Genomic DNA, 144,179 nt, shown 5'->3' on the forward strand with positions numbered 1-144,179 from the left:
GTTTTGTATTTTTTCATTGACCACTCAAGGACTCGAACCCCTGATCCACAATCTCTTGCACCAAAGGCAGTGGCACGAAGCGCTGAGCTATCCAGCCACCTACACCATCTATGCACCTTTCTACCTACCTACCTACTTTCTATGCCACTACAGTATCCAATATATAATGTATATTTTAAGATAAGAAGCAGAAGATAAATGTAGATACATTTTTTTGATATATGTAGTATCATTTTTTTCTTTAATCTTTAACGCAGGAATCTTACAATCCACAATAATATATCTTACTATAGCCACAATAAAATATCCTGTTTGATGCTGTTCTTCATCTGAGGCAGTCTGATGAGTCAATCGGAAATTATTTCGTAGCATTTGTGCTACATGAAAAGACACACACACACACGTCCATATATGTACATACAGCGTGGCTGGATAGCTCAGCATTTTGTGCCACTGCCTTTGGGGCAAGAGATTGTGGATCAAGGGTTCGAGTCCCGACTGGTCAATGAAAAAATACAAAACAAATTCTATGGCAAGGGGGAGCCAGGATGCAATACATAATTTTATTTGTATACAGAAATTATTTATACGTGTGTACAATATTTATACATTTTAGATATGTATATATTATATATAATATATATTTTATAATCTTATATAATTTATAATATATATATAGGCTATATATATATATATAAAATTCCCTTCTCACCCCTATGGGTGGTGTGTGTGTCTTCCTCAATCTTGGGTCCTCTACCAGAGGCCTGGGACTTTGAGGGTTCTTCGCAGTATCTTAGCTGTTCCTAGCACTGCGCTCTTCTGGACTGAGAACTCTGATGTTGTTCCTGGGATCTGTTGGAGCCACTCTCCCAGTTTGGGGGGTTAACTTTGAAAACAGACATACAAAGGGCTCTCACCTGCAGCTGCTCAGCTTCAGATAGATGGTCAAGGTTAAAAGCTGAAGAAGTCAGTACTGGCAGATACTTTTCTTCCACTTCCTCATCTGTGACATTCCTAATCAGCAGCACACTGGATTTATCCACAGGTCTAGGAACCCACTCTTTTAACAGGTTAATATGAAGAACCCTGGTGGAGTGACCATGACCTGGAGTAGAGATTTCATAAGTGGTAGAGCCCAATTTTTTAATTACCTCAAAGGGACCTTGCCATTTAGCTAACAACTTGCTTTCCTTTGATGGGAGCATCACCAGCACTTTCTGTCCAGGATTAAAGCTCCTCTCTCGAGCAGGACGATCATACCAAGTCCTCTGCTGATGATGTGCAGCTGTCATGTAATCCTGGGCCAGCATAGTCATTTTGTCCAGTTTTTTCCTCATCCGTAACACATAAGATGCGACATTAACAGGTTCGGCACTTTCCCGGTCTCTCTCCCACGTTTCCTTTTGGAGGGTTAAAGGACCCCTGACCTCATGACCAAACAGCAACTCAAATGGTGAAAATCCAGTAGAGGCTTGTGGGACTTCTCTATAGGCAAACAAAAGGTAAGGAAGCCATTGGTCCCAATCTGAGCCTGTTTCACTGACAAACTTACGCAGCATTTGCTTCAGTGTCTGATTAAATCTCTCCGTAAGCCCATCAGTTTGTGGATGGTAGGGCGTTGTCCTTAAACCCTTGATGCCCAACAACTTGTAAACATCTTTCAATAGTTTGGACATAAAGTTTGTGCCCTGGTCCGTCAATATCTCCTGGGGAAACCCCACTCTTGGAAAAAAAAAAAAAAAAAACTGGACCAGGCAAAAAGCAACAGGCTTAGCTTTAATGGATCTCAGTGGAAAAACTTCAGTCTGTAATGACTAACATGAATCGATTTCCTGACTGACTCCTTTCCACAGGGCCTATAATGTCCATTCCAAGATGTTCAAATGGTGTGCTGATTACTGGGAGAGGTTGGAGAGGAACTCTGGTGGGAAACAGATGTTTGTTGGCACTGAGGGCAACTCCTACAGAATTGAGCCACATCTTTACGTAAACCAGGCCAGTGAAAATAGCGTTGGATCCGTGCTACAGTTTTATGTTTCCCCAGCTGGCCAGTCCAGGGAATAGGATGGCCCAGAGCCAGAACTACCTCTCTGGCTACCTTTGGCACCATTAACTGTCTCACTGACTTATGGCAACGATAAAGAATCCCATTCTCCAGAACATAGTCCTCAGTATTAAGCCCATCAGTCCCCACCCCACTTTTTGCTTTACTTATGCATTCAGCTAGGCTTGAGTCCTGCTGTTGCAACAGGCTTATGTTATCAGGGATCTCAAAACCGAGTAGTAACTCAGGACCTGCAGCAACAGGGGGAGACGCCACCGTGTGCTTAAACTTTTCCTCAAGAATAATGATTTCACTTATTCCATCAACCGTTTTATGTTTTGGCTGCACCCACTTGCAAAAAAGTTCTTTAAATCTCACATAAAGTTCTTTTGGAGTCTCTTCAGGTTCCACATGCAGAGATCTGAATCTCTGTCGATAACTTTCTGGATTAATGTCATACTTTTTCAAAATTGCCAGCTTCACTTCATCATAATCAAGCGCATCATCAACATCCATACGCACATAAGCACTCCTGGCTTTACCTGTTAGCAAAGGGATTAGCTGGAAAGCCCACTCTGACTTCGGCCATCTGCAAGCCACTGCTATTCTTTCAAAAGTAATGAGAAAACATTCAATATCATCTGATTCAGTTAATTTCTGCAATTAGGTTCCCTCATGGAGCGTGACATACCTTGTCCATTGTCAGCTGGCAGAGGAGTTGAGGGAGCAACCTTCTGTGCAGAGGAGTCAGAAAAACTGTTGGTCACTTGATTATTTTGCAAAAAAGCAGGTTGTTGCCTAGAATCGGCTTGCGCTTGAACCTCCAACTGAAGCAAACCAAACTGGTGTTGAAGAGCTCTAAACCGCTGGTCTTGGCGTGTCATTTCTTTGTCCCACTGAGCCTCTCGTGATTTTTGATGACTAAAGTGGGCCTGGAGAATATTTGCCAAGTCTGCTATAGTAGGTTCCCTTGCCTCTTCACCCTCAATGCCATTAAATCCACCTGTTGCTCCACACTCCTGTTGCTCATTAGCTGATTGGACTGCCATTTCAAACTGAAGTTCTTGACTGCTGCCTGATTTGCTTCCTCTACCTCCTCTTCCTCCCCGCATGGTTCCAGCATAAAAAAAAAAAAGGGGAAGACCAAAAAAAGAAAGTAAAGTGCAAATAAACCACTTGGGTCCTTTACTGTCTGATCCCACCATCTTCCTGATGTACTCATGGATCTTAGCTGTTTCATCTTGGATGGTGGCTCTGACGCTCACCAGCCCCGGCCTCCTTCCTTCCTCTTAGTGTACAGTCTCAGGATGCTGGATTTGGGGTCCTTTTGGGGGTCCTTCAGGATCAGGACTGTCCTGCCTTCAGTTAGCCATTCTGGGTGGGTCCCATCCATTAGCAGCTGGTTCATTTGAGCTGCCAGGCGCTCATGGAGGGCAGTTAGCTTCTTTAGCCAGTAGGTGTGGATCATGTCGGCCCCGGTGCTGTCCAGCTCTTCATGTTTGAGACCCTTTCTCGGATATCTGCCGTTGCGATGGTTACTGGTTCCTGTTCAGGGAGGTTGCTGTGGTCTGCTCTCAGGTCTGCGAGCCACTGGGCATTGGTGTTATGTGATGCCTCCCTCTCCCATATGTTTTTCCAGTATCGTTCAGTCTCCAGCCTTGGTGGGTCGGCCCTCGTGTTACTGCCCTCCCACTGAGAGTACACCTTGGATGGATATATATATATATATATATATATACATACACACACATATATATACATATACTTACACAAATACATATTTATGTGTATATTTATATTAATATATATATATTAGGTTATATATATCTACATATATATATATATATATATATATGTGTGTGTGTATGTGAAATATATAAAACATATAATATAAATAATATATGTTGTATATATAAAAATATATGTACTTCACCAATTACAATATATACTCTGTTATCAAACCTGCTGCAGTGTCTCTTTTCACACGGTGTGGGCTGTCTAGGGAAAACCAGACAGAGATAACACATAAAATGGCATCATCAATTGTATAAGAGCACAGGTTCCCTGCCAATCAGGTGGGAGCACTGGTCTCAATTGGTTTCCCCCACAATACCACCACAGGTCAGGCTCGTGCAGTAACATGGTTCATGAACCAGAAAGGGTCATAGCCTGCCCAAGGAGTGGTCACAGAGTGTGTAGAGTTGCACCAGTGGAGATCACCCGCCCTTTCTCCCTGAAGTGGAATTTCTCAAAAACAGGTATAATTAGTACTATAAGGTGTAAAGAAAGGAGGAGTAAGAGCAGGAATAGGTGGCATCAAATAATGCAAAGACATTGTTTACTGGCTGGAGGGCAGGTGGAAGGAAACAGCTGCAGTGTGCAGTTCAGGCCTGTTGGATCATTGTGTGGATTAAGTCTTATCAGTGTAACCTACATATTTTAGTGACATGAATATGTCAGGATGTAGAGATGAGTTAGAGCTGTGAGTCAAAGGACAAATGTTGTAAAGTAAGTACAAGGATTTTTACAGTCATACTGGGGACTATATAGAGAAGAGAGAGGGTAAAGTAGGTATATTATAAGAAAAGGTATGTCAGAGGTTTGTCATTGCAAAGTACAATAACTTGTGTGTTATGTGTTAGTCATACAGGCTTTTCTTTCCTTAAGACAGGGGTGTCAAACTCATTTTAGGTCAGGGGCCATATGGAGGAAAATCTATTCCCAAGTGGGCCGGACCGGACCGACAAGGCAGCTAGCTCCGGGCCAGCTGACAGATATAGGCCTACTTGCTCAGCCTCGGTATAAACAGTTTGCCTGCTTAACATAATTGCAATTGCGACACCCAGTGGACACATTTAGAACAGCAATTTCTTTCATTGAAAAATTGCAGCTAATTTAAACTTCAAATCATCTCGCGGGCCGGATTAAACCCGTTTGCGGGCCTCATCTGGCCCGCGGGCCGTAAGTTTGACACCCCTGCCTTAAGACAAGGTGGTGTGTTTCACCAGGTTTTGTAGTAACATTAACTAATACGGTGCTTTACAGTAACATCGGCAAAGGTAAGAATGTTTAAGGTGAAAGAAGTCAGTCGTAGCACAGAAGAGGAATATTTCATTGAAATGACATATTCAATTCAATTCAATTTTATTTGTATAGCACCAAATCACAATACAAATCATCTCAAGGCCCTTTACAAAAACTAAAAACCCAACAAATCCCTTATGAGCAAGCACTTGGCGACAGCAGAAACCTCCAGCAGAACCGGGCTCAGTCTGGGCGGCCCTCTGCCTCGACCGGTTGGGGTGAGTGGACAGAGGAGAGAGAAGGGAACAGCAACAATAAACAACAAATAGACACTGCAGGTTGGTGGGGCCAGTAACTGCACATCAGCAATATACAGCTCCAGGACCAGGGACACCTGCAGAAGGTACAGAGAGAGAGTGAGAGTGAGAGAGAGAGAGAGAGAGAGAGAGAGAGCCAAAGCGGCTCCCAATCAGGAACCGGGGCGTGGCCGAGAGATAATCAGTAATGTGGAAAACCTGCGGCGCATTAGTCATGTGATTTATTACCAAAAAAAATGTAAAAATAAAGCACTGTTTATTATATAAATCCACCTTTATTTATACACTCTACAGAGCGATAAAAAAATAAATTAGAAAGTGCAAAAACAAACGTTTAACTATTTACAAGCCAGATCTATGTGAGATTTTAGTCTTGCAGACTCTACGTTCTGCCTTAGTTTGGTCAATGTAATTGAAATGTGTCCAGATTTTGCTGCGTTTTCTGTTGTCACTCATTTTCTCAACTTTTTTCTACTTTTCCAGTCCGTTTGTGTTTTGGTCCCTCCCTCCTGTTCGTGTGTTTGCTGTGTGTGTAACTCCGCCCCTCCCCTCTCTGCTCAGCGCAGACAGAGACGCCACACATGTCAATCAAATGTGGATTGAAGAGAAAAGCGATGAAGAGAAACGCGACAGAGAGAGAGAGAGAGAGAGAGAGAGAGAGAGAGAAACAAAGCGGCTCCCAATCAGGAGTCGGGGCGTGGCCGAGAGATAATCAGTAATGTGGAAAACGTGTGACGCATTAGTCATGTGATTTCCGTCTCTTTTGGCTCAGCTCACTAAAGAGACGGCTCTTTCCGTGGCTCTTCAGATTTTTTGGTGCTTAAATTCATTTATTACCAACACTAATGTAAAAAAACATGCACTATATGAACTGTTGATTATATAAGTCCACCTTTATTTATACACTCTACAGAGCGATACAAAAATAAATGAGAAAGTGGAAAAACAAACGTTTAACTATTTACAAGCCAGATCTATGTGAGACTAGTCTTGCAGACTCTACGTTCTGCCTTAGTTTGGTCATTGACATAGCCGGCTCCCGTCGTTCACGTCAAACAGCCTGCTCTCAGAGCCAATTAGTACACGACCGACACATCCCTACGGCGCATGCGTAGAAAGGATTCGCGTGCGATTGGACGGCGGCTCAGTCACTTAGCTTTGCGTCTATTTAAGCGTCTGCAGGAAGGCCGGCCGGTCTCATTTAAGGTCCAGGTTCAGACGGGTTCAGTACGTTCGGCGTGAGCTGGTCGATCGTTTGACGAGTCGACGCTCAGTTGAACTTGTTTCTGACATGTTGTGTTTTGTTTGCAGAGTTCGGGCTGTTCGTTCCGCTGAGGACGAAACCGGCGTGAAAGTTTGGTTTGGTTTTTGGTTTGCAGGTGTGACTGCGGGACGACGGCAAAACAGCGTCAGTTTTGGAGTCCGGGGCTGGCGGTTTGTGAGGAGTGTTTCTTTGTTTAATGTGTTTGTTTCCTACAGGTCGGCGGAGAAGGCAGAGTGTGTGTTTATCGTCGGAGCTAAATGTTTGTAGCAGGTGTTAACGGAGTTTGTTTCAGGTGCTGAAGCGGGTTGGAGTCGCGCAGCAGACCCGGAGTCCCCGCATGTTTTTAATGGCGGTTGTGGACGAAGATCTTTGTTTGTTTTACAGACAAGAGAAGCGGAAATAACGTGGTTTTTCTTTTTTGCTGTAGAGGAGGGCGGGGTTTGTGTCGGGAACGTGACATGGCACCGGATGTGTCCGTCACGGGCGGAAGGAATGAATGTAGTCTGAACTTCCGTCAGCAGTGTTTGGAGCAGCTTAATAATGTTAATTTAATAATTGTTAATTAATGTTGTAAGTTTCAGAGACGTGCGACGGAGCAGTTTAGTTTTTTTCCCCTCCCCGTTTCCTTTGTCTCAGGATTGTAGCTGAGGCTTCCTCTCCGGGAAATAATATTTTTGTTTTTCAGGTCAAACAACGAGGCCTGGAGAAGCTGTTGGCTACCTTGTAAACTGCTTGTTTGCAAGGTAACTTTTATTAAAGTGAGTACAAGACGAGCAGTGTTTAGAAACATGTTTTGTATTTTATTACATGTGGAGATAGTCAGTATCACAGAAAAAGTAAACATCTCACCAACCCCAATCCATAGCAAAATTAAACTTTCTTTTTTTTCATTTCAGGTTTCCTGGACTCTTCATTCCTGCCTTACCAAAAAAAAAAGTTTGCTTTGGATGACAAAGGAACAGCCATCGAAGTGAAGTCATTTTTGCGACACAAAGACCAGGAAGTGTACCTGTGGTTGCAAAGTGACTTGACTTGGATGTTTGCTACTTTGTCAGTGTTGCAGTCCAGAGCAAAGATGAGTTTGATTTGGATGAAGCAGCTTTGTGCATTGAAGTGAAATGACTTTGCAACTTTTGGCCTTAAAGGTCTGTGTGTTGTTGTGAAGTGATTTGACTTGAATGTGACACTTCAAAAAGCACTTTTTAAGTAAATGTTCAACTTTAGTTTTACATTTACTTAAAACTTTATTAAGTCTAACATTTAACTTCATTTTTCTTGTCCAAACACAAAAAAACACAAACTTCTTCCGTTTTTAGACACTTCAGTTTTTACTAAATTTTTTTTTAGCAGCAGCAGGAACCCAAAGGCCTCTGAATGGATCCTGCAATGACAACAAACTGTTAACATTTGTTCCACCAATAAAGATGATTTATACTTATCCCATCTGGTTATCTAATTACTGTTTCTTCAAATTAAGGTTTTTATTCTTTGTTTGTGTGATATAAATATGAGGGGCACATGATGCTCACAATCAATGAAAAACACTTAATATACACACAATGTGCTCAATAACACATTTCTGTCCTCTACCACCACTACATAACCTTTCCCACATAACTAGACAATTAGCAATGTGAGTATGAAAGAGTAAAGGGCTGTCTCATGCTACAGTTGGTTACAATGATGAGGACAAAAGAGTCAGATTTTACATGTCACTTTATTAGAAAGAACAAACATCACAAGTAGCACATCTATTCACACCCTCTCCTACACTGTTCTTTCCCTGGAGTCTTAACACTTTTCTAAACCTTTGCTCATCTATCACATCTACCTCTACTGAATTACATTGACTGCATATGATTTGGAAAGAAACAACCACTGACATAGTTAACTGACTGGGCTACTGACATGACTAACGCTAGGAGATGACTGCAGATAAAGGTATAACATGTATGTGCTACTCAAATATTCCAATGCATTGACCTAAACTAGTTTGTCTGAACAAACACTTTCAGCACTACAAACCCACACCTTACGATATACGCTGTCCTTTATTCTAACACTCACCGCTCAGCGACGTCCTTTCCTGGAGGTCGACGACTCCGTCTGGATCGGGCCCCGGGTGTCCCTCCGCCCCCCGTGCTCCGTACCTTCATCAAAACATGAAAAACACGAAAACAATTACTGCACCTGACTATGAACCCCGTGTCTTCCCCCCCGGCCTCTCTAGACCTTTCTTGTTATTGTCGTGACAAAGACAAAGGTACAGAGAGTCGTTTTCTTTCATATACATGTTGGACAATTCGCCCTGACGTGACCGCGACTCTCACACGTGGCGTCCGTCTGCCAACTGCCCAGCCGGTTAGCCGGTTAGCTGGTTAGCTAGCCGCCATCCTCCGCCGCCACGACCTTGTCCATAAACGTCCATCTACGCGGTCCGACCGTCCAACTAAAGCCGAGTGTGTCTCCTCTGTCTCCGCCACACGACGAGCCGCCGCCGACACCGAATCTCCGCCGTTACTGAGCCAAACGCGGGTCGCTGCGGCTCTTCCGCCTGGCTCCGCCGAATGTCAAAGAGGAAGCGACGCTTTCCGAAGGGATTTATGGGAGGAAGTGGATCCTCTCTTCCTCAGCCATTTTCTCATGGCTGCTTGCAGCCTCGCCAAAGTTGCTTTACCGCCGCCTACTGACCCGCGGTGTGAACTTCATCCAGCATTATTCTTATTATCTATATTTAGATCCGATTTTTAATATTTATTATGACTCGCTGTGTTCACTCTTTGTCTAAAACACCTTCCATGTCACTGGCTGTCACTCCCTCCGTCTCTCCTTTTATCCGACTAACATACATTTCCAGACGCCATTCATACTAAAGATCCAATGGTCCTGTCCGTAGCCTGTTATTATCACATTCCGCTTTATGGGCCAAGATTGAGATTTGACTCCGGTTCACTAAGCTCTCTCTATGTACAAGAATTATGATAAAATGAAACTTTTTTTTAAGGATACAAAGAAGTTCACGGTTTCCAAGCGTTGGCCGGTCAACAAGGGCGCCACCTGCTGGTCAAATCAACTATGGCGACATCTGCTGGTCGACTTCTAAGATTACACGTCTATGTGATATTGGAAATTTCCAAACCACATTTAATGTCTATGGCAGAGACAATACCAAGACTTTGTTTGGCTGTCAAATCAAACACCTCTGTTTGGATCAATTTGGACACTTTGAGAAGCTATAAATGATCTGGCAAAAAAACATTCATGGTTTATAAAATGAAACTCTTTTTTTAAGGAAGGGCCTCTTCCTTTTTAAGGATACAAAGAAGCTCACGGTTTCCAAGCGTTGGCCGGTCAACAAGGGCGCCATCTGCTGGACAAATCAACTATGGCGACATCTGCTGGTCGACGTCTAAGATTACACGTCTATGTGATATTGGAACTTTCCAAACCACATTTAATGTCTATGGCAGAGACAATACCAAGACTTTGTTTGGCTGTCAAATCAAACACCTCTGTTTGGATCAATTTGGACACTTTGAGAAGCTATAAATGATCTGGAAAAAAACACTCATGGTTTAGTTATTGAAGTTATGATTTTAAAAAATAACAAAAAATGCACCCAACGCTGATATCGTAAATATCACGTTTATTGTATATCATATATTCCTGTAGCTACACACAAACACATTTACATAATTAGACACAGAAATGGCACCTTTAAAGGGAACAGTAACGCTTCTTCAAAAAAGCGTGAAAAACTCAACCCATATGCATAAGTTCACTTTACTATTGTAAAGACTACACACAAGATATGATTGTATCTTCACAAACTTGGACACATAATGTTAAACACAGCTAATGATGACACATTGCTTCACCGGTGAAATGAGTTATAAGGAATAAGACAACATCACTAATACAAACTTTAATATAGTACTTAAATTCAAGTACAATAAAGTTTAATAATGAGCCACTTTAATTAATACTGATTGATTTGATTATCGATAATTAAATCTTATATTTTCTTATAAAAATCCATTCTTTGGATGACTAATCTCCAGACTGTTGTATATAATGTATACAATATACACTACATGTATATCATATAATAAACTTTGCATCTTCTTCTTAGATGTATATACTCTACTCTCACTATACATATGTTTAACTTCAATATATTAATCACTTGATAATGTCTGATCTTTATTTATGTCATCATTAACACCACTGATGACATAACATAACAGAAAAATAAACTATGTTATACATTCAGGTCATTGCCTGAGAAAAGAATAGATAGAGAATCAATCTACCTGTCGCCTCATCAAACATGGGACTCATCCAGATCCAGGTCAACAGGGGGGTGAGAATGGGATTCTCTGTGCCATCGTCCGCACTGAAACGCAGCAGGGCGTCACTGCGTGGAAGGAGTGCCGCTGTGTCCTCGTCCCCGGGGCTTTCTCTGATCCTGGATGGCCCCGGAGGAGGCGGAGGAAGAAGCGGGGTCGACGGCAGGTGGTGGTGGCGGAGGGCCCGGGGCGGGCGCAGTACCCAGCACTGGGAGCGGTGGAGGGTAGAGGGGAGGAGGTGCGGGATAGAGGCAGCGGGGAGCACGTCCTAGATGGGGGTGTTGGGGTGGAGGGCCGGGAGATGGAGGGTGGAAGAGAGAGGCTGCTGCGGAGGCCCCACTGCTCTCTCTCTTCTCCTGTTCCTTGTTCAGTTTGTTTAAAGAAAATAGTGTCAATGGATCGCACTGCATATTGTCTGTAGTTATCCAACTAAAGATTTACATTTTTTCATGAGTGCTTTTTGTCTCCATATTAACAGGTTTAAGATATTGGAAAATGCATCAAATTCAAGTGAGCGTACCCCTTATATTGTCTCCTACCTGCCACTGTCACTGACTTCTTTTGGTCAAAACAGAGATGACGGTGTCATCTCGCAACTCGTTAACACATCAGCACCACCAAAGAGAATGGTGGATGGGACAGGAGGGCTAGTCAAAGACTAGGGGGTCACAGTCCAATAAAGTTTCTTTTCTTCGAAACAGGGCATGAGACAGAACAGAGTGAGAAGAGTCAGTTTGAAGACAGGTGATACAACAAACAGCACAGGAACAAACACAGAGGTTGTGGAGGGGTGAAGCAGGTCAGTTCAAATCTGCGCACAGACACTAAATATCAATTTCTATCAGTCCACATTTGGCCTGTGTGCTCGATCTGAAGTGTGGGATAAGTGTAGCCTCATCCCTTTTTAAAATGTAAAACAAAATTGTTTCAGATTTTCACCGATCCTTACTGTCGCTAACTCTCAGACACACGTGAAAGGTTGTTACCCAGTGGTTTGTTTTTGGGCTGGAAGCTCCTGCGGGTTGTGGAAAGCCTCGCTCCAGATCGACCTCGTGGTTCATTCTTTGGAATCGGCAGCAGGGGGCGTCGTATCTGCAGAGAACTCGCAAGTAACAGCAACTAGGTATAGAGAATTGTTTCCACACTACCACTTTTACACAAACACAATTGTTCCAAAGCCTTTGCACTTTCTTGATGACCATGATACATCTATAAATTAACCATATTATCCTGTCGTGTGTTGACGACCTTGATGCTTTCCGTGAAAATTTCAATCTGACTATACTATAACTGAGTCAATTTTCCTAAGTATAGCTGGCAATGCTCTTCTATAGGATCACAAACAGCAGAGACACAACTGGATCCAAGTTCACAGGTGTTTATTCACAAATCATAGTACAGACAATGAGCTACCCCAGGGTATACTACCCGTGTTCTCCTAAACTCTCTACCTTTATACTTTTAGTCAGAGGGATGGATTCCACCCCCTTAGACCATCTTTCTTCATTTTAAGGTTACACAGGTTTGTCACACAGGTTTTTCCATTATTAGTTTCCCATGCCATTGATCCCTTACATACATGCCATTACATGCCATTGATCCCACCTGTTCCCGTAGAGCATTTTGGGACTTACATGAACACGTCTTCAATCACATGTACACAGAACCCAGTCTACTCATGGCCTTAGATTTCTGGCACAATACACAACAATCCTCAATGCATGTATGCGTGTTTGTGCGTGTATAAAAGATGACAGACGATGATGGGGTCTCACCTGTCTGAGGCCACGCTTTCTTCCTAATGGAGGTTGTATCAGGAGGTTCTGCTGGCCCGGTTCGCTCTGCACGCTGGCCACCCTGGTTCAATCACAGAGATGGACACAAACGCAAAGACGCAGAAATACGTAACGGCGAAGGAACCAAAAGGCCACCGCATCCCCAGCTCTGCCTATTGACGACATTTAACTTCAACGTATACCCATACACAACACAAACACTATGCTACAAGATGCCCGGTCGGGGCAGATTGCCATGATTCATACACCGAAAACACAACAGGGGACAGTAGGGGCTGGAGTAGCAACGCAGAGAAAAGAAACTTTTGTACTAATAACTGGAGGTGTCTAGCTTTTTAAATCCCCCCTTCATTCCTTTTGAAGTGTGTAGGATAGGGGTTAAAAAGATTTGACATCCATTTCTCAAAAGTACAATTAGTTAGATAGCACAGCAGATGAGCTGAGACAATGAGGATCAGTGCTCAAAAGGAAGTGGGAGGGTGGGGGTTGGTGGGACAGAGACAATCACATTGGACTCACACAGAAAAAGATAGACAGGAAAGTGGGGGGGGGGGGGGGGGGTGAAGGGCCAAGGCGATTTGGATGCGGATGAGTGATCGACAGCGAGGCGGCCTGATATAATGGGCCGTCCCGAGGCGATGCCCCTCCCCCTGGCAAACAGATGCAGAACGCAGACAGAGAGAGAGAGGACCACTGTACCTAGAGAGGTTACCCTCCTGCAGAACTGGGACTGGGACTCATCTAGCACATTGGGTTCACTGTAAAAAGAGGGGCGAAGGGGGAGAACGGGAGTTTAGGGCGTGTAGTCGAGATGCGTCACCACGCTGAGCACCTTTCTTATGAGGGTAGGAAGCGTAGTGATGTGTCGTTCGTGAACGATTCAGTCAATATGAACTAATCTTTTATATGACTCAGGAGTAATGAGTCCTCTCAGTGAGCGATTCGTTCATTGTCATGCAGTACCTTCTCTCGCCACATGGCGGCAGCTGCACAAGCTCAGTCAGCAGGACAGGAAACAGAAATGATGAGTTCACGACTCACTCAACTGCGCGTCCGTCCTCAGGTCCTCTTCTTTTGTCACGTGACAGCCAGGCCGCTCAGGCTCTGTGGCGAGCAGCAAGCACTACAGTTCTTTCACGAGTCGTTCATACGGATCGTTACGGATCGTTCTTTCGTTCGTTTGTCACGTGACAGCTGTAGCTCAGCTACGGGGCTGTGGACTGAGAAACAAGGAAATGGATGATGTCTGATATCTGACGTTCAGTTTGAATTGCTTGTGGCATTTTGTGTATTATAATATGTCAGCTGAAGCAAACCATGTTGTCTTCAGTCTATAGTGTTTGAGAACCGCGGCCATTTTTACAACGCCCACAAGAGGGTTACAGCTGTAAAATGAACGAAATGACTCAAAATGATTCGTTCAATTTACTGTTCAAGAGTTAAAGATCTGAGTCAGTTAAAAGAATCGAATTTCCCATCTCTACCAGGCCCGCCTGCCCGCAGACACTTAAAAAGACGCTCAGCTGCGTGATTGAGCCGCCGTCCAATCACACGTGAATCCTTTCTACGCATGCGCCGCAGTGATGTGTCGGTCGTGAACGAAACGGCTCTGAGAGCCGGCTCTTCGACGTGAACGACGCACTCTCTTTCTCTCTCTCTCTCTCTCTCTCTCTCTGTCGCTTTTCTCTTCAATCCGCATTTGATTGATATGTGTGGCGTCTCTGTCTGCGCTGAGCAGAGAGGGGAAGGGCGGAGTTACACACACAGCACACAACAAACACACGAACAGGAGGGAGGGACCAAAACACAAACGGACTGGAAAGGTAAAAAAACGTTGAGAAAATGAGGGACAACAGAAAACGCAGCAAAATCTGGACACATTTCAATTACATTGACCAAACTAAGGCAGAACGTAGAGTCTGCAAGACTAAAATCTCATATAGATCATCTCAAGGCACTTTACAAAAAACCCCCAACAAATCCCTTATGACCAAGCACTTGGTGACAGTGGAGAGGAAAAACTCCCTTTAACGGAAGAAAAAAACCTCCAGCAGAACCAGGCTCAGTTTGGGTGAGTGCAAAGCCCCACCAACTGCACATCAGAAATATACAGCTCCAGGACCAAGGACACCTGCAGAAGATACAGAGAGAGACAGAGAGAGGGAGAGAGGACAAACCAGGGGAGCGATATATAACCTGCATGTCTTCCCTTGCTCCCTCCCCTAATTTCCTGTCTTTCTCCACTGTCCTATCAAACAAAGGCAAAACCTGCCCAAAAAAAAAAAAAAAAAGTAGGGGTGAGAGAGACCAATTCAAAGGACATAGATTCGACCCCAGGTGGAGACAACAATTTTATTAGTGCAACTAAAATAGATGTTTGTCTGTTGCCCGTCCTGTGTATATCAGTGTGTGGACTAAATAAATAATACATCACGACAAAGTGCAGCATTTATGACGGATTGGATTAGAAAGTGTTAGGTCTTTAACAGAATAGCTCATGGTTCGTATGTGTTTAAAGTTTGAGGTTGTGGTTTAGGTCCCCACTAAGATACTGCATTTTGTTTGCCTGTTTCCCATATAGCAGAGTAGCTTCGTTGGTTACAAAGTGGTTTTTCATACGTGAAGGTCAGGGGTTCAATTCCAGGTGAAAATAACAGCTGATGCTGGAATGTTTTTGTTATATCAGACATGAGATGACATCCTGAGTTAAAAAAAACAGAACGAAAAAAGCTAATAAATAAATAAATAAAGTAAAACATTACATAAAATAATATCAAAGGCTAGGAGAAATGCTAATAAAATATAATAAAAATTATATAAAATTCACCACATATTATATTTAGATTCATCACGTATTAAACTAAGACATCAGATTCACCACATAGTTATTTCCTTCTAATATGCATATGTAACATTTAACTGGTATAAAAGCCAAACAGCAGTGTTCTCGTTTATAGCTTGATGTACAAAAATGTAATGTTCGGGTTTGACCAGCAGGGGTCATCATTGAACCAGTATCAACAAAGCTGCTGCACATTGATTTAGCGCCTCAATAAGCTTCGTTTTACCCTCCACTATGTTACACCACTTTCCACATTTAACTCCACGCTGAAACGTTCATCCCACTCATCCGTGTCTTTGTTTTGCTCCTCTGCTGCAGAAAATCCCCTCAGTTTAACTTTTAAATCCACCATCGCGGTTTGTTCACATATCGTCATGTGCTCTCGTTATTCCTTCCGGGTGAATAGCCACCGCTCTCTCCACAGAGCACAAATTCCGTGTATGGGTCACCATACGTGGCCACAAAGTCATCAGTCATTATCTGATCATTTGCTGACAGTCAAAGTGGCGACATCTGCTGGTCAGACCTTTGCATTACACTTCCATCTAATTTCAGAGCATAGTGCCATGTAATTGTGATGCAGTCCTCAGGGATGTTCTTGCAAGCAGTTCATGAACAGCCTAAGCTATTTGGTCAGTAAATGAACTAATAAAGGAAGAGACAGCAAATACATGGACTTGATATTTGTTGTTCTTATACATCTACCTTTGGCTTTGTAAATCCTGAAATGGTTTAGTGTTTTAATAAAAAATAGATATTAATGCTTTTATGCAGATATTTGAAATTCACAGGTAAATTAGTGAGTCAGATGTTGGCTGACTTAAATGGGAATGGGCTGTCATACTGAATTGGACCTCAGAGTGCTGTATTATGACAAGGTCACAGATGCATTTAAGCTTCCCCAGGATAAATATTTCAAACTCAAAATAGCACCACAAAGACTAAGTTCCTGCTTTGAAGATGCTACAACCAAGCTTTAATACGAGTTCAGAAAATGTACCAGTCTTGGCTCATTGTGATTTAAATTTAAAGTTTTGCCATACTGTAGAGAGACAGTAACACAGTCCTATTGTCTGCAAACTCTGGAGTGTTTATGTAAGCAAATAGTATTAAGTCCTATTTTTAAACTAGGAGAAATGACATTTTTTAAAATACTGGGTCCACAAATTGTTTCATGGTATTAAACCAATGGAAATAAACCATAAGATTTGTTTGTTCACTGACTAAAATGTTCTCTCATTTTCACCTTTACTATTTCCTGACTCGACTTTTTTCAGTACTGGTCACCATAGTGTTGCCTCTTAAATATTAAACTGCAATTTAATGTATGAGCCCTCGCTCTTGCGCACCAGACTGTCAGTCAACCTGCCTCAGATATTACATGCCATCAGCAGGAAATGCACTTAAAAGATTAATGTATAGTCTTGCTTCAGAATTACCTTGAGTGGGAATAGAGAAGAGGCTTTCAGCATGTGCAGGATGATGTGCAGATAAAAATGATGCACTAAGATTAAAGAATAGTCCACAATTAAGCAGATTTTGTTTGTTTAGTTAATTAACATCATTAATTAACATAATTGCACATATCAGAATGATGTACATTGTATTTTTAGATGCATTGATGTGTACATAACTTTAATACTACAGATGGTATATAAGGAGTCATTTAAATTCTTTATTGCTGCATAGTTTGCAAACCAATTATATTTTTCATCAGTCTAGATCTGCAAAGTCACATGGTCAAATTAATGTAGTGGGATGAAAAGTAAAACACTAACTTCAGAACTGTAGTTAGGTAGAAGTATAAAGTTGCAGAAAAAAGGGAAAACATGCAGTTTTGCACTGCTGTGTAATTATGATGACAATAATGATTGCCGTAAGGTTTTGAATAGAAAAACTTTATAACTGATACACCATTCACATAAAACTCTGAACAATCCATTCACACAGTCTAAAAACTTCAGCTTGATAAACACTGAGAAACAGTGGCACAAAAATATAAAGACAGAAAAAAGTAAGGCAAGTCTTCACAAAAAACTGTGATTCCATAGATAAATAAGACAGAAAAATTAAAAAGGCACAAGGTATATGTATATATTTAAAAAGACCATGCAGGCACATTAGGATGGACTAAGGTTGGTCTCAATATAATTGGCTGGAGCGGCTTCCTGTTGTCTTGAGCGGGTTATGTCTGATTTCATGTTGTTAGTAAGACAATGAGGAGCTGCTGTGGCACAGTGGCCCTTGGGAAGCCATAGCCCCAGTGAAGAACAGACAAAATATTGACTGAGGTACACTGTCTTTATATTTGAGCGGAATGAAAACAACTGAAATCTTCTTTCTATGGCTTTAAGGGGAAATCCCTTGTAGTAATATCATTTTTAAAGCAAAAACAAGTCTTTTAAATTTGATCAGTCTTTGGTAAAAAGAAACAAAGGTAGTTAAAACGATTGGCCTGCACAGGAAATAAACAACGAGTGTAGAAAGCTCCATTTGTCACTGGATCATTAATAAAACATCAACTGGAATTTCAGTATCTGCCCACCAGGGGGGAGCAGAGTGCCACAAAAAGTGCACTTTAATCCCATAACAGCAGGAAATGTCACTGACAGGTGAATCCACAGAGCAAAGCAAGAGCGTAAGAAGCCTTGCCAATGTGTCATAACCCATCCACAAGGAGCGAAGAAGAAGATTGAAATTAGCATGTATTGGAAGATGAAAGCTCATTCAGAGTCCAGAGAGAGAGAGAAAAAAAAATAAGAGAATCCAAATCCAGTGTTGGCACCTTATGACGAGGGTGATTTATTCTCAGAAGGTCTGCTTCTCAGAGCATGAATGACTGGGTGTGTTTGAAATCCTGGGGCTGAGGGACAGAAAATGAGTAGCAGTGTTGGCTTCAATCAAAAACAGAGACATTCATAAGGTACATCTGAACTGATCAGAACAAGTGTAGGGAGGAAGAACAAAAACAAAACTTACTTCTTGCGGCGGAGGGATGTAGTTGACATTAGACCTGAAAGACAAATGCATGGTAAGCCCATCTGACACAATCACTATAAAGAAGAAACTGAAGGGAAAACATCCATATACTGAGCTCTACCTGCATTAATAATGCACGTCATACATGGCAAACCTCCCACGGGGTAAAAAGGAAAGTCAGATATGGGCATATTTACAAGTGGTGCATTTTTCTAAAACTGCTGCAGGTTAATCTTTCAGTCCTGTAATAAATCCTTCCTTCATGAAGATGATCATGATCAGGACAGAAACATGATTAGATGCTGACAACATAATCCGAAAGGACAGAAGTCTGGTTGGTTCAGGCCTCATCATTTAACACTGGCATCCCAGTTTTCAAATTCCAGCTACTAACCTGGGCAGCTGAGATGTTCTGAATTTATGAATTAGTCTTCCTCTAACCTTTGTACTACTTGAAATGACTTACTGAGAATGTCAAAGAACAATATGAAAGGGGATTTTCATTTTCACTGTTTTGTGCTATTCCTATTTCAAAATGAAGTCCAACATGTTTAAAAACACATGTACTCTCTTTATAGAATCTGCTGCCAGGACCAGCTTAGCATGAAGACTGGAAACAGCTCGTCTGATTCTTGAACTGTCTGTCGGACTGTGTCTAAAGACGTTTTTTGCCTCTTTATTGAAATGGCAAATCACGATGCAACTGGCTGCTCAATGTGCAATTTAAAAATGCATTTTGCTACTAGCAGTTACCAGCTGACTTTAACCCCAATGCATGTTGAATTTCCAATAGCAAAGTGAACTGGCATTTCAACAGAGGCCAAAAAACTTCCATATGTGTCACACTCACATGTCCTCTGTTCTGTGCAGGGTTTGGCTGCTGATGTGGGCTGCACCGTGACACTGGGAGATCCAAAATGACCTGTAGGGGTCAGTGTGTTGGCTTTAAAAAGGGTCAACAAGAGAGGGGGCATTTTGGACTCGCACTGCACTCCATGCTTTTCTGAGGTTTTTGTGAAATTAGTACAGTATATTCAAAAATGTATGATTTATTGTTGCTGCAATAGCAGCTCTATTAACTTAAATTTGTTCCTGTAATTTTGGTTTATTTTCTGTATGTTGTATTTCTCTCTGGAAACTGAGCATCACAAGTTTGTGCATTCAGATCTGTGCCTTGAAGATACTTTCACAAGCTCTGAGGTGGAAACATGACCCCTACGTGTCATTCTGCAAGTACAGTGACATTTACAAGTTTCACTGTGAGGGAATGAGGTGTGGATCAAGAGCAAGAGAATCAGTTTCGATGTGCTGTCCAATAGGTTTGTATTAGTCAAAAAAATGAACTGGATCGTTCACTGGATCAGTAAAACAAACCTATCTGGGTGAGCTGAGAGCCGTCCTGAACAACACTGTAGTCAGTCCATGTGTTTGTAATGACCGGTCAGGAGCTGAAGATCTCATACTCCCTCCCTGGCAGCTAACCCCCCTTCTGTCTCACACCATGTACCAAACATGGCCACACAGTAAACCTGTCAAATGTTACTTTATGCGACTTGAAGCTTGAAAGGACAGATCTCAATGCACAAAGTTGTGAAGCTCAGTTTCAGGCAGAAGTCTCAATGTTCAGACAAATTAAAGTCTGTGCAAGCAGCAGCTTAAATATCCAAACATTCAAAACCAAAATCAAAGGTACAAATAAAACATCACATTGACAGATCTATTAGTGGCAGTGCTGTATAGACATGCAGCCAACCATGATGCAGCACAGCAAAATGTGAAGGTGAGCCAACACATGCAGCAATCCAACGTGTCTGAAATCCTCTGTGACTGATTTTTATTGCAGCTGTAAAACTGCCCTTAAGCAACACATTTCACACCTACACACTGTAAATCCCTTTGGAGCGCTTTTCTGAAGTGGGCCCCAGTTTGGGCCCATTGAAGGTCTAAAATTTCAATTTACACTTATTGTGAAGAATTTATTTATTTCCTTCTGCTTTTTTTGCATCAGTTTACCAGGGTTTTATCAAATTAATTGTTCCAGATCACCAAATATTTGACCCACATCCTTTTTTACCATCAACTATCACCTATAAGGACAATTTAAAACTGATTCAACATCGACCCAGTTCCCCGTGACTACTTGTGTCTAAAAGGCAGAGCTATAACCTAGATCTACAATCCTACTCTGTTAACTTGTGCCTACTATTGGTGCATCAGAAATCATGTCACATTGTCTTTGAAGCTTCGTGAAGAAGCCCGTTCTATAAATAGGAAGTTGACACTGACAGCTCCAGTTAGCTCAGTGGGATAAGCATCAGACTTTAACCCAGACGAAGAGCTCCATGCTGACTCTCCATCAAATGCTGCACAGTAACAAGCCCGTAATCAAATAACAAAACCAAGCCAGAGTTCGTCCAATCACACAAGGACAAGCAGTTTGTCTCTGTGGTTTCTGGCTCGACAGCCAGGCTTCAAAACATTTTTGTGTCCATTCTGGTGTGTTAGCAGGAGAGGAATCATCATGTCACAATCTCATTCTTCAATCTTTGTATTATCTAAATAATCCATCCAGGCAGTTTAATTGCTTGCAATTTCTTCTGCTGCCAAATATTTTCCTACTTGCTGATTAACAGCCAGTAATTATGTTGCACTGATTATTTCTCCTCCTCTAATTATCTGCATGGAAGTGGCAATCAATTAAAAAAAACCAACCCTTTTCCCTTGGTTTTACATCTGCTGGCAGCAGTCAGTGGATGAATAAACACACAGCTGTCACTCTGTACAGTCCTGAGACTTCACAAAGCTTCAAAGACAGCAACAGCCCACCTAACCCCTTCTTCCTCCTCCCTCAATCCTCAGCGTGTAGGATATTAGCCTGTGTTTGTTCCCATCAATGTTAATGCAGTCACAGGGCTCTTACCTTCCTCTTTGTCCTGCTGATGGATGAGTCAGGACCATGTCAAAGAAAACAGAGTATGTGTCACTTTCTTGGAGAGAATAAAAACCATCTCTCTATTAATTGATGCACTGTTCTTGCAGGCAGACAAGTGCTTATTAGATTGAACAAGTGAAGGCGTTAAACAAGTGAACAAAAGAGAGACTCACGGCTGAAGAAGCCGTTGCGGTGTAAGAGGAATCCCCCGCAGCCACATACCACGATGACCAGGCAGACCACCACCACCGCAGCCACCACGGCCGTAACGTTGACGTCCTCTAGAGGTGGAGCAGTAAACATTCAATAAATACTCCAAACAGTGGTAAAGTCTCCGAAAGCCACACACACACAAAAAGCCACACGCAGTCTCCAGTAATATTTTGTATGATCAGTGCAGGAAAGGGTTGCTGGTATAAATTAGTTAAAGACCTTTGTCCTAAAATGTCCCACTTTAATTTCTTCAGTAGGACTTTTCTCTCCACTGTGTCCCTGACGTGCTCCAGTGGTAAAAGGCGTAGGAGGAAGAGACATGATTCCAACACACCTACTGTCATGTGCTTGCCCTCACACATCTTGGGCGGTCCCACCCCGTTCGATGCCTGGCAGCTGTAGCGGCCGGTGTCCTCTTTGGCTACAGGTCTGAACTCCTGCAAAAGATACAGTGAAGAAGACTTTTCCAACAGGCTGCATTTATTCTCCCCAAGTCTACATGAGCAAAGTCAGGAGCATAAAAAACACTTTTCACAAAACTCTCATCTTTACCTGTTTTTATAACATGTTATTGTAAGGAGAGTATTAAATATTTGGCTATAAACACTCCATCACTTCCTGTTTCCCTGATCTGCACAGACACACACTCTCTCTCACCAGTATTCCTGTGTGTGAGTTGATTAAGGTGGTGTTGGCATGGCGGAACTGGCTCATTGGCAGGTTGTCCTTAAACCAGGAATAAGTAGCAGGTGGGATGCTTTGCTGGTCCCTACAGCGCAGCTGCACCACTGAGCCCGTCACTGCTGAACTAGGTATTTCGCAATACGGGGTGTGCGGGGGCACTGGAGGAAAGAACAAAGTAAGAATTATGTAAGAAAAATGTGGAAAATCAAACCAATCGACAACATGTTACAGTATTCAGGCGTACCGAGGACTTTGAGCGTCACGTTAGTCTCGCCCAGGTTGACTGAGTCAAGAGGAGCACTTATTTCACAACGGTACTCTCCAGCATCTTCCTGGGTGACCCTTTGCAACGTCACTGTGGCCCCTTCAATGGTCGCCCGGCCCTCGAAGGTACCTGGGAGAAAGAACAGAAGGTTAGGAGGATCACAGAGAGGAAATGTCTTCCCTGGCTCAGGGCTATGGCCACTGTGTGTACGGTCTTTCAAATTATTCTGAGAGCAGTTCATAATTTACATTACTGCTACTTAGAAATATTACAAATGTCAAGATGTATTATTAAGATCCATCTGTTCGTCAACCAGCATTTAAAAGGGATTTAAATATCAATATCCATCAATAAATACAATCCTTCTATAATTCAAAATGATCATAATTCTTAGTTTCTCAACCACTGTCATGTTTTTCAAAAGGTTTTGGGAAAATTTGTGACTGAGGTTTTGTCATTTTCCATCACACTAAAACAACAACAGAGAGACCGAGTGCCTGTGTGGTTTGTGGGTGTGTGTGGGTGTGTGTGGGTGTGTGTCATCTTTTAAACTACCTTACGCTGCCAGTGCACAAGAGGCAACAGGTCAAAGGCAGTTTAAAACTTGACATACTCGACTAAGTGCACTCTCTCTACTTGACACTGCCACTGTGTGATTCAATATGTATATAAGCAAATTAAACCCCAGAGGTGAAAGATCGAGGACTAAATAGAGTAACTGACACAGGCTGACACATTACAGTCGGTCCGTGGCTCCTGTATCAGTGTATCTGCCTGGTGTTTTCTCTCTTCCTATGGGGCAAACCCCTTCCAGCTGGTCCTGCAAGCTGATTAAAACAAATGCGTTGTTTGTCACCAAGAGGATAAAGAGCGACGGGCTGCTTTCTCACCTCTAAACTGTCCGTCAAAGTAGACGAAGGAAACATCTTTCCCCTTCTTCTTCCACTCGATGCGCGGGTTCTGGTCTCTCTCTGTGCGGAACATGCAGGACAACACGGCATCTGGAAAAGGGAATGTGACCAGTAAGATATTTATGGCTCAACATTGAAGCCTTTTTAACTGCTGGGTCTATTTATAGCCTTGTTTTATTCTGTCAGAGACAACCTGATAGCAGCGTGGTAACAGAGTGAGTCAGAGATGAGCTGTTTTTTCTGTCTCACCTGAGAACTCGCGCACCTCCACCTTGTGTCTGTTGGTCGACACGGTGACAGGAGCTGAGGGGGAACCTGGTGGTGACAGAGAAGAAGAGGGGAGGGAGAGTGGGAGATAAAAAAAAGGGTGAGAGCAGTTCAGAACAAAATATTGCTTGTCATCAATTAGAGGGCAAGGTGAATTGGGTAAAGTGCTCCACGCTGCCCGCCAGCAGCAGGAGGAGAATGCTTAATGACTGGCGCTCAGACAGACAGCAGTCTGAGGCTGAAGCGTTCTCCAGAGGATCTGAAGTAAGGCCAGGATTACTCCCTCCTTCGTATTAATCCTCTGGCGTTAAGGAGCAGCCCGTTGTATGTTTATTTAAACGCAGGTTAGGACAAGGTCACCAAGCATCTCACCAGCAGCTTGTCCAGATTAACCCAATATATGACAGGCATTAGCAGGAAGCGGACGGTATGCTGACCGTGTTTGTTTCCCCCGCTTTCCGTCACTGATACGCAACATCCAAACAGGAAAGGAAAGCTGGGCTGCATTTCCTGTTTGCTGATTGGTTTAGAGGGGCAGAAAATTGTCTGTTCTTCCTGTTTGATAACTCCAGGTTAAAAATGTGTGAAGGTTACCTGAGGGAAGACAAGTTAAGAGTCGTGCACACAGCAGGAACAGTAAAAAGCCACAGAGTGAAAGCCCTGCATTTCCCTAAAGCCTCCAAATTAAGAAAAAGGATGTTCAGACTGAAGGCGATGCATTTTTTAATTACATAATACATGTTGGATGGGCTTGGGGCTCAGGGGAAATAAAAAACTTAAAACTTCTAATTTGGCACAATGAGGAAGTCACCGTCACATAAGTTTAAAAGCAAAAGTCAGTGAATGAACCTGCTCCTAAACAGTTATATGCATTTTCCTGTCATTGTTCCTTCAAATGCTGCACATGGACATATTCAAATCTTACAATCAGAAATTAGTCAGCTCCTTCCTGTTTCTCAGTAACTTCCTGTGTGGACCCATTGTTACTGGATTACTCGGAGTTACACGAGTCTTTGCCTGTGGGGGAGGGATGGCATGGAAGAATGAAGGGCAACCTGAGACAAGGGGCAGGAAGTGAGGAAAAGAACAGGAAGGTGACCATTTTCAATGGCTACATAAAAAGACCACAGAGTTAATATGCAGACCTGAAGGGATCTCTCGTTCTTATTTCCACAAGAACGGCTATTTTTAATTTGGCTTTTAAATTAACAACAGCCTTTACAGTCATATCTGGTAAATATAACACAGGCTCAGGATTTTTAAAAGCTTTTCCTTAAGATGGCTCAATTTACACCAGCCTGACTCGCTCAAACTTCTTCACTAAGTGAATTAAAACTGCACACTCTCCCTCCAGAGGTTCTCCTGTCCCTTTCCTTTGCCATGTGTTGACTGGTGACAGTGTAACAGGATTATCATCGTAGCTTTGGCTTGCGTACTTCCCTCTGAGGAGCAGTCTCACTAAAGGATGAACATAGCGAGGGAGGGAGATACAATGAGATTAAAAAGGGAAGAGAATGAACGACAAAGGAGAGATGAGCGGCCCTAAGAATAGAATACAAATGAAGTAGAGTGGAGGAGAGCGAGGCGGATGGGGGGCCGGGTGGAGGGACCAGAGCTGTGCAGAAGCATGAATAAAAGAGAGGGTGGGATTGAAGGCGAGGGAGATGCTCTCAGACAGTAGGGCTGTGAATGGGAGAAGCTCTTGTCACATAGTGTGAGACTAAGCCTGCCGCCACCTTGAAGGGTGTCTCGTTGAGAAAAAGCAAATGTAGCAGCACTGACAACGTGTCCACACTTTACTGCTGCACTGACACACACGCAGAAGCACACACATCAAAACATGAGCAGAGCCTGTGTGTGAGGTCCTGCCACCACTGCCGTGCTTCGCTGTGTCCTCTACTACCATGAACGCTGTCAGCTTCAATGGCCTCAATTAACTACAGAGGCTTCGTGGCAGACAATGAACACATGGCTTGTTCGGATCATTTCACAACTGCATGGTGGGTAATGTTCACATGGTGTAGCTTTCCAAATAAAAGGTCTGCTGTCCAAGAAGTCAATGACAGATGTTCACTTTGGAGACAACTGTCTGCTGCCATGCACACAACCACTGGATGTCACATCCAGGTCGTGCCGAGGGTGAAAACAATCACCACATAAAGACTGTGCACGTTCCAGATCAGCATCGAGACGTAGATGTGGGCTAAAAAAGTTTCAAGCCTCGTTTCAGCAGCGTGACAGTGACAAGTGCGACAGATTTGCTAAAGAGAGAGTTGGGCCAGTGTTGGTACCTACAATAGGCCCAGAATTCTTGGAGTGAGTTAGAGCAACAGACATGCTGGACTATATATATACACATCTATATATCTGCCACAGCAATTTTCTTAACTATACAACAAACTGAAAGGGAAACGGAAAACTGCTTTCAAGGACTTTTAAAGTGAAGTTTTTGATGTGGTTCACAGCAGCAGGTCTTAAATACTGCATCTGAAATAGCCACTATGGTAATTAAATGCCTCTGATCGGAGCCTGTCGTGTCCCTGACAGAGACACGCTGACAAAAGCATCAACACAGACCAGAAAACACACACATCAACCCAACACTGCGACAGCTCAAACTCACTGAGGGACAGCCACCCTCCTGCCTGAGCGAAAATAGAAAGATGGCACGCTCGCTCCTTGGCACGCTGCTTTACTCTCATTACGTGGTCTGAACGGAGTGTTACAGAGACTGGGGTGTCTGTTGGCAGGGCTGCACCGAGGTCAAATGCATGGCACAGGAATGATTAAGGCACTTATTCAAATTAACAGGAAACAAACAAAGCAGGAAGGAAGATGGACTCATAGGAAATATCCTGTCTGGCTCTGTGATACAGATAACATAAATGTGGGTGACACAGGTTTAAAAGGGGCACAGAGGAAAAACAGGGCGAGGACAGTGTGTGTGTTCTCCGATTGAACAAAGCCTCTCTGTACGACTGTAGCCCTGTGATCAACAGCTGTCTCAGTCAGACAGTGTGTGTGTGTGTGTGTGTGTGTGTGAGAGAAAGGTTCAGATGGGGGATGCTGGGTCTTTTGCCACAGAGTCACACCCAAGACATTTCCTTCTGTTTTTTTTAAACAATACAGTCCACAGGCGAGCAGCAGCTCACTACTCTGTTACAGCTGGCATCTCTCAGGGAGCACAGCCTTACTCCACACACACACACACGCACACACACACACACACACACACGCGCGCACACACACACACACACACACACACACAGCTCTGAGCCTGTGACCTGGTGGCCTGACAGGTGGCAAAATGTGGACAGAGTAAAATGTGCATCACTCACTCTCACTGTCTCATCACATCCAGATCACACTGCTCCTTGGAGTCCTCACATCACTCACACATCACTCCTTCCCTGCTGGATGTTTTTGTTGTTTGGTTTTTTTTACCCTTTAAAAACAGTTTTTCTCCTGCTCTGTGTCCAGCTATAGAAACACCTCATCACAGCCAAAAACGGTTTCTGCTGATAGTCCAACCACTGACGTCATGCTTGGACTCGCCAGCGTTTTTTTTATTTTTTTTTCAGCAAAACTTTTTATGGGCAAACCGCTGATCAGACGCCACCAAGCTTTGTGACGCCCACACCCTTAGGTGGCACAGCCGCAAGTACAACTTTAAAGCCAACTCGTAGGAAGCCACAGTCTCACAGAGACAACACGCACATATGGATGCAGTTCTCATACTGGGTCCAAATGTCTAAGGACTTCTCTGTCTGCACAAGCAGGTGTAGCTTAATAATGAAAAACAAGACATCACTTGTTTGAGAGTTTAAGTTGACGTTGTTAAATTTAACTGCAGACTTTGTGCAGAAAATCGATTCCTGCACTGTGACTGGAAATAGTGAAGAAATGATAAACTCATAAACTGAGATGAGTATGATCAGTAAAAACGCAATCAAGCCTCGATCCACTAATAATTCCCCTGCTGAGCTTAATGCCGAGGAGGAAAGTGGATAAAAAAAACGCAAACAGAGAAACTGCTTCTTCTTCCTAATGAATAGTCCACATTTTCCACTTACATTGCATCAGTAAAATAACAATAGGAAGATACAGGGATGTCCCCTCCATCATTGTCCACAACTCTGGCTGAGTCTAGTCTTCCCTGGACGGAGCGAGCAGGCAGATCCCGAGCCACAGCTTTCTTCTGGCACTTGTTCGCAGCTGTCCAATAATTCATCCAGTTCCCAGGGAAGAAACTGTCCTCCAGGGGAAAGCGACCGGACCAGCCCGGCGTGAAGCGGCACGGCGTAGAGCTGCTGGTAGGCGAGCTGCTGAGCGGGACGCACTCCGGGACCGATCGACCGGAGACTCCGGTGAGCTGGTAGAGAAGTCTGGCTGGGCACGACGTGGCTCGGATACCATAAAGCTCTCGAGTGAACCTTCTTCCCTCGTGTTATGAGGCTTTGGCGCTGGTCGAGGTGGAGACTGAGGTGGAGGTGGAGATGGAGGTGGAGGGAGGGCGGGGTGTGCTTTCAGACGAGCAGAGCGGCGGAGCGCCAAGAGCGCAGCGCCGTGTCCAAGACGCGCACTGCACTGCCAGCTGGCCACATAACGGGAGTCAACTGGGCATGGCAGCAAGGTGTGGCCCTCTCGCCATCATACCTTAGCCCGATGAGGACCCGGTTTGACCCCACACTATTTATTTTATACTATTGGAAGGTACGAAGTGGACACACAAACTGTTGGCCTAATCAAATAAAGATAAATCTGTCCCCTAATGGTAAATCTGACTTCGGATGAGAATCCAAAATTATTATGGATACTTGCTAATAGTGGATCCTTTGCCTATATATATATAAATAAATCATTTCTAATTAAAAACTGGATTAATGTATGACAAGACCAATCCCTTATGGACAAATTAAACGTCAATAATAAGAGGCTGAGAACTGTTGGGTTGCCAGGTTGTGTGATTCCCCTTTGGCCTATTACGAAACAAAAGAGGTCATCTCTAAGGCATTGCTAAATGATTTATTGATAATAAAGTGTGTTGTTTATAAATACACAGTAAAGAAATATATTTTGTATTGTAGGAATAAGACACATCTGACACTGTCATTCATTCATTATCACATTTTTACCATTAGCAGATGTTGACAATCTGCAGGTGTGTGTGTGTGTGTTTGGGATGTTTTCCAGGTCAGAAGGGGAAGATGTTTCTTATTTTTATTCTTAATGTGATAATCTGATATTTCAACATGAAGTTGTTTCCTGTTGTGTTTGATTTAGTTTAGGATTGTTTCTGTAATGAGAAATGCACGATCATCTTCTCTTGGTTTCTCAGTAGCTGACTGGTGGCAGGCAGGTTAAACTGGCTGTTAAACTTCAGGGCAGAAAGACACCACAACAGTTTCATTAACACAATGACTCCCCAGTTAGTTTCGCCTTTCCAGAAGGAAATAAAAAGAGGGAACGTGTGAGATGAATGTGCTGTGGGTCTTCTACTTAGGGAGCTCTTAATCGAGGCCAGAAACATCATAAATTAATTCCTAAGAATGCATTATTCCCCAGTGTTTAAGTTGTGAAGTAAGTGAATCATGTTAGAGCAGCAGCGTTGCAGGCGCAGCAGTCATTCTAAGCATCTCTCAAGCACATCAGCGAGGAAGTTAGTCAGAGGCATATGTCCCTGGGTGTGTCTCGCACATTGTCGGGGTCTGTGTGTTGGGCTGGGGGGTGATTGAGTGGGAACAACAGCTGCACAGCGGCCAACTTCTCCAGGTTTGTTCAGCCTTCAGTCTCTTGCTGATGGTGATGAAAACAGTTGGATTAAACACAGAAAAAAAGTTGCCTGTTATCAAGACGTAGAACACGAGGACGTTTTCGGATAATATGGACAGAAAGGCCTTTTTAACTCTTTATTCTACCTGACGTTCATTTGTTATGTGGGGACAATGACACACAGAGTGGGGCAGGGGCTCAAATATCAAACGGGACCTGAAAGACGTGGAAAGTCTGTGGGAGCTGCTTATTTTTCTCGGTCATATTCACTGGTGGTCATCCAACATTACCAGCTGCCAGTAACCACCTGTACTTTACACAAATGGTGGACTACACGTCTGACTTCTGCTTCACAAGAAGGTTAAAGAAACAGTTTGACATCTTGGAAAATATGCTTCTGCAGTGAAGACGGTACCACTCTGTCTGCATTAGCTGGAGCTGGGAGTTGAGTAGTTTAGCAGAGACTGGAAACAGCTATTGTGGCTCTTTCCTCCACAGTTTAAAAAAAAAATGTCTATGGGAATCTCTAATGCTCATTTGTTCAATCTGGACACAAACAGGAATGTAATAATCACACTTTGGGGCAGGGTGTATTTCCCGAGATGTTGAAGAAACTATGAGTTCTGGTCAAAATGTTTGGAGTCCCAGGACAAAAAAAAAGGGCCTCATGACTCAAATGCTCAGACTGACTCACACTTGCCTCCACACACACTGAGGATTGAGAACCACCTGTTTGATGGGTGATAGACACAACAGCTGCACTGCTGCCTGACCTTCAGCCAACACACACACTCCACTTGTGTTTTTAAGCAAACTGCTGACACACAAACACACATTTCCATTTTCACTCTCCTCTCACACTCACAATCAGCTGAACAGATAGAAACACAGCCCCCCCCCACCCACCCACCCACCCCCACAGGGAGCGTAAAAACGATGCCTTGCGTGTTGTGTTCTGCACTGCAACGAGGTGACAGGATTCCTTCGCTGTGTGGTGATTTCCATAAAAAAAAAAGAGATAAATTGAAATGACTTGATACATATTTTTACACATTTATTGAAGAGATCAACAGTCGGACACATGTCAAAGTGTGGGGGGGTGTCGGTGGAAGGTTACGCAGAGCCGGTGGGTGCTGGAGTTGAATGAACAGGAGGGGGTGGAGTCACTTCTTCAGGTTTAGGCACCTCCACCTGTGCAAAAAAAGAAAACGCCACAGATGTTAGATTAGATTAGTTAGACATCATTTTATGATTATTACCGCCCCCAACTGTCTCCGTCTCCATTTGAACTCTTCAGTGGCAGAAATGGCTAAAACATAACCTTTGAAAGGACACTTCCACAGAGATGTTAGAGGGGTGTGGGGGCCTGATGCTACCCATGAGGAAAATTTGGGACAATCTGTTTGCAGCGTGGGCGGCTGTGTTTTGAGCGCCAGCTGGAGGCAGAGGGGGGACATGTTTCCCTCCTGCCTGCAGCCAAAGTGCTCGCCCACGCCCTGCTTCTTCATAAACCTGTTTCTCTACAGTGGCTCATACAAAGCGAGGAACAATAACACAAACCATTCAACATTACAACTGTCTTAAAAATGTCACGTAGAATCATATTTTCTGGCAGAGATTTTATGAGGAATTGCATTAGATTTTGTTATTTTGATTATTTATCATGTTTTAAGCACAACTCATCCTAAAAACTGCAAACAAGTGGAATGTATCAGTGTTGCAACATCTAATCCAACCACAACAACAGACTGTTGCAATAACACTTGCACAATTTAACATCATCTGCGCAAATAAATAATTAATATAAAGATCACTGAACAGCATTGTTCTACTTTGACCTACTCCATACTTCCAATCACAGTTTTCTTCTACAGTCACAGGTTATTACCAACATTTCTTACTTTCCAATCTGCTGAAATTAATAAAAATGATTCGACAGTTTGGCTAAACAGTTGGTTTGTTTACCACCTGACTACCTGACAACTTGAGTCTCTTCTCTGCTGTAAAGATACAGATGTGATCTGGCCTATTTGATTTTAATCACCATTTAACAGTTAAAACATATACCTTACCATGTAGGTGCAGGGCAATCAGGGCGATATTAAAGCTGTTGCACCCTCAGTAGGTTGTGGGCTGTAATCTGAACATGATCAAACACTTTGTGGATGGTGTGTTTGAATATCTGACATCACAGCAGCCTCTGCTAATGAATTTATCTTGCCAGATATATTTATATACTCTCGGCCAGAGGACTGAGACAAACCTGTCACAGTATTGTCATATTTTAATGCTTAAGCATGTCACACACACACACACGCACACGCACACACACAGCAAGAGCACTGATTATCAGGGTGCATGGCCTCCTCAATGTCAGGGCCATGTCACTGCTGCAGTCCTAACTTTTCACACATTTTGTTTGTCATGCTGTTAATGCTGTCTGAGGGTGGCACTGTGTTTGATTTAGCAGCTCACACAAACTATTCAACATTGCAGATATATTCAAAGTATGGAAAAGCACTTTTTCAAAGCTCAGAACAAAACATATGACTTCATCCTGAACAACTTTCAGGGTGTGTGTGTTTCTAGTGAAATGGTGACTAAATGATGACTTAACCTAAGATGAAATCTGAGCTGGAATTACACTTTTGACTCTCACTTCACTCAAACTGTGAAGTGAAATTCATGTGGATCTGATCAAACTGATTTCAGTCCAGTGATAGTAGTTAGTGTACAGAAGCTCAACGTCTCTCACAATTCTGGCATTTTTCCCCACATGAAGAGGCTGATATTAAAGTGAAAACTCTGAACATGACAGGACAAGTCAGCAGCTTGTGGTTGTAGGTAAAAGACAGAAAGTCTTCAATCTTAAATCTCTACCTGCCAGAGCGCTGAGCTTGATTTTGTATTGGAAATGCTGCAGTACAAATGTCCTTCAGTTTATAGCTCCTCTACTCATTAGTGGTAGTGATGCTTTGTTACCACATGGGTCACAAAGGACACAGCGGCTGCTTCCAGACACATTACCTGCACACTAAACACAAAGCAAACAGCGTGTCAGTGTGACGTGGAGCAGTGTCCTTTCAGGCCATAAAACTGATGTCCAGCCACTCCTTCAGCAGCTCCGCCTGCTAATCCTGTACTTGTATAAACTCCAGAAAGACATGATCCAATTTTCCTCCACTTTTAATATCAGTCCAACTTGACGACTACACTTTTGTCTCTCATTAAATGTTATTTCAATTCCCCAAATAACCAGATCTCTGAAAATAAAATGTAGGCCACAGAGCACCCTATGTCATCACCTGCCAAATGAAGTGTGTCTATTAATGAGTACATATTTTTTTCATTATGTAATCAGTGATGCACAGAGCATGCCAGAAAGGCTGCAGCAAAATATATTTCACCTAGATGGCTCCATCCAAAATTAACTCAGCCTAGTTTGAATTTGAATCCATGATTTTTGCTTTTGTGCTTGAATCAAACTTGGTTATGCTCAGACAGGGTGGGTTCAAATACGCATCAATCTAAGTGTCACGATGTACAATGTTGTGAATACAAGCCTTGAACCTGTAGAGATTTAAAAATACTTCTTCCTTAGATCTCGAGTTTGTGTCTGTGTCTTTGATGTCGAGTTCAGAAAACAGCAATTTGTCCTTTATAACGAGGATGAGACCTGCTTTTTCCTGAAGACTACAGCCCACACAGGCCTCCTCTCTGTTTTTGCCAAAATATAAACGCAAAGCCACAAAAATAGCTGTGTTAAATCCTAACCTCTGGCTACTTTGCGAAATCTGATGTGATGGCTGTACCCATGAAGCGTGCTGGACAAATGTGGAACAGGCAGTCATCTGGACAAGTATCGAGCATCTAGACCAAAGCAATGCCCCAAAACACTAACAGCCCCCTACAGAGAGTTGGCCTCAGAGCTTCAGCTTGGAAGCCGAACGAGTGTGTGAGGTAGAAACTGAGATATTTGTCCTTACCAGTTTCTCTGCCCGCTGCCTCAGTTTCCTCCACACTGTGTGGTGAGCCTGCAGGGAGGAATAAAACGTGACTTGAAAGCACATGTACATGCCAATAAATTACTTTTACTGCACCACACTCTCCTGTGCAGTTATACACACCAAGATTTAACACTTAGAGAATTAAATGTCTGATCTATTTTTACAGATTTAATTAATAAACTCAAGAAAAAGACTGCTGAAAAGTAGAAAGTAAAATAAATTCAGACATTTTCTCCATGACAACGATCCCTGCAATTACCTTCAGTGAGGACATCAACTGATACTGATACTTCCTGTCATAGAAATCAATGTATAATCAGTTTTCACATAAAATATAGACCCTGTCCCAATATAACTCACAACTGAAATCCCCTGGAAAATGGATCAGAAAGATGGTACGAATTCACTTGTAAGATAAAAAGCCAAGTTAAAAAACTGACTGAAGAAATAAAGGCTAGCACAGAGTCTTCAGCTCAACCTTCTGGATGATGTCAGTGCTTTATTTTTAAAATCCAGTTACATCGTATTCTACACACACATCTCTACCTGCAGCTGCAGAGGCAGGGATAGGCCCTGTGCTCGGCGGTGGAGGCCCCAGGGTCTGTGTCCCAGACTGTGGAGGGCCGTCACCTCATACTGGGAGCAGATGCCTGTCCTGGCCACAAGAGGGCCCCCACTTAGGAGAACATGGTCTCCACATCTACAAAAAACGTCTTTGTTAATATGAGACATAGAAAATAATAACACTCCTTAAACTACACGTAAATGAGACATTACATGTAGGAAAGAACGAGGCTTTAAAACAAAATCTTCCATCGTGAGAAATCACCTGTAAAGCATCACTGTGCCTTTGGGATTTTGTGCTGCCTTCTGTTCCACTTCTTCCTGCTTACACCTAAAAGAGACAGAACAATCATTGTGTGTTTATGAGTGTTTATTACTGTGAAGGGAAGAAGGACTGACGTATCAACTGTGAAAAAAGAAGTAGAAGAGTGTTAAAAAGAGCTACGAAAGAATGTCACTAACAGTACTGAGCAACATCAGGGGCCTCATTTATTAACTGTATAGACACAGCTTTGTCATAAACATTGTGTTTCTGCACACAGCATCAGATTTATTCATTTCTACTTGTGTTAAAAGAGGATGCTATGAAAAACAGAAATGAGAATTTGTGATATTAAATCTTATCACAGTGAAGCACCAGAGTCTCCCACCCATGGATGTGCAGAAGTAACACTGATGAAACCTCTCAGTTAAGGATGAAACTCTATTAAGTGCTAAACTTTGGCTCAAGGTCCATTTGTCTCAAGAGACTCTCGGTCTCACTTATAAGTGCAAATAAAGAAAAGCACCTTTTTTGTGAATCCATTTCTGACTGAGTTTCCACCACAGTGCATCAGCAGATGGATATAGAACAGGTGAGATTTTTCACTCTTAACTGTGTGAAGTGCAGCATCTGCCAATTTTATAAATGTTCGTGTTTGCACTGTTCCTACACACATATTTAGAACTTGTGCTTTGATAATTGAGGACCCTGGACCTAATTTACCTGCTGTGTGAAAAGGCCTCCAATGCAACAGAGGGCACCACCTCCAGAGGCTCCCAAACCAGGTCCTGGTGGATTAACTGCTGGGCCCCTCGGGTCAGAGAGCGCAGTGACTCCTGAAGAGACAGACAGACATGCTGGTTTACAAATCATCTCATTAACACTCACACAATCTGTAATCAAAGCCAACATAGAGAAGCTCTGATCCATTCCTCCCCTAGAACAGCTCAGATACAGAGGCTTCACATTTTAGAAAAATTCTCACAATAAAACATCACCATAGCTTTAGCTCAGCCTTAGCTGAGTGTTAGACCACACAAACACGCACACACCTCGGATGGAGTCCACGAGTCCAGCTGGGGGTCAAGCACCAGGTCACAGCAGAAGGCTCCTGACGTGACTGCAGGGAAACAAATGAGCAGAAACCAACTGAGACCAATGACCTACCAGAGTACAACACCACCACCTGTCAGGAATGATGTTTAACCAGGTTAAACATGTAATGCTGATTTTCACACAGCTGTAACAACTTCTTTTAAGAAAAGGCCCCAGCAGTATAGAGAAGGACCGTCAATGATTTATTGAGCAAAGACACAAACTCTATTGGTCTCTTATGGCTGGTCAGACATAAAGAGGAGGCCCCCTACCTGGCACCTCTGGTACAGTGAGCAGCTCCACTGTAAAGTCATCCTTGAAAGCAGTCTCCAACACCTGACCCAGAAGGGCGGCACAGGAACGCCAGTAGGCCTGAAATAACAAGGCAAAAGAACATGGTTATTGTCTAAACTAACACATCTACTGTTTTCATATATAAACAGTGTGTAGACACTATTCTCAATGCAATGCAATGTGTCTGGCGTACACAGTAATGAAATAAATATTAATTATCCATATCTATTATTAATTATCCATATCCCTCTCTTGTCTAAGTATTTATTACATATCCTCATTTTTTCTCAACTCCCCATTTTGCTCAGACACAAAAAGGAGTGAATGCTAAACACATCTGAGCAACAAGTAAAATAATCTCTAAAACAAATAGACAGTAAAATGAACATTTGGTGTAAAAGTACCTGGTTGACCAGTGTTGGGTCACTGTCTTTAAACGTGAGCAGAGTGAGTGAGCAGGAGTGGGTGAGGGGCTGGTGCAGGGGCCACAGTTCCCCATCCACCAGGGCCAGAACTGAGGTGGTCACATGATGCTCTGTCAGGTCTGAGTAAACAACAGGACTTCATTAAAATCCAAAACGAGTATTTATTTACAGTGGAACATGTAGAATAAAACAATTCATGTTTGCAAATGAATGTATTTGCTCTCAGATTGTGGACTGTGTGTAAATAGGAAAACCTATAAGAGATGTGGAGATAGTTCAGACTCCTTTCCACTCACGTCTGGCACAGCTCAGGGGTGTGGACATCCCTCTGTTCATGATGAGCAGTGTCCCATCCAGCCCAGGGCCCTGCATGGACACCTCTATCTTCTCAATGCGGGGGTACAGAGCTCTCTGCCTGGCCTGCTCTCTGGAGAAAATGGCATTGCGGAGGCTGCGGATCTCAGCAGCAGCAGGACGCACGGCTGCTGCGGCAGATGCAGAGCCTGTGGACGGGAGAGGATGGAAACAAGAGGCAGTAGAAAATTCTTTAATGTCTAAACTTTACTTGTTGGTGATGACTCCCATCTAAGAAATAAAAGACACCACTTCACTAATAGAGTCACCGTGACTTAAAGTGACACTCCATCAGATTTACAACAGAGATTTAGTAGTGTCGTATTTTGACAAAGAAAACAAACCTTCTCAACAGGGTTATCGGCAATCAACAACAGACAGCCTGGGTTTTTAACCACAAACAACAAAAACTTTTATTATTGTTTTTTTACTTTTTTAGTAAGAGTTTAATTTAAATGTGCATTGACTGGTAGTTTGAATGACAATAAAAAAGAACTTATCGTTCTTGTAAACAACATTTTAACACCACATATAAAATATATAACACTGACATAAACTCACAGTTTCTGCATTAAGTCTAATAACTTTATCTGTGTGATGTTTAAGGGGAGAAAGCACAGGTGTCACACGTACAACATTAATTAGTAACATTATCTTAAGGCTTCCTAACTTAACTACGTTACACAACGTGACGGGACGGGACAAAAACGTTACACCATAACGGAAATGAATGTTATTGATAAATAATTACTGATACTGTTCAGTCATTTATAACTTATTCGTTAACTAGCTCCCATGCTAATGCTAATGCTAGCCGGTTAACGTTACTTACGGCGCTGGAAAACGTGACACACGGTCCTGGTCAACATCGTGACAGACTTTTCTACAGCTACATAAGAAACAACAAGCTTAAATAAATAAAGAACAAATTTAGAAATGTGTGTTTTAAAAGCTAACGACTGAAGGACGCCATGCCTCCTTGGTGTACACCGTATATTAGATCCGTGTAGGAACAATCGCTAAAGGCGATGTGTTCCGAGTGACCGGCAAAATGAGTTGAAGTTCTAGTTTCTGCCACCAGGTGTCGCTGGTTGTCGTTTTATTGAGGCCTATGTAAAGGAAACCCTGCAATAATTAGTGTTTAGAAAACAGGAGGAGAAAAAACATTATCTGCATCATTACATTTTCATAAAGGCACTTTTTAATAAGATAATATAGCTATACGTTACAACATTACTCCTTTGACATTTTATAGGAACTTGCACTAAAGTTTTAATATTATATCCTCTAGAATTTATTTCTACAATTTACCCGAGTCCCTTTTCACAAGTGCTGAAAGACTATTTCTCTTAGGGATTTCAAAGTTATGATCCTGGCTCCAAAGTCTCACATGTCCCCAGTTTCATCCTCTAATGGACTCTAATGGCACTTCAAATTTGACAAATGTGTGCTGGAGTTTTCAGGACCAGAATCAGCAGTAAGTGTTGGCCCTGATGGCAGCAGCAGAGGTGGCTGGACGGTGGGTAGGAGAAGACAGCTGCAGGACCAAAACATCATAAATCATCTCAACACAGGCCAACATGGAGCCAGGTTATTGCTCAACAGCAAAAGTGAGGAGTTATTTTCACAATAATGAGTGAAAACATGGTCTCTGGTGGTCAAAATAAACGAAGAGAGGTTATTTCAAAATGACACTTAGGAGGAACGGCTCTGACAAGTTACACAAATTAAGGAAAATATTCATTTCACAGGAGATTCACAGAGAAAATGATTATTCTGTAATAAATACTCGACACATTATTGTGTAAAGATTTATTTTTGTTGAAAAGTGTGTTTCTGACATTGAACCACTAACATATCTGATGTGATTTAAGATAAATGAACTACACACTGACATGTTCACTTCATATAATGTAACAAGGCATTTTTGTATTGTCTGTAAGGTGTCAAGTGTCTGTACATATCAATGACCGATTGATCAGTTGATTGATTAATGATGTCTCTTTGGGTGAAACTGCCTGTATTCAGTGTGACAGTACAACTTCATGCACACACACATCACCCACATTATGTCAACATTTGGGATCTTCTAAATGAATTTCCCCAGATTCCTTCTTAGACATGTCTTCATTCATTCATTGTTGGGTGGGCCTGATCTTTCATTAACTTTCAGTCTGACTCCTTCACAGTGGTTTTAACTTGATATCCCTTCAGGTACATGGTGATTGGTCTTCCACTGTCAAAGAGTCCTGTAAGTGCAAAAAACAAAAACAAAAAAAAGAAAAACACAGGCAGGACTGATAAAAAATGCTGAGCACACTGCCATCCCTGCCTGGATGATGATCCGCTTTGTCGATGGCTTTTAAGTTGGTTTTGGCACCGTGCTGCCTTTGGGAAACCCCGAAAATTCATTCTCGATAATCAGGAGGCTGTGATGGATGTGAGAGTTCAAGTGTTTCTTTTTATTTTAAGGGAAAAATCCACCCTGTGTCCAAGGAGTGAAAATTAAATGTTGACATTTAATCTTCCTTAATGTGTTTTGTCCACTTCTGCCTTGTGATTTCCTACATTTCCCAGAATTCCTCTTAACCAGAGCACAGGCCTGAATTGCCAGCTACATGAAGCAGGTAGAAACAGTGAGAGTGGATTTTTCCTTTACACCTCTCCATGTTCAATCTATCTAATGTGAATTACTTTGCATTTTAGTTCCTACTCTCCCCACATCCATCACCCCTCCGGCAGACTGACTGGCTGCTACTGTATGCTGCAGGCGGGACAACACGTCTCCCTCCGGTCCGGCAGGGGGCAGAAGTCCATCTGCCTGACAATCTCAGCAAAAAGCTCGTCCACCATGGTCTTGCTCTTGGCAGACGTCTCCATGAAGGGGCAGCCCCAGTCCTCAGCCAGTGCCTGGCCTTCGCTGGGAGACACTTCCCTCTCCTCCTCCAAGTCCACCTTGTTACCCACCAGCACCACTGGCACCTGCTGGTACCTGGAAATAAGAGAAAAAGTCACGTCAGAGTACTGTACAGCTAAAGTTTGTTGTCCTCTTCCCCGCTGGGTGTATTTTGTTGCAGACTGAGACTACAGGAAGTTCCTGAGGGAGAAAATGAGAAGGAAAAACTATGACAGCATGTGTGTGTGCATTGTTGGCCTACATACTGTATTTGTTAGATACCCAAACAACAAGGATTTTGAACAAAGCACAATAGAGTGAGAGAAGAGGGATAAACACAACCACATTCAGTTCCAGCTTCCCAGGAGGCCTCCATCATTCTCTGGGTGTCTAATATCAGTAGGCGGTCCTATTAGAAAACTGTCATCTCCAAAGTAACATATCTACCTCGTCTCAATGCTGTGACGCTCTGTTTATTCCTGGATATATTCTACATCCCTGTGCATGGCATGCAAACTGTGCATTTAATGGCTTCTTGTTAGAAATCCACTTTGCTGCATTTTCCATGATGCACTAAGTCTTAACAGATCAAAAGCTTTCTTCCTCAGCGTGTGGCTGACGATCCCAGTCCTCTTCCCTCTGAATCATCAATACAAGGAAACCAAGCTGAGGAGAGTAATGGAATAGCTTATTGAATAATTGAATAAAGCTAATGTGCTGCCCTCACATGCGGGGACATGAACACTGGCCTCATACTTTAAACAGAACTTTTTCCTACTTCATATTCAGATGTAACAGTGTGTTCCCCCATGTAATACTCCAGTGTATTAATCAACATAGAGGCTTTTATCCCAAAATAACATCAGAGCATCTATACATTTTAGAAGATGAGCTGACATCAGTGATTGAATAAGTAGCTCGTTTAAAGGCTCATTTCACGTTAAAACACTGATGCATGACAGGATGAAATACGATTCCTCCCCAAGACATTTTCTCATCTGGTGTTTTGACTGTGATTGTCCCCCTGGTACTAGATCCTGTACCTCCCTCAGGAGTTAGTGGAGACCACAAATGGAGCTAAAATATTAGACTCAGCAGGTACACCCCCCCTGAAATATAATTTCAAGTAAATGTTACTGTGTAAGTACTGGAGGCAGGTTTTTAATTTAACCACATCAACCTTTATAATATGGCAGCCTTGTCTGTTACTGCAGTTTTAATGAGACAACCACACTGATTGTCTGCTCAACTGTGAGTGTCCAACTTCTAGGGAGAAGTTTGAATAAGTTCTTTTTCCATTTTAACACGACAACAACCCTGCGCACAAAGCAAAGTCCATAAAGAAGTGTCCCGTCAACAACCCTGACATGAACTGGAACACCAGGGCTAAGAGACACGGGGATAATGTGTAGTGTCGTCTTGTCAGTTCGGTGTAATTTGTAATTCTCACTTTTTTGTGTTTGTAGACTAAGGTTGTTATAGCACAAAGTTACTTGTATATGATTCCTCAGTAAATCCAGATCCCGCTTTGTTCGGTTACAAGATATTTCATTTCACTTAGATGCCCTTTATGTTTTCACTGATAAATAACTACAGAATGTCAATTACAGAGGGCATATATTCTCACAACAGGTAATGGCACAAATCACCTAATAGCCTCCACGATCAGTCATTCCTAAGTGCATTCCAAGCCCAGCTTATTGATCTGCTGGTGCGATTGAGAAATGGGCTCTTATCTACAAATTGGTGGCCTGCTGCCACACAGCTCAGGGGGAAGAGTTGAGGCGTGGACAGAAGCTGGCAAACATGGCATGGAGCTAAAGAGGCTGCAAGGGGCAAGACAGGGAGGCCCAATAAGACACAGGAGTTTTAGCTGACCTCTGACCCCCTCCAGAAGAATTCACCACAGAGGAAATGCTTCCCCTCACCCCAAAAAAATATACAAATGACTATAAATAGCATCAGCAGTTTCTGGTCTGTTGCAGAGAAAACCCCCCTGCAGCTTAAAAACTGTCCCCCAGTCACTGCACTGTACAACACTCACACACACACACACACACACACACACACACACACATACGAACAGCAGCTGACCTCATCAGGACAAACATCCCGCACGGCCTGTGCATTTGGAAAGATGGAGTCCAGAGGGTGTGAAGTGTGAACAAGGAGAGTACCACACAGACAAACACAATCTGACAGCTTTGCAGGAGGAAATCTATATATATCTACAAAGACACAGGGAGAGCCAGCGTTCTCTAGGGTGGGGTCGGCGGGGAGTTTGTTTATCGCAGCATCAATCTACGGTTCTGTGCTCACTAGATGAAGATAAACTGAATCTGCTCAAAACAGTGTCAAGAAAAGTTGCCCCATGGGGATTTATAGGCTGATATCATGTTTTATAAAGGACCACGTCACTCAGTGTTTTGGAATAAACATAGGAGTACATAGCAGTTCTGATAAATCTTATTTATGAGATAACTATTGTTTTATCTTCACTTTTTTCACACTGTGCTGTCTCTTGGATAAGAATTAAAATGATATATTTTATAATTAGGGCTGTTATTTTGAAACAACATGCTCCAGCTGACGTTAAAAACCTTTATCCTTTCGTTTTATGGCTTGCACCTTAACTGTTTCAGTCGAGCCTCATTAGCAGGATTTTTACCTAAAAGAAATGGTATAAATATTTGTTCCAACGCTGATAAAAACTTCAAATTGAATCCTCACCACCTCACGTCTGTTCTTAACTACCAGTGTTTATACTCTGCCTGCAGTGTTTTACCGTGCACACTGTGTGAATATATAGCAGGGGAAAATGACAAACACTTCTAAATTGTTATTGGCCCAGGACAAGAGTTGGCAGCTGTGCATTATGGGAATTATGAACACACTTGGACTGTGTTTGGATTGCTTGGCTGAATGAGTATGCAGCTTTCTGCTTCAAAATGCAGTGTGAAAGAAGTCAGATTGGATTTAGGGAACAGACAACAGCAGGTGGCTGACAGCTTATGAAATCATATGGAGATATGGGTATTAAATCTGGACTGATTTCAAACTGACTGCTGTAAAAAGAATGATAATCTGGGAGCCTCAGCTGCAAGTTGCTGATCTCCAAGAATCCATTTGTGGAAAAGCCACAGGTCAAAATGCTGCAACCTCATAATACAAGTGGAAACTTGAACTACTTTTGCCATTTGACTCTGCAGGGTGCTACTCCAGCTGTTAGGAAACAGCAAACACACAAACCCACCCACACAGAACCTGTGTTTATAATGCACAGAAAACATGGACTGTACATTTTCCATTTAGCCTCAGGGTACAAAGTCTTAATCAGGGTACCTGCTGTGCTAAATAGCTACAATGACTTCACTTACATGTTTTCATAAGCCCCACAGCTCCAGCAAACACACATATAAATTACAAAAGAGCAGTCAGGCTTCTCGGACATGAAGCCCTGCAACCCTGCAGCCTCCTCTTTGCTCTCTGCATCTGCTGTTAATTAGCAGTTGTAGCGACAGACTGTGTGACAGCCAGCCTAACACACTGAACTGTTTGTAGGACCAGGCAAATCACAGAACATATAGCGCCTACACTGTGTTAACACCCATAGGGTGTTACCACTGGAGAACAAGGCTTCTATAGCTGTTTCTGCACATTGGCATCCCGGCTACATGGAGAAGAAAGCAGGGAAGCACAATAACAAACCGCACACATTCCTGTGATAAACACACAAAGAGTGGGCCTGCACAGCAGATGGAGAAGAGTTTCAAACTGAAGAAACCCCAAGCTTCATTTCCATCCTTAATGGTGCAGTCCAGCTCTGCCACATAATCTCATTTTCTTTACTTTGGATGCAAATAATGTATAAGGGAGTAAGGGAGTGAAGAGACAAGTCCTCATTACTTTTATTATTCCTGCTGTTCTGGGCCGTTAAATGAAGACAAGAATCCTAAGTGAGAAATAAAGAGATGAGTTTTATGCAGGTTTTTAAAAAGTAACAAACCTCTATGTATAATATTGAGAGTCCAAACTCTCTTTTCTTGTCCGTTTCAAGGCTGGAAGTGGAGGTTCAAGCATTGGAATTTAAGCACTTGTCTACATGTAGAAATGCTCAATTTATCCTAAAGTTCTGATTAATCAAACATGGAGAGGATTTTACCACTGGACAGATTATTATCATCATCATCATATCAATGATGTTGGTGTTTGTGAAAGTCAACTTACAACAATCCACATTAGCTGCATTCATCCCATTCACACTTGCTGCCAAGTTTGTGGAGATTCTTTTTGTCAAAGATTTTCTGTCTCTGGCACAGGAAGATAAAGTCACTGTTCATAGTCCTGCATGCAAAGCTCCGACTGGCTCAGCTGGTTCTCTAACCAAGCCAAAGTTTGCAGAACTACTTGATCTGCTTCAAAATCCAGAGAAATAGTAACAAGAAGCACAAACTCATATACAGTTGTTCACTTTCAATCCACTAACAAACTTCTAACTGATGTTTTCCCTCAAGATCTGGAATATAAAAGTGATAATCATTGAAACATGGGAAATCCCAGATACAGATCAAAGCAAAGTAGTTTTTCCTAAGGGATCACCAGAGAAATCAGGGGGCAAGCTGGTTAACATGAAATAAAAGAAACATACTTTTATGTTTTGTGGCAGAAATGGTACTTTCCTGCCTTTTCTCTGACCTTTACTGACCTTTGCTTTCTTTATATACTATATTTACCTCTGCTGTGTGACGTCTGCCTGCGCAATTAAACATCACTTCACTCTTGGGACCCAAAAATGCCAAAGAAGGACTGTTGTGGTGCATATCTGCCTGGACTGGTGCACATGTGTTTTCAGATCTGAGAGCTGCTAAACAGCTACAAGTCTGAATGTGATTAATGGGGGAGTATGGGGAAAACACATATCCAGGCATAGTGCAGCAAATATGTTTAGCCCAGGCACTTAACACAGTCTGCTGGTGGCTCTCCTTAGCTACCATTTTAAACCAAGCTGACTGCTTTAACAACACTCTGCTTCCTGATGGCTAAAAGCCTGAGGTCAGGAAGTTGCTTTGTACCTACACCAAAGGGCCCCCTGGGATACGTAGTTTTGGTCTCACAACCCTACCTCCCACTCTGCAGTGCGTGATGCTCACCTCCTGCTATTAGACACAGCATCAGTGCAGCGTGAAAACAGCTCGGGTGCTTTGAATGTGCTTCTGCCTCCTGGGCTGACAGAAATATAAACTTTACATGCGAGGACAGAGATTATTAGATTGGGAGTAAGGCTACACCCAGATGTTGTTTTCACTGATAGCAACTGGCACAGGGTTTGTTTGTTTAGTCTGTGGGGTGCTGGTGATGTAGAGTATGGCAGAAATGGCCTGTTTTAGCACAGATATATGCAAACTGTAATATGCTATCAGAAATAGAAAATGACAGCATGTGCACTCACTGATTTCATTAAGTGCAGCAATATACAGATTTGGGCCCAGCTAATGTGCTAATCTGTTGCATCACACAGCTTCCAGTCAGATTTTCCGGTTGATATTGAAGATTTATTACAGCTAGAAATCATATAACCATGACAGCGTTGATTCATATTAGCTACTGGAATCATCATTCATCATATTGTCATATCAAAGCACTGATTTCTATGGCAAACATCCACTTTAGATAGGAAACAAGTGAAGAACAATGCTAATCATATTAAAGGAAGAGGTTGACATTTCTCAGAGAACGACATGAGATGAACAACATCACTGTCATGTCTGTACAATAGAACTGGAGTCAAGCAGCTGGTTAGCTTAGCTTAGCTTAGCCATCCATACAGTATGCAGTCAACCCAGCAAAGGTAACGTGCTGACAGAAGAGACCCACGCACAGTAACATGTAGGATCTCACTTCTTTCCCATGCTCCCCCCACCGAGACCATTCAGGTTTATGTGACTCCTTAATGGAGACCTGATGTCTTCTTGGCTTCTGAGCCAACACAATCCCATTACATTCTGGTGAGTGTGCACATACTACAGTGTATCTCAGTATGCTGCTGCGGCTGGCTCAGCAAGACGTCTGAGAGGAGGCTAATGGAGACCAGGAGCTGATTGTGTTGCTTGTTTTTATTAGAGATGGACACTCAGTGAATATAGTCTCTTTAAGTCCACTGAGCTGGTTCTTACTGCCCCTAAATATTTTACATGCAGGTGCCTGAACTGTGTATTGATTTGTTTTTGGTAATCTGTGACGGTTGAATTGGTTAAACGAACTCTGTGCTTAAGGTTATGATAATATAACCTTACACTGAATTAAAGTGGAACTGCTAAAAAAAACAAAGTAATGAGGGAATTATAGTTATTGTCTATGGGGTTTTGAAACAAAGTTTGTTTTAATACAGATATACAGCCAGTTTGAAGAGTGACCAGCAGGTCATTTCTGGTGTTTTGGCCCCACATGCTACTAGAATCATCAGTCAGCAGTATCCACGTATCCATGAAGTACAGTAGAGAAGTACTTCTTTGAGGAAAGGTATGGGGCAGAATTCCCAAAAGGCTGGATTTGAAGCCACAGATATTACTCAGATGTATTACACTATTGAAAATGTATCTGTTCCTCTGGTTTTTGCTGGAAGGTAACTGCTGTGCTATGGGACAGCAGACGAGTCATCCTGGTGTATTACTGGTGTATTACTCCTTGACAAAACTGAATTTATGTCTATATAAAAATATATTTTCATAATGCTCCACTGAAAGCAAAACGTGATAAATAGAAACATCTATCATCGACGTGTATTGACTCTGTCTCTTCAGTCATTTCACATGTTTACCAGCATTTTACTTACTTGAAGTTTTGTGCATTTAGTAACAATCCCTACTTTAAATGCAGAGCTGTGTGAAATAATAGTATAAATTATTCATGGATATACACTTGAGGACAGTGGCGGCTGGTGCAGAGTAGGCAGCTGCTTTGGGTGGCGGCTGGAAACAGTTTTTGTCTGACATTATATTATTCATTTCAGAGGAGTTCTCTTATGTGCTCGTCCCTGCTGTGCATCGTCAGCTGTGACGCTCTGCTGCTTCCCCTCACTGTGTGGCACAGGAGCGTTCGGCTCCAGGGATGGAGCTGAAAACCACTGCACCAAACTATGCAGATTAAATTATACATTAAAGTAATAGAGCCCAAAATGTAATTCGGTAAATCAATGTGCCGCTGTCCGATTGTGTGATGTTTAAAGACCTGCTTTATTACTGCCATTTTACTGATGTGGAACTGCAAATTACATAAGAATAAAAGCATAAAAGGAGAAAGTGAATGCTCAGAAGTGAGGGTGTGCCATAAATGATGGCCCAGGGTCTTCTGACTGGATGAGTGATGACTGGGCATCAGTGTTTTATCACTGGATGACTTGCATTACAACCACAGGTCCAGTCCTAATCTTAAAATGGGACGATGCTTCTGTGCTGCTGGCTCAGCTTTCTGCAGTTCAGTCCACACTTCTGAATAAAATTTGGAAAAGCAATGAAACTGGATTATTCACAAAAGATTCAACAAGCAATGTGCAAAATCCTCCAAAACCAGAGTGAACATAACGTCCTCATACAGCACAAAACACAGCTCGACATGACTGCAGCATTAATCCCAATGTTTTACATTTTTGTGTGTGTCTGCCTTTATTTTGGAAACAGGAAATGAATGAAAAGAGAAGAGATGACATGCAACAAGAGTCTGAAACTGTAGGATGAACCAAAACTATTCACTAACGTGAACGAAAAACCAAAAGATTGTCTGTGGCCTCGGAGCCAGAAACACAACATGTCACTACCAAAAGAAAAGATCACACATTTTCCTTCTCTCTCTCTCCCTCCCTCCCTCCCTCCCTCCCTCCCTCTCTCTCAATGGCCTGAGGTGATCAAAGCCATCCAGGACTAGTCATGTGTGAGAGGCTGAGAGTATCAAGCCCAGTGGGAGTTCATCGGGTTGATATGTGACAGGTGAGCTGCAGATGGGCTCTTATGAGAAAGATATGAGCTGGCTCTCACAAAGCACTGGAGGAATAGGGGGGTTGAGTTTGCTTTCCAAGTAGGTTTCAGGGATTTTTAGGGGTCTGTGAAATCCACATTAACTCCGTTGTGTTTTATTTCACTATAAATGAGTCACTTCTCTAACTTTCTCTCCTACCAACACTTGGATGTGGATTTGTAAAACTGCCTCAGAATACTGTGGTGGTTTATGCATCTTACCTTTTGACCCTGATGATCTGGTCTCTCATGGGCTTGATGTCCTGAAAACTTTGCTGGTTCACCAGGCTGTAGACCAGAATGAAGCCTTGGCCATTCCGGATGTAAAGGTCCCTCATAGAGGCGAACTGCTCGGTGCCGGCTGTGTCGAGGATCTCCAGCACCGACGGAGAGGAGTCCACCTCGATCTCCTTCCTGTAGAAATCTTCGATGGTCGGGTCGTACTTCTCTATAAATGTCCCGGTGACAAACTGGACCGTCAGCGCCGACTTCCCCACCCCGCCGCTGCCCAGCACCACCACCTTATACTCCCGCATAGCTCTGGTGTGGGCTTAAATCCGGCATGCAGAGAATAAAGTCTTCTTCAGCGGATAAAAGAAACGCATCCCCTCGCACAGGAGCCGGACTCAGACTACAGACAGACACAGTACCAGCCTCCGGTAAATGAGATGCTGTTGCAGTTACAGTGAGATGATGCTGGAGCATTTAGCCACAGCCTCTACTGAAATATTCCCACGCTATCTCGATGAAGGGACACCATCCATAATGCAATAAGGCGTCGGTGTGGCAAAAATAAGGCAGGCTATTATTAGAAACCACATCTTTTTTTATGTGCCGACAAAACACAAGGCTGGCGCAACATTTCTACAGTTAAAGGCGAAGAGCCTGCTCGTCCTCAGGAAGACAGAGGCTCGAGGAATCCACGCCTCTGGACCCGGTGCATCCACTGGACTAGTTCCTGGAGCATATGGAGGGTGATTAGTGCCACAGAAGGAGGGTATGAAGGAGGATAGGCGTGTTTGTGACAAATGCACCCTTATGATGGAGAAGACTAAACTAAGCGTTCATTATTTTTTAGTGTAAGAAAACTAAGTGTCTTCGTTTTGTCACAGTAAACTATTAAATAAACAATGAGGCCAATTTAATAAACCGTGTGAACCTGGATCCACAGGACAAAATGGCCTGTAAGTGGCTTTGATTCATTATAAGTGTAAATGACAATATTAGTTATTTTCACAGGAACATTTGCTAAAATAACATTAAAGAACAAAGGACTGTTTCTTACATAGCCAGGTTAGGCTAGTTGACATTAGCATCATGAAATTATTGATCTATGTATTTTTTAATCTTCATCAAATGCCTGGAACAGGAAAGAGTTTACTTGTCCCGCTCCTTTGTCGAATCATGTTTAGTGTTTTTGGCAAAAAGCTCCTTTTGGTCTTCAAGGGCCACAGTCCTGCTGGTTTTCCAACTATCCCTGCCCTCCCAGTTTCTGATTGGCTGAAGACACCTGCTCCAGGTAATCCACAGTGGGTAGGGCAGGGCTATTTGGCAAACCAGCAGGACTGTGGCCCTCAAGGACCGGGTTTGGTGACCCCTGATTTATCATAACTGTCATAACCTTAGATGTTCTAATTAGCCTGTGATCCTGAACATGTCCTTTACATGTCATTAATAAAAGACCCACACAAAAAAAATCCTTTAATTTTCTTTATTTCTTTCTTTCAACAGATTTTACACTATCTTGCTGGAACCAAATAAACATTTGACTATTCAAACATAAAATAACACAAAATATATGCAAAAATAATACATTTAAAACTGATTACATTGAACTATAAATTTAATGATCTTCTTCTTATCAATTTACCTTTTTGTCTTTAATTTTTCTTAGTGTACACAGCAATAATGATGGCACAGTCACAGTTCCAGACCTGTAGTCTCCAGTGTAGTGACCTCTGCTGGCTACAGCTGAGAATTACAAGCTCAAGGAAAGACCATTGTAAGGCAATGGGACAAAAACAACTAGAAGAGACTAGAAGAGAAGATCAGTGACTGTTTATTTTGTTGCCATGTGATGCACACGTTCACACTTTTAAACTGATTTTAGTTCTGAAGATATATATTTGAAATGAAACTGGGAAGGGATTTGAGAAGAGAGACAAATTCATGTCTAATAAATTTCATGAGAGCTCTTAAAAACATAAAACCTTAAGCACGATGGACTAAAGATAAGGCAAAGTGTTTAGATAAGCTGAGTCTGTTCAGTTGACCAACTGCTCAGAAAGTGCTCACATTTTTCTTTTGACCATTAGTCATTACCAACACATTTAAAAAAAAAACAAAAAAAAAAAACATTACATCTCAAGAGGATTCCTTACACAAGGGCATTGTGGGTCACCAACTGAGGACGTTTTGTGTACAGACATTTTTTTTTTCACCAGAAACATTCAATACGTTATCATTTAGTAGGAAAAGAAAAACAGTGTTTTCCCATGCAACGCTGAATTAAAAGTTATTCAACTGTATTATCTGCTTTAGATTGATAAACAGATTTGCTGTACTAGCAGGGTGCAGAAACCTCTAAAGGAAAAACAGATCACATCTTTAAACATATAAATATGAAAAGTGCAATCCTTAACTCTAATGATACATATGCCTTGAATAAAATGTCTGTGTGGAACCAAAAGGCCCTTTGTCCAGGGAGGAGTTGTATATCTGAACTTATTAATTTATAGATTATTTCATTCTTGTATATATATATATATATATATATATATATATATATAGATATATATATTTATATATAATCTATGTAACATTGATGACTTTAAATCTATTTAAGTGTTACAGTCACAGCGCTATAGAGGCTGTTATTTGCTAATGAAAATATTAGGTCATTGTAATAATCTCAGTGAAGAATAAGAAATGTTTGTATCTTTACAATCTACCTTGTCTACAGTGTTCTAGCAAAAAAAAAAAAAAAAAGAAAGGAGAAGAAAAGAAAGAAAAAATCAACTTAACAATGTCATTTACAAAAATACCGAACTTTAGTAATTGCAACATTTGGTTGCCACAGCAACAACTTAATATTGTTATGAAATACTATTATACTAGAGTGAAAAGTACATCTTTTTTGAAATTTTCTTCTCTTTTTTTTGGTAAAATTTCATCTATACAATAAACATTTTTTTTTCCCAACAACACAATCAACTCTAAAACTATGCTCATTACTGCAACACCGTGATCTTTTTATCATTGAGAAGGCAAGAAAGATCCAGTAGCTTTCGATTGGTGGGTCGACTTTTAAACCCCACCCCTCATACATGTGTGACTTCTCACTCGCTGACCTGACAAGTTAGACCTTGAAATGACCAACCGTGCAGAATGTAGCACAGCTCAATAAATTACATTCATTGCAAAAGAGAATAGTTTACAACATTGTTTTTGACTAAAATTCGAACAAGAGTAACATAAGATAAATTACAACAAAATAGAACTTTTACCACCTTCCACAAATATTACATACAAATAAAAATGCATGTAGAGACGAAGTGAGTGAAACCAAATTGTGAAACCAGAGTGAAACACTCTATGATTGTGGATTGTCAATGTTAATTAAGCACCATGAAATTACATCAGAATCTTGAAAAAAAAAAAAAAAAAGATTTAGTGCCACGAGTTAAAACATGCTGTATTTTAAATATAAAGACTGAAGACAGTTGGTTTAAATGATAAAATAACGTTTTAGGATGTTGTCTGAAAACAAATGATTGTTCTGGGAAGTGGAGGTGAAGGTGGTGGCGAGTTTTCAAACATACTTTGATAATACGCACAACACAAATTTTAAATAACTCTGAATACAATTCTAAAACTATGAATATATAAACTCTCAAAATAAGACACACTTTACATACATTAAACAGTTTACAATACATTTTTTCTCACTCACGTTCCTCATGTAAACTACTCAGACCATGGTAAGAAACGATGGTACACCATGAAAATCACCAAACATTCTACAAAGCTATTTTTGATTTGCTGTTTCTTTAACTCTTTTGTTTTGATAAAGTCACTTGTGATGTTAATGAATGGTTACTAGAAAACCATGTCCAGTAATGATTTGAAAAAGTCCATGCAGCTTCTTACAGCCAGTGTCTTGTGTCTGTGACTTTTAGAGATACACTCTGGATGCATGTGATGTTGATGAGCATTTTTAGGCACTTCTACAGTTTTCTAAAATGGAACAGGATTATCGGTGATAGTAGGGTTGGACAGGACAACCGACGGTCACAGATAGCCCTCCAGTCGAAGTTCAAGTCATCTTTTTGCTTGACGAGCATCGTCAAATGCACCGTTTTTTTTTTTTTTAGTCTTAGCACTTAATTCTCTTCCCCCACCCCCCAAAAACTCTCCTACCATTCCTGATGTTGTCATCACCTGCTAGACCTCGCTTCAAGTCCCAGTCTGCCGGCAGACCATCAGTCTCCAGATACGAACACACACACATCACACACACAAACACACACACACACACACACACAGAAGGCTTGGTATGTCTGAAACGAACCCTCAAGCTTTGTTAAGCCCTTGGCACAGACTCGAGCCTTTAGGCTTTTCGGTAATGGCCACAACTATCTTCTGTCAACACTGGGCAGTCTTCCCCTGTCCCCACTGCATGCAAAAATCTGTGCACAAACTATCCCACCCAAACAAAGATCTGAACCCAGCACCGAAACACATAAAGGGTGCATTCTGAGCAGCTTTTGCAATGGCAAAAGAACAAAAAAAAAAAAAAAAAAAAGAATTTATTAGGGTGTTTAAATGTGGTTCTGCTTTCTGGCATGTTGATTTCACCAATCTCTTCCAAGCTGCAACTTTGGCAAGATGTTTCCAGGGATGAAAAGGTTGCAGGTGGCGAGAAGGATAAGCTTCATCATGGCATCGTAACAGCATCTGGGGCTGATGAAGGTCAAACAGGAATCCTCAAGGGGCAGCCACATGAAGAAAGCATGAGCTTGTCTGCCCCAAGGACATTCGACTTAGTAGAGAGAGAAAAATAAAGATTGCGAGACGAAAACGCTCTTTAAAGCGCTGAGTGCATTGGTGTGGTTGTGCACGGGTTTTCTGTGACTTCCTGTTTTCCCACTTCAACATTAAGCACTATATTAGTGACATAGTGCAAATCAAGAAATTTTTTTTTTCTTAACCAAAGGGATGAACCTTGTGCAGAGGTTTTTAGAATAAATATGAAAGAGAGGGGATCCACGGTACTTTGGAGGAACAGTTGTTAAAATGACCTCTATATTGTGTCTCTATTTATGTAGAACTATACATAAGAATATTTTTGACTTTTTTCATGTTAATAACTTTTTCTAGCAATACATACAGTATATATTTTTTGTGTGTGTGTTACACCGGCACTGCAGTTCTTATGGTTAAATTGAAGTCTTACACTCTTAGCATGCAGGTTGCTGGACCTCTAAGGGAGAGGCAAGGTAGTATTTACACAGGGGCTGTTTTGGGTTTCCTAGTGCAGCTTCGTGACACTCCGTTCCCTTCCTGACGTTTACTTCAGGATGATCTGGACAAAAGAGACACAAACAGCAAAAGCAAGAAGAGAAAAGTTTAGTTTACCAACAAGAGAAATGTACTTCAGCCACTGTAAGTAAATTAAAGTAATACGCATGTACAAGATCTGTACTGTCATGGTGAAATCTGAACAGGTTTCATTATTAATTAACACATAGAAATGTACATAAGTAAACAAAATAGTTTTTTTTTTAATGTTTGGTGTCTGCTTAAGATCTGGGTCAAACAGTTTTCACCTTGGTTCCTACCTACATTCTACCACAGCATGCTTTAAACTAGCTTAATGTGGGACTGCCTAAAGCCTACTGTCGAAACAGACAACGTGCTATCCTTCTCGCTTTCTGCAGGGAGGTGTGAAAGGAGACACAATTTGACAATTCATCATTTGCCCTGGTGGATATGTTGGTTAATATAGATATATATGAAGAGCAAGAAAGTACAGTAAACATACAAAGGACGTCCAAAAAAGATCTGATCTGCCCAAATGTACTTCTGCTGATAGTCCAGGTCAGAGCCTTGATGCTGCTAGAATCTATTTCTGGCTATGGGAGCTGTTTGGCTCAAAGAGAGAACACCTTGTAGTTGGCTCAAATCAGTGAGTTCACATTTGCACCACAGACAAACTTCTCCAGAACCTGTTTGTAACCAGACTGTGTCCACTTTCTCTAAAGGGGCCAGAATCAGCTGTTTTGGTTAGTTTTCTATTTCCAGATCTGTACTTTCAAGTAAGGCTGTTGAAACCTTTAGGCCCAAGGCAGGAGGAGTTTACTACATCAACAGTGTCGACATCACTGATTGTTAATTAACAGTCCCTTACTGTTTTACTTGTTGAGTTGTGAAAACACCAGCACCTTGGTGTTTTATGCAGATAAGGGCAAAAGCCTCTAATTTATTTGCCAAGGGCATTTGACCCAAGTCTGGCCACCTCTGTGGTTATTCTCCCTATAGGAGATAAAAGACTTATCCACCACACAACAAAGAGAGAGAGAAAGAGAGAGAGATTGTCTATAGGGGAAAAACAGGTAGAAAAGCTGCTGGCTGCCACTGTCTGCAAGCCAACACAGAACAAAGCTGCATATTGCTTGTTAAGAGACAAAAGACAGGCAGATAGAAGCCACTGGTCACATCACACATCACAGAACGAGACACCACAGGTAGAGAGTGTGTGATGCACAGGGTGAGAGAAAGCCTGCTTTATAGTGCCGTACGGAAATAAGAAATTTGGTGCCAGATGGGTGAGATCAGTCAGACAGGACAGGTACACGCCACCCGTCTTGTACCACAGGTGGGTAAAAACAAATGCTTGGAAGTGTTTGCAGGCCCTACTTGTCTTAGATCAGGCACAGTGATATCAGCAGCATGTGTCAGCCAGGAACAAATCACAAAGACAACATTTGTCACAGTTAGATGGTGGATGATGATGTGACAAGATGAATAATTCAATGTGATAACGGGTGTGTTGCAGAGTAACAGTGGAGGCCTTAACTGTTTGTTTGTTGTTGTTTTACAGATTAATATCATGTTATTAGTCTAATTGAATTAGTGACCTAGTACGTTCAATAAGTGTGATCAAAGTAATGACAGAGGTGAGAGACTGAACCCTGGTCCTCCAGCTGAAGAGCTGTATGATATAACAATCACTGATTCTGTTTAATTCTTAATAACTTATCTCTGCATCACGTCAGGAGCCAGAATAATCAGGAGCCTGTAAAGTATGTAATGTAATACCATATTCAGACAGTAGAGGGTGCTGCAACATCATGTTCCCCATCAAGAGCAGTGACGCCAGAGGCCCTAGCTCTGTTAGCACATGATTAATATGAGCTGGTTACTGTTTGTCACAGTTGAAGTTCAGTGGGTCGTAAGCTGACCAGCCTCTCAACATGTCTGCTACAGCCTGTCCCTCTATGTGTGTGATTTACTCACTTCTTGTCTCATTTTATCTACAGACACAGAAGCCTTAGAAGCTTAATTCCTTTGGACCTGAGACACAGCAAAGGTACATTATTTCTAATATCACAAAGCCTAGTTAATTCTGCAGGTCTGTCCAGATTGTCTCAGCTCAGAATTAAGGTGTAAGAAGCGACATAATAATTTAGGAGGTGCTAAAAGCTGAGGTTACCCAGCTAGCACTAGAACAAACAGAATTTGCAGCTTGTTTCCAGACAGACAGGCTGTTTTTCAGCCAAAACAATGACGTCAGCAACTTGTTTCGTTAAATAAAACAATAAATTCATATCTGGGGGTTCTTCTATCTCATGATGATGATTCTAGTAAATAAGGCATGTACTGTATGCACTGCAGCTGGTGATTACAAATGTTAACTGTGACCTAGCTGTAGGAATCGTTTTGCAGGGTGGGGGGGCAGACGGAGACAGACAGCGAGGGCTGACGTCAGTGTTGCTCCAGCTCCCTGTCCCACATGCATCTTTAAAGAGCAGCTCTGCTTCCTGCTGCTACTGCTGCTGCATGCCAATTACATGAAGAGATGGTGACTCACAGGAAGTGCACACATTGTTGGCCTATGAGGGACAACAAAGAACAAGGTACCAGACCGAATCCTTGTTAATAATGGAAGGTGGGATTCATGACAAATTCTAAATTTTTAAATTATAAATGAAGCTGTGATTTTTATTTTTTTACAGTGAGAGCTTCCAGTCTCCTTTACAAACAGTAGTATTAGGGTTTCTAACGCAAGTGTAATTCTACACTTTGATTTATAAACATAGTAAAAACATTATTTTGAACAGAACATGTCTGAATGTTCTGCTGTAGACACTTTTGCACTGTTTTTCAGCTACAGTTCTACCTGTGGTAAACATCTCATCTGTGTGTCCTTAGAGCACCTCTAACACAACTACTAGTAAATGATTGCCAGCTGTGTGAGGCCAAAGTGCCAGCATTGTGCTGAAAATTCCAGTTTTAAAATGGGGCACACATGCACCATTCTGGCATTCAAACTGGCCCTGCTTCTCTGGCTCCTGCTGACAGGCAGCAACAGGAGAGCCTCTGACCATAGGTCATTTTTAGACAGCTTCTGTGATCATTTTCCTGTGTGTGTCTCTCCCTGACAAGCGTGGCCTGTAACTGTTTCCTCAGATGATTTATTGTGCCTTTTATTCTGCACCCAGGAAAAGGTAAAAAGGTGAGACTAGGAGGAGGAGTAAAAAGAAAAGATTCAACATGACGGCTGTTACAAACCAGCTGTAAGTGCTGCAGAAATTGCCTGAATGTGTTTGCTTGAATGCATGTTTTTGCATAGCACACAAGCAGTACAGATGATGCCCCTACTGCAGATGGAGAGGCTTATTTGACAACAAGAAAAGTGGAAAAAAAAAAAAAAACGTAAAACAGAACATGCAAAATAAAACCAGGAAGTAGTGCAACACAACACAACTACTACTTTGCATATGTGGGAGCTCTGAAGAAGTGCTTGTGAAGAGCACCTAAAAGGGCTGTACAAAGCTTTTTGTAAGAAATGTAATACAGTCTATTGGCACTGGTATACCCAGGTAGCCCCGGTGCTTTAATTTTTCTGGAAGACACCCACTCAAAAGCTTTCATGCCAGTGTGAGCTCATCCAGTGTAGGCGCCTGGATGAATGGGGAGGGGCTGGGCGTGGGCTCAGCTGCAGGTTATTGCAGCTCACTATTAGAAGGCAGTACTTATTCAGAGCTCCGGGGACTGATGAAAGAAAGCTTTAAAAGGAGCAAACCTGATTGGCTGGTGCTGTTGCTGCGTAGGGGACACTTGTGGCAGGAGTTGTTGCTGCAGAGACAGTAGCAGGCGTAGCACTGTACATCATTGGGACTTTGTTTTGAGGGTGGGAAAGGGGAAGTGGGGGGATGCAGAGGGAGCAGGAGGAGTGGGGGAGAGGAGAGGAGGTGGTAGCAATGGACAGGTAGGTGGAGCATTATAGTAACCATGGCAACAGTTGTAGTGTGTGTGTGCGTCATCGATGGTGTCATTTGTTGTTGTTGTTGTTGTTGTTGATGATGGTAGTGGTGGCGGATGTTACGGAGCCAGCAAGCCATCGTTAGGGTTACACCGGCAGATGGCATGCAACCATTCACAATGCAAAGCAAGGAGGACAGAAAGAAAGAAAGAAAAAGAGGGCATGGGAGAAAAAAAAACAAAACAAACAAAAAAAAAAAAGAGAGAAGCTGATTACAATCACATGTAAGGAAATTTATATGGAAAATCAGTTTGCTATTTTTCCCAGAGAAGTTAAGGCGTACTGGACACCAATTGTAATAAATCAACAATATTTTTGGCAGCAGGGATGGGAATTATATTTTTTAATGTGGGTCCACAAGTTAAACATCACAAAGATGCCAAAAACCCAGGCAGCTACATCAACTTGCAGGCCAAAAAATGCAACTCTGATGGATTGTTGTAATATTATATTAAGAATCATTAGTCTTAGTCACTTAACCAATGTAGGGCCCACTAATTAGTCAACTTGAACTTTTTGTAATTCCCATCACCTTTTTGCAGAGACAAATGCTCCAGTTAAATGTAATTTCTCTGGGAAACTGATTTAAATTTCCTGATCAACACAGCACAGCAAACAGACAATAGCTATCCTACAGCTTAAAAACTAAATAGTCTATACTATTTTATCCACACCATCATTTTAATCATAAACAGTCATTAGCAAGAAAGTAAGCTGGGAAAAAGAACTAACTCTTTCAGGTGATACAAAACAGGCATGGAAAGTGTGCTTCATATTATACCTCAGCCCGATAAAACACAGTTTAATGAAGAGCACATTTTACAAAGTTTCATCACCACAGGAGTTTTGTTTCACCTGCAAAGCACACAGATATTGCCCACTCATCCCACTCCAACCCCCCAACTCCCACCTACATCACACAGCATGTGAGAGAGCAAGGGGAAGGTGGGACCTACCAAGACTGCTAGCAGGAGTCATGCACAAGACTGACCCTGTTGTGTTCATGCAGAGAGAGAGAGAGAGAGAGCGAGGGAGAGAGAGAGAGAGAGAGAGAGAAAGAGAGAGAAAGAGGCAGAGAGAGAGGGAGGAGAGGAGGAAATAAATGGATTAATTGAGAGGGAGGAGAACAACAAAGTTAGACAACACAAAAAGAGCTTCCACACTTAGCCTTACCCTTAGCTTAGAAGCTACTGTTACAAAGGTGCTGTCAGCCAGTTAGGAATGCAGTAAAAAATACCACGCGCAGAAATTCCCTTTAGATATTGTATTAGTGATGAATTGCTGTTTAAATTCAGCTCCAGCTGAATCCAACATAGAACAAATGTGGGTAAAGTTGTGAGATTCTGGGTTATTTTTTGCAGAAATGAAGGAGGTAAATGCTTTATTTACCTCACACTTAGTGCTATCCAATACGTTCTTGCTTTACGTAAATTTGTCTTTGCCATAAATCTAAGGAAAGAGGATGCCTTAGATCCAGCCTTTTAGGAAGGTGCTGCGCATTTTTCTACTGGTTAAGTCAAGTTACTTTTTTAACACATGATTACATTTACTTGCCACAGAAATCCTACAAAAGCTGCTTTATATATGCTTAAAAAAAATCTAATAAAAATTAATTAATAAAACTAAAGTGATGACAGAGCCAAACAGCAACATCATGTAGTGTCAGTAAAACAATGTGGATTCAGATCTGAGCAAAATTAAGATGGGTAGAGTTTACTACACCAGAAACATTTGGCCCACTGTGCAGAAACTCCACCCATCTGAAATGTAGCAGGTTAGTTAGTAATAAAAGACTTGCAAACAAGACTTTCTAGTTCCCACACACAGACAGGCGGAGAGCGGAATGAGGGGCTGTTAGGCATCTCACCACACAGGGAATCAAAAAGAGCAGGCAGAAGGAAAAGCGAGGGATAGGAGTCTCATTGTCATGACTCATGACTGTGGCTATAGGATACTGTATTAGCTGTACTTGTTTCTGTTGACCCGAGGGTGTTTGAGCTACTGTTTCTTTGAGAGCAGAAAGCATATAAGAGTGTTTGAGAGGAAGCTGAATTAACTGCTGAAAGCAACCCTGAAATGATTTGGAAAAATTTGAACAAATATGCTTTTTAAATGGATTTATTTGAATATTGATGCCTGTCGAGAGATTAAACACACTGAAAAGACTGCGCTTGCTCAAACATAATTTTTTTAAGGTTTATAGTTCCTCTTTATTGTATTTTTCATTCAAATTGGAGACTAAACATAGTTCCTGCACCTCTGGTGAGAAACAACTGGACTTGTTTTGCTCCTTTCTATGCTAAAGCATTAGAGTCTCATGTGTGTGATATTCATGGGCTAATATAGCATCTTTCATTGCTCTGATCAAAGCCTGCACTACCCTTCCATCTGGTAGCAATTATGTGTTTATATTGACAGGCACTGGATCAAAGTGTAGTGGATCCTGAATAGTTGAACAGCACAGACTAACACAACATACTACTTTATGTGTCTCTCAAAATAATCCCTTTCAAAAGAAAATATTAAAATAAACAGACCTAACTGATCATTACAGAATCTCTCATTTAACCATGTGAAACTCCAAACTCATAAGTTTGTGAAGAATAGAAGGTTAGCTAAGCACATTCAGTGTATTTGTGTGTCTGTGTTTCCTGCATGCTCTGTACATCTACAGGTGCTTCTATCTTTATCATTTACTTTATCTTTACGTGCTGTGCGTTGATGCAGAGCTCCTACCTGTAGGAAAGAAAGCAGGCTGCTGGAGCTGTGCGTTGGCCAGCGCCTGCTGGTAGTGCAAAACACTGGGGCTGAACAGGGAGCTGGCTCCGTTGCTCTTCTCAAGTGCTGGTCTCTTTGGTAGGGGTTGGAGGATGCCGTGGGGGAACGCCTAGTCACCAAACGCACACACAACAGAAGAACAGTAGATTTGAACTGTAAACTAACACAATTCAACACTGAAACTTTCTAAATCTGTTTTTTGTCTATGCACAGCACAACGAGGCAAAAATGAAAAGTTGCTGTAACTATCACAAGGACAATGAGAAACTACACTGTAGCAAGGCAATCATCAACACATTACAGAGTGAAAACAGGAATCATTTTAACATTACATTGCAGTTGTTGATTTACTAAATGTACAGTACAATCTAGAATTGTCACTGGTGATCAATAATAATAAATATTTATTTTTAAAGTGTCTTACAGGGTTTCACAAAAGCAAAAGAGCCAACTTAAATTTTGTGAGTGGCTACAGTACATTTAAAGAAGCTACATGCAAAGCAAAAGGTGAAAGGTCAAAGTACCAGGTCTACAGTTGCCTCGAGGGGTCGCTTCATTGCTTTGGCAGTCGACTGAGTCTTTAATTAGCAGGCAGCGAGCACATGATGGCAGTGGGCCAATGGGATTCAAGCGTATTAACATACAGGTAACAGCAAGCAGAGGTGCGTCATGGGGGACAGCATTGCATTGTGGATAGGTGAGAAGGAAAAAAACAAAAACAAAAATAATCTGAATGCAAGTATACCACATACAAAACAATAGGCATGCACATAAACAAAAACTGTTTTGTTTACTTTAAAGAAACATTGCTACTTTTTGAATTAGTACAAAAGCAAAAAAGCATCTACATTAAACTTTTGTTAAAAAAGCAAGATTCTATGATATACTTCAAAACTACTGGGAAAGCATTTAGTGATAACTATTTCTGAACAAGTAAATCAACTTTTTATTATCTATGCAAGAACAAGATGCAGTAAAGAAAACTGAATCACCTATAAAAACAGAGCTGACACTTTATGTGAGATCTGAACAGAGGTTCTCTACAGATTACTCAGTAGGATGCTACAGTCCTACACACCATAACTGAAGTGCTTCTACTCTATTTGATGATGTGATGTGTGTTTGGGTCTGAGAAATCTCAAAAACACCCACACAAAATAGGGATGTGAGTGAGCTCTGGTCAAAGCCCCTCAAAATGTTCAACTCTGTCCTTCACAACTGGCAGCAAGCACTGGGCACATTTGTGTGGGCAGATTTTAAAACTACGGATAAACACTATTACTGTTGGAGAGCTGTCACCCTAGCACGTAGCAATCCACACAAAAAAGCAGCAACAATGACATTGCTTTCTGTAGTGGCATCAATTCACACCTAGTGCTTGAAATAGGAGAAAAATTCTCAAACTGAATCAACTGAATCAGAAGGGCATGTGGCTTATTAGTGTGGTCAATGATGTGTGGTGAAGTTATAGTTTAAGTAGTTATAGTTCAATCACAGAATGTGGAGCTCTGTTTATTCTTACATTCCTCCGAGATACAAGTATCTTAAAACTTAGAAGCATAAAAGCAGTGTTAGTTTGAAGCCAATCTAATAATGTAGTAATAAGGAATTCTTTAATTTCATGTTATTACTTTATTTAATTTATTGAAAGCATCGTTACACTTGATGTCACTGCTGAGAAGAAAAAAGATGGCATGGATGCGATGAGCACTGCACTTACAGGGTCCATGCACAAGCCTCTTGCTTTCATGTATGTGGATTTTCTAATAGTATATAACAACATCCTATTAATTCTATTAGTCGCTCTGTCTAGAGCAACAATGCCTTGCACTGTCGCATTAACAGACTTAAACACTGGGGTTGGTTAAAATGGAAGATGGTCTATTAAAGTGACATGAAAAGCAATGATGACTGCATTGGACTTGCAATGAGGAAGAAAATCACAGCATGGCAAGCAGCACATAATGTGGCACAGTAAAACAACATAAGCTCAATAACAGGATCTTCTTACTGTAACAGTATCAGTTAAAGTGTAATCTTATCTACAGTACACTTTAACCTATTTGCTTTCGATTAAAAAAAAGTGAATTATGGGTAATGATATCTATTTTCAGCAGTGCAGCAATACTGGTTTTATGGGTCTCTGCTTCAGTGAAAGCACTCCAGTTAAGGTTCAGGTCTAAAAAAGAAAACTGGGTTAAAAGTGCTGACTAAACAGCTCATTGTCCTAAGGTTAACCCTCCTCAGCTCTAGCACAGCTTGTAACCGCTGAAATGGATCATAAAATTGATAAACTGGGGCATATGTGGAACACAGGAGGAGTATGAAGCATAGGATTGTTGAGAGAATACACTTGCAAAGTAATATAAATCTTGTTGCTGGGCAAAGCATTGTGTACCCTATGAGGCTGTCGGTATACCCATGAAAACAGCGCTGATCGGTCAACATTAGGTTATGCTGTCTTGGGGCCTCAGCCTCATTTTGTTTTAATTCCTTGTTGTTTTCTTGCTTTTGTGCAGCTGCTACCCTGTGTACAAGCAAAACTAACCTGCACTTACAGTCGCCTTGTCATCCACACTGTGGACATATGGAGGAATGACAGGGAGAGCAAGCAGCAGTGGAGCCAGCCAATGAGAGAGGTATGTGCAACGCGTAAAGCATGCCCATGCCATGGAGGAAACAAGTCAGTCAGCACACTGGCGCAGTACAAGGTGTGCAAGTGCAGCAGCCAAAGGACCATTCAGAAGAAGCCACTCAGAGCCTGGAGGAGGGTGAGGCACAGCCAAGACACACTGCCAAACCTTTCTCACTGTCTGTCTGCCTGCCTGCACTTCCATACATTTGTCTACCTTTCTGTCTCTTCCTCAGCCTGTTGGAGGATTTTTCCAACTAAATGCATGGAAGGGTAAACCCCGCCCATGATGCTACCTCCTCATCCATCCCTGATTCAATTTGCACTGAGCTGCAGAGAGCCTCAGTTATTATTGAGCCAGCACACTGTCTCTGTATGAACCAAGGACATTGGAAAATAAAAGTGGACTGCGGTGAGATAATAACAGATTGTTCTTGCAGCATTATCCTGATGCGTTTATGGGCTCACTAAACCCTGTTTATTGTATACATTTTGGTATCACTGTGGGATGACTATTGTTACTCAATTATACACCGGAGTCCACTAGAAAAAAAAAACAGCAGGTGGGTTTGTTTTGTACAGTAATAAAGCAGTGCTCCACATTTTATGTTACTGTGGGTGTCACCATCAACAGCATGTGTTCACATATTGTGTACATAAAGATGATTTGTAATAACGTTATGCATATTCAGGGAGCCTACACTTGGTTTGTGTGTGGATTTCAACTGGTACAAAGTTGCTAAAAAAAAAATAAATAAAATCAACAAAACCAAAACAGTAATTCAGTAAAACACACAAATGAGTATTACAGTGTATTGTAGTAAACACTGGGCCATGCTGCATCGGTTACCAGTTACAGTATGTATTTCTGGACATAAAACAATCTCTGGTCTGCAATTTAAACATTCTGTGCTCTGTTTAGTCACTGAGAAAATGCAGCTTTGTACCACAATCCCTGACACTATATTCATTTCATTTAGTGTGTATATAATACTGAATATACTATGTTGACCTGTTCTCCAAAAACTGTGAAACCTCCAGTAATAACTTTATTTGATGCTTTGTAAAAGCCTCCCATGGTATTAAAATAAAAGACTAAGCTCTTAGTGGAAGGTTCAAGGTATGTTGTGTATAGGCACTATAAAATGGCCTTATTGTCCCATCCAGACCTTAAAAGCTCTTACTGTATGAGTACTATAAATAAGCACACCTTCGTGAGATTTGTTTGGTTATTAAATGGACAAGTATGAGTTTTTCCTTCTCTACCACTGTGTAGGCACAAGGTTTAGTGGGTAGACTGTAGTGCTGTGCTCTCACCATGGCTGCAGCTGTGGCAGCAGCTTGTGCAGCCACAGCTGTCTGGCTGGCCTGGTGCTGGGCGGCCTTAATCTTGGCCTGCAGGTGGGCCGGGGGGTGGAAGTACTTGCACTTCTCACGGGAGCAGCGGCTCTTGATGTAGTCCATGCAGACTGTGACCGTGTTGTCGCTGGTGTCGATCATGGGACTGTCACTTGGGTGAGCGAAGCGGCAGTCGGTCTCGCCACGAGCACAGTTGCCCCGTTGGAACTCGCGACAAACCTGGGAACAGAAGAGTCAGTTGGAGCAACAATCACACAAATAGATGAACACGTATCCGCAGGTGTGAACAGACACAAATGTACACATGCAAAAAGAGAAAACAAAGAAACACTGAGACATACAAACTGTGAATGTTTCAGCATGCAGTCATGTCAGGAAACAATATTAGGAAGATTCATTACATCCATTAGTAACAGTGAAATATTAACTGTACTGGATGAATCCAGTTCCATTTATTTCCTAACACTAACACACAATCAACTAACTAGATCTTTACAACCTGCACATATTTAAATAAAAGCCTTAAGGCCTTTTTACACCAGGTCAGATAACGCATTATATTTAAAGTTACTCATATAGGATTCACACAGTCTAGTGAATAGTGTAAGATTGTCATGACAACCTGCAAAATGAATGTTATCAGTCTCTGTTGATTCATATGCTTCTCTCCACAGAAGTCTATATATTTGTGCCAGTCTCTACTTACAACAGAGGAGTTCAGAAGAATACACAGATCAGAAGAAAAGCAAACATGCACGTTATTCAAAGCAGGCAGAAGCAGAAAAAAAACTAACACAAATACAGCCACAGCATAGGTGGAGGCTATTTTACTTTATTCTACAGCAAACTATTTCTGGGAAAAAAGAAATCAGACTTGTGTGAAATGGACTATAAATTAGTTTAGTACTGAGTGTGAAAAGGCCTTAACACCATGTAACAAAACTGCAATGTGTATCAAACCCATAAGACTGTGAAATCATTGAACCAGTTAGAATTCAGCTGTTCAGAGACCAGGGTGTAATCACTGGGGGATCTGCTTTTGACTGAGACACACTGTGTACACACACATGCAAATTCACATGCAACATTAAAGTACGTTTACACACATATGCTGGCTTTGTGTGGGAGTGTATATGTGTCCCAGAGGGACGCTGTTTGATTAGAACCAACTTCATTCAGTTGCTAAGTGATAGCACTCGCAGAGAAAAACACATATAGGTGTACACCTACGCGTCACCTCCAGGTCTTAGGGAGATTATTGTTTATCTTTAAAAGTACAGTAGGAAAAAAAAAAATCTCCACCTTACAATGACAACCACCAAGCTATTCTCATTCAGAACTGCTTGCCAGGGGTCAGATGGAGGTGGGTGAAGTAATTCTACCAATCTTATTGTGACTGTCTGACAAGTACCAGTTTGTGTTGAGCAAATTCCAATTTAAAATCACTGTAATCTCACACTATCTCAATTTTTGCACAGTGCGTCTGATATAAACCTTAATCATTCCTGTATGAGCTAACAGATTAGATGATTCTTGATTTATGCTCAAGGACAATGCAGAGATAAAGCCCTATCAGGCAAGACACCTGATTTGTTTTGTCATTTCAACCTTCCTGCTTTTAGTCCAAAATGAGCAAATAACTAGAGACACAACCTTAGACATCTGGTGGTTATCAAGCCCTGGTCTAACACAAGTAGTTACATTTAAAAAGTTAATTTAAAGTTTAAGGATTTGCTCTAATTCCCTATACAGATGTGCTTTATTTGTTTCTCTGTCCTTCTCTTGTATTCACCCTAGTATGTAGAAAATCTTTTCAGGCAGTGCAAATATGTTTCATATCCACACTATAATACCCATGAGGTCATCCTGTAAAGGCTCTGGAGCAATAAATGACACTCATTAATGCAATTTATCTATCGCATCTCTTTCACACCCATTATCACAGCTAGATGTTACCATAATTGTACTTCAGGACCTCACACAGTACATTAGCAATGATTAGCTGCCATGCTCATCTTGTCTAAGAAACAGGGAAGCTTGTGATTGGGTGGGTCACCTCCAGCTTGTCAGTACGCAGCAGTTTCTGGCTGGAGGAGGAGCCGGCGGTCACAGAGACAGGCGGGCTGCCGGGGACAATGACAGGGGTGCTGGGCAGGATGTCTGTAGGCACCAGACCCATGCTGTGGGACATGGGAGTCAGGTAGGGTGTGTAGCTCAAACCTGTGCTGGAGCCCAGGCCCTGACTGACTGGAAACGTCTGCTGTAGATGGAGAGGAAAGACAGTTTACCAACATTTATTATTATAACAGTGATGTATCTGTCCTTTTATGTGTCATGACTCTTTAAATTATTTTATCTGCTTTTCATTTTGCATTTAAAGAATTTATCTTATTCCTAATTAAGACGATACAGGCAAAGATGAATAAAACTTTCACAAATGGCCAAAAACATAAAATGATGGATGTATTTACAGTGGGAACTAGAGGGTGAAAGGCCAGGCGGGGCTACAGCGTTAGAAAAGAGGAAAGAGAAAAAAGACAAGAGACAAATGAACAAAGCTGTGCAGCTGTGCAAAGTGGCAGGTGAGAGAGATGAGAAGGGGGGGGGGGCTGTGATAGGTAGAGAACCCAGGGGGAAAAATGGAAAGAGAGAGTAGAAAGAATTTGTGTGTGTGTGTGAATTTTTTTAACCGCTAAGCATCCTGGGAAGATTCTGCTGAACATGCATATTCTTTTTTAGTTACATCTAGGTTTACACTGATGCAGTTACACGTGCACACCTGGCAGCTGCCCAGTGCAACTACAGCTTACCACTGACTACAGAGCTACACCCGGAGAGCAGCTTTGCTCAAGGGCAGCAATTGTGAGAATAAATTCATGATCTCCCTAATCTGAACTGTAATCTGAGAACTGGCCGATTGAATAGAAATGTATCCATTAGAAGTCTGTGATATTGTATTGTGTAAGACTCATAGCTTCTCAGTGAATCAGAATGATATTTGCATAGACTAACGTCAGTCAAAATAACACAGGCAACACTGCGCCACAACTTTTTAAGTGAATCCATAATAGGAATATATAGTGGTAGTTTAACAGGAACAAAACCAAACTTTTTACAGTGTAGCTTAACAACATTGCTACTTTCACAGTGAGTCACGCTGCATTGCCAGTCAATCCTCACAGCAGCGAGGCCAGCACTAACCACAGGCTGCATCGTGGTGCCGGGTATCATGAATTGCATCTGATGAGCCAACATGGCAGCCGCGGTCTTCTGCTGGATCAGGTTATTCCTCCCATTGATCTCGAGCTGGGTCTTCAGGTGAGCGGGTGGGTGGAGGTATTTGCAGTTCTCTCGTGTGCAACGGCCCTGAGCGAGGACAAAAGGGGGAGAGGGAAAGACAGACACAAACAAGGTCATTAACAGTCTTGTCCCGACACCTGAAGTGACTGATCAAAAGAGTGAACTGAAAAGCAACTAGCATTTGACAATAAACCTGGCTGTGAACAATTTCTGTGTCTGAGGGATGAGTTTGCGTATACAGTGGGGATAGTAGGTAGCTCTCAGCTCTGAAAAGACGGTGTCAGCCCTAAGACGAAACTTTGTTCTGAAAGATGATTGTCTGGCCTGTCTGGGCTATGCCTGTGCCATGGACACAGTGACATCAGCCAGCATTTCGTGAAGACATGGAAATGAGTAAGGTAATGGCAGACAAAGTCAAAGGCATCAGCTCTGATTCCAGCTACGTGTTTAGCCGTCACAACTGAATCTGCAAAGGTTGTGATGGACGAATCCTCCAGTATTCTCTGTGGAAATGCAAATACAGGGTTGGTGGGGGTCAGTCTTACACAGACCCTGGTGGATGAAGGCAATTACACTGTCACCCAGAGGCTAATGCCACACACAGTAATCCAATATGGATCCTCACTGCAGCGCTTATTGCAGAGGGAGTGGGCGGAAGAGAAGACAGAGGTCAGGAGGAAGCAACAACATGAAAGGTAGACTACAGTAGTGGGAAAAGACATTGTGGGGAAGATAGAGCGGTTGAAAGGATGGGAGCAGCATGGAATGATATGTATTAGTACAGGGGGGAAAGGGCAGATAACAGGGAGAGGCACAAGGAAAGGACATGACATGGCTGATGTGACATGACACCAAAGTGGTAAATGTGAAGAAGAGCATCAGTCCAGCATGAACCCCTTAACTCTGTGACACATGAGCCACATTTATGTTACTGTTGTTTTTCAGAGTATGCTTTTATTGTGAAAATATGAATTTGAGTGAACACAAAAATGTCAACATACTGTCACAATAATGTAATATTATGGCTCTATCACTTGCTGAGTCTGAGCTCTGCAAGCAGTGAAAAAACAAAATCAATAAAATAATGAATTATACATTTTACTATTTTTAGCAGAGAACAGAACTGGAACACATCCCATGGGTCATGATGCAAATGAACAAAAGCATGATGATATAGATTATTTCCATTAACACAAAGGCTTGAAACCCCAGAGTGCCACTCACGATGCTACAGGTATCTGTAGAAGCTACTCAGCCTGTTTAAGTCTACACAGCTGAAAGCATTGCTTTTGTATGTTAGCTGGCAGACACATAAAGAGGAACTTTTAATCAAGCACAGCTCATGTTATTTGCCTGGCTCCCAGTGTAAATAACCATTAATCTTCAAGTCTCATCAAAGGGAAAACTAATAAAACCTGGCTATCCTGGCATCAAACACACTGTTCATATTGTTACAATTACTTTTCTTTCAATGACAAAGCTCTGCCACAAAGGATATTATATCTGAAACCACTACAGCATTTTTGCAATTGTTGTTTTCACATTAGTAAACACAGAGATATGAGTTTGAATGTTTGAATGTCAGACACATATGCTGGCAGCTTACGCGTCAGATAACAGGACTGACATTCACAACCCTGTAATGATAAAAGTCATGAGTCAGAAGGGACTGCCTGCCACACCCTCGTGTTAAAGCTGCAGCAAGTCACTGATACCACACCACCTTTATGGCTCACAGGCACAAAATCACACCTACTCATACATATGAGATGAGATGAGATGATGATGTGAGATAAACTTTATTAATCCCCATAAGGATATTCAGTAGTGTGCAGAATATATGCACAGAATATGCAGAATACGCACAATAAACCACACAATAACAATCACCCACACACACCTGAACTGGCGTACATGAGCACAGATGCACATACTGTTTCACACAGCACACACAAACAGCTCAGCCTTGCCCATACCAGAGGAATAACATTAGCACTGAACCTTGCAACCAAAAACCTCAGAGGTGTCAAAACTAATTGGAGCCTTATGCATAGCCGCCGACAGTGGCACAAGTTTTGTCTATGTGCGTGTATGTTCTATGTGTCTTGTGTGTCTGTGTCCATAAGAGAGATTGCGTAGGCAGGTGTTACTGTGTGTGTGTGCGTGCAGAAACCGCGTGGGTGTGTGTGACTCTGTGTGTGGTGAGAGAGGGAGCCAGTGCTGAAGCTGAGCCTTGGATGGCATCCCAAACCGAGTCTGCAGGGAAGCACACCATCACCATTGCGCCCTACAGAGATCACAGACACAGACGGACACAAATAAAAATGGGTGCACACAGCAAACACACACACCACACACTCACTTCGTTAACCTCCATTTTTGCTCCACACTCAGGTCACATGCAGCTTGTGAGTCACACAGGCTGTTTCATGAAGCACAGTTGCTATTGCTTTCAGTGCATGCCTCCGATACGTAAAACATTCTCTTTTATTCTGTCCAACTTTGGGAGATTTTCTCACTAATGAGGTCATCTGTAACAGAATTATATGTGGTCTTTGCAAACATGAAATATGATTTGTGATTTGTGGATTTCTTTCTGTCCAGTCTGGAGGTGGTGGAGCTTTAGTGAGGGCTGTCAAAGTACAGGGAACTCCAATACAAGGAGTAAAATTTAATGTAGTATTAAATTATAAAATTGTTAATTATTTGCAGTAAATTAAAATTCCACTTAAGGCCACAAGACTAATATATCTGACTAAGTACGATGGTGTTTTATGCTTAAATGTGTTATTCTGGTTTGTTGCAGTATGACATATGATGCCCAGGTACAGTACAGGTAGGAATGTGTCACATTACTGCTCAAACAGTACACAGATCTGTTCATTTAAAGGAATTTCACCAGTAAATGTAAAGTCATTCTGTCCATGGGCTTACTCTATTCTGTAAACACATTCATGTATTCACAACTGTCACACTGTAACAGTTTTATAAAAACCTACGCTTCCACACACAAATAGGTTATAAAACACTGTGCTGTGTGGACAGCAGTTGAGAAGCTTTGCATCTGATTAGCTCCAAGCAAGGGTGTGAACCTAACATCTGCTTAATGACAGAAGTAATTCTTGCTGTAATAAAAATCATTAAGGCCAACTGCAAGAACTGTACATAACTGATTGCTATACACTGCAATTACACAGCAATTATTACTAATAATCATCAATGAGGTGTCAAGGATGCAATTTGAGATACTACATTTAGAGATTCAAAGCACATAAGGTGAGGTAAGCTTTGTGGGAAGGCAGCACTGCCTCACATATAAAAGAGAGTCGGGCTTATGGCTTTAAAGAGTGAAGTGATCTAACAACGATTACAGCAGACATGGCTGATGGCATTGCTGTGCCATCATCTGGTTTCAGATCTTCATCTTTTTGAGAGGGTGGCAGACATACAAACACAAAAACACCCACACAGGAAGGCACACAGGCAGAGTGAGCGCACTGTGCCTTGTGCCTGAGCCACCCACCCGGAGCAGAGCAGAAATCCATTCATTGCGGACACTGCCTGCAAGCCACCGTCTATGAAAAGGATCTTTGAAGGCACCAAGACACCTCTATGATTCACACTCCAGCCGTCGGTGTGTAGCCATAGCTACATGGTGATAATATACCTTTCAGCAGGATTGCTCACATAGCAACCTCTCATTGTAGGCTGTACTGTTGTCCTTTTGTGTATGAAACGCTATGATTTATGCTTTGGGATACACTAATAACTGCTTTGATTCAGATTGGATAATTATCTCTTTGCATCGGAGTGAAAAACGCTGAGGGAGAGTTCAAAGATAAATTATTGGTTGTTTTCATTTGACACAGATCCTCTGTCCAACAGCTCATAAAATGAGACATTACTGTTAGTACATTCTTCAAATCTTCACAACCATTGCCAATAAGATACAGTTTCACTTATGGTTTGGTAGTAATGTCAATACAAACATATTCCACTTTAGGACTGATCCTGGGACAGGGGGGTAGAGGCAGATATTTTCATAATCAGACTATTTTTAATTATCCCTGTGATGGACTGGTGACCTGTCCAGGATGTACCCCTGCCTTTCACCCAAAGAGAGCTAGGATAGGCTCCAGCAGATCCCTGTGACCCTAGTTAGGAATAAGCAGGTATAGATAATGGATGGATTACTCCCATTTTACCCTAATGAAAATCTTTCCATTATTTAAAGTTTGTGTATTTTAGTCAGTTTGGCCAATATGGATAAAACTATGTGCTAAATGCTGCTTAGTTCAACCAACAACAATTTACACAGTCGCTTAGTAAAGTAAAATACTAGCTCTGCCTCTCAAATGTGAGGCTTTGACGCTTTACTGTTTCACAACATGAATATATTTCGTTATTAGTAAGGTCAAATAAGAAATTTTTAAACAGTCTGTGTGGGCAATTTTCAGTGTTTCCTGACAGAAATGATAGACCACAGGAAAAGATCATTTATTCCATGTTGTTATATAGTACATAGCCAAATTTCTCAGCTTTCCACTGCTCAAACTTCAAATCATACATAAGCACACGATGTTCCATTTGCAAACCTTTAGCAAAGTGAGAGAGAGTGTGAGGGAGAACAACAAGGCAAACATTTACCACAGTAAACACGCTGGCATGGTTACATGAAAAACCCACTCCACCCAAACAATGTGAGAGAGGAAGAACATTTCTTCTGCCCATACACAACATACTGTAACTATCCACTGTACACTCCAACTGTGGGCCACAGATACAAATGACAGAGCTAAACACACAGAAAAATACTAGGAGGAAAAACATCCTCTGACCATATACAATTTAAAATCACAGTGACCTACTTCTTTGGTGTAATTTCATTCTCATCTAATAATGTTTTCACTCTCTCGTCTGGATGTCTTTTCACTGTCAACAGATACCATTTTAAGAATCAATATGTTCATAATGGTAACCAGACACAGATGGACAAGGAGTATCTGAATATCTTGTGAGTCAGCTGTACCCTGTGTGCGCCTTATCCATGGCAAATGTTAAATTCATCTACTACTGCTGTCCCCCACAGCTGTGACATAGCCCTTAAAAATCTGACTCAAACTAAAATCAAAAGCATTTTTTCCCGTAATTCCTATGATATTTACCGCCACAATTAAGGCAAAAACAGTGAACACATTCAAACAAGAGCCATTACTAAGCTACAGCCCGTTGGAACTGGCCCAGAGTCTGAGAAAAATAACTGCCTTCTCAGAACACAGCACATTTACAGGGAACACTAGCCCAAATGGTCCATGTATAACTTGCATTAGTATCCCCTGCCAGGGCTTTATCCTGCCATCTTCATAAGTGGCAGAAACTCTCCCTGACCACCCGCCTCCTTCATCAGCCCAGCTGAATGATCAGAGTGATGGCTGTTGTGTGTCTGTGGGTGGCACAGACACAGAGGGCCAGTCTTCCACCCCCTCTGCAAAATAGCCCTTCAGTTGTGGGCCCCTGTTCACCACTGTAACATTTGCATTTTGCCCTCAATAGGCACTCTATCCTCAGGCCTGCTGGAGCCAGAGAGTGACTGCCTATAGGCTGCAGCCGACAGAGGAGCTGTAAATGTCCTCGTAAAGGCCACTGGAAAGGTGCATTTATTGTTTACCCCTGCCGTTCCATTCGTAGTTAATATGGAGGCTAATGCCCTCTTGCTTAGCCAGGATGGATACACTCCAAATGAGCCATTACTATTCTTTCCAACATCAACACTTTAACCCGGGAAACAATATTGATGAATCACAAAGTGCCGAATCTGGGGAATCTGGGATGTGTGTGTGCATGCGTTTCTTGATTGAGCCCCCTTTCCTCCAGCAGCACAGAGAAGCTGGGAAAGCTTTACATAGCTGAGCCCCTGTGATGTCTTTCTGATGCTAGCACAGCAGTCAGGAATGTGATCAATGGCAGCAGGACTGGCAGTATTGGCAGACAGCAATCCAGAAAAACCAATCAGGAAGGAAAAACACAGTGAAAACAATGCAGGCTCAACATTAAACAGGCAGTGACTATCGGACGACTTAAAGAACCTTTCATGCTTTACGGGACAGTGGAAACCTCGAAGAGCTGTAGCTGATTCTAGTTTAAAAACAACATACTTCATATTCCTATTTACAACAAAATAACCACATTGGCAACAACTACAAGCCTTATTTTGAGTGCTCAAATCCAACAGGTACAGTATATGGCTGTACCCTTCACAGAAGCTGTAGCAAAGTCTTCTTTCCCGTTTATCCTTTTCAGAGTGAGGGGAGGGCCGCTGTGACAAACTGACACAAATTTTTCTGACACGAAGCCTGTGATATGTGTAATCCCCTTAGAGCATAGCTGAAGAACCTGTTATATCCCCACTGACCAGAGAAGGTGGGGGGTTTGAAAAGGCGCTCACACTTTCTCGTCTCTCAATGTTCCCTCATACTGTACCTCTTTCTTTTCTCCCTCAAAGCTTTATCATTACAGTGCGACACACACATCATGACAATAATGCAATGTCATTGCTGATAAACCAGATGTGGTTTATCCTTATTGTTTAGCTGGGTTTTTTGTTTTTTGATATTCATGTTTGGGGATATAATGAGAGCATTTATTACCCCTGGAACTGAACACATCCTGGAACTGGCCCTGTAATCACTTCCAGCACTTTTTCTGCATTGGTTGACCTTAACCAAACCAAACCTTTAGCTTTTATCCCAAAGTTGCTCTGCATTTTTCTGTAGGATTTCATTATATAAAAGAACAGGTCCTTTTATTTATTCATTTTGACTTTGTATCTCTCCTTTCTCAGTTTACTACTAAGGGCTCTCTTTTTCCCCAGGGGCACTAACAGCTGTTTGTGGGTGAAAACTATAACAGGTCACAAAGAAACCACTTTGGTGAAAGCCCCCAGTTATGAGATGCCAGTCTGGCAGTCGCTTCAGTGCTCAGGCGACTGAAAAAAAAAGCAGACTCAATGATCCCAGTACCGGTAGAGTCTCAAGGCTCTGGATGCACATAGACAGGGCTTCTCTTCATCCTGCTCCCTTTTAAGGATACAGTTTTGTTTTGGGGTCGAATGGATCAGTTTGGACTAATGGATCTGTCTGATGTGGGTAAGGCTCCAGGACACCAGCAAACACTGAAAACCCATTATGAAATGACAGCCAAGGGCTTTCTGCTTACATTTGGGCAGGTAATGGAGAACAGCAATCAATGGCTAACAGTGGGAGGGAATAGGTCATTTAAATATAATTCTGTGGAGGTAAGTCAGCTCCTAACTCCTTTTCAGCCCTGATTATATTGTGATCAGGCATATCTGGGTTGGCTATTAATGATAACATGAGTACAAACAAATACAAATACAAACAACAATAATACAAACAAGAAAATACCCTTAGTGCAAAGGACCAAGACTAGGTAATTTGGAAACAACAGTCTACCGTCTTTGTTCACGTCTAACACACAACATACGAGTGCATCGTGTCAGCAATAATTAAGTGCTTTTGTTTCACCACCTGTAATCCTACAGATGGAGTAGCACTGCTGCTGACACACCTGAGGTTGTCCAAGAAGAGGGAAGAGGAGAGCTAGGAGGGCACACAGAGACAGGGAAAAGTGGGATGAAGGTGAGATTTTTTTTTTGTCTGGTTTGTTTGTCTTGGGATGAAACGATCGCAAGAATCTTTCTCACACAGATCCTAAAATTGAACATTCCCACCTCCATTTATAATGTGTAATAAAGGCTATGCAGTGCTAATGATGCGTCCACACCCAAGCATCCTAGGAAACTGAGTATGTCAATATATCATCTTTAAATAACACCATTTTAACATTTTTTCAGTTCTTCCTTTGGCTTTTAAGTACATGTAGTGATACTCATTGCACATCAACACATGCTTGTGTCACTATGCAGCGCTGGCACTGCAGCTAGTGATCAGTTTGCTCAAATGGCATCTCTGGTATATCTTACAATTAGAACTGTACTATTTGTAAACACTAAGACAATGATCAGTAATGGTACTGAGTAGATGGCTGACTATAGAAAAAAGTAGGAGAAAGAACATTGGGTTAAAATGTATTTGTTTTAACAACAGGCTCAATCAAAAAAACATGAAAACATCTACTTCAAGAGGACAATCTGTAAAAAGCCATTAAATTCTGTAAGGCAATTTTCTGTACTAGTGCACCTAATTGTCTGCTGGGTATAGACAATATTTTTTAAGAGCTCTGTATATATTTCAAGCAGTTTATGAAACTGCTTTTTGTTCATCTGTCACAGCTGTTAAAGGGTTTCAACAAAAGAGCTTTCATGCGGTTGTGAGGTAAAGAGGAGCGATTTTGAAAATACCAGGTACAAGTTAGGGCTATCAGCATGATGGGTGATGGGTGTGATAACTGCCCACGTTTTTTTTTTTGTTTTTTGTTTTGTTTATGAGGTAATGGTCAAAGTGCGGTTGTGACACACCTGCAGAGTCCAGGTTCCCACTGATAATCCAGCTGGAGGCTGGAGCCCTGCTTCAGTTAATCTGATCATCTGTGACCTGCTGAGACATGAAACCCACCCTGAGCTCCTTTAATCTGCACGCATACACACGCACACACACACACACACACACACACACACTGAGGAACACAAGCATGTAGCTGACAGGTACACACATAAATACTCATGCCAGCAACCTGTCACTCACTAAAGCAACTGTCCCCTGTTGCCACACATACAAATACGCAGAAAAAATGTTCAGCTACTGTTTGACAATGCCACCATGTGTTGGACAGCTAAAACACTGAGGCGTGCGTCTTCTTCTGACAGGCTGTCATTTCCCTATACTGAGAAGATATAAATTCAACTAACTCCACCAGTGAAAGATTTCATAGAATTAGGTGACATGATATTGATGCCCTAGTTCTGTTGAAGAACTGTGCCACAGCCCCAGGAAGGAACAGCAGAAAGCAATTAGGCCTTATTTTTTTAATCTTATTTTTTCTTTCGATGTACCTCAATTTCAATCACTCTCTAGCAATCAAAGCCGCCACAACGCTGCAGCGTTCCAAAAATAACACAAATCCACTACAAATGCCAACGAAAGAAATTAAACAAACAATGTGAGAAAATAAAACAGCTAGCTCACATATTCTTTCCCCCCACTGACATTATCGACTGCATGTCAGAGCGTGTTGAGGAGTTCAATAAATCCATAAAACAGATAAAGGAGGATAATGAGATGGAAGGGAGAGAGCAGATCTATTCATCAAAGCCTCTTTCTAACACAGTCAGCAGATAGGGGCAGAAATGTTGTATGGCTGCTTACGATCCAGTTTGGAGATTAAAGCTTGAGAGGTACAGCTTTTTAATTCAAACACAGATAAACTGAAGGGCCTGATATATTAGAATACATTGCTGTACAGCAATATATTCATGTTCATGTTTCTAACTAACACGCTGCATGACATTTGTATGTATAAATAAATTGCACACTGCAAATATCTCTTAATAACTGGGAAACCATAAATGTGCAAATGTCTAGTTTTCAAACAGAGGTGTGTTCAATTTCATTTTGCTATATGCAACCAAATGGGAATAAAGTGCAGCATTGCCTGGATCAGCATGTTGTTTGTTGGTTGTAATGATGAGGCCTCTGAGGATCGTCTCCCCTGTGGGCTGAAGAGACTTTGAGCCCACATGGAGATGATGAAAACAGTCCTCATAAGGCTGACAATACTGAGGCAGAGAGCGCAGAACAAGTACCTGTATTGGTTAAAGTAATAAGTGCCCTTTGATCCAAGGGATGAGATCAATAAACCAGGGAACAGAGTCGAACGGCATTTGCACTGCAGAGTGTGTTTTATCTTAAATCGTCGGATGCACATGAACATATTGATCACACAATTCACCCATGTCATCACCCTGCTCTTTTTCCTGTTTTCTCTAAGGTGAGCTTTGGATCTGTGAAATGAATAAATCAAAAAGAAAGTGGGAACCAGACTGAATCCCCGTCAGAGCTATGGAAATGTAAACAGAACAGGATTAGAGATCACTTTTCACAGGCAACATCTGTTTGTTTATCAACCATAAAATGGCTTTTTTAGGAAAGAAAAAGCTCAAGCGAACTATGAAGAAAAAGCATAACGCTGCCAGTACTGTGTGTACCTGAGCCATGCAATCACTAAACCTGACACTCTTCCTGCCATGGATGTTTTAATGGTTTGCAACAGCAAGTATGGTGCCAATTTATGCCTACCACTGGTACCACTTAGCTTTTCCTCTCATCCTTTTCTCCCTCCTTCATTCCCTCACCCACTATGGGTTCACACTACTCTGTGACTGCCAATTAGTACCCTGCACCTGTCACTGCAGGTCACTGGTGCAAGCATCTGCTAGGTGTGAAATTGGTCATCTCACTTTCGTCCATGAACTTTGCATGGCCCCTATGTTGGCCCAAACACACACATACACATACATACATAGAGGCACAGATATGCTGCTCCAACCTAAAGTTGACCTTTATGGTATGGCCACCCTCCGTGGAAGGGGGAAGGATGCAATAGGAATAATATTTCTAGCTTTGACTGGGTACACATTACAATGCATGTTTTGGCATATTGAAAAATAAATAAATTAGATCCAACCAGTGCTAAACCAAACGTACTGTGACTAGAAAATTCAGTTTTCTTGACGTACTGGGACTTAACAGAAAGCGCTGCTAAACAACAACACTAAAGCATAGTTTACGAATAAGTATCAAATCTGAATTAGTACATGTATTAGTATTAAAACATTCAGAACAACAACCAGCTCTTCCTCTCACTAGACTGCTGGAAGCCTGTTCATTCATTAATACAAGGGCCATTTACAAAGACTCCAAGACTTTTATCCAGACAAACTATCAAATTACCCCAAATTTAGAGCAACTACACTCTGGCCTTTTAAGCTTGATGTCTGGGAGGAAATGTTAGAGTGGCCTAGAAATAAACTATCTACTGTAACATCATGGCACTGGCACAGTTTTTTTTTTTTTTCTTTTTAGCTAATCAGGCTTTTTAGACCACAGAGAAGTGCACACACACCTACTGTGCATTATCTAATTATATGGATTCAACTATATTACACTAAATCTAACCAGGTGAATGACTGACTCTACATTATGTGTATGATACAACTATGTAAATTGTAATTTTAAGCTACCGTGCAGAAAGAATCCCTTTGCATTTTGAGTGCTATCTTTGTGATGGTGGTGTCCATTCAGCTCATCGGTATCTGCAGCACAGCAGACAGCATAGGGAGTGTTTCACAAGAAATTATGGTAGGTTCCACTTTTACTGCGCAGTCCATCACTGCCACGAAACAAGCCTGAATAAGAGATGAGTCAGAGCAATTCTGGGAGAAAAAAGAGTCCACACAGTGCACACTCCATTGTCATTGTCACATGCTTTTTAGAAGGCAGGCCCAGGTCAATCGCTGTCAGTCTGGTTTTTACTCTTCTCCTTATTAACAAAATAATATTGATCATACCATACATGTATTAGTACATGTACTACATACCACTCTGTAGGCTTAGACATTCTCAGCAATGACACATCTTCACGTAGGATTGTGAAGTCATGCTAGGCCTGGCTCACAACATCCCGTTTGACACAGACCAATAGTTGTTTAGACAAAAATGTGGAGAGAACCCTTTCGGCTGTAGGGCCCCTAAAGATTGCATTTCTGTTGCTTCATTAGATGGAGCCAATTAAGCAGATCTCTGTCTCATTATAAAGGCTGGCCCAAGGGAGACAGCTGGGCCTGTCTGTCTAGCTGTTAGTAGCTACTTAGACGAACGTGTGTGTGTGTGTGTGTGTGTGTGTGTGTGTGTGTGTGTGCAAGCTCAGGGTGGCAAGGCGGGAACGGTGGACTATCTTGAACTCTGCCTTTGTAAGTTTGTCTATTTTATAATCTCAAGAGAATTAAATGACACCTGGGGGAGTAGTCAATCAAAGACTTCTACTGCTAATCCAAGATTATCTTCAGTATTTAAAATGGGATATAGAAAAGACCATATGCTTCACTTTACTGGGATACAAGGAACATACTGGGACAAGTGAATGCCGAGGCTATTGAATTAACAAGTATTTTAAACCTTTTTAAACAAAATCCTGTAAGGTAAGAGATGGCTATATAATGCAGCCAAATAAATGCTACTCTCAGTATAAATGACATTAGAACAACCTGAGTCTGTCTCTGATGAGTGATGATGAAACTACGCATCAATTATTAATGAGACCAATACTAAAGGTCAAGCACACAGCGAGCCTCCTGCCTGAGTTGCTTTAGATCTGCCTTCAGCTTTACTGCAAAGGTGCTCACAACAGCATTGATTGCTGCAGTAGTGAGGGAATTTGAGTCAAGCTCGATTTGAAATCATCAAATGTAAGGATGGCATTGATTTTGCAGTGTGATTTAAGTTGCTGTTTTTCAGAGAGAGAAAAAATGCAGAGAACTTTATCAGCACTGTGGGCTGCAGAGCAAGATGGAAAATGAGGATGAGTCAGAGGCAGTGGGTGGATTGAGACCAGGTGAGACACTGGTACAGCAGATGGGCAGATTTTTCAGTGCTCAGTCTCTTCATCATGTTGCAGGCGGCTCACTGGGCGACGAACACCTACTATTCAATTTGACATTAAGCAACAGAAGTGCCATACATTTTCTTTTATATATAGTTCTAAAACAAAGACTGTGCATCAGCAGTGTGGACAGACTGTGTGCAGTGCAGACAGACTACCCTACATTTACAGAAGGCCCGATGTTAAATTCTAAACACAAATGTAAGATATCAAGAATTTCCCTGATTAAATGTATATCTAGGCTTGAAATCTGTAATCAAAGCAGTCATTTTGATATGATTTTATTGTGTATTTTGTATTTCAGATTAAAGAATTTTTAACTGCAGCTTAACCTGCAAGCCTGTAGTGTTCAACAAGCTAAATGCTGCTCATTCTCTCCTTTCTGACATCTGAAATATTCTCACTTCAGACAGAAAAAAACTGTCTTGCAAATGCACCACTCCCCGACTATTCTCAGTTGGCTCTGTTTTATTTTTAGTGGCAAAACTGTTCACCACAATTCCTGTTGCTATAGATTTGCTACCAAAACACTACAAACCAGCAATCCCAAATTAATGAACTGTGATTTTACATATTCTCTGGAAAACAGTTTAAAAGTTGGAAACTAGAACTATATTACTGGCTTAGGGGAGTTAAAAAAAACTTTTCTTGTAATGTCTGAATATCCTAAACACAGCGTCTACAGTTGGCTACGTCAACTTCTGAGCAGGACCCAGAGGGCGGCTGTGAAATTAGGGGATCACAGCAAAATTGTTGGCTCTCTCAAAAGTACATACTGCAACATAGTGACACACAGATGTGGGTCAGAGCTGAGGCCCATTTAAAATGCCAGCATGTGCCCTTGCTATATGAACTGCTCAGCAGCAGAACAATACCATATTATAAATCTGCAGGAACATCAATAACCTAAGTATTCAGTATATCAATTTCAGCAAAAATACACTGACGGTAACATTTAAAAAAAAGCTCACGGACAGAAAGCAAAATAAAATGATAATATCAAGTACATCTATTAGAAATCATGTCACACTGCTCTGTTACTGTGGTTAAAATGTCATTCACACAAAATAAATGGTCACATATTTCCAGTTTATAGTGAGCCCCTGACAACACAATCTCTGGGTCATGAGATTTTAATAGTGAACTGATCTGACTTCCTCCTTCACTTTTATCACTTCCTATTCTTGTGATTTCTTTGATATCAGCTGCACTGGGGTTGTGAGTCATACAAGGTAAAATCGCATGGATCAAATAAAATTTACCATGGTTTGCACTGGAAAGGCAGTGAGTGTGTGTGCATATATCTGAATTCAAGGTAGCACTGGGTGTCTCCTAGGGACTCATCAAAGCATGGCAGATCCACAGTGGCCCTGTGTTATGCTTAAGTCAGTACCTCTTTGTGTCTGGGTGAATGACCCTGGGGAAACACCAACTCCTGCTGTACCGCATACATTCCCCTTCACATGTTTGCTCTGCCCAGGGTGTGGCCCAGTTTAAAAGGATTACACCAAGGCATGCAGTCGAGTCCAACTTTTAAAACAAAAGAGGAGGCCATGGGCATAACCTTCATGTTCACTGAACTTTCTAAAGATCCAAAAAAATATAAATTCAAAAAGCCAAGTGGGTTACAATTAATTCAGAAATATTACTGAACTAAAAAACTTTAAAAGCGTCACTGTCTGGTTTCTGTGTGGGTGTCGCTGCAGAGAAACAAATTCAAGGCCATGGGCACCTGCTTGGCTAGACCTGTCACTTGCAGACAGGAAAGCCCTCTTGTCCCCACCTTTATTTCTTCACTGCTTTGACTGAAGCACTTTCTACACTGCGTCTCCTTCGATCCATATTCCTTTGCTTCTTTTATTTACTGGTTTCAGCAATCCCACACCCCAAAAAACACATGCTCTTTTAAAGTAGAGTCCGGATTAAGATATTCTTACCAAGTGAGAGAAACCAGGGCACCTCAACCCCAGGGGGACAGCACCAAGTCTGTGATACAAATGAGAACAGACCTGAAAGTAGCTGCTATTGTTTCTCCTGCTTCACCACTTTTCTTTTTGACAACTTGAGGAAACATGATAGTGTCAAGATGCACCAGACTATACTCCACCTCTCAGTTTACTGAAGCTCAGTCAGGCTTGGATGCAGTTGGTAAAATTGGAACAGAAATTGTAGGGAAGAAAATATAAACAGCCCATGCTAATACAAATCTGACTTTTCTCTTGAAAAGGGTCTTGACAAAAATATATCTATAGTTTTAGACATATACTGTATATATGACTAAAACGGTCTCTGGACATACATATGTGTAAAATAAATTTTCTGCAGTATAGAAAAAACTTTAAACGACTCTGCATGAGCTACCTTTTATCAGAGTTATTTTCTGCTTTACTTACAATCTGGCTACATGTATTATGTCATTTTTGTGTAATGACAGGCAGTCATAAACATAAACTGAGTCAATTTCTCGGGACATGATCAGTCGTTTACTGCAGAGAAAAGAAATACAATCCAGTCCACCTCAGTCAGAGAAGAGAGAAGTACAAAAGAGAAAAAAGCATCAAAAAAGGCCTCTGCTCAGGTCATAGCCAATGTCACATCATCACACAATTGGTGTGACTGCATTTACTCCCTTAATGTAGGTATTCCTGCCCATTTCCTACAGCTTAAAGGAAATGGCCTCAACTATGACACGTCATCTGTGTCTCTGCTGGAGACTCAGTGCTGCCAGTATTGATTATATATCACCTTCTGCAGTGAATGATGTTAAAGTTGCAAGGAAGGAGTGGAATCAATCTCATTTAATGGTACAGATTTAGACTTTCAGAGTCAAGTCTACTTGGTTTGACTTTTACTTGATTGAACTTTTGGTTCAGTACTGTTAAATGGTGCGATAGCAGTTATTACACATGTGAATTTACAACCTAGAACTGTGCTGTTGAGCTACGGTGCCAATGCCATTTTTGCACCACTGCCAAAGTTTCAAGTCATGTCTTAATTAAAAATGATGCTACTAAGTGAGCCAGCAGTTGTTTACTGACCAGATGTGAATACAGCTTTAGTTGGACAGAGATGAAGCAGCTAGTCCAATTTTAAGGTGACAAATGTAGCATTGAATCTTCTTCTAAAACCTATAATGTGGAGCGGGGGGGGGGACGAAAATACCCCCTAGACATTGCACTACAGAAAGTTTAAAAGCAGCATGACGGAGTCAGGACAGTTTTATGATCAGGAGCAAAGGAAGCGCTTTGTCATTACTCCCATAAAAGAACAGTCAGAACAGAAAATGCAAAACCACATGTTTCGGCTATTGTTATCTTGCCAGTTGTCCGTTATCTTGCCCAGTGCTTCCAATGAATGCAACATGACTGCCACTGTATGGCTGCTAACAAACCCCTTCTCTGAAAGGCCTCAACAATAAGGACACATGCACACACAGAAGCAATAACTGAATAATGCTCTAAAATGTAATTTATTTTTATATATATATATATATATATATATATATATATATATACGGAGCACTTATCTCTTCTCTACTTCTTTCCACAAGCAATGACAGCAGCCTTTCTGAATACTACCGCTGCATTGTGTTTAAAATTAATAACACCTTTTAAAAGCTGCACTGCAGAAGATGATTGTCAAGAGTCAGACACCTGTAATTTACATTATCTCATCTAAAAGTTTTTTTTTTTTTATCTTGGCAGCCCAGTCAGTAAATCATAGGCTAAAAAATGAAGTCATAAGTGATTGCATGGGTCTGCTTGCAGAGCACACAAGGAAAACAGTTTATTTTATTTTGGCAATGGACTGCAAAGTTAGAGATCTGAATATATGGCAATTCAACAAGGTACCGTTGTCATTACAGATGATGTTTTTACCACCTCCGTCTGGAAAAAAACAACAATGGGAACATTCAAACTCTCCACTGAGTTGGCATGCTTGCCTACCGCTGTAGACAAGTGTAACAACAGAGTTACACCTCCTACTCTACTACTCTCCTGAGCCGTACCTTTTACATGTTTATGAAAAGGACCCTTCTGATCACTGGCCAAGTCACGCCTGGCAGCACAAAACTCTGGCATGATAACCCTATCAGTTGAGAAGACCCTGGAAGATGATACTAGCGTAATGGAGTGGAAATCAGCCTGCTCTGGAGCGAAACACACTTCCTAATGCATAATAAAGCATTCATTCTCTTAGTTGTCACAAGCCTTTGCAAGAGGGAGTCAGTTGGAGCTAAAAGTACAGACAATCCTGTATTTTCAATGTGTCACAGGGTTGAATGGTGAAAAGTGAGGGGGGGGGGGAATAGTGGCTGCAATTATACTGTCTATACATTTGACAGCTCAGCTGTGTTAAGCTATTAGCTGGGGGCTTCACACAGAGCAGCCAACAACGACAACAGCAGAATTCCTAGGTTAATAATAGTATTAAAAAAAATTGCAACCTGCACTAAACAGTGTTGGGTCACTGGCACAAAGCCGAGGAAATGTAACAAATATTTCAGAGTTACACACAATTATAGACAAAAAAAAAACAGTCCTGCATGAGCAATATCACCATCACTGTCATCACTGACTGGGAGCCATGACACTTGTATCGAGGCAGATTGCTAAATTGGTTGCCTAGCTTAATCTCATGGAGAAACCTGTTGCTCAAGACTATATAAATAACCAATTAAAACCAACTAACCCTCTCTTAATCCAGATAAACTGTCTAAAAGTCCATAAAAACATACAGCACACAGCACCAGCAGTGAGATGGATTCTGTTAGTCCATACATGATGCAACTGATACCATGCCATGTTGATGTCAAAGATGATACAAATACCTCTTTTTCAAATGCTTAATAACAGTGTCAAAACACCCTGAGTCAGATAAGGAAGGTGATGCTTTTAGTCACTATAGTCAAGTATCCCTTAAGTAGATGGAGTCTCATGAAAACAATGGAACAGAATTACAGTCCCTGTGTGGAATCCTGCAAATGTTTTATCTTGATGTAATCATCAAGGCTGCCAGTAATGACCAGACTGACATAAAGACTTCTGAATAAATAATAGTGCAAAAAAAGATAATTCATGTAATCAGACAAAAGGGGTTGCAGAATCCCCAAGTTCTTCTACTCAGGTCAGGTTGCTGACCTGAGTAGAAGTACCTAGTATCTGAATTTCTCTTTGATGATGAATAAAATTTATCTTAACTTATCTAACCTCTGAGAGAAATCCTTATTGCCACTATTAGTAGAGGAAATGTCACTAAGATCAGTTTAAATGAGAGCTGGCACTATTATGAGGTTGAGTGCTCCGGTCATTTAGTTTCCTCAGTCAGCGATGACTGAAACAGCAAAAATCATGTTATTTGCAGAGGATGCATGTTAGGCCTTCCCGTGATGCAACAGCAAATCAGTCCCTATTATGTTTATTAAAGATAATAGCTTGCAAAATCTGACAGCTGGGAAAGTATGTCAATTGACTGCTGACTGAAAGCAGTAAGTCAGCAAGCCGTACCATGAGCAAGCGCCACAAATGCTGCTTGTTTTCATAGCATCAAATAAATAATTCACTATATGAGTAACAATGTCTCTGCAAAACACTATTTTTAAAGTATAGCAAAATATATTATGAGAATTAAGAACAGCTCTTGGTCAGCCTGTTATTGTCACTGACCTCATGCACAGCATTGAAAAATGTGAACTGCATTGTCCACACACTGCACTGGTGTACATGTGACACACAGGTACAGTGCAGACTTCAAAAAAAAAAAAAAAGACAAACTCACTGTTCCAGTGTTCTGCTCTAGTTTCTTTGGGTATTTATCATTGTCATAGCTTTTTTCCCCCCACACAGCTTGAAAATAATAGGTTGCTGTTGGATGTAGTGAGCTTATGAGCAGCATATGAGGCCTTGTATCAAATGACCTTGCTATAATTGCGGAGACTTTTCTCTGGTGTCTCTGGTGTTAAAGTACTTTAAGGTATTTTACCAGTACAGAGAAGCAAAAACTGTGCCGTACTAAGAGTAGTCAACATAACAAATGTAAGAGCAGCATAACACCTTTTAAGGAAGGGTCAGCAGATACACTGCAGGCCTTTACTAAAGGCAAAAATATTTCAAAATGGCTTTAAGGCCTCATGTCATCCAAAGGAGTCAAAATTTCTGCCCATTTAAAATTGTGAACTTGGCCTCGAGTTGAAAAGCTGATTAACCTTGTCTTGATGACACAATGCCTACCTCTTCTTGGATCTGTAATGACCAAACATTACAAAACAAGTTCTGGCTGTTTATGTTGTTTGTTGGTTATGTGTGGCTGCTGACATTTGGCCAGGAATAGAAGACCTAGAACAACTTAAGGCCATCAAATGTTTGGCCACAAGGTCAGGTGATGCACAAGGCATGGTAACATTAGAAAAACTTACTGTGCAAAAATACAAACACATACACACAGCTGTGATGATTGTGAACATGACAACATACCTCTCTGGCCCTTAGCTTCATAGGTCACACTGGTCTGCTAACTGCAGCACAGCATGCAGCCCTGACATGCAAGGTAATTTGAGAAGACAACCTTCTACCCACCGACCATTAGGAACCACAGAGCCGTAACATTTTATGCCAGGAGCTATATTTGTATTGCAGATGTAATCCAATTATTCAGCAAACATCTGACAGTTCCATGAGGTTGTGTAAAGAGTAAGAAACTAACAAGTAGAAAGCATTGTTTCTACAGTGTTACCTGTATGCCATTCAAGACAACAAATTAACCTCTGAAAAGGTCTAAATAGATACAGATTTGATATCAATTTGTATCCAATGCCAAGTAGGAAACAGAGTAAAATTTATAAATTCTTACCACAACATGGCAGATAGCCATTGTACTTAAGAGTCCTTACCTTTAAAGAGTCAAAGCAGGCAATCACCCTCCCATTCTCCACTTGGCAGCTTTTGGGTGGGTGGGCAAATTTGCATTCCTCATCACTGCGTGAACAAGTCCCTCTCTGAAACTGCCGGCACACTTCCAGGGTCAGCCATTTTGTGTCTCGTATCGAGGCAATATTTAGTGCCATGTCAGTAGTGTTGGTTGTGGAGCTGGAGCAGAGCCACTTGGTTTAAGAAGGGAACTATCCTCTGTGGAGGTGCTTCAGACTATTCTAATAAAAAAATAAAACATACAGCAACTATAACCAATGGAACATGCAGCTGTAAAACATCTGCTTCAGGTCACTGCATGAGGTTTGTCCTTGTGGACAGGAAGGTGGAGGTAATGAACTGGCAAAGACTCTGTGACCGGAGCATGGGACTGCACCACTGATGTAGAGTTTGTCTGTCAAACAGCTGATTGTTCATCAATCAGTAAGTCTCAGGTGAGGACCTCTGACAAGGCAGAGGGAGCATGCTCTACTGGTGGTACCGATGTCCCCAAAATGTCCTCTGTATGACTGATGATATCTGTGCAAGACAGGATGTTGGGGAGCAAAAGTGGTACTATTTTGAGGTGTGATGGCACAGTTTGAGACAACACAACCTTTGTGCCTTCCTATTGTTAAAAAGTCTTCAGGAACTGCTCTTTGTGCTTTGGCACCTTGGCCCACACTGCAGTAGCTCCGCCTCTTCACCTGCAGTTTCTTCACACTACGAGCAGGTAAGGACAAATCAAGTGGTCAGGGCACGTTGAGCTATATCGTGTCACTACTGCAGAAGGAAAAGTCTGGACCTCTTCAGAAATGCCCAGGAAATCGTCAAGTAGGGATGTTGTCTCACAAGGCACTTTCTGTCAATGATCTGAAATGGAAAGAAATAGAAACAGAAAGAGAGAGACAAAACAAAGATTATTTTTAGAGTGAGAAAACAGCTTGCTAAATATGATGGCCAGTGATTTACCTAATAGGCTTTAACAGGCATTAACAGTGTTTGTGCGTGCACGTCAACCTGAATTTGGGCACATACTGCCCTACAGGTGTAAAAACATACAGGACTGATAAGCCAGAGAAAAGGCAGTTGTGAGGTTATACAGAAACCAATTCGACTTAAGACCCCAGTCACTACTGTGTGCCATTGTATGCATGACTACAACCCCACTGGCTCTCCAACATATTGCATACAAAGCAGTGAATGGCAAAGGCCTCTGTGCTATGAGACCGTGGACAAGAGCACTGAGTCAGAGCAGAGATAGAAAAAAGCCCCAGGGTCCAATCCGCCCTGTAGAGCCATGCACAGTGGGATGGTGCAGCCAATAGAAAACTGCGGAGCACAGCACTATTCTAGGCAGTCGTCCAGCAGCCACAGAGAGACCGAGACAGATGCATATGCCAGTCCCAGACACGATTATGACACTGCCCAGTGTCCTGCAACATTCACTGGTCTCCCACCAGCCAAATTAGATACCGGCTCAATGACAATGACAGCACCCTGTCAATTTATATTCACAAGTGGAAGACGGCCATGTGTGCCTTGCTATGTCCTGTTAAGATGCTGGTCTCTCTGTCTGGTTGTTGTCAAGGGAAAAAGGGAACAATTGGTGGAGCAACAATCTGAGGAAGTGACCTTTAGCTCGAGAGTACAAAATCCTTTAGTAAGCTACTGCACAGGGATCGTTTTTCTTGGGACATCTGGAAAGGCTTTTCTGTTAACTGGTGGTAGGAAAAGGGGGCTGAGAACACCAGGAGGAGGATTGTAAAAACCTACAGCTCTGGTAAAAGATTCCCCCATTACTTTAATGTTTTTTACCAGATAAACATATGTATGAAAACCGACAAGAAAAGGAGGAACCCCAAGAAAATGTTAAACACCGTAACAACACTCTCTTGACAAATTTCTAAAGACGACAAGAACCACTTGGTGTTAATAAGGGCAAGTTGTCAAACTAAAGTTAAGTGAAGAAGAAACCCATTTCATATATCCAGTCATACGCTGAAACACTTAAGACAGGTATCATGTGAGTATATTGTCATACAGGTCTTGTCAGCTTTGGGTTGAGCATAGCATTTTTTATCCTGCAGAGCTTAACAGCAACCTTCTTCTTGGTGTGTTAGTTGAACTGTAATCTTTAACTTACTCTTTAATTGAAGACTTCAACAGGATAAATGGCTGAAATCTTTAAGGGTGTGGCTGTTTTTTTGTTGACAGAAATATACAGTAGCTTCCCTTTGAAGTCACCTCTATAGTGTTTCAGGCATGTAAATCGCAACCATTGTCTAACTAACCATATTGTCCCACTTTAGTGCTGATCATGTGAAATGAGATGAGAAGCTTCCTCGTCCGATTGTACTGACGCCCAAGCTCCACTCTCCACGGCAGGATTTAATTTCACACCATATCCCCAGGGGGAGAGCCAATTGGTGCAGAAGAGACAGTCAGGTAAGAATCATGTCAGATCTGACCTTTAACAATTAATCCCTACTTATTTTTAGAAGCCATAAGAAGTCTACAATGAAGCTAACCTACTTCATCTACAATCTGAGAACGGACAACAGCACCATTTCTCTGTGAAATGATTTGGCCTCAAGTGATGTAGCAAGTTGTGCTAAAATGGTTGGGGGACAAATTCCTTATTTTTTCTTGTCTGTGGAGAAAGTGGAGGTTTACAGCACTGAAGGCTTTTATGATTATCAGTAGTCCAACAATCTGGATAAGATTTGGTTGGGGTCACCTGAAGAATTCAACAGGCAACATCCAAACTATGTTTTTCATGAAAGGACTGAAGATCTACAGCACCGTCATGTGGGTAATGGTTTGATAAAAATCATGCAGGAACATGACTACACCTCTGTTCCTGTACTTTTAAGACCCGATCTTTGCGCAATATGATCATGGAATTTGATGACAGAAAATTAAATGAAGTGATCACTAATTCAACTTTTCAATTAATTCATTGAAGTATAAACACAAAGATTTTGTGAATAAATTTCTTTTTCTAAGACTATAACACTATGACAGTAAATACTTCTGCTGTTTCTCCCAAATAGAAAGTAACAGGCAGTGACTACATCATTAATTTATACGCTAAATGTTTAGCAGACAAATAAAATTGCCAATAAATTAATCAATATGGGAAATGATAAGATCAGCCCATTTAGATTTCAAAGAACAATTACAACTTTACAGTACACAGATTCACCATTTTTATTTGCAGTATTTTTGTGCTTCACCAAATGATTTTTAATGGCAAGGATGCATATTAATGAAATGGCACAGCTAAAACATGTTCGGTAAGGTAAACCTTTAGCAGTATCAACTGAGCCCTTTTACTTTCATACCACCAACTCTGCTAGAAAACAAACTGCCATCCCAAGGGGAAAACTGTTATCTTTGTCATATAACAACATCCCATCCTAAGAGCACAATGAACTCAAACACTTCTTCTTCTTCTTTTCTTTTCGGCCGCTCCCTTCAGGGGTCACCACAGCGAATCATCTGCCTCCATTTAACCCTATCCTCTGTATCCTCCTCACCCACACCAACTACCCTCATGTCCTCCTTCACTACATCCAAGAACCTCCTCTTTGGTCTTCCTCTAGGCCTCCTTCCTGGCAGCTCTAACCTCAGCATCCTTTTACCAATGTCTTCACTGTCCCTCCTCTGAACATGTCCAAACCATCTCAATCTGGCTTTTTCTCCAAAACATCTAACATGAGCTGTCCCTCTGATGGACTCATTCCTGATCCTATCCGTCCTCGTCACTCCCAGAGAGAACCTCAACATCTTCAGCTCTGCTACCTCCAGCTCTGCCTCCAGTCTTTTTCTCAGTGCCACTGTCTCTAAACCAGACAACATGGCTGGTCTCACCACCTTTCCTTTCATTCTTGCTGACACTCTTTTGTCACACATCACACCCGACACTCTCCTCCACCCGTTCCAACCTGCTTGCACAGAAAATTGCTTTGCAGTGATGACTGCTTTGGAAGACTGTAATTGAGTTTAGAGACAGTGCATACAGTTTGGTTTTGTCTGGTTTGACATGTCCTTGGATGACATGCCTCTGGCATGGGTTGGGCTACCTTAGCTTCTGTTGATGTGCTTCACCTACATGCAGCCTGCCTTAATTTACGCTAGGCTTAGCAACCATGCTGACAATGCTAATGATATGAAGGGACAGAAAGACAGATGGTCGACAGGTAGGAAGGGACCATACATCACCCCTGTGTTTTGACCTCAGAGATTATCTGTCCTGTGAAGATTAGCATTCTACAGAAAAACAGAGTAAAAAACTAGTCTAATATTTGGCTCTGAAAACCCCATAATATCTTGTTTTTCAAGAAACTGGATTAAAATGGGTGCCAGCCAAATTCTGCACATCAGTATATATCCGGTTCATCTTTAACTCCTGAGGTCCTGCAAAATGCCTCTGTCTATTCCATGTCTTTAGTACAAACTGTGGATATGAACAGTGACCTGATAAAGCAGGTCAGAGATGTGAAGAAAAGCACGACAATACTGGACTTTATGGATTACTGACGCTTACTAGGGCCAGCTGGCTAGGGCATTATCTTGGTCAGTCTGCTTAATTGAATGAGAGTCAGCGGGACTGGCGTCTCGAGTGAAAGTCATTGGCTTGACCTCTGAATACCACGTATGTAACCCATTAGTCTGGTATCTGCACACTCCGGCTGTGCTGCGGAGTTTATCTTAGCTGCTTGTATTTGTTCAGCAGAGATGATAAGCTACCTGTGTGTGACTGTTTCCATTGGTCATAAGCTTTGTGACAAAAATAAAGTAGAAATACAGATGTCTATGGCAGTTCAGCCCATGAGCAGGGTACCTGAGTGGCTCAATTTCCATTTATTACCATTTTATACTGGCAAGCCACAGTTAGTTAGTTATTTGCATGGCGAAGAGGAGCAAGTGGTGAATGTTTTTCAAGGCTGTGGAAAAAGGGCCTTATTATAGAGGGGAAATAGAAAAATGTTCAGTTTCTAGAGAGTGATGGAAAATGAGTAAGCCTTATTGTGCAAGTTTTATAAAACTGTTCTCCTTAGGAATGCATTCCTAACAAACCTAACGTTGCTTCCAGTATAACATTATAAGCTGCTTGCTGGCAAAATGCTTCTTTGCATCTTCCAAACAGGATCAGAGCAGGGGTACACCCTGCAGCCTAATTCGTATTTAACACTATGGACACTATGATGCTTATGAAATTAGTGATAAGGACAAGTGAGTGAGCTTAGCAGAGGCTATACCAGGACTAAGCTAATGTTCAGGGGCGACACAATAAGCATTTCACAGAGTCAGCAGATAAGTGTGCCCTATATCATAATAGCCTTAGCTAAACCACAACGACCTGAATGGCCCTGCTCATGATATGGGACAATGTAAGTGTTCTTGTTTCCTCTAATTACAGTACAGTTGGCAGCCAGAGGTGAATAATGCTGTTCAGATGAACATGAATAATATCAGGATAGCCAAGCTTTGTTATTTTAAGTGTAATACATCAAGTGAATAGAAATCTTAAGTCTTCAATTTGCAGCACTCAAAAACATGAGACCTGAATGATTCAGCAAACTCACCCTGTCACAGAGCAATCAAACTCCCTCTTTCATGCAGAAGATGTCTGCAAGGCTACCAACCACTAAATCCTTTTAATACCATCTTGAGGTACAATTTGCATGAATCAGTTTAGGAGGAAGGGGACTTTTGGTTGTCATGCTCTTGGAGTAAGGATTTTGTGCTTGTCTGAGACTTATCCTATTCTTTGCTCAACAGGAAGGGCTGGACTGATGTTCAATTTTAGAAAGCAGTCACTTCCCCTTGAGCCACAGCCACACGTATGACACCACCCTGGCCTTTTCCATGCTGTCCACTGCTTGACCGCACCAGGCCGAATGTCTAGCACAAAGCTAAATCTAGATAGACAGCAGAAAGTCAACCGTGCCTCATCTAACTCTAAAGGTTAATTATGATGCGGGCCTTATTAGAACTGTGAAGTTCCTGCTTAATCAGGTCATCAACTATTTGTGTCCATATACATGGAGTGCTGAAACCTTGATCCTGTTCTACACAAAAACCTAACCCTTCTTATTTGGAGGATTTGCACACAGAGACAAGAAAAAACTGTCATAACCAGACAATGCAACAGTGCAGATGCTACACAAAACACTTGCTAGGGAGTGAAAAATATGTTACACAAAAATAATAATACGTAGCAACAAAAATGAACGAGTCAACTCACTTAGGAGTTGAAAGAGAAAGTTCATTACAGTGCTGGAAACTGCAGTAACTTGCTGTATGGCTGCATGTTCCCACAGCTCCTGTACATTTATCCCACTCTGTCTATATTTTCTTCCCTTTCTCCCTTCATTTTCAACCACACACTCTGTCTCTCACACAGATAAAACATTCCCTCTCCTCCCTCCCCACCCAGTCTGGTATGCAGCACACTGCAGCAAAACTCCTAAAAAAAAATCTTAAAGAAGAAAAAAAAAAAGAAAAAAAAGCCACGCAGCAGTTCTTTCCCACCTCGTTCCATTGGGTCCCGTAGCTTTGGTGTGTGCCTCTGTTGCTTGTTCCAATTGTAGGAGGCACCCGGTGCTTCTGTGACACTGATCTACAGTTCAGCTCTCCCTTTAGCCACAGCAACTGGAGTTAATGACCATGTGAACTGTTGTCATTCCTCACGAGCTGCTGAGTGCTGCAGCCGGAGGTCCATGCCTAGACAAGGATTTTCTCTCGATGTCTCTCTCTCTCTCACCCTCTCAGCCACGGAGCAAGCAAGCAAGGCAGGCAGGCAGGCAGGAAGCAGAAGGGTGTCTACGCCAACTATCTGGCTGAAACACTTCCAGCAACCCCCCCCATCACCACACCTCTAAAACCAGCCCCTTCCTGCCCAACAGCCTGTGGCCCTGCCCCTTAACTGCTCCAGCCAATAGAAGGACAGCTATTCTGAATCATAGCTCTTTATTGGAATAGAGTAAAATAAGTGATGGGTCGAAAACTGCGCTTACAGTAACAACCCCTGAATGCTGATCTTGAAAGGTATTTCCCCAATTTCATGCCCTGTTAAGCTAGCTATCACATTATTTAGTTTTTCTCCAAGCTTCCCCTGGAGATCCTAATTACATTACTGTAATTGTTTTCTGAAAATAAAAAGTAATAATAATAAAAAAGTTTACACGTATTTGTCATGCAAAAAGCAATAGCAGAAAACAGTAATTAAAGTGTTGCTGCAGTCACGTAATGAAGGTCAGTCCTGTCCTTAACAAGTTCTATCATCGCATTTAATAACATCCCCCCAGGAAGCACTGCACCACCTCCTCCTCCTCTGCCATCTACTCCACCATCCAGACACTCTGCTCAGCCTCTCTTTTCCTCCCCGGACTTCTCCTCATCCCTTACCTATATGTTTTTCTCATTTCTGTAAGCTATCTTTCAAGCACTTTTTAAAATCTAATTCCTTAGTTTACTGAACTGGAAAATTACATGGTAGTGAACATTTCTGTTATTGCATCAGTATTTGCTTGGGGAAAAAAAGACTAGATGTGACTGGGATTTCATAGTCTTGGTCCTCCCCCAGCCATCCTTCCCCCTCCAACCAGCTGATCACATACTGGTTGACATCATATGAGCCGTGAAACTGGAGCGTCATAGAACTGATGAGTCAGAGATCCAGCTTCATGACTTTTCGATCCAGATTCAATAGAACAGCTGTACTGTCTGTCTCTCTGTGTCTCTTTCTCTCTCTCTGTCTGCCTCTGTCTCATACAAAGGCTTTGAATGACATGTCAGACTGGGTGTTTCTTTTACATGAGTAAGGCTAAACGTGTTGTACAGTTCAATGGTAAACGTACCTACTTACCATTTAATTATGCTGTGATAGCTCTACTGTATATTCTGATGCTCCACAGGCAAAACATTTTACAAATACTTTTGGGGAGATGGAGGATGAAGGGATTAATCTCTCTCTTGCATGAAAAATTGCCAACCTCAGCAAATGACACTGAATAGTGATGTCATCTTAGGCATCAGGGCACCTGTAGGGAAATAACACAGACAAGCGCCCTGCCATTACATGAAGGATGAACAAGAGTGTGGGATTTCAGCCTATGTTAAAAGCAAAAGTGTCACCTTACACCTTCCAAGAATGTAATCTCATTATGCTATCATGTATACTTACACAGCATAAAGGAGAAGGAATACTCACACAAAGCAACAACCATATAAATTGTAACATCATAGGTTTTCGTGTGATCAATAAAATTAAACTACTCAATATGTTATGATTTATCATCATTCATCCAAAAAAAGAACAGTACAGTTACAGGTCAGCCTGCTCCATTGCTTCTAACTCAATAACTACATTACTGAATAACTGTCAATAACTGTATAACAAGCCCTGCTCGTAGCTAATTTCCACTGGCAGACCTCAGATAGCCTACCTCCTAAATAGATTTGTCCGACAGGAAAACAAACAAAAGCCTGGCAGACAAACAAGCTGAGCCACTTCCTTCCCTCATGGTGTCCCCTCCCCTCTTTTTATCCCTGTCCTGTTTGACCCTAAACAATTTGGCTCACTCACACACAACCAGATTTAGGATTCTGTGTCCCAAAGCAGCTTCATTTTCAAACATTCAGACTTAAACAATAGTTAATTATAGCAAATGATGATTGATGGACTAAGACTGTGTTTGAAAATGATCCCCAATACAGAAAATTGTTTGTATTCAGGGTTATTACTAGTGGATAGTTGAAGACAACACAGAAAATAACTGGCCTCAGAAATAGGGCACAGAAGACAGATCAATCAAAGGGTAGCTGCCTTTTTCTATTATTAGTCGTAATCAAATATCAAGCAGCGCATATTTGTGCTTCCTGTTGCTTCAAACCAATTCTGGTAAGTCCATCACACACATAATGACTGAGAATAAACAAGTGCCTAATGGATACGTAGGCAAGTGGTCAACCAGTGTGTTTTGGAGCGAGTTCAAGTCTTCAGAGTAAAGATAATGTTGTACTGATTGTTCATTTGAATGTAATGGTCGCTACTTGTCTCTCTGTGCTGCCATTGGTGCAGGTCTGTTCTCAGATGTCAAGTTACATTTGCAGAAATCTCAGCTGCTGTACATAATCTAGTAGCCAGTCAAATCAAAATGCATTGATAATACCCATGTGCAAAAACTATTGTTCAGCTACCGTAGTAGATTGGCATATTATATACTGTTTGGAAGCTCCATGTCTCTTTTTTTAGGTTGTTTGGTAGGGAAGACACGTCCAAGTGCTCCAAACTAGTGTGTGACAGTAACACACTAAAATACACGTTTTTATGCAGAAAAAGCTAGTGGTGCTATGTTGCTTGGTTAGTAAACAGAGCCTTTTTTAATCCTGCCACAGTATTTCGAGGCTTTTGCACAAAACCCACGGTGCCTCATAACAGGTTGATAATATGACTGCCTGGAATTAATAATACATTTTTTATTATTTAATCTATCCTCAACATATTTGATCAGGACAACGTTATCTACTTCACTATTAGCAAACACAGTGACCCGTACAGTGTTTATAGACACCACCTTTAACTTATTTTCATTAGCTTTCAAGGCAGTGATTGGGAGCTAGCATAGCGCACCACAAGTCAACGAATAATATGTATGACACTGGAATAGCTAACAGTTACGTTAGGAACACTTTAGCCGCCTCTACTGTCCAAAGAGCCCCTATGGTCACCATTAAGTCCTAATAAATGTGTAATAAAAATGTCAGAGCTAAAGGGTGCTAGCTGCTAAGCTAACTACCTGCAGCTTACCTGCTGACGAACCTGTCACATCCAGCTGCACTTCAGCCCGCGAAACACCGTTCCCCGAGAGCGATATTTCGGTAGAGACGGGACCCACGTTACGGAACAGAACGATTAAACGGTCTTCCACCGAGAATTCGCTGTATTTTTTTCAGCAACAAACTTTTTCTTGCTTTCGAAATATGGTTCGGTGAGAGGCTGAAGTACGGTGTCTGTCGCTAAAGGCTAGCTCGCTAACTACTTTTAAGGCTAAGGTACGAAGCAACAAGCGATTTTGACAGTTCGAGGAAGTGTTGACTAAGCTTTCTTAGGGGGTTGTTACAAAAGAGTACACATTATTTAGGCCTTTATGATTAACTACTTGACCTATTATGAACCCTAACAAATAGATAAAATTTGTGAAATTTTAGTGTGATGGCGCGTGTCTTTCAAATTTAACACAGAGATCTACTTAAATTCGATAAACAACACAGGTTCCACCCTGCAGGAAATGTGGTACAGTCCGGAGGAACCGAGGGTAAAGGAGGGGGGAGCTTGTTACCTAGGAAACAGGAGTGAATCTCCCTGGGGGAAAGATGTGGCCACTGATTTATGAACCAGTGTCTGTCAAAGATGAAAACATTAAACACCTCCAACCAACCCTGCTGTGTATTCTGTCAGATAATGCACTATTTCCTCTTAATTCTAACACTTTTATTTGACTATTGTAAAATAAGCTCCTCCAAGCCTTCAGTTCCTCTATAGTTACTGGAAGAACATATTCATTATTATTTAATCTAGTTGTATTGTTCTGAGAGTAAATGGACTAATTGCTTACACTTCAATCTGTGATCCATTTTAGAAAGAATATTTATTGGTTAATCACAATATAGAGTTTATGGCAATGTCCTGACTATATGTTTGAATTATGTCAAATGTATAAAGAAACAAATTTTATTGGAAAAACAGTAGAGGTGATCACAGACTCTAAATCAACATGTCATCACCATGTGATGCTTTGCAGAGGAGTTTGCACATCCCCAGTATTTTGCAGCTTAATTGCATACAGCTGGCTGGATTTAGCTGTGACACACAGAGACCCGTTGTCAGCAAGGAGCGCAACGAGTCAACAAGGAGCAAGTCACAAATATCCCCGGAATGAGCAGAGAGGCACAAATTTAGCCCCACTGACTGCTGCCCACGCCATGTGCTTCCTATTGAGCACAGGAACAATGAACATAGCCATCACAGACTGCTCTGTCAGGGCCAAGGCTGCTATAGGAATGCTACTGGAAATAAAGGCAGCACACTTTGTTAGGACATAGGCCTTTAGTAGTGTCAGGGATAAAGATGTTATCAGCCTGCAGTGTTCTGATGTTAACATAATATTTCATGAACAACAGTTGCATGAAGCACAGAAATATATTGGCTCGACTAGTTTGTTTTATCATGTTAATATTTAAAGATGGAGAATTAGTCTGGGGTCAGACTGGTAAAGGTAACTGCTACTGGTACTAAATAAACTCATGTCAGTCTCAGTCGTTGCATAATTCATCATAATTCATCCAGACAAAATTCTCTTTACTTTTTTCTGAAAATCCTATGTTAATGTGTTCAATTTAGCATTTAACTGATAATTATCAATATCCATCTTGTCCCAGCTCATGCCCCTCATGTGTTAGTGTACATTCAAATGAATGCTAATATATTATGGGCACAAACTGGGACTTATGCCTGGCAAACTGTGTGCTGGGAGAGTTCGCTGCACTTGTTATTGCATCAGTCTACAGCACCTGCCCCCCAGCTAACACGACAGCGGCACTGTGAGAGCGGTACAGCAGCATCAGCAACCAACAGGCAGCACTTCCCAGTGGATTATTCATCATCACAAGCAACTTTAATAATGCAAATTTAATATTACAAGCATATCAGATTTGTTACAAGAGCAGGAAATACACTGGATTTTGTTTACACAAACACAAAAAATGCATAGAAAACATTGCTCTACTTCCACTTTGGCCATTCAAATCACATATCTGTCATGCTAATCCCAGCATACAGACCACTCTTGAAACTTTGCAGACCAACCCAGAAACAGATTAATGTCCGGTCAAAAGGGATTGTTTCAGCCCCGCAGGACTGATTGAAACATGTCAAAATCTTTTTATGAGGACCGCATTGATCTGGAATATACAGAGCTCAATTTCAAACACAAACATCCCACAACACCTGATTATGCACAGAATTCCTGGGATTACTTCCTGAGTCAACTGAAGAGCATCACAACCACCTGCATCACTGTCCCACCCCAGCCACAGCGTCTTCTCTGTTATTTAGTCAGCGATACCCGAGCCTCACAACCTCTTCTATCAGGTTCAGCAACAACTTATTCACTTAAACTGTGAGGCTCATCAGTGACATACATATGGACAAATATCATTAAAAAAGCTTTAGATTGAACACAAAGTCTTATATCTGAATAAAGGAAGTGGAAAAATAAACTACAATACAGCAAAGGCAGTACCAGTGTGAAGAAAAACTGTATTTTCAAAACATTAGTGATTATGAAAAACTGCTCACATAGGTCAAGCTCATCCCCCCCAAGGCCTAACATATTGATCCCAATGCAGAGGAGGCATTTGTAAAAACGCTGCTCCTGGCATACTGCTTTAAAATTCGCCCACACGGTTGCAAACAAACACACAAGTACACCCTGAGCATACGTACATATACTGCAAACTGCAAAAACATCAATTTAACAAGATAGTTTTTTGATCTGACTTGTTTAAAATTAATGAGGCGGGCATATGGTTGAAATGTTTTTTTTTTCTTCTCTGCTTAATACAAGTATTTATTTTTATTATACAAGTATTTAGTCAGAAGATGTTCTGAGTAAGAACACCATGGTTGTTTTGGATGTAATCTTTTAATTCCCTTCTCATGTAGAAAGTCTGAATCACCACAAGTCTTAAAATGCTTAATTGTGTATGAAACAAATACAACTGTACCACCTTGACGCCAAGTTATTACTTGTCTAGACGAAAATGCAATTTTAAGATTGAATACCAACCTTGGCACTTGTTATAATGGATATAAGACACACACATTCAAGCACAAAAATATGTCAGATGTGCACAAAGGAGCAAAGAAAAATGTCTGTGTATGTGTGTGTTGTGCTCATTAATGGGTTTTGACTCTGTGTTTGTTGCAGTATCAGTCTGTAGATTGGACCTGAGGATCAACTGAGTGGGTGTCAGGCAGAAAAACAACTTCAGTATCTACAGAACGCCACTGTTAGTTTTGTCTCTAACACAGTGAAGACATCACAGTAGGATGCCCCTGCAGACAGAAGACAGTAAACAGACACAGGCGGGCAAATACATGACACACACAAACACACCTGAGCTGTTTTTGCATACACACATGAACACCCACACGCACGTACACTGGGCAAAGCTTTTATGTCAAGGACAGTATTGATCGTGGAAATCTCTGTACACTAAATGAGAACACACCTGATTATGAAAGCTTTTAACCCAAATGCTTAATGCAGCACAGGTTTAATGGAAAGAGCTTACACCTGACACAAAGCTCAGCAGAGAGACAGTGTGTGTGTGTGTGTGTGTGTGTGTGTGTGTGTGTGTGTGAGTGTATGCACTTTCACTGTGGTTCAGTCAATTTGATTGATTGTAGGGACCTCACCTGGGCATTTTACTCCCACTATGAGTTTGATGAGCATTTTACTAATCACCAGCCCTAAGTAATGATGGGCTGAAGATGGTCCCGCTGTCATTAAACAAACAGATTCCCAGATGTGTGCCCACTACTGATTAAAAATGCTAAAAGGATCTATTCTGAGGCAGACTCATTTGTCCAGTGATGGAAGACAAGTTATGCATAATTGTAAATCATCTGCTGCAGATATTTGTTCATATAACTTCACCCATTCCTCTAGGACACATTTCAGCATTAAAAGGAATAATAGTGACTCAAAGGTGAGTCAGCTGAGGAGAAGCTAAACATTTGAATCACTGACTATGGTGCAACTGATCGATAATTTATCTGTTCAGATATAAGATTTTTGTTGTTTTTCAGGTAGGTAGTGTGCAGTTAGTTTTTGTAGCTGTTTCACTGGTAACAGCTGCCTGCTGCAGTTTTTAAAGCACGCTATGAGAATGCTGAGAGTTAACAACAATAGAGTTGCTAAACTAACACAATGAACTAAAATGCATTAAAACGCTCCATGGAGCTGAGGAGAACTGAAGAGTCAAGTGATAATTCATTGCACTACACACAGTCATTGAATCCATGGGTTTTATAAATATCAGGAAATAGTGCAGCTTCCAGTACAGTAAGTGTGGCCAGTTTTCCATTACCTGTTCTCTAAATTGACTGAACAAACAGTGGCTCATATTTAAAACTTCAGCCCTGGCACATAGATCTATAAAATATACTGATGATAGATGCTCCTTTTATGTGGGCTCATTGCTAAAGTACAGGGCATAGATTTTAGGAAAAAATGCTCTGCTCAGTGTCTCCAAAATATATGTCCTAGGTTGCAAAAATAGATTTTTGTTAAAAGTGTCATAACTACTTTTAAATATTGGACAATAATCCACTGCCTTGAGTTATCATTGCTTTCCAAATATTGTGCTTTCATAGTAGACTCATAGGCCTAGTGAGAGAAATTTGAGAAAATGTTTAATTAATTAGTCGTTTAATAAAATTATTCAGCCTAGCAGCGTCATTAGGATTTGCATTATTTTTTACTTCGGTTTTCTTCTGTTTAAGTATTTCATAATTTTAAGATTTCATTCCGCAGCAGAATAAATCTGATAATAAATGGTGGCATTTCGGAAAAGAAAACAGAGTAGTAATTGTGAGAGATTAAAATCTTGGAAATGTCAGGAGAAATGGCATATTACCATGACAACACAGCTATTGTCTTGTCAAGGTTTGCAATGCGTGGAGTTCAGTGGCAATGAAACGAGACCCTGGCTGTTGTTCTTCATCAGAATTAGTCACAAAAAAATCTTCTATTTTCTACCCAACCAGTATTCACCACTAAAATTGAATAGACTTTTTCCCTGAAATTGCCCACCCAAAAATCAATGCCGTATCATCAGCTTCCTCCACTACACTCCAAAGTGCTTCCAAATACAGTAAAGGAATTTATATTATTCATGAGCTGCAGGTTCACACAAGGCCAGCAGCTCAGCCCAGACGCCTTAATGGCTGAACCGCCCTTTATCACGGCCGAGCCAGCCCTGGGATCCCAACTTGGCAATCACTTAGTCCACAGGATTGAGATTCCTTTGAAATATTCAATAATGCATTAAGGATCAGAGAAAAATCAGCTAATTATGTTTGCACACACACACACACACACACATGCATACACTCTATTTTTGTTTCTCTCTCATAAACACAGGGTGAAGTTGTGGGTAGTAATTAGGCATTTTGCACTCTGACAAGCTGTAATGATGTTAGGAATTTGTGAATGAAAAATGAATGAGGGTTTGACTTTAGCCTGTGATGACGTGTTATTCTGTGTTTCTTGTGTCTAACAGTAGGGAAAAAAAATTCTGTGTGTGTTTCCTTTGGTGTAAGAGAAAATAATAACCTGTCTCAAGGCGACCCATCAGCCTGAAATATTGATGCGTCTGTTGCAAAGCTGCTGGCTTCTCTAGGAGGTTACAAGGTCTTCTAATGAGTCATGAACAGCAGATGACCCACTGCATTAGCAAGGAGATGCTGGCCTCCATGACTGTGCAGCAAACTGTGCACGTCCAGCCTCTGAATAAAGTGGCAAAATGTGAATAAACTGAAGTTGTTTCCAAATCTATTCTACTGATTGATTGAATGGCAGTTGTGCATTCAGGTGGTCTTCATAAAATTGGACATTTGGTGTGGGTGGGAGAGAAACTGTGCTGACTATAATAGCAAGTATTAAAAATATATAAACAGAGCTGAAATGAAACACTAGACATTTAATCCTGGCAACATTACACACATACTAACATTCATAGCACATAAACAGCAGGCGGTCTGACACCGCACTAACTCAAAATCCTTTAACATCCTCTCAAAGAAAACTGCATTGAAATCAGGGTTAAATTCACCTGCTGGGATGCCTTGGGGCAGAAATGAGCTAAAGCCCACTCATACATTTATTATGTATGAATTAGTCAGCAATTCGCAATAAGATCCAAATTACTCAATTAATCACAAATGTATAAAATGCACCATGCGAGCACAGTTTATTCCCAAATAATAATGGATTTAGTAAATTAGTACCCCACGACATAATGAATACAGTGTAACTGTATATGTGCAATGCAACATACTCTAATTTGATATTATAAAACACAATAAAACTAGACCTGATGAAGACATTTGAATTGACAGGTTGACTAGAATGCCTTCGCTCACATGCTGCACACTTATTCTCTGACATTCACATCTTCTTGTTCTGCTTCAATTAGGCTTTCAAACATTAATTCTGCTGCTAAACGAATCTAGCACACCACATTTTCCCCATAATTATTGATTTTAAGTGGCTTTGCAAGCATCATCAGTCAGACCTTTCTACGAGTACCGCAATTATTATATTACTGTAACCATGGTGATTTATTTGCTGTGTGATTTGCAGTGGAAATTTATTTATGGTTGAGAGTGGGTGGAGGATCAGCAAGTGTGCACTTTTTGTGAGTGTGTCTGTGCATGAGAACCTTGCCAGGGGCTCAATCAATTAAGTACCTTGCCAGTACAAGGTAAGATAGAAGTAAGAAGTGTATGGGTTAGCTATTCATATTCAGTATTATTGAATTGCTATTTTCAGATATTTTACTAGGAAGTAAAGGTTATCACTGCTTTTCTGCTAATTAAAGCAACTCTATTTACTCTTATATAGATAAACAAGTAGATATTAAAAAGCCCAGGTTTAGTTATTCTACTAAACGTCTTTCTATATTTTGTTAAATGCTCTATATCATTAGTGCAGTGGATGATCCCCACTAATGGACTGAGTGCTCCACCTAGTGACAGGGTCATATGCACTTGTGAGTCAGATTTTCCAACTAAGGCATATGTGATTATCTTCAACAAACATCCTGGCACCTCAGCATAAAACAAGTTAAAGTTTGACCAGTTTTCTGTAAACTACCTGGCATCAGACACATAGAGAGAGTGATTAATTCATTACCTTTCAAACATTTACAGGACAACTACAACATGCCTGTAAAATGTGAAAGTCACTAAAAACACTGTGATCTAACTTAATAAAGTTAAAAAGTAAGATGTCCACATCTTCTAGAGGTTTAAAAACATGTCTTGACTGTGATTCATGCACCCAAATCCATTTCATAACATGTCCCACCACAGACCACCACAGGAGGGCAGCAAAGGAGCGGTAACGATCTTCATCTCACAAAGTCACACTGGAAAAAAGGGCAGAATTTTAAAGAGGAAAAGGGGAAGAGAGGGAAACTTTCTTACAAAAACATAACAAAAGGAAACATCTTACAAATGATAGAATAAACATAGAGAATTATACATTTTTGACATCTATCCGTTTAGACCAGGGGTGTCAAACTTACGGCCCGGGTTTAATCCGCAAACGGGTTTAATCCGTTTAAATTAGCTGCAATTTTTCAATGAAAGAAACTGCTGTTCTAAATGTGTCCACTGGGCGTCGCAATAGCAATTATGTTAAGCAGGCAAACTGTTTATACCGGGGCTGAGCAAGTAGGCCTATACCTGTTAGCTGGCCTGGAGCTAGCTGCCTTGTCGGTCCGGTCCGGTCCGGCCCACTTGGGAATAGATTTTCCTCCATATGGCCCCTGACCTAAAATGAGTTTGACACCCCTGGTTTAGACTGACAAGAGCTGGCTCAGTATCAAGCTAAGATGTAAATTTGCAAATCTAGCAAATCCAGTCTGAGCAATTACAAGTTAAACATCTCATATTCTTCAGAAGCCTTTGTCTGTGTTTAGCGGAGCCATGCGAAATTGTTTATACACTTCCTTTGGCAGCAGGTGGCAATGTTGCTTTGCAGGAAAGCTGCACTCTGCACTGTGCAGCCTCCCTTTTGTGAGCCTCCTGGTTTCTTTTGTTCTTTTAACAAATGGAGAAAACCTTTATAACAGAGACTTGATGGAGTTACACGTCATCAAAGGCCAACACTGATTATTATTAGACAAATTGGCCCTATGAAGACTAGAAATCATGTCAGTGGAATACCAGTCATTACTCAACATAGATAAACTACATTAAAAAAACATTAAATTTGCTAATGTGCATTATTTCTAAACCATGCAACCAAATTATATGAATTTAATCTGGGTTCATGAACCTGAGCTTCAGCTAAACCTCAAGCCACTGCCCGTCCACAGCAGCTACAGGTGTCAAAACAGACAAAACAACACATGTAATATAGGAAGCCAATGGTGCAGGGACATGTAATAGCAAATATATCTTGCAAACAGGTGGAAAATCCTATTTTCTTTCTTCCTAACCTAGAAATTTCTGCAGCATTGCAGATGCAGATTTATCAGCTGCTGAAAGATAGAGGCCCAGCGCCAAAGATAAGCAGGAAAGAGGGATCATATATGGGTAGTGTGGCGGGACACATACATCTCACGCACATGGAGGGAAAAGACTCTCCAGGGACCGAAAACCAGGAGGATGGATTGAGGAGAAAAACAGGATTCTGACTCTGTATGAGGCAAAGGCAAACCAAAATAGAGGTGCTGACAGCTTCCTCCATCCAGACCCAATGGGAGCGCTTATCCAGTTTTGCATTGTGAGATAAGAGGGGGATTTATTTATTCAGGTTGATAGCTCTGGCATACTTTGAATAATAAAAGAGTTTGTTTATGTGCTGTGTATTCATCCACTTTCTGTGTGTCAATCAGGATTAAAGGTCATGGTCTATGGGACAAATATGTATATATTAAAATCCATAAATGAGAGGTGTGAGTTTCTTACTTTCTCTTATCCCTTTGTCTGTGGCCTTGTTCTCCTTTCGTGCACCTGAGAGCTGTGATCAAACATTGTTCAGCACGTTCCCATTAAAGCATGAGAAAAACATCAGAAGAAAGACATTCACATCAAACATGAAGGCCAGAATATTTTCATCCATTGTCTACCAAAAAAACCAACATCTGAAGCAGGAATAAACGGAAGGAGGGCTTTTGTTGTGGTTATCCTCCTGGTGGTTAAAAGGAAGGTGCTGGGTTCACTATGGGATGGATTTGGTGTTATTTCAGTCAGGAAACACATCTGTTCCGCACTAAGTCACATCCGTGTTAACTTCCCTGGTGCAGATGCTTCCCAGCATGGTGATTTATCTGCTTTGCATGCTGAGCGATTGGGTCAGAGCGGTTCTGTACAGTGCTGGTGGCACATCTGATGAGGAACCATGGGAGCACGGGCCTCCGACACTTTATTTTCATTGTGGGACATGCTGCATTTGGTTCATATGACACATCTACATAAGGTTAAGAAAAACACTATGAGAAAGGAAACCACATCTTAAAGAAAAGGTTTCAATAAATGAATCCTTCCTGAGCTTCCTCTGTATTGCTCTGAGAGGTCATCCAGAAGTAGAACTATTCCAAAGCTGAGCTTTACAATCCTGTTGACAACAAATCAAATCAACTAGAGTTATGGTGCAGATTTGGCCTCCTCTTCAAAGCATTAGCTCCACAAAGAGCAGTGCCTTCTTATTTCTTATAAATAAATGTAATTTAGAGATAATAGAGGTAATACTCTATCCTTTTTATGAGTTGTGCAAGGTGTTTTTTTACATAATCAGGCTGAAAACCAGTGCACAGGGCAAAAAATATCCACCATCCACAAATCAGAAGATTTCCAGCATGTCAACAAAGAGCAGAGCTCTAAAGAGACCTTATACGCACACGGAAGTACTGCCTAAGCTACTGCTACACTTACATTACACATACATTTACGTTTCACATCATGACCACAAATATATCACAACAGGGCGGCATGACTCCAACTGGTAACATCACCAAGTCAATGAAAGACTACACTGCACAAGGGGAGGTAGCTCCCAGGTATTAGACTATAGGCCTAAAAAATATTTCAGATAAACCGACCAACAGATTTTAACTGTGACTTTATAAATAGTACTTTGTTAAAATGATCTAAACTAAATGTTCACTTATCAGAATCCGCTGTGATTTTGTGAAACTCAACTATCCTGTACTGTTTAAAAAAGAACATTGGGAGCCAAACAATAGTGTCTGTCTGTCGGCTCCTTAGGTGGCCACATGAGACCCTTAGAACTTGGATGAAAAACAACCTTACAATAGCATCCACTGGAAAAGAGTGGAGATCAGAGACCATGGCAGCCCACATCAGGCATGTTCAAGGATGCAGCATGGGAAGGGGGTGGGGGGTGAAGGTGTGGCTCTGCGGGTCAAACCACTGCTTTCCTCTGTACTCCACTGGGAGGGCCCCCAGTGTCTGTTACAACAGGAAGAGATTGAAGGTCAAAGCACAGACCTATTGTCTTCCTGCCTGTGTGACAGACGTCTGTCTTACCCTACTGACTCTAAAACAGACACTACTACACACCTTAGCATATGGGGTAAAGAAGAGAAAGTGCAATTTCAGAACTGTTGTGGCATTATATCTATTTTTTTGCCATGGAAAGTGAAATAATAAAATGCTCAGACTGATGTTGGAGCTAAAACTGCAACTTCCTCCTTATTTTCAGTAACATCACTGCAGCGTGATGTGGGAAAGAATCTTTTGTAGTCACAAAGTCATCCAGCACAGCTATCCCATCAAACGGATGCAAGCACACACTGTCAGCAGATTAACGTGTCGCATGAACAGTGTAATTTGAGCATTTGCTGTGCAACTGCAGAAAAAACAGATGCCTTTCTAGAGTTGTAAAATTCTGCTGCGGATCATATGCCATATACCACATGCCAGTGTTGTTCTGACATCTGATAAGCCTTCAAACTAATTGATGTGAAAATTACCCAGAGTCGCCCTGGGGAATTTGTTTTTAATGCAGTGCTATTTACAGTTGAACAAAGGTGTCAGGACTGTTTAAATTTAAGTACCTAAAGCATTAATTTGATTATTTGTTGCTAATTTATGCCAAACCTGAAATCGATGCAATAAACCTATAAATATGTGTTAAAAAATGAGAAAACCATACAAAAACAGAGACGGAAAGATGATAGGCAGACAGGAACTTATTTGACTGAAAGCCAGCAGGGGTTGGCGGCACACAGTCAGACAAGCAGACAGATATACAGCCGCACACTCACTGTCACTCTGCAGTCTATTAGCTTAGCCCTCATAAAGCCCTCAGTAGTACAACTTCATAAGCATTTCATGGCTGTGAAAGGCACACGTGGCATCTTTGATAAGATAAACTGCAGAAAATAAACACATGGCAAGGAGAAACCTCTTTAACTTCTCCAGCCAAACAATTCAAACATCTATTTTAGGAGATAAGGTCGTGCAGAGAGACCGCCCCACCCCTGAAACCTCAGAGACACACACTCGTCCCTTTGTGCCCTGATAAAGGAGACTGGTGGATGCATGTAATCAGCATATTATTGATAGTCTTAATGAGAAAGGCTCTGAGTCACTGAAGCCATTAGCCAGGATAAAAGAGGCTTAATTGTTTAGTGTGTGTGTGTGGGTGCACACGTGCGTGTGTGTGTATTTTATGGTGTGCACAAGTGCCTGAGCTAAGACCAGGCTAATTAAATCCATTTCCTTCGTTAGCAACTTTTTTCCCTCTCTTAATTAAGAGGGTTAATTATGGGCCTGGACAGAGGTTGTGTACATGTTTGAGTGCATTCTCCAGACCAGCCCCACATGTAATATGGCAGTCTGTATCAGAGGCGTGCAATAACACAATGAGTATTCATAACTTCAATTTCACAGGCTTTGATATTTATTTAAATTCAAGGGAGTGAATATTTTAAGTCAGATTGTATCTCTAGTAAATGATAGAGTTGTCTGCCTTGAATATTAAAGGCTCAGAGTAATAACATGGCACCATCTCTTTGATAATGGTCCCCTATGTCTGTCTTTGTTAAAAACAAGCACATAAATCCACTCTCCATTGAAAATAACTGCAGCTTTGTGTCTAAAGGAGGAATCCACGTTTTAGTTTCCTGTCAAAAGCATCAACCAACAGGTTTGGTGTTAATATCAACTTCTGTCATCACCACCGGTGTCTGGTGTGAGTGGACGTCAGCAGCATACCAATGGTGTGGAACAATATTCCCCAGCATGCTCCATCTACAGCAATAATAATTGTTGTGGCTGCCAGACACGAGAGGACTCTCCCTGACTTCCACTGGACACACACCATTACTTTTGATGGTCTGCGTGTGTGTGTGTGTGCTTGTGTCCTCAGGGTCATACATCCTCTGAAGGAAAATGGCTGATTCAGGCCTCTCTGCCATTTTGTTTGTCAACTTGGGTCCATGCTGCTATAACCGTTAGACATCTGTGGGCGGGCTAGCATCTCCAGTGTGATGATGATGATGATGATCCTCTGCAGCCATAACAACACATTAACACCTTTTACACTCTGTTGACTCCTCTTAAAGCTCCAGGCAAATGTTTTTATGTAAAAAACAAGAAACACATTTGTCTGAACAGCCTGAGTCTGAAAGTCTGGATGTAATGGAGAAAAGTGCCTCTTCTCTTCTCAGTGAATTTGAGACTTTTCACATTTGCTAAAACTAGATTGTGCAACAAATCATATTAGTGATTTATTTATTAGCAGGATACTTGGGTTATGTAATGAGATGATTCTGGGGGCCCATATGGTGTCGGCCCCTTTTATCCTAATAGTGGCGGCTCTTGGGAGCCTTTAGTGGGAAGACATTAACCTTCTTGTTTCTGGTTGTAATAAATCCATGAATCATTATTAGCGCCACAAAGAGTTTCAGCAGCTTTCAGTTGTTTTGGTTACTGTCCATAACTTGAATGTTTTGATTCGGTCTCAGCACTATTACTACACCACCTTCCCAAAATCAAGCCTTAAAAAGTCAAAATTTGCAAAAATCTGGTGAACCGCCAGATATTTCCCTCAGGAGCTGGTGGAGAGAACAGCAGAGCTAAATGGAGGGTGAATATTGGACTTTGCATCTTCCGATGGCCGTAAACATGACATCTAATGAATGGCAATTTGCTGTGCGTCTGCAGGATGTGTAAATAGACAAGTGTCTGCTGACATGTTGCCTGTTAACCTTATAGTGAGACATTAAAAAAGCCAATTAATGCTGCTTTAAACTGTGTTGATATGGGTATGGGACTATGAGAGGACATGAGCGAACTGTGCTTCCTCATACTGGAAGAGTGAAGCATTTAGACAGCAGCTAGTAACAAAAAACTCTTCCTTGCTCTCTTTATTTCTCCTCTATCTGACAATCATAATGAGATCCTACCTACACAACCTCAAATACTCATTTTAGGGAGATGCTTGTGGGTGTGTGTCTATCACTGTGCCTCTGAGTGTGTGCGCTTGTCGCTGTTGTGCGTTCTGCTGGTGCATCATTAGGTAGGTCTTTTTATTAGCCTCTGGTGAGTTGAAGATGGGAGGGGGTCAGCGTTGCTTCAGCTGTAAACTAGTGCAGCCGTCAGCCCTGTGCACAGGAACAAACACCCCATTAAACCAAGGCCTTCACATATTACTGTAATAAAAGCCCCTGCTCTCGCCTTTATGGGCTTTTTAATTATGTCTATTTGTCTTGCTGGGCTTGTGAGCAACAGTTCATGATGAGCCCCATTTCACGAATATGCCGCCACTGGCAGAAAGCTGGAGGGGGTGAATTAAAGGGAAAAGTTGAAAATGGCCCAAAGCTAAAATATGACCATTGTTCCTATAATGGTACTTTGTTTTACCTCACAGTAGGGAGCAAGTGGCACTGCTTTTCACTTCATTTTTGGAGGGCTTTCTTTGTTTTATGCGTGGATTATTGTAAAGATGGGGAAAAAAACTCATGCTGCTAAAGTGAATTACATGTCAGTGCAGCAATAATGGCGTGTATTAAATTATCTCCTTGAGATCCAGGCTATGTCTGGACTAGCTGCAGGGGCCCTAACCATAACCATAAAATTCACCCATGAATGAATTCAGCATAAAGGCCAACACAGTCATTTTCTAACCTGTACATTTGCTTCCCTTCTTTGGCTTTGTACAGTATAATAAGTGTGACCACCCTCACTCACCCACCTCCCCATTTAAAATATTCTACATACACTGCTGCACATTTTTGTATTTAAGGTATTTTTCCATTATGCCTCAACAAAGTAAACAGAAAAACCCCACCTGCTACTGAAGCCTATTGATTGATAGAGCAATATACAGCACCTCTTCATGTGCACTATGCATTTTATGGCCAGGCTGTACACTACAGCTTAAACCCTTTTAACCCTGACACTTGCAACAATATACAGAGGCACCTGTACAACAGACTGTACATTGCTATTAAAAAAAAAACAACAAAAAACCCAAAACATTAAAGTGCTTCTTTAGCTCAGCTCAAAATGACAGAGAGGAATAAGGATTGGTTCTAAACATTTTATTGTCTTAAATCAAGTACAAACAACATGTCCAGTGCGTTTACGTAGTCTGTGGCAAGTGACAGCATATGTGAAAACTAGCAATACCACAGCCAGCACTGCACCCACGCCACACAGCAGGGCTACTGATGGGTAGGAGACTGAGGGAGGAGGAACAGGGAGAGCAGAACACAAACGTTATTGGTCCCATTAGTTGTACAATTTAGCAACAGTAAATGAAAGAGCAAGAGAAAAGTGTGAAAAGCACCAGTGGCATCTTACCTGCTTGAATCACTGCCTGAGTGTGTGGCAGAGAGACCGGCTCTGGAGGAAGCTCAGACAGCTCAGTCAGCTGCTCTTCCAGGATGTTCTCCTCCAACAGGATGGGGCCCAAAGCAGCCATTCCCTCCCACTGCAGGTCTGGTGGAAATTCAAATGCAATAGAGGAAGGATGGAGGGGGGGGGGGGGGGGTGGATAATAACTTAGTGCATTTAGCCAACTGAGTCAACCATTCATGACACAACTGATTGGTTGGACAATTAAAGGGATTAAGTCAAAATCAATCCTCCGAAGATGCATAAACAGCATGTGTGCCAAATGAAAGCAAGTAAGCTTGTCTAAAAATGGATGGAACCTCTGCTTGTCTCTTACTCTTTGGCTGATTATGTTTCACTAGACTAGGTTGCTAAAGGCCATTTGGATCCATTCTAAAACATTTAGTGACTTATGCTACATTCAGACCATCCCATAGTGTCCAGCCTGTTAGGCATGACCTCCTAATGATTATAAAAATGTCAAAGGGACATAAGGATGCCCTTTTGTGACAATTTTTTGATATTGGTAGCAAAAAATACTGTAAGTGTATAAAGATAAAACTCCTCCCTGGTTTTGTATCATGCTCAGTATTCATCCCTGAGGTATTGTAGAGTTGCTTCTGTAAACCATACCCGCATCTGCTGCAAGGCTTCTTTTCCCTCTCTGCTCACTGCAGCTGGTCTCACAGCAACTACACACCTTATTGTCTCCATCTGACGCCACCCATCTGTCCAGAGCCAAAAGTGTATTCAGTTAGTGAGGCTGAATAAAGCTTTTCAGGGCATTAGAGTCAATATAAAAAAAAAAAATAAAAAAAAAAAATACACAAACACACAAAATTACATTTGAATGTCAAAATAAAATAAACACTTCTGCTTTAGGTATCTTTGAGCATACTGACCTGTTGGCTTCAGTCAAGAATGAACACGCTTTGTGCTGCGAGGTGATGGGAGTATAGATCGGGGTTGCTTTCAGATAGCATGTGATATACAGCTACAAGGGATTTAACAAGACATCAGAACACACCACACATTCAGTATGTCAACAAGTATCACTGCAATTCAAAACAGTGCACAGTATTTTACATATTAAAGCCATAGGATGCAATGATGCAGTGTGTGTGCTGATGATGTCAGCTTCATTAACATATTTTTGACAACTAAAATAAATGAATATTATTAACTCATATGCATTCTGTATTCTATTGTATTTAGTCCCAGTTCATTTGCTACCTCTGCTGGAAAGTGTGTGAACTCAGCACAGTTTTATACCTTTGGGACTATTACAGCCTTCAAATGATAATTACCAACGAACATATTATTATGGGTCAGCTGAGCACAGAGAAGTGAACGCCAGAAAAAGGACAAATTAACACATTGGCTAAAACACAACTCTCTACAGTGATAGCACTGTTGGCATAAAAAGCAGAAGTAAATGTGAAGGAGAAAAACTACCTGAGAAGTTAAATGTGTGACTTTGACACATGTTCAGTAGTTTTAAAACTGTATAAACACATCTCACACTAGATGCACTTACTGAATTCCTATGATCATGGTAGAACCTGAAGGCTTTCAGCTGGAAATGAAGTTTATCCTCCTGGCTTCTCTGCATGAAGTACGACTTTGCCCCTGTCAGCTTAGCATCAGTTAAACACCTTATATGGTGCAAAACAGGAACACAATTCATTTTCATAAACATAGAATCCCACTCTTTACAGGACAATGCATGCTCTTAATAGGTATGGCACGGTATGCAACTATAATTTTCAAATATATATTCTGAATATTATGACTGGTTGACTCCTTCAGGCAAATACAACCACTTAAATATTTATATTTAGTGGCTGTTTCTGGCCTGTTTGGGTATCGGCTTCTCACCCATGGTTGCTGATGAAGTGGTATTGGGGATAAGAATTGGGGTTAGGGTAAGCAGTGGCCACGCAGCTGTCAGCATAGACCCTGAGTGGAACGTGGTGACCCTGGAGGACAGACGCCTCAATGTGCATCACGTCATTCAGCCAGTAAACACTGGAAGCCCTCTGAGACTGCCAGTCCTCTAATCAAATACAGAAGGAAAACATAAGTGGAAAAGCAATGCTCGGTCCATCACTGATTAGATGAAACTTAAATGATGCCCAGGAGGCAAGTGGGTCAGTGCAGCATCAACAGTAGAGGAGATGCAACTAATATAACAATAAGGCATATGCACTTTCAATGAGACAATATCTGACATACAGATGATGCAAACTGCAAAAAACTACTTCAAAAGTTTCAGTATTTCTTTCATTACTTTATAGAGCCCACAGTTACAGTAAGAAAATCACAGGAGATGTGTTCTCTTAGGACAACAATTTGATGCAATCACTATGTGCCCTGTGTAGTTTAAAGTTAGTTAGAAAGTGCAACCAACTATTGATCACTTTACTGTGACTGACCCTGCTGGGTCAAGTGCAGCCTACAAGGCATGTAATTTCAGCTCATCACCATGCACCAACAGTTTCACTCCTGTTTATCAAGTCACTGTTTAGCATCTTTAGGAGTCATGCCCTGAATTCCACAAGGCCGGGTGTGATTGCACAAGAGCATCAGCTAAGGTGTGTCCCCACCTGTCATAAGATGCAGTGAGAAGTGCAGCTGCTGCTCTGCCAACATGTCAGAGGCAAACAGCTTCCAGGTCGGCCTCAAGGCATCGCTGCTCACGTAATGTTTCCTGTGGGGGGGGCATTTACAGGAGAGGGGAGAGGGACTCAACAAGGAAGAAGGTACAATACCTGCAGGCTTGAAGTTACAACTTATATAATCACATTGAATGCGGTTCAAAACCTGTTTCATGGTCATACTGGCCAGTGCATGAAAGTATGAAGGAAAACTTGTAGAGACAATAAGGTGAGTATAAATATTTTTACACCATCTAGTCTCTCCCACTCCCTGCTTTCAAAGTTTTCCAGACCTGCAGATATCCTTAATAATATATGTGCTAACAGAGGAGCTGGAATTACCACCTAACAAGTATCTTTACCTTTGATAGTGGCATTCAATTACCACCTCAGCAGGATTTGTCTTTAAAATGAGGGTTTTCCCAATGGGTGTTGGAGCATATATCAGAGAAAAGGTGTAGATGAGTTTTTCTTCAGTCGTCTAAAGAGAATATTAAACATGTTACAGGGTTTTCACACAGGCCAGAGCAAATTCTGTAAAGTAAACATAAAGCTACACACCGTCATTGTGCTGCCACAGCCCTGTAACTCTGTCTGGAACTCCAGGACCTGGTCAGTGGTCTTTATAGCAGCACAACCTCCTAAGGTTAGATCACTAGGATGAATCAACTGACTGTTTCCTAAGACCAGAGAGGAGGTAAAGACTTAAGACAATTACTGGAGGCCAGTCACAGCAAGAGGAGGTTCAGCAACAGGACAAACACAAAGACTTCCTAATGCGTTGCTATGAAGTCAGCATTTGAGCACCAAGAATGCTCCTGCTCAGAGTGAAGCAATAAGGGGAAACATAATATTGATCACCATACACTGTGCCATTTGCAGCAATCAGCAGTGTCCTGGCTGCACCGCTCGATTCCATTTTCCAGCTCGGGCCTTTAACCTGACCCTTTGTTTTTCAAGCATTGGAGCAGAAGGCACGTTAACCTAACCCTGATGCCGCAGCAAACAAAAAGCTGATGAATTCCAACAAGTAACCGGCAGCTATTACCTAGAAAGTTCTGTTTGACCCATACGGTGACCTCTTCTTCGCTGCAGTGCACTGACACGCTGTCAGCTGGCACAGGCACCCGCTGCTCAAACTTCACCAGCACCTAGAACATCATTCAAACTGAGTTACAACAGGCCTACACAGTGTGGCTCACAGATCAAAATGCCAACAGCACATTTTTTTAAGTACCTTTGATTCCTGCTTGACAGGAGAGTTCAGATCTGGACTTTGAACCGGCAACTTTAACAACTCTTGAGCGTGATCAGTTTCCCCTGACTGCAGCTGCTCTGAGGTCGGCTTTCCGGCCTTGGATCTCATCAGGTGTTCAATGGTTTGCATCTGGCGCACAGGAGGCTGGGGAAGTTTTTTCTTGCTGATGGCTGGGCTTCTGAGCTGGTATGTCCTGAGCTGGTAGATGACAGGAGGACGTACCAGACCTCTCAGCTCTGTCTCGTTTGACTGATCATCTGTTGTCTGTGGCGAGCCTGGCAACTGCAAACTAGTTGTCACATTTTCTTGTGGGATTTGGTCCAGGGTCTCATTATTGTTAAGGTTAAACCAGTTCTGTGTGGCAGCACAAAGATTTCCACATGAGAAAAGAAGTACAACCCTCAACAAAACCACTGCTCTGAACCCCATTACAACTTTTCACATAAAAAAAAAAAGAGTTTGTGGCTTGATATCGGGGAGCACTGCTGCTTTTGTCCTCTGCCCAAAAACTAAGCGTGAAAACTTGGCTGAGGCTCCACCTACTGCTAATGACTTGATTGGATTCCAGCTTCTCTCTTCCTCTCTCCCTTTTCATTAAAAAGAATTGCAGATTAGATGATGACTATTTGGCTGTGCACCCCAAAGGTCAAATTCACAGCCTGTTTATCCAGTGTGATCTCCTATTCTCTAATTGAACTTAAAAATTGTGCACATTGCTACTACTGAAACAGGGAAAGAGCTAAGATATTATACATTCCTGCTTTAAAGCTCGTCTGCCAAATCTCACTTGTCACGATGGTAATGAACAAAGACTTTAATAAACAGAAACAAGCCTGACCCTAACAGCGAGCGGCTTTCACTGCCCTCATGAGACTAATCAATCAAGACTCTTAGGGAGTTTGAATGCCATGCTTTTTGAGCTGCATGGTGTTGCATATCAAGGCGATGTGGTCAGCAGTCTGCGGGGTCCAGCAGTTACTCATAAAACATGAGATTTATGATCGTCCTCTGTGAGACTTCACAAATGTCACCACCACCAAATATATGACGTGTGTGACATGTGAAAGGAAGCAGGGGGCGTGTCCTGAACTCAAGCCAGCGGGGGCATGTCAATCACATATTTGGATAAAAATGCCCCAAAGTTTTTCTTTAATTGCACCTGTTATTAATCTTGCACTTGGTGAGACACTGAGTAGCAGAGCACCTCATAATTTAAATGTTTCCACACAAAAAATTCCATGTAAGTTTTTAGACATTTAGAGAAATGATATACTGTAAAACAGTCGCTGTATATTCAAAATGTGCTTATTCGGGTATTGATATTACAGCGTAAATATTCTGAGTATGTTGTGCATTTTTATTTTATGCATAAAATGGATAGACAGGCGTGACTTGTTGGGATCAATTCACTGTTTAACCTTTTTCATTGGATTTGAGTAGGAAAACTACACATTTGGCAACAAAAGCTGAACAACAGAGAGAGATCTGGAAATACTTTATGTAAAACCACAACTCTTTTACCTCACTCTCCATCTTTAAATTAAATATGGAAAACATGGTGACTTTTCCATTTAGACTGAGTTTGGATTAAAATAATTAAAACACAAAAATAAACATTTCTTATCATTTCCAGCCATACTTATGCAACTTTTCCAGTAAGAACATATGGATAAAAGCCATAATAAGATTTCATTGAAAGAAACTCCTGTTCTGAAGGCTAAATGAGTTTAAATTACTTCCCGTTGGTACAGACACACTAATCTAGGCTGACCTACAGGAATACATTATAGTTCTTCCTCTCTGTCAGGATCTCCCTGCAGACTCCCCAGCAGAGAGGCTGCTATTATCAGGAACTGGCTTTTATCTTCTGCTGATCAGCAGCAAAACAAAGAAAGGAGGTTTGTATGTGTGTGTGTGTGTGTGTGTGTGTTAGTTCAGGGGGCTGGAGCAAAATCAGTCCATCCCTGCCAGTCAGGACCCTCTACTGCTGAGTTCTAACTTGGTTAGTGGCCTCTAATTTGGCCCCTGGAGGGCCCTAATGTGGCCCCCATGGGGGTTTCTGAAAAAGGCCTGGCAGCTTCTACTCACATGCACACACTGCTGCCACTCCCATCAGCTTCTGTTTCAAATAATCCCAGGAGAGGACAATGCAGGTGAATATACTGATCCTCAATAAACACACACACATATTCTACTTCTAGCAGATGGAAAATTGTCAACCAGGATGGCACCCCGACAGCACAGATGCTCAGTGACAATAACACACACACACACACACACACACATACATACCTCGCCTGATTTTGCTGACAGCACAAAGTCATGGAAACAGCTCGATTTGGCCCTCACTGTACTGCACCATACGGATTATGGTTATGGAGGCTCATTAAAAACATGTAGTGGGAGATGGATTAGTTATAGCCTGCTGTTGTGGTGGGCGAGCAGCGTTCAAGATCAGTGGATTTCTGCGTGTTTTGTCAGTGTTTGCGCTGCAGTGAATAGATTTGCGTGGGACAGGGAGATATTTCTGAAGGATTTTTTATTTTTTTTGCCTTCCAACATGTACTGGCATGTGTTTTTAGATGCTGGCATCAGTTATGGTGCCACTGCTTAAAAACTATCTTGGTTTGTTGGCATTTTTAAAAAGGAAGCAAATATGTAGATCTGTCAGGAGGGTGAAGTTGAAGATGAAATATGGGTTGGCAAAAATCAGGAGGAATAAGTGTGAGAGTGAGAAGAGAAAGTGAGAAGGCCTGAAAGAAGGAAAAGTCACAGTATGTGGGGGAAGGGAAGAGTAAGTGAAAACAAAGGAGGAAAAGAAGAAAAATATGTTTGAGGGTCAGTGAACCTCAGGGTGAGGGATAACAGACAGAGGCCCGGCTGGTGCTCGGCCCATCCCGGTGGGAGCAGCATGAAATAACATCACGCTGGGCTCTGATTCACGGCCCATCAGCAGGCATTTCCAACACGCCTCAACACATGAGGCACATTCTGTTTCTGCACACTAACAGTCATGGACACACACTCAGGAACATGCGTTAACACACAGACGTACACAAGCCGTCATACAAAGGAAACACACACACGCAGAGAGCTAATGGACTGTTATTAAAGACATGCATCACACCATGGCACCTACCGACCACACACAAAGCCACATACATCTGCACATACACACACACACACACACACACACACACATGCTACTGGGATAATGATCTCTCTCTGCACAGCTAATGTATCATTTAGCAAAAAACCACAGTGACACGGCGAGGCATCAATGACACACTGCTACTTTTGGCATCACAAAACTCTTTTAGGCGGCTCATATTCACACACTACTGACCTCATTTCTATCACAACATCAGTGACATTTCTCATGAAGGCATCGCTGTCTCGCTCAGTAGTCTGCGAGTGGCCTTTGTCACAGAATAAAGGTCTTCAGTGCTGGTTGATTGACAGGTGTCATCGCCCTGTACAGAGGGACAATGCAGCAGCAGCAGAATCAGGAGCTGACCTTTAACCTCCAACTAGGCCCTACAAGAAAAGTTTCTCTCAAGGGAGCAACCTTTCATTTTTCCTGCTGTGTGATCTGGTCTGTGTGCTGCAGAAGACCTCATCTGGAGATATTTAGCTGTTTGTTAGCTGCGTAACCTCTCGGCTGCTTTTATTTGTTGCGTTGTGTGATCTGCAGGTGTATGCAAAGAGCTTTAGTCTCTCATGGTTACATGTTTGTGCTTTTCCGAAACAAGAAGTTTGACCTTTTTTGGGGTCATACAACAGGGAGGGAAATAATTACCTTCAAGCAGGAATGTCAGTGCTATTAGTGTGAAAGAAAATTGTGGTCCACTGTGGAATTTAAGTAAGTGTGATGAAAAAGCCTCCACATACAGTGAGAATGGGTTTTTCTCTGAAACAGGAGACATCTTGGATCCACTAGGTGCATAATATTTACATTCTGTATTTATAAAATGTGGATTTGAAATGTGGAGGCAGCAGTAAATGTCATTTTGAGAATTTTATGGATTTATTTTGTATTTTAAAGTCTTGCCAGATTTTGGGTGGAGTATCCCTTTAAAATATACAGCATGAGATCCTGCCCACTGTAACACCATTTCGTTTCAAGGAAAATCAATGAAATTGAAAGTCTGTTCCTCATAGATATCATTATGTACATCACCCTCTTCTGAGTGGAGTTCCCATTTAAAACTATGTTGTCACTTTACAATGCCTACTATGGAGAAGCATAAATGAATAATGCCTTTTTATGACCTACAGGTTCCTCACTTCTAAATGCAGGAGGTGACAGGAAACAAATGCTCCGAGCACATTAACATAACATATGGGCGAGCTTTTAACCAGTGTGCTTTACAGCGCCTCATGAGCGTGGGTGGTCCCACTGGGAATCAAGCAGTGGTAACTGTGTTAGTGCCATGCTCCACTCATGACTCCATTGCCATTGTTTAATTCCAGCATTTATATCCTCACAGAGCATTTAAAATGATTGCTGCTATTGTAGCAAAGGACTTAAATGGTGTGTTTATGTGAATGAGCATAACGTGAAAATTTGTCTTCCTTACATGGACATATAATATGTGCGTGCAGTCACACACATACACACACTTAAAAATCTTCCAGCCTCGTCTTTTCTCTCTCTCTCTCTCTCTGTCTCCTGAATCTTTCCCAGTTATGCTGCAATTCAAGCCTTTTGTTTAATAAACAATTTGTCAGTGATGTATCGAACACAAGCTCTAATTTGATTGTCTGTGAAATGTGTATGGAGGTGGCTGCCTGCTCTCTCCCTCTGTCTCTCTGTCTGCAGAACCAACAGTGATATTCTACCCTTTCTCTACCCTGCAGGTGTGTGTGTTTGTGCTTGCCGTGAAAGTGTGTGTGTGTTCATGTGCATTTCTGTGCCTTTGTGTGCAGGGATAAGGATGGAAGAGCAATCCTTAAGGGTTTGCAATTACATCTAAACGGCATAATCGGACATGATGGATGGCTGTTGCCTTTCCACAGTGTCTAGACCTCAGCTCCACCAGAGCAACAAGGTTATAAGAGAGTGGGAAATGATGAAAGATTTAATAGTTTTGTTCTGCTTTGCTCTGACCCAACTCTCTTTTTCTCAGATGTAGACCCCTCTGGTGACCAGCAACATTTCAGCATTTTCATCACAGACAAATTGGCTTGTTTTTTTAGGTAAAAATGGGCCGAATAACTTAATTCTGACAGTACAAGAAATCAGGAAAGGCAGAGAAGGGAAACTGATTGTCATGTTTTTTTTTCTTGTTCTTGTTTCTGTAGTTTTTCTCTTTAACCCTCTTTCTTTCCTCTAGATAGCAAATAGTTCAACATATAAAATATTTACCAGACTAATTTAGTGAGCAAAAGGTGGAAGAGGTAATTTTAAGGTATGCACGTGTGACTGAAAGTTCTTGATTTTGTTTTCGTCAATAGGTGGCACTGTGGGAGCAAAAGTTGGCCCACGCAGCAAATGCATGAGGCTGCAGCAGAACAAGTCACAACTAAGTACGGGGTGGTAGGTTAAAACAAAACAAAGTAAAAAAAGTGTTGTTCTGGTTCATGAAGCTTCGCTCTTTCTTGTCCTGCTCAGTGCTCTTTAGCACAGAGCCAGCGGAGACAGGATGACATGCTTTATTCCAAACACTCCAGCCTTGAAGATGCCAAGAGGATCAATTCAGGAGCTGAGGTAAGATGTTAGATGCACAGAATAATGTGGAGATTTTGCTCTGCCAGTTTCTTGCAAGGTTCTTGCAGTTACTGCATCTTTTGACTGGCCCGGTGCTTTAATTGAAGTGGGAGCAGTTGCAGTGTAAATTGATGATTACAGTACACATGGAAGACATTCATCCAGGTGCTAAAAGCTCGCTGGCTGTATAGTAGATTCACAACTTTGTGCTGCCAACAAGCTGAGTGGAAAATAAAAAAGCAGAGGTAGCTTTGTCAGTTGTACCTCGTAATTACCAAGATGGCGCGTGGATGCTGCAAAAAGTGAAATGCTGCAATGGGGAAAGCAGCTGGTAACTGTGAAGTGAGAGGTTGTCAGACAAGGAAAACAGACATCTTCCATAAAGAGGCACAGATGAATGAGGTCAGTCAGGAGCTGTCGCCGCCTGCATTGTCACCAGTGAAGAAGACAGGAAGGAAGATATTTTGGACAAGCAACAACAGCACTCTTGTGCTTTCTTGCTTCCTGTCAAATGAATCTTTGATTGTACTTGTTCGTCTTGACACTGTGACATCACCAAGCTGGTGGAGGCACCCAGCTTTCCCATGAGAGCCTCATTACCCACAATCCCAGAGGCTGATGACAATGTAGTCATCACCTGAACCACCGCTCACTCTCTCTGTATCTCTCCCTCTCTCACCATCACCCTCCATCTCCTCCTTGTCTTTCTGCTTCACTGATCAGGTGGGCGAAGCTGTCGCTTAGGAGCATCACACAGATGTTGAGTAAGGGAAAAAAAATACAAACAACTCAAAAATAGACATGATGCCTGGTAGAAATACACATTTCATGTCCTGGGTGAGGTTGTTGTCGTTGTCACTGCTGATGTGTGAAACAGAGAAGAAGAGAGAAGAGATGGAGGCTTGTCTCAGCAGAGTCCGATTCTTTCTTCTCTGATCAACCGGCCGCCGGTGCAGCTGAGCCCACCTCTCGCCACTTGAAATGAGCTCTGACCGAGCCCCTGAACCCGCTGAAAATGCTTCTGACCTGCGGGCAGCCAGTGTTTATCACAGCTCTTTGATCAGGCCTGTTTCTCCCAGAATCAACTGTCACCTTGATTCACAGCCACAGAGCTGAGAAAGACTTGCATGAGGCAGCTTGTAGATGGGAAAGAGGTGATCTCATCACCTCATCTGATTGTTGGTTCTACTGTGGAGGCACAACAATGGAAGATGTCCTGAGGCAATGGTACATAATGAACACATGCAAAAGCCCAAGGTTCCTTTGGCATTAAAAACTAGCAGCTCCACCTCTGCAGCAGCCTCTGCAGCCAGCCATTAAAATGCACAACACCCACGCCACATATGATCATTGAAAACACGGCAGAAACAAACGACTTTGTGAAATAGCCGCCGGCAGAGAAATCATTCTTGCCCTAATGTCGGCAGCTCGCATTTCCGACAGTGAAAAACAGAAGAAGAAGAAAAGTAGTTTCACCCTCCCCCACCCCCCCTTGACTGTCCCTGTGACATTCACAGAGATATTTACCATGTAACTTGACATTTCACTTTGCACTCTAATAACATCCTGAAATATGAATAAGAGTACAGAGAGTGGAGAGGAGCCCTGCAGAGCTTTTGTTAACAGGTATTGATTGGTACTGAGGGGGAAGGAAGGAATGAGCCAGTGCCATGGGAGGACCATGGGGAGCCACGCTTCACTGATCATCTGTTAACCTTGTCAAAAGATCTCACCTGCTCATGCAGGCTGGGGGCATAGTCGGTGGTCACCGTCTGTGATTTCCTTATTAAAGCTTAATTCACATGTTAGGCCGATGATATTAGACAGCTGGATCAATATTTGGATACAGCAACGAGCAGCAGAGGTGGTGATGATATTTCTGCAAGACAACTAACTGAAATCTCTTAAAAATACTGAAGCCTTTCACTGCTGCACAGGCCACTCACTTTAAAGGCAGTTTGGACTCATTCCTTAGACAACAGGGAGTCACTGCTGCACCAAAAACTGATTTCTGACGCTTCTATAAGAACTTTACATTGACATGATCAGAGTTGTTATGCAACTGTGTTCTTAGCGGCAGTCGTTTTATGTTGTGGTGATGTGACACACACTTTGATTATAGGTTTTCACTGTAAATCTGTCTTCAAAGCAAACCAAATGGCCTTTTTACAGAACAACATTTTGAAGTGAACAGAGCTAAATTGAATTGGTTTTGAATTGAGTTTATCTGAGGGCCAGACGCCACTGAGCCAGGCTGCACTTTGTGATGGCATTCAAAGGTCAAACCAGGATCTGACAGACATTTGTATGAAATTATTAACCATCACTATTACATATTTTACTCTTGACTATATTAATACATTAGGATCAAATCATTTCCAACCATGCCCTCCTCCTGCCTGAAACAGAAGATGGAATATTAAAACAGTCATGACCGACAGTGCGACAGGTAAAATGACCACATGATTTATGTAAAACTAAACAAACTTTCGAGATATAATTTGCAACAAGAAACAAATATTCAGACTTATGCAAGATGACAACACTAACACAATATTTGGTGTCTTGCTCTGACTTGCTCAACTAAGGCATAATTCAGTCCCACTGTAAGAACAGCTCTTTATGATTGCTGTGCTCAAGAACCGCAGGGACTTCAAAATGAGTGCATACATTACTATTACTGCATTTTATTTAAAACCTGCAGGAGCTGAAGATGACTGCATACATTAATGTGTTTTATTTTAATGTATTTAAATGACATGCCACATGTTGTACATAATAGCTCTGGCTAATTTCTCCGTCCTTAATACTACAAAGCTGTTTAAGGTAATTACTAGAGATTGTTTTTAATGGAAGATAAATGGCTTACTGCAGGCTTCCACTAAATCAATACTATACTACAGTTGGAAACAGGACTGCATCATTACTACCATTGATTGGTTGCTATCGGTCATTTTAATTTAATTCTAAATGACTGTGAGGAAGGATGGAAAACTGAAACATTTCTTTGCGGCTGTTCTTTTGAGCAGAGGAGCTACAGAAAAACAAAATAAATTCCACCCCTGAAGAAATACTGAGCAAACCAAACAAGAAGTGTGCTTCAGTTTTGTTTTATTCACTGTAATGTTAAGTGTAATGACAGTAATGTTTGTATTTTTTGTTTTCGCTGGAAGCTCGAAGGCAGGTTCTACTGCCTTAATTAACAGATGAGTCCACTCAACTGAACAATTTCTGAACGGCTCATTATTCATCAAAACTTCTTGCATCCAGGCTAAAAACGGTGAGAGTGGGATGGTCGGGTATAAGGTCAAACACTCAAGTCAAATGCTGTGCTAATGAGCTTGAATCATGCCATTGACCACCCACACGCTGTTGACTCTCAAGCACATATTGATTTTTGTTTCGGACAAACTGTTCCTCCTCTGCCCACTCAACGACCTTCCGTAGTCATTTCTTCCTTGATCTCACTTATCTTTTAATGTTTTTGCTGACCTTTTCTTTCTCTGCTCCAACATTAAACTTTCTCAAACATGACAGGGCTTTGATTTCTTGAGTTCTGTACTCTGCCTTAGAGAATATCAGATAACAAAAAAGCTGCTGATTCAGGCAGTGTGCTCAGTCTGGGATCAGCAGGAGGGCAGCCTGTCTTAGCCCACGGCTGCTGAAGTAATCAAGCACGACACTGACTGTTGCACCAGAGCTGAGGTGACAATCTGACCTCTGACCTCTTATGAAATGTGTATTTGTGGGGATTTATACTTTACACACTTTTTGTATCCTGTCTTTTTTTATATATTTTAAGTTTATTGTTAATAACAGTAGTGAAACCAAAGTTTCAGGCTTATAATGCCGCCAAGTGACACATTACCTGTCACTGCGCTGTGTGCATGTGTGTGTTTATGTGTGTTGCCGCCTGAATTACAGACCATTGGTGTGTTTAATGGAGCTGATGAAGCAATGATCGCTCATCCAATCCTTTTTCTCCCTTCCTTCTCTGCCTCGGCCTGATAATACCAGCCATCTCTTAACACACACTTGACATCTATGTAATGCAAAGAGGTGGCCACACATATACTCCAAAGTCTGCCCACACACATGCACACACAAATCCTGCATTAGAGGGGGTAATCCAATGACAGCCAATTTGCTGGAGGGATATACTTTTTTTATTTCAATCTTTATTTATCTATCACTTCTGCTTTTACAAGGCAATTTGTTAGGAGGCCAGCTGAAGGAGGGAAGTATTAACCTAGACTTCCATTATCATGCCCCCCCTTCCTGCTACTCTTCCCTATTCCCTGCATCCTCTTGCCTGCTCATCCGCGGAAGATTAAACCACCTCCAAAAAAAAAAAAAAAAGGGGGGGTCTAGTGTAATCATGAAAGTGGCACATTTTAGCTAAGGCTCCAGGGTCAGGCTAATACTCTCCTCTCTTCACTCTTTTCTTCCTCTCTCTATCTCTTTCCTTCTTCATTGTTCCTCCTTCTTTCTTTCCTCACACCCTTACTTTGCCACTGTCCTTTATTTATTTATTTCAATCTGTATCACTCCTCTTGTTCCTTATTGTGCTCTTGACTTTGTCCTCTCTTCCCATCTTTCTATCATCTCCTGCACTCCTGCAGTCTTGTTATGCAGCTATTCCTCTCTCTCTGCCTCCCGCTCTCTGACAGTGGTTCAATAAGCGCTGCCTCCAGAGTGGTCTTGCTCAGTCAGTGGCCAATTACCCAGTCACACTGCCAGTCCTCTGGGACGGACAGGATTAGCAGGATCTGTCGTCCGACCAGACACACACACTCAGCCTCGGACACCTGTCACTTAGACATGGACAGACAACCTGTGGGTTTTTTTTTTACTTTTTGGTTCTGTGGTTTAAAAAAGGAAAGGCTCAGGCTCCACGATCTTTTTCTCCAATGGGCAATTTGACAGGCCAGTGGAAAAGAGGCTCAGAGAGGCTGTGGAGAGGAGGAAATGTATTCTGTATCAAATACAGAAAAGCACATTACAAGCTGCTCTGGTGCAGATGGGCAACGTGGTAACCAGCAGAGCAGACCTCACCTGGAGTGGGGTTTTGCTGAGGGGCAGCTAGCTCAGGGCAACTTGGACCTGCAACTGCATGATCACAGCAGCACAGGCAGTTAAAACAGCAACACAAACCTATTGTCACTCATGTCTACTTCCCCCAAAGCCTCAGCTTCTTCCTCGTAACCATTTCACTTCTGCACAACCTTTTCAGTGTAGGGATGTCAGCTATATGTGCATGTGAACATCAGGCTCCTGAGCCTAAGGGTGTATCTACTTGATTGGAGTTGAAACCAATACAAAAGTTTAAAATGTTTAAAGGTTGATTTTCCCACATGTTTTAATTTATCAGACAGATCTAAACATGAAATAGTTGGTAAATGATGAAGCATGTTAATAATGCTCTGTCATTATTACAGTATCTGTGTACGTTCTGTGTCTGTGTCTTCTTCATCCACACTGACTTTCTCTCCCTGTTGTTACTGTTACTGTCACACTTTCCCTTCTCACACACCACATATGCAGTTTAACATGATTACGGGGACAGATTGACCATTTTTGACACTGTGTGTCTTTAATTTCACGCATGTCTCATTCCTAGCGGACAGTGCTGGATTGTGTCAGCTGAGATGACACCTGTACATGTGTAACACACACAGCGAAACACAGCGTTCCCATTTGAGATCTTTATGGCAGTAGCTCTGGTTTCTGTCATTTATACTCACTGTACAGATGACACCGACCCACTGCTAAAACTTTCCAGATGGGATTACACTTGTTGAGATAATTAGAGTGTACTAGGGAAATTAAATACAGTATTTACTGTATCTGGGTCACAGGGTGTACACAGTGTTAGTGGAAAAGGTTGGGCAGGGATGAAGCCATGCACATATTTCTTTTGTTCTGAATTTTAATTTCAGGCTGACCTGAAGTCCATTTACAGTACGACCCCATTTTACTGCATAGAGGCAAATAAAAAACATCAGAGATAAGTAATACTTGCATATCTAGAACTACACTTTAGGTGAACTAGACCTTTAAAGATGCTTTATTACCAACGATGTTAATATATTGTTGAATTAATGAAAATTTAAAGCTGCTCCTGTTCAACAGAAAGTGTTGAATCTCTCTTTTAAAAGAGGTCAGGGTTTTGTGGTTGATACTGAAGCCATTCTTCATCACAGATACAATCTCTGTCTCACTGTCTCCGCTATGAACTGGAGCTTTAGCCAGGGCTCTCACATTATTCAGGCGCCTAAACCTTCCCAAAAACAACATTTGTTTGATTGTTGTAACATTTTGTTTCCAGCAAAGAAGAACTGCCAGATTGGCTGTGGCTTAACCTCCTCAAAACACACAGATCCAGCAGTGGATCTGTTGTTCAGGCGTTTGGTGCACAGCCAAGATTTGTTCGAACCCACTGAACGTCATTTTGTATTCTAGTCAAGACTGTGAAGCTTCCAAAGATACCAAAATATATCAGGCCGAATTACAGTGAAAAATGTGTACAATGATCCACAAGACCTTTTCATGCTCTGCAGCAGATACAGAGTATGCTTTTCTAACTTTGAAGGGTGTTTTCAGTGAAAACCCTGTTCGGCTGTTTGGTGCTGGTGACTTCTTTGCTCCCTGAGGTCAAGCCTGGAGTCAGATCTGTTCTCTCTGGGCCTGGTTGTCTCAGAACACAGCTTTGGTTCTAGTCGTCCTTTGAATGGCAGCACTTTCTGCAGTGATTGAGGGATGAAGGCTGCATGTTATGGAAGATTATAGTGGCATGAAAGTAGGAAGGCCTAAAGGAAAGTTCTTGTTTTATGCCCTGCCAGCAGTCAAAGAAACACAGATCTAATAATGCTCAAACTGGTTAGAGATGTGTCTGTCCTACTATTTTCTGTTTACACTGTCCTCCCAGAATGAAGGGACTTCCAGGATTTTCTTCTCTTTCCCCTCTCAGAGTGTTCGCTGACACGGTGGAAAATGAGGCTGGAAATAATCTGAGGTAGAGCTGGATCCCTTCCACTGTTTCTAAATCCCTCTGTGGCCCTTTTGAACTCGCCGTCGTCTAGGGCCAGCTTATGCAGCCACTTCAAAGATGTCAGAGACCGTGTATTACATCAGGGCTGCGGTGACCACTGATGCGCGAGTGGAAACTAAGAGGAATGTGCTCTAATCTCGGCCCTGCAGACTGAGGCTTTCAAGTAGGCCTGGAATTTCCCCCGCTGGGTAGGGGAAATAAATACAGGATTTCCAGCAGGTAAGTGGTACCTTGCCTTTTGCCCCCTCAAGGACCCCACAGAGAGGTCCTTAAATGCATATAGTTCACTCAGCACTGGTGAAGAAGTTTTGGGACTTTTTTTTGTCTTGTTTTATGCAACTTTTGAAATCATGATGTACTTTTCTGTAAAATCGTTATCATTTTCAATCTGAGTGAAGCTGTGTCTTTACTGTTCAATTTACCTTATAAAGCAAATGAAATTAAAGTTAATTGCTCCAATCTCAGGTCGACACAATGGCTGAAGGATATTTAGCAGGCGGGAAGATGGGCTCTGCTATTTCTCCTAATATGGGATTAAATGTGTACTTTTATGGAAGTCCTCACTTTTTAATCTTTCTGTCACTGCATGAAAATGGCACAACAGACATATCTGACAACCCCTCATCTATAATCAGTTTATTGCTCACAAGAAAAAGCAGTGCCTCTTACAGCAGTGAATGGGTGCCACACAGCCACAAAATTACTATCATTCCCTACCTCTCCTGCAGAAAAGCTCTTTCTGATATCGACTGAATCAAAGAGGCGTCTCTGAGTAATTAAGTAAATTATGGTTCAGCCGAATTGTAGACTTGGTTGAGGAATTACACTATATAGATTCCTCTCTAATTACAAAGGGGAGCTGGTCAGAAATAGCATTTCCTTTCATCCTCAGCCTTGGTGTAGTCTAGATAAAGCAGATGTAAGCCTGGACTTAGCCCAACCATCGACCTGAGCCGAGAGACAGGGCCAAGAGTTTATTCTCCATCCATGTTAATACCATTTGCTTGGGAAAGTTTTGCTTGGATTTAATGAGACAAGAAAGAAGAGACAAAGCCATATATTATTGGATTAAAAGTAATAAATAGGAACAATGAAGCCTTCCCAAGCAGCTCCCAAAATTATTTGGATTTCTCACTATTTTAATTTAGATTAGAAATGTTATTCCCTGATTTGGTGAATGTCTAAATGCTGTTTCAACGACTTCTCCAAGCTGCTGAGAGTGAAATTCTGGTGGAGAAAAGCTGAAACATTTTTCATTTATTTATTTTTCTCTGCCTAGTTAATATCAAACTTAAATATACTGAGTACAAATGTATTTTTCACTACCTCACATGTTTATAGCAACTAGAGTCATATTTTAACATTCACAGCAGTTGTTTACAGCCCAAATATATAGTTTAGACACACTTTCCCATTGAATTCAACATATACAATATAAAAATTCTAACATAACTATGTGAAAAAGACAAATTCATTTATTTATTAAGCACAAGTCCATTTTCATTTCAGATTTCCTGACACCTCCCTCCGGAAAGCAGGGCACCATCAAAAAGGACGGTTTCCATAGCAACGGCTCTCCCACATCAGATGGTGGAGCGGCGTCTGTAGCTGCAGCTGGGTGGTGTCTGTCAAAACCACACAGTCATTACCTGTACCCCATCTCTTTGTATCACAGGCAATCACAGTCTATTCACAGTCTGCAGAGAGCAGGGAGCCTTTTCTCTCCCAGAAAGTGTTCCAGCCTGGATTTTGAAAGAAACACAGCGTGACACTTTCCCTGTGACAAGTTCAGACCACTTTCTCCTCCTTCCACCACCTCCCTATCATTGATCGGTGCTCCTTTCACCACACCGAGCGCCTCCTCGCTATAGAATCAGGTCCAGGCTGGTCAAGTGAATAACACCCTCTGTCTCGCAATCATGCACTGCAGAGAGTCTGCTCTGTAACGAGGGGAGAGACACCCTCATCACCAACATCTTCACTTATGGAGAAAGATTCAAATTGGGGGCATTTAGGTTAAAGAGAGCTTCATCACTCTATACTGAGCTGGCTGAAGGGATCCAAAAGTAATTTCTCCATTCCCTGATCCTCCATCTTCCTTTAAAAGTATAAGGCAGTGCAGTTCCTATCATCTGTGTAACAGGGTGATACAGTTGAATTTTTGTGATGAAGACATTTTTCTTAGTGGTTCATTTTTGCTTTGCTGAACTGCTCCTATCTTGGACACTTACACCCATTTTTCTGTGGCCAGCACAGCCAGCCATCAGTCAGCATGATGGGAACATCTTGTGGATGCTCAAAGCCAGGCTTTCTTCCGACCCAATTCTGCATGCAAATCAAAGTTAGATCAATGTGGGATTGTCTGATGAACTAATTATGCAGTAATTGTTCTGGTCTAGACCACTGTATTGTATTGTTTGAGAGCAGCTCTTTGTCCCTTTCCACTGCCGATGGAGAATGATAATTGGTTTTTTGATTGGCAGAGGGGCAATTTTGATCTCTCTTTTTTTCTTTGCCCCTGCACATGTACATTCACAAACACACACACCCTCCTCCCTTTACACACTCTTCCCAAACAGCCACTCTCTGCTGTTCACTCTCTGCTGAATGCCAGGCACAAATCTATCCTGTGAGGCAAACTGTAAGCTGGTATGGAGACCTTCACGCAGGTTACAGAGGGTTAAGTGACGAGGCAGGATTGCTATACATTTACAATTAGTGCATTTGCATAACTTAATTGAGCATGTTTGGTCGATGGATTGTCATTAGTTCCCCTATCACTGCTGAAACATGCATGGAAGAGCTGCGAGGATGGCCTTCTGTCACACCGACGTCCAAAAGTGGACCAGTGGACATGTGTGCATATACAAACACAACAGCTGAGCCCCTGTGTGTGTTGTTTCTCTTCTTCCTTCCTCTGCTGACTAAAACTCACTACAGTCTTCTCAGTGTGGGCCTAGTCACAATTACCAGCACCCAGGATCTCCATATTGCTTCACATAACAGCAACAGAAGTGGACCATGTCCCTTTGAAGTCACATCAGACCAAACCAAAATCCGACCTTGTTGGAAAAGTAACGATACCCCGTGATGAGGTGGTACTGTTACACTTTCTTAACTTCTTGACTCTTTGACCTTTGACCACTGAGGCCAGACTATGTCTTCTCCTGCTCGTGATAAAAGTCAGGTTGTTTGTTTACAGTGATGTCCAGACCAGAGCAGGAGGCCCTTTGTTTTGGGGGACCAGGCTAGCTGGGCTGGTTTCACTCAAATTACAAATCACATATTTTCTCCCTCCTCACTTGCGTTAAGCATCCAAACAAATGAGAGAGTACGAGTCATTTATTCATTACACGAACTAACTGTAGCTCAACGTGACGTCCTGATACCTTTAGGGCTGTTGCAGGCTTGAACAATAACACACAGCTTTCCACTGCACCTCACACAGCAGCCACACATTTGTACCTCCATTTATGGTCTTTTCTTAATACAGGCCAATTTTGCTTGGCTCAATTACCACATTATGTGTAGCTACATTCATTTAACTCTCCACACCGCTAGATACTGCTTTCAGTGGGTGATTTTGATGAACTAATCCCGTAAAAGCAGAGCTGTATAAACTGCAGTATGTAATTCTGGTTTATCCAGGAGGTGAACATGGAAATATCCAGTGAAAATGTACTGGTGCCTGCTGTAAATTCACTTCTGGTCACATTACTGGGTTGAATAGGCACAGAAAAAATGTTCATGGGGCAGACCGCCTTAGATAAGCTACAGGATGTCAGTCGGATTGAAAAGAATGACATCACTGGGCCATTTATGAGGTGCAGACAGAGGAAAGGGTGCTACTTTAGAGCCATTAAACTATTTAAACATGTAGCCTCACCATGTAGCTCCGGCTCCTCTGCTTTCTCTTTCATTTCCACTCACTCAATCCCACCCCCCCACCTGACTTCACCTTTCCCAACCATTCCCTCGTCTTGTTTGCTTTTGTTGCAAATGTAGCCCCATAATTGTCCAAATCAATGTTCAGCAGTCTCTCTTGCTGTGATTAGGCGGAAAATGAGGTTATGTGGCAGTTGCCATGGTTTCAAGGCAGCAGATTTCTAAAAAAGATCTCCTGTGAAGCCAGAGACAGGCATGGTTTAATGAACTTAAATTAAAACAACTTTTGTCTCAGTGTAGATTTTAATTACCCATTGACTGTCTCTGACAGGTGGAATGAGGAAGAAAAGGGGAAGAAAACACACAGAGAACAAGTGAGGGGGTGACAGAATGGGTGGAAAACAGGATTTATGTGCCAGAGTGCTAATTTGATCCATTAAGGTGTGTGTGTGTGTGTGAGGGAGAGAGTGTGTGATGTGCTACCTGCCTGGTGAATATAAAGTCTCATTCTCACCCATCAAGGAGCATGGTGCAAAGGGCGAGAGCCATATCTTGTTAAACTCCAAGCTTCAGCTGAGAAAAATCTAATTAGACTAATTAGGTGTGTGCAACAGTCAGAGATGGAATGATTTTTTTTTCTTTGTGACTTCCTCACAGAGAAAAGTGAGAAAATATGTTTCTTCTGTAAAAAGAGTGTGAAAATATGTGAAGACGCATTGATGTAATCGACAAATCCACATCCTCTGACTGAGCTTGCCTGTAGCTGGATTTCTTCCTTCTTAACCTGCTCCATGATCTTTTATGCAGCTGATGATATAATAACTAATTCCTGGTAACTTGCCACTGGAGCTGTTCCAAAGGTAAATCATTAACAGAAAACCGTACCCATCCTCTTGCAAGATACATTCAGCCAAACTCTGGCCCTCCAGTGCAGTGATAAAAGAAAAGGAGAGTTTTATTCTTTTATGTACAGACACAGACAGACAGTTCTGTCCTCTGTCCAAACATCTTAAACACATGGGCCCACACCAGCAGCTTTTCCTGTGCAGAGGGGACGGGGACATACAGCTGAACTTGTACAACCACGGATGGAGCGTTTTGTGCGTCTCTTCATTGTGATTGTGTTCCTGTATTTACTTCTTTTGTGTCTATTTTGAAAGTTTTGTGCTGTGTTTGAGATTGTTCTCACACTTTAGTCACTGAGAGTCTGTGTTTGTTGTGTTTTGTGGTTTTGTTTCTCTTTGTAGCTGTTTTCTATCATGTTTTCTCTGCATTTTGTTGTTGTTTGTTGACTTTCCAATGGAGAGGTTAACAGGCCCTTCATAGATCTCACTGAGGGTCCCCTGACCCCTCAGGCCGCTACACTAATCAAACCATGTGTACCACATGCAAAGGATGTAGTGTTCATTTACATGTAGAAATCCAGCTAGGATTGTATCTGCAGTCAGACTTCCTTGTTTGACAGCATGACTAAGACTTTACATAAAATCTAAATATGACCTTCAATGCACATTTTGTTAGCTTCCTGTTTTTCAGTGGACTTTCTAAACATTTAACTGTGCTCCACAAAATAAAAACCTGATAAGCTTTCCACAATTGTCTGACTTTATCTTGACCTGAAGCTCCTTCTGCATAAAACATGGAACTCCCATATTGAGAAATCCAGCTGCAGCTAGAAGGAGTGTGTGTTTCTGGGAATGGAGTTTTCCAGGCAGGTTAAACACTCAAGTAAATGGATAAAAGCGCAGTGTGACCCAGTGCTGAGTCCTGATTTTAGGTTAACACTGAAAGCTGAGTGTTTCCTGGGTCAGCTGTCCAATATAAAAGGGGTTAAAGAGATCACTTCCAGCAGGCTCCACACAAATTCTACTTGTAGTGAGTGTAGAAATGAAATGACTGTGTACTGTGTATCCAAACTGTGGATATCTGAGCTGGAAGGACTGTGTAGTGTATGTTCATCATGCTGCTTTATATGATCGAAGTACACCCTGTCACATTTACAATTTCAGTTACTTCTCCTCATGCTGTACCTGCAGTCTCTGAATAAACACAACCCCAGAGGAAGTGGAGGGCCAGCAAAGATCCACTTGTGTTAGAAGTGTAATGAGCTCCAGAATACAATGTGCATCTCTGTGTCCATCCTGATGCCTGATGATAGCTGTTTGCTTTCAATAACTGTGATTATTCTTAACAACAATTTGGGCAACTCTGGAAACACTTGTATTTCACGGGCGAGCATCTTTAGCCATTTGATTGGAGCTCTTCAGGAGTAGCACACAAAAGAAATGCAATTTTTCAGCATGAATATTATACCTGAGGTCTGAAATGAAGCCTGAATGCTGAATGAAAGTCAGATTTTGTGATTGTGAACACTGTGTCTCCTGGCTGACTTGTGCAGCAACACACACTCAGAAAGCGAAAGCAGGTTTTTATGAGTAATCCTTGCTACTGATTCAGGGCCTGTAATTGTAAGCATCGCAGCAGGAAGTGAAGTCTCAGCTATTGACTGGCTTCAGTCTCACACTGAGCTAAAACACAGGGGTGGTGGCACTGCCGCAGAGAACATGTCAATTTTGCTCTTTAGAAAAGGGGCACTGCTTGAAGACTGAAAGCAAATCAACATGGCTATCGACCCAGACAACGCAACCCTGTAAATTGCACTCAGAGAGACGAACAAAACAACAAAAACCATCACTGGGCATTTATTGATGGCCAACACTTTGGCTAACATGCCTTACTCCTTACCAGCACACAACTGAAAAGACTCAAAGAGAGGCTTGATAGAGCGTTTAAACACATAGACTATGCACTTGGAACAGCATTTTAGCTCAAAGCTGCGTGTAAACCAGAGCTTTTTCAATCCTAATGAACAGCAACATCTTCAAAACTCTTGGTCCCATCACATATTTCCCAACAGCACTACAGGTGAGGGTGTGATAAAGCAAATACCGCTCTATAAATAGAGTGACATAATGTTGTATGTAACAGTAATGTTGTGCAAACACTGCAGAGTGACACTGTTGTCAAACTCGTCTGCTGTCAGACAACACCTGCTTTCATTACGTAGGAACTGATCCAACCAAAAACTCACTACCTGTGTGTTGTGTGGTAACAACTTGGTTTCTGCCCTTTCACATGTCACAACAAGAAGACAAACGGAAAAGGCTTTTTAGTTTGTGTTAGTATGTGTGCTTGTGTACAAGGCCTGTGTGTATGGACTGGATATGGACATGACTATTTTTAGAATGGGTGCATGTTAATATAAGTCCCATTCACAAGAAGGCCATGAGAAAGCCCTGAAAAAAGTAATTAACTTTGTGTTCAGAATATTTTATCATCAAGAATGAATCTCGACGATCCCGTCTATAGATGTGTATTATTATGTATGTGTTAATGCGTCTGTTGTTTGAAAGCAGTGAGGAATTAGGAGGGTTTTTGATAGTGAATAAAAATGTCATGGTCTTGTGAATTAAATTTTGTAATGTGACAAAATGAAAAGGTGTTTGAAGTTTATTCCAGCCATAAAGAAAACACAACTGATGCGACACTTTGCTTCTTCTGGATCAAGAAAAATAAATGAAGGAAAAGTTTAAAATTTCACATAAAAAGTACATGTATACATAAAAAACTGATTGCAATCAGAGTGTGGTTTGTTCGACAGAGAACTGTACAAGAACCCCACTCACCAACGCATCCAAATTATTGTCAGTCTCCACACCTGCTGTTACTGCGAATATATTTAGCTCAGAGATGGTTGCAGCTTATTGGTGCCACTTTACATGGTTTTTGTAATGAAGTCCTCCAGACTTTCAAAGATTTTTTCTCCAGCAAGAGATGCTGGAGTAACAAGTTGCCAAGTGCAGCTCTGAGGAAATTATCTGAAATTTGCCCTTTTCACAGCTGAAAACAGGAGTGTAGAAAGTCCAGCCTCTGTATGCTCTCACAGGTGAAACACCATACAGCTTTATTGCTCATTTTCCCAGCTCTCAGGGTAAGAACCTTGTATTGAAACATTAACTTTCTCCATCTCTTTATGTACTTTCTGTCTTCCTATGCTGCTTTTACGGCCCCTCTACACTCACCTTGCTTATTGGGGATGAGAGAGGTGAGATTAAACAAGAGGCAGAAGAGGCTTCATTGTTGTGTCTCATACATTCTGAATGAATTACAGTGGCAGTGGAAATAATTGCTTATCCCAGTGATGAATCCATTTGCCGTGGTGGCTTTTCTGCTTTGATGGGGAGGAAATTCCTGTGAGAAAAGGTAACAATGCAGAGAATCAGCCATTGGACTGTGCCACTGGCCATTAATACCCATAAAGGCAATTTCACAACACACCTAATGACATGGAATGACAGACAATAACAGGTAATCAGTATGTGTGATGTGTGTCTGCAAGGGGATTAGAGTTGGGAGGGAATTAAATATCTGTAAATGCATGTGGACAGTCCTGTCTTCCCTATAAAATAATATGACTTTACAGTAACGTGGACAAAATAGTCAGTAAGAACATGTTGGAATTTATTATGAATCTGCAATTGTAGTTCTGATTTTGGATCCAGTCCTGCCAAATAAAATGTTATTCTGGAAGTCTTTCTTTATGATGAACTAGTGGTTTAATTCAAATAATTTACTTAGGCAAAAGTTGCACAACTAGAATATCAGTAATAAGAATAAAGTAATAATCTTGCATCCAGAAGTTATCACCAAGTATTTAATAAAAGTCTTTTCATTATTCAGACACAATGGCCCTTGTTAAAATAAGCCATATTCAATTTCTCATATATTAATCTTTGAATGATCAATCTTTTTATCTTTATTTATTATCTATATTAAAATGTAAACACAGCAAACAAAAACAAGAAACGTCAATGTAATCTTTTATATTATATAAGCCAGTCACTGTTGTTCACATATAAAATATTACTGGCAAAATTTATAATATCTCTGACACTATTATTGTACTTTACCTTATATTCTGGTCCAAAGTCCTAAATGATAGGACCTGACCCTTAAATCATGTTTTTTTTAAAAAATTAATTTAATAGTAAAAGCATATGGCTGGTTCCACACAACTTAAATTATTACTTTTTGTATATTTTTCTTTATGCTTTTAATTTGTATAGGTCGCTATTACATACAAATAAAAAAGTATGTATTCTACAGTTGAATTTAATGAATATATATGGTTATATTTTAACCCTATAAACAACATGAGTCCTAATAGATTGGTAGAAGCAAAATAATCGTCGCAGAGTGTTTTTCCTGGAGAACCAGGGTCGCTGTGATTTCTTCCGGGTTCCTCTCTCGGTTTGTTGTGTCTGGGTGTATCAGCCAACATGACAGAAACTCTGCGCTCCTAATCAGTGTCCGGCTCTTACATATATTACGACTCGACCGAAAATAAAATGTTCTGAGATTTTACACTGCGGCTTCTGTGGGTAAATGACACAGGTGATTTCTTCGTGATTTCCCTCTGACCTGAGACACCTGTTGCTCCACTTTCGACTGACAGGTGCCACTTTTTCCGTCAGGGAGCAGCTCCTGGCCGACAGACTGTCTCGAAACTTGGATTAACTTCTTTTACTTTGTTTTTTGAAAACGTTTGAGGTGACAGTATGAAGGTTACGGTAAATTTCGGGGACACCGCGGTGGTGGTTCCCTGTAAAGCTGGATGGACCGTCCGGGATTTAGTAGACCAAGCGGCACGGAGGTACCGCCGGATTTTGGAACAGGTAAACACTCTTCAAAACTCGGCACCTGCGTCATTTCACGGGACTTTGTCGGTACAAAGTTTACACCCAAGGGTCCTCACATTTAATGTCATTTCATTTGACTGGTTTTTCATATTTTGGTCATGAGTCATGTCCCAAACCTGGCTCGGGGGGTCACGTGACCCGTGATAATATTTAACCTAAGTGAGACAGGTGAGGTGCTCTTATTTTCTAAACATAACCATTTATTTTTACACATCACGCAAGTACAAGTCTCATTCATGAAACATGTGACTCCCATTAAACCTGTTTTGTTTATCTTAACTGAAGTAAGAGAGAAAAATAGCCCTAAACCTTTGACATCATTATTTTAACATATTTCTCAGTGATGGTTGAAATATATAAAAATTACAGCTGCTGCTTAATATTAATCCACTTTAACCTTCCTGTTGTCTTCTGGTCAATTTGACACATTTTCAAAAATTAATATGTGATAACTTTGGTTTTCTTCCATATAATGAACTAAAAATGAATTGGATGGTTCCCTACTATAAGTGTAAAATACATGTTAATATGTTGGAAACACGTTCACTAAAAAGGTGAAACCAAAAAGTTGGTGATCATTTTATGCCTTTATAGGCAGTCAAAACAGATTGGGTCAGTTTGGCTCAATAAAACAAAAGGTGTGTAGTAAATTTGAAGACAATATAATATACAGTCTGGACTCCATCAGAGGAAATGACTGACTGGCCTCAATAGACCACAATGCAATGCAGCCACAGTCCATTCTGTATTATGAGTAATTATAATTATCACATGGTTCCACTGTCTAAACTCAGTCGTCTGTACTGTTTCCACCTGTTGTTGTTGTTGAAACAGGTGGAAACAGCAAAACACAACACACGATTACAAAATATCCCCCAAAACATCCCAGACCTATTTGTTCCTGTTTATTATGGGGTAAGGAATCACTGGTGCAGACTGTTGTTTACCTGTGGCTTGTGTTGTTGTTATTGTCTCATTGACACTTTCTGAATACAGTATGTCCCATATATACACAAATATGATATAACCCCCCCCCCCCCCCCCCCCCCCCCCCAGCTTCCTGCTCCCTGATGTTGCAATCACTTGAACATTAATCATTCTGCAGAGCTGACCTTTTATTAATCAGCAGCTTTCCTGCGTGCATGCTGTCCTAGCATGATAGCCTGCTGATGTGTGTTTTTCGTCTCTCTGTGAGAGGCGCTGCCTCCAGCTTTGGCTGTCTACCTGTACAATAGCTCCCTGTTTAAGCCCTGGTATCTCAGCGGGCAGGTGGAAGTTTACTGTTTGATGTCCTCAATGTGGCCGCAGTTGGGGATGTGCGTGCCGGACAGGAGGCTTTGTCCTGTGAGTGATTGGGGATTAGGACTGGTGACAGGCCCGGTCTTATCGGTTGGCTAGTTCCCCCGTCTGCCTGCCCACGCACCCTCCCACTTGGCGAGGCGAGAAGTTGGCTTGGGGGATGTGAGCGGCCCTGAAGCAGGGATGGAAGGACCAATTGGGTGGCTGGATGGCTCGATCGATTGCTTCCACTCAGTGATGGAGCACACGCAAACACCTTTACAGCCACAGCCACAGCCACACACACACACACACACACCCTCACACACACACACACACACACACACACAAAGAGGAGCTCATCTTGCTTGGTGTCCCCTGAGCTGTCTTTTCTCTGCTTCACTGACGGCCACAGCCATGGCCACTCTCACTGAGACACGCTGCAGTGCACAAGCTGAAGTAGCCTAAATGCGAGTGTGTTGATGAGAATACACCCAGGCCTTGATTGCTTTTCACAGAGCATGTTAATTAGGAACCATTGCTAGAAGCTGACTCAGCAGTCCATTGCCTGCTCTTGATAGAGGCAGACCATCATGAGGACAGTCTGGCTCTGTAAACGCCAGAGAGGACCTGATAGATCTGACCTGATGAGCCGGCTGCTCCTGCCAGCAGGATCCACTTAGTGCCCACATTCACCACACATTTCTCTGCTCGCAGGCCTCAGTGTTGACAGCAGGGACAGTCACAAACCTGGACTTAATCACTGAGGGTATGTTTGTGTGCGTTGGTTTATGGCCATGTAAATGGTAAACAGGATTCTGCCCTCTCTCACTGTGTAGTGCAGTAATGGCATGTAGGCCTTAATTAGCAGTTTATTTTAATGTGATCTAACCTGTGACTCTGTACATGTTCAGCTGCTTTATTCTTCTGTTGAGAAAAGTGTTTAGTTAACTTAGAAAAAGCTTCTCAATAACCGCGTACACAAAAGTTTACAGTGTGAGTGTACGTGTGATCGTAGTGATGATAATAAAAGATTTTCCCATATAGTTTCCACACGTTGTTCGGTCACATGGCATGTGATGAAGAAAGTAGAGGACTGTGGGAGTTGTGTAAAGATTTGCACCTAAGGTGTTAACATTTATAAGTTACAGAAAATTTAATAAACTCTTACTTCCATCTGTGATCTGTATAATCACTCAATAAACAACAAGATTTAATCTGAAGAAAATAGTTCATTTCTGTAAAAAGGTGTGTTTCTGCCAGGACCAGATAGGTCATCTTGACTGGTGTGTGTGTGTGTCTTCCTGGATTGTTTTGTTAGTTTAGACCCATACCCTGACTGAGCAGCCTCAGACTGCTGAGAGCTCGGGCAGGTGCTGCAGCTGTGTCTGTCTCACGGTGAGTCTTCAGGTTCAACTCAGATTGCAGCCAGATATCAATAGTGCAGAAAAAGTTGGCATTTATCACATGAGTGTGTGGTGTGAATTGTATTAACTCTGTCAATCACAGAAGACAGTTCAAATAACTGTACACATACTCAGACATTTATAAACGCTATTTAAACAATCAGTGTGTTTTTTTAAAATAAAAAAATGTAATTTCATTTTAGCTTTTAAATTGAGTCACTGGAATCATTTGCATTGAGTTGGATATGGGGTCAGTCTGCAGCCGGCCTGACTGAAAGACTGTAACCAGTCAAAACAACTGCATTTGCGTTCAATCAGGCACATCATGACTCACAGTGTGACATATGCAACAGCTGCATCTCTGCTTAAGGTATCTGTGTTGTGTTCAGGTGTGATTGTAGCCCAGAGGAAATTAGACCGCAGATGACTGCTAAGTTTAAACTGTCTCCATTTCTGGCTGCTGTCTTCCTTCAGAGAGAAAGCTTTTCACAGCTTGCCTTTCTCTTTCCTCTCACTCGCACCGATGAACCCAACTCCAAGACAGCTCCTCATCGACTCCTTCATTAAAGACATTTTTTTTGTCACAGCTAAATCCATACAGTTCTCCTGCAGCTGTGTAATTACACATTCTTCTGGGGATCAAAGTGTGAAATAGCACCACCACCATCGCCGCCGCCTCAGTGAATTTAGCTTCACTAATCGCCCCGACTCTTCACCGTTCTCGAGTGCTGTCATGTTTGCTCACCAGAGAGGGGGACAGGGAGAAGAAGGAAAGATATTGCTTTAAATAGTGGGGGGCTTAATGGTGTAATTTGCAGGGAATTTACTTTTCTAACTGTCATGGTAATTTTACTGTGCTGACTGACTGATCCCAACTCCTTTTATTTTATATTTTGTGGGAAGAGTTGAGGATACAAACGGAAACTACCAGGGATTGAAAATAAGGGCTATTTTTTATTCCCGTCTTTTCTCTCTGCAGATTACTTTCCCTCTCAAGTGTTACACATTTATCTTTTTTCATCAGTAGTAGTAGGAAAGTGTGTGTTTGGGCACATGTGTGCCAGGTGTGGAGGTGATGCTAATTAACACTTGGGCATTGTTGTGCTCTAAACCACTGAGGTGAATTAATCCTTTGCCCTGAAATCACTCTAATGCTTCTTATTTCATTAAAGTGTGTGTCTGTTAATGCTGCTGATCGCAATAGAGCCTGTTACAGTTCTTCCCTTCTTTGCTGTCGCTATAAAGCATACGCAAACACACACACACACGGTGCCAGGGAAACGCAGAAGAATGCCAGCAGTTGAGCAGGTTGGACCGGTTTTTCTGGTGAAGTTTGCACTCTGGTACAGCTGTGTGCTCTGTGGTTTCAGGATCTCCATCCCACATCTGCTGCCCTCTAGTAAACAAATGAGCAACACACCTTTTCATATATTCTGCTGTCATTTATCAGGCATTTTCATAATGAATCTGTTAGTGACCTGTCACTGTTGAGAATGAATACAAACGCTCATGAAGACATAAAGTTGTTCATATATTCCTTCTGGGTTCTCGGTTTGAATGCCTGTATCCACGGTGCTGTGACGTTGTGTGAACTGCAGTGTGTTTGTCTGCTAGTTGTGGTTGCAGATTACTTGCTGCCTTGACTTTCACAGCTCTGGCGTTGGTTTTATGGGCACTACTGAAAGAAAGGGAGATTCTGGCTTTGTTCCGGTGATTGAAATCCCAGACTTGCCCAAACATTTGTTTAAAGAGAATGGACTTGGCCCACTGTGAGAGGCAGACACCCTCTTTTATTTATTTATTTTTTTGTGCTCTGTAATTCACATTCGGATGCAGTGGAGCACAAACGAGCCCATTCACACCAGGGCTCAGTGATACAGCAGAAGCTCTTTGCTGTGTGTCAGCCAAACCAATTCCAGCCTCTGAGGCTTATAGCCTATAGCTGCTAATTTAGCTGGGGATGTACACATGTGCTGCTCTGGACAGATTGCTAATTGAAATGGACACTTCATAATACGCCATTTTCTACCGCACACATTGTTACAAATAACACAACCTGTCCAGCGTTTATGTCTTACTCCAGGAATCATTTTGAATCAAAGCTACGAGAAAAGACAAAGTATGTAACTCACATGTGCTCTGTTACCATTTGTGCTCGTAATCTATGCCGGTTGTTGCTGGCCTTATCTTAGCCTCTTTCTGTCAGAAAGCTAGGCCACAGCTGATGTTGTGTCAATACTGTCACCAAAAGAGGAAGATGTTGTTGTTATGAGCTTCTCCATTGATTTGGTTGTGTATACTGCACACAGATTTCAGATCACAGTGTAGGCCAAAGTCCTTGTTCAGCAGGCTCGGTGTATTTTCAGCTCTTAGGGGTGTGTCAACTTTGACCTCTGCAGTGACAGGGAAACCGCCCTGGAATGTGACCACTGCTGCTCCCTGCGTGGCAGCATTAGTGGAAATGTTGTGTCCTCCCTCACCTCACTCTCCTGTTCTTCTATGCAAACTGTGCTTTATAAACTAGTGGTGTGTTTGTACAGTGTAATGTAAGGCCATCTGTTCCTACTGTACCTAACAAACAAACCTGCTGGTGTGTCTGGACTGGCTGTGAGTTTGTGTCACATTATTTGCTGACAACTTTCATTATGGTACAGTAAAATGGCCTAGTTACCATACTTAACAGAGAAACAATCACCAAAGGTTTTTAGAAATTTCGGTTTGTAAATGTCCATCACGTTTATAGTCTTGTGCTAATTCAGATTTCTGCTACCTTTGTGTCCAGCGTGGAGAAAGTGCTATGAAGATTCGCCACTTGGAGTACAGTGAAGGAGGGATCCTGGACATGGATGACCTGCTGGGCGACCTAGTGGAAGACAGAGACAAGGTGAGGAGGAGTCGGTGGACAGGGTGGATGGTGTGCTGTGAAAGATTCGTGTTTGGTTGTGTCCCTGTTCTCATCCAGCCTTCAACACATAGATGTATTGACATGAGATACAGTAAACTGCAGCTGAGAATCTGTTGTTCCGAACATGGTTAATGTCTGGTAGGGGATTTGTTTTGACTCCCAACAAAAGTCTCCAGCTTGGCAAGTTGACAGGAAGTCCAGTAAACAAGGTATTTGTAAATCCCCACCCAGGTTAGGTTGTGACGGTGCTCAAACCAACTAAATATGAAATGTGACAAAATGAGTTTCTCTGGTGTGGATCTGTTCAAAGAAAATAAACCTAAATTTGATTTGATTTGATCTTAATTCGCTTCATGCATGCTGGCTAAGCAGATGAACCTACTTCCTCTCCTCAATCCTCCTTCCCTTTGGTTGTTCAGAAGCACAGGAGTAGGAGTGGTGACGGTGCTCTGTGATTTAGCTGTCATGTTCATTTGTACTGAGACAGATGAAACGACGCCAATTCAGATTTAATGTGTTGTGCTGAGGGAAGTTCTCCGAAAACAGTAGTGATGTAACTTCACAGGAGACGGATTGGGAGTTGAAGTTTTTTTGTTTTACACAAACACACACACATATACACACAGACAGACAGTGGCCCAATTTCTATATAGAGCAAATTTCATTCCCCTTGCTAATTTCCCATAATGCATTCCTAAGATGTGCTAATAAACTGCCCGAAATCCATATTCATAAGCCCCGGGCTTAGACGAATGATGAATTACCAACACTTAGTCAGCAAGAAGAATAAATGAAATGGAAATGAAATATTCAGTCAACCCTGTACCACGCAATAACAATTGGTGTTTTAGGCTGCATGAACAATATAG

The 144,179-nt window shown here is 41.6% G+C and overlaps 6 protein-coding genes and 1 long non-coding RNA gene across 27 annotated transcripts in view; 2 read left to right on the top strand and 5 right to left on the bottom strand.

Moving 5' to 3' along the window:
- Positions 1-17,254: 17,254 nt before the first annotated feature.
- jam2a (junctional adhesion molecule 2a) lies at positions 17,255-28,374 on the bottom strand. Of its 4 annotated transcripts, none has more exons than XM_026301911.2 (11): positions 27,961-28,374; positions 23,870-23,935; positions 23,600-23,710; positions 22,689-22,838; positions 22,418-22,602; positions 22,095-22,197; positions 21,721-21,828; positions 21,536-21,548; positions 19,466-19,537; positions 18,616-18,649; positions 17,255-18,499 (listed from the first exon to the last, which is right to left on the bottom strand). In XM_026301911.2, exons 1-11 carry the CDS (start codon positions 28,010-28,012, stop codon positions 18,461-18,463), a joined length of 933 nt encoding a protein of 310 aa, XP_026157696.1. In that variant the 5' UTR covers positions 28,013-28,374; the 3' UTR covers positions 17,255-18,460. The 4 variants fall into 4 exon arrangements, with proteins under 4 accessions (XP_026157696.1, XP_026157695.1, XP_026157698.1 ...); XM_026301910.2 differs by having other exon boundaries at positions 21,536-21,551; XM_026301913.2 differs by lacking the exon at positions 19,466-19,537 and having other exon boundaries at positions 27,961-28,373.
- A 2,318-nt stretch (positions 28,375-30,692) lies between these two features.
- Positions 30,693-37,669, bottom strand: mrpl39 (mitochondrial ribosomal protein L39). Its single transcript, XM_026301909.1, has 10 exons — positions 37,493-37,669; positions 36,603-36,809; positions 36,286-36,425; positions 35,860-35,959; positions 35,545-35,612; positions 35,216-35,328; positions 34,496-34,561; positions 34,213-34,366; positions 33,646-33,693; positions 30,693-30,850 (listed from the first exon to the last, which is right to left on the bottom strand). Exons 1-10 carry the CDS (start codon positions 37,527-37,529, stop codon positions 30,773-30,775), a joined length of 1,011 nt encoding a protein of 336 aa, XP_026157694.1. The 5' UTR covers positions 37,530-37,669; the 3' UTR covers positions 30,693-30,772.
- Positions 37,670-38,468: 799 nt separating this feature from the next.
- Positions 38,469-48,484, bottom strand: LOC113127394 (ras-related protein Rap-2a-like). The gene is made up of 2 exons (XM_026301919.1): positions 47,788-48,484; positions 38,469-39,652 (listed from the first exon to the last, which is right to left on the bottom strand). Exons 1-2 carry the CDS (start codon positions 48,099-48,101, stop codon positions 39,415-39,417), a joined length of 552 nt encoding a protein of 183 aa, XP_026157704.1. The 5' UTR covers positions 48,102-48,484; the 3' UTR covers positions 38,469-39,414.
- Positions 48,485-49,261: 777 nt separating this feature from the next.
- LOC113127388 (muscleblind-like protein 2a) lies at positions 49,262-96,826 on the bottom strand. Of its 16 annotated transcripts, none has more exons than XM_026301898.2 (11): positions 96,546-96,824; positions 94,602-94,776; positions 86,707-87,595; positions 67,083-67,247; positions 65,938-66,141; positions 63,840-64,100; positions 60,415-60,468; positions 59,849-59,999; positions 58,069-58,104; positions 56,873-56,925; positions 49,262-53,149 (listed from the first exon to the last, which is right to left on the bottom strand). In XM_026301898.2, exons 3-11 carry the CDS (start codon positions 86,878-86,880, stop codon positions 53,135-53,137), a joined length of 1,113 nt encoding a protein of 370 aa, XP_026157683.1. In that variant the 5' UTR covers positions 86,881-87,595; positions 94,602-94,776; positions 96,546-96,824; the 3' UTR covers positions 49,262-53,134. The 16 variants fall into 16 exon arrangements, with proteins under 16 accessions (XP_026157683.1, XP_026157679.1, XP_026157677.1 ...); XM_026301894.2 differs by having other exon boundaries at positions 56,873-56,967; XM_026301892.2 differs by lacking the exon at positions 56,873-56,925 and having other exon boundaries at positions 65,938-66,138; positions 96,546-96,826.
- LOC113127398 (uncharacterized) lies at positions 55,176-63,140 on the top strand. Its single transcript, XR_003295419.1, has 3 exons — positions 55,176-55,703; positions 62,410-62,661; positions 62,759-63,140. It is a non-coding gene; the product is annotated as an uncharacterized LOC113127398 (long non-coding RNA).
- A 14,293-nt stretch (positions 96,827-111,119) lies between the features above and the next one.
- LOC113127385 (zona pellucida sperm-binding protein 3-like) lies at positions 111,120-115,745 on the bottom strand. The gene is made up of 11 exons (XM_026301883.1): positions 115,296-115,745; positions 115,107-115,209; positions 114,620-114,738; positions 114,421-114,539; positions 114,008-114,111; positions 113,280-113,457; positions 112,939-113,056; positions 112,304-112,395; positions 112,035-112,129; positions 111,369-111,506; positions 111,120-111,247 (listed from the first exon to the last, which is right to left on the bottom strand). The coding sequence occupies exons 1-11, from the start codon at positions 115,743-115,745 to the stop codon at positions 111,120-111,122; spliced, it is 1,644 nt and encodes a 547-aa protein (XP_026157668.1).
- Positions 115,746-137,287: 21,542 nt separating this feature from the next.
- Positions 137,288-144,179, top strand: part of pard3ba (par-3 family cell polarity regulator beta a) — a 121,049-nt gene continuing 114,157 nt past the window's right edge. For all 3 annotated transcript variants that reach the window (XM_026301868.1, XM_026301870.1, XM_026301869.1), the window contains exons 1-2: positions 137,288-137,697; positions 143,188-143,289. In XM_026301868.1, coding sequence (XP_026157653.1) covers positions 137,581-137,697; positions 143,188-143,289 — 219 coding nt within the window. In that variant the 5' untranslated portion in view covers positions 137,288-137,580. The remainder of the gene's footprint in view (positions 137,698-143,187; positions 143,290-144,179) is intronic.

The sequence above is a fragment of the Mastacembelus armatus genome, chromosome 2, assembly GCF_900324485.2.
Source record: "Mastacembelus armatus chromosome 2, fMasArm1.2, whole genome shotgun sequence".
NCBI lineage: Eukaryota > Metazoa > Chordata > Actinopteri > Synbranchiformes > Mastacembelidae > Mastacembelus > Mastacembelus armatus.

Coding starts and splice junctions, on each gene's coding strand:
- jam2a (XM_026301910.2), bottom strand. CDS start 28,012: ATGATGGAGGGGACATCCCTGTATCTTCCTATTGTTATTTTACTGATG. Junction 22,839..23,599: donor CTTTGACGGACAGTTTAGAG/GTGAGAAAGCAG, acceptor TCTTTCTCCCAG/GTACCTTCGAGGGCCGGGCG. Junction 22,198..22,417: donor ACTCACACACAGGAATACTG/GTGAGAGAGAGT, acceptor TATCTTTTGCAG/GAGTTCAGACCTGTAGCCAA.
- mrpl39 (XM_026301909.1), bottom strand. CDS start 37,529: ATGTTGACCAGGACCGTGTGTCACGTTTTCCAGCGCC. Junction 35,613..35,859: donor CACTGTACCAGAGGTGCCAG/GTAGGGGGCCTC, acceptor GTTTCCCTGCAG/TCACGTCAGGAGCCTTCTGC. Junction 35,329..35,544: donor ACTCGTGGACTCCATCCGAG/GTGTGTGCGTGT, acceptor CTGTCTCTTCAG/GAGTCACTGCGCTCTCTGAC.
- LOC113127394 (XM_026301919.1), bottom strand. CDS start 48,101: ATGCGGGAGTATAAGGTGGTGGTGCTGGGCAGCGGCGGGGTGGGGAAG. Junction 39,653..47,787: donor CAGATCATCAGGGTCAAAAG/GTAAGATGCATA, acceptor TCTTATTTCCAG/GTACCAGCAGGTGCCAGTGG.
- LOC113127388 (XM_026301890.2), bottom strand. CDS start 86,880: ATGGCACTAAATATTGCCTCGATACGAGACACAAAATGGCTGACCCTG. Junction 67,248..86,706: donor CCTGCTTTGACTCTTTAAAG/GTAAGGACTCTT, acceptor GTCCTCGCTCAG/GGCCGTTGCACACGAGAGAA. Junction 64,101..65,937: donor TGCGTACTGACAAGCTGGAG/GTGACCCACCCA, acceptor TTCTGTTCCCAG/GTTTGTCGCGAGTTCCAACG.
- LOC113127385 (XM_026301883.1), bottom strand. CDS start 115,745: ATGGGGTTCAGAGCAGTGGTTTTGTTGAGGGTTGTACTTCTTTTCTCA. Junction 113,057..113,279: donor CACTTCATCAGCAACCATGG/GTGAGAAGCCGA, acceptor GCACCATATAAG/GTGTTTAACTGATGCTAAGC. Junction 112,130..112,303: donor TTCTTGACTGAAGCCAACAG/GTCAGTATGCTC, acceptor GGCTCTGGACAG/ATGGGTGGCGTCAGATGGAG.